General features: G+C 35.4%; 7 protein-coding genes and 2 pseudogenes across 8 annotated transcripts in view; 7 read left to right on the top strand and 2 right to left on the bottom strand.

Annotated features, from left to right (window-relative positions):
• The first annotated feature begins 8670 nt into the window (after nt 1–8670).
• Nucleotides 8671–22536, top strand: LOC130237821 (opioid growth factor receptor-like; annotated as a pseudogene).
• A 469-nt stretch (nt 22537–23005) lies between these two features.
• Nucleotides 23006–28330, top strand: LOC130237238 (opioid growth factor receptor-like protein 1). The gene is given in 10 exon segments (XM_056468115.1): nt 23006–23346; nt 23506–23571; nt 23903–23950; nt 24109–24160; nt 24271–24349; nt 24444–24510; nt 24624–24772; nt 26663–26799; nt 26802–26824; nt 26827–28330. Coding segments are annotated over 10 exon segments (1797 nt in total). The 5' UTR covers nt 23006–23136; the 3' UTR covers nt 27793–28330.
• Nucleotides 28331–34641: 6311 nt separating this feature from the next.
• On the top strand, nt 34642–48411 carry LOC130237819 (opioid growth factor receptor-like; annotated as a pseudogene).
• Nucleotides 48412–48967: 556 nt separating this feature from the next.
• Nucleotides 48968–53801, top strand: LOC130237338 (opioid growth factor receptor-like protein 1). Its single transcript, XM_056468252.1, has 8 exons — nt 48968–49319; nt 49479–49544; nt 49882–49929; nt 50088–50139; nt 50250–50328; nt 50424–50490; nt 50604–50752; nt 52629–53801. Exons 1-8 carry the CDS (start codon nt 49110–49112, stop codon nt 53761–53763), a joined length of 1806 nt encoding a protein of 601 aa, XP_056324227.1. The 5' UTR covers nt 48968–49109; the 3' UTR covers nt 53764–53801.
• Nucleotides 53802–54751: 950 nt separating this feature from the next.
• On the top strand, nt 54752–58074 carry LOC130237457 (opioid growth factor receptor-like protein 1). Its single transcript, XM_056468400.1, has 8 exons — nt 54752–55009; nt 55262–55321; nt 55553–55585; nt 55756–55810; nt 55996–56074; nt 56183–56249; nt 56318–56466; nt 56577–58074. The coding sequence occupies exons 1-8, from the start codon at nt 54848–54850 to the stop codon at nt 57508–57510; spliced, it is 1539 nt and encodes a 512-aa protein (XP_056324375.1). The 5' UTR covers nt 54752–54847; the 3' UTR covers nt 57511–58074.
• A 238-nt stretch (nt 58075–58312) lies between these two features.
• LOC130237458 (opioid growth factor receptor-like) lies at nt 58313–64204 on the top strand. Of its 2 annotated transcripts, none has more exons than XM_056468402.1 (8): nt 58313–58578; nt 59158–59226; nt 59434–59466; nt 59632–59683; nt 59828–59881; nt 62114–62164; nt 63362–63419; nt 63527–64204. In XM_056468402.1, the coding sequence occupies exons 1-8, from the start codon at nt 58507–58509 to the stop codon at nt 64011–64013; spliced, it is 876 nt and encodes a 291-aa protein (XP_056324377.1). In that variant the 5' UTR covers nt 58313–58506; the 3' UTR covers nt 64014–64204. The 2 variants fall into 2 exon arrangements, with proteins under 2 accessions (XP_056324377.1, XP_056324376.1); XM_056468401.1 differs by having other exon boundaries at nt 59803–59881; nt 62098–62164; nt 63271–63419.
• A 3827-nt stretch (nt 64205–68031) lies between these two features.
• cep15 (centrosomal protein 15) lies at nt 68032–72888 on the top strand. Its single transcript, XM_056468411.1, has 4 exons — nt 68032–68282; nt 68543–68666; nt 71368–71436; nt 71697–72888. Exons 1-4 carry the CDS (start codon nt 68230–68232, stop codon nt 71877–71879), a joined length of 429 nt encoding a protein of 142 aa, XP_056324386.1. The 5' UTR covers nt 68032–68229; the 3' UTR covers nt 71880–72888.
• Nucleotides 72889–81778: 8890 nt separating this feature from the next.
• Nucleotides 81779–83726, bottom strand: fezf2 (FEZ family zinc finger 2). The gene is made up of 4 exons (XM_056468664.1): nt 82932–83726; nt 82695–82829; nt 82417–82549; nt 81779–82035 (listed from the first exon to the last, which is right to left on the bottom strand). The coding sequence occupies exons 1-4, from the start codon at nt 83724–83726 to the stop codon at nt 81779–81781; spliced, it is 1320 nt and encodes a 439-aa protein (XP_056324639.1).
• Nucleotides 83727–99627: 15901 nt separating this feature from the next.
• The window catches only part of cadpsa (Ca2+-dependent activator protein for secretion a), a 267285-nt gene continuing 236657 nt past the window's right edge, over nt 99628–130255 (bottom strand). Inside the window, 3 exon segments of the mRNA XM_056467741.1 lie at nt 99628–100571; nt 104630–104734; nt 125191–125298. Coding sequence (XP_056323716.1) covers nt 100404–100571; nt 104630–104734; nt 125191–125298 — 381 coding nt within the window. The 3' untranslated portion in view covers nt 99628–100403.

Below are 130255 nucleotides of genomic sequence, written 5' to 3'. Positions count from 1 at the left end.
ACAGCACCATTTCTCTCCCTTTAAGCCAGACATTTAATAGTTAAAATCCACTTGTACTTGAGGACACATGCTAGAGGACTTTGAATTACAAACTAAGACATGCGATGCTGGATTTGTACAGTAGCAGCAGTGAATGAGTACAGTAGGATTGGATGTGCTTTATCACATGCTGTGTGTTCTATTTTCACATGCTGCCGTGTTCCTGCAGTGAGGCTGGACGTGGGCCGAAAACAGCAGAGAGAGAGAGGGTCACAATGACTGGAGCAGCGGACCCTCTGTCACAAAGTGCTTTTGATGACAAACTCGTGGGCTTCAACTTTTCATTTTACTGTGGGTGTCGCACTGTTATTATGAACTCATAATGCCATTAAGGTAAATGCTGGTTGCAAATAGGGAATAAGGAGAAGTAATGGAATAACAAGAGATTTTCCTATACCAACTGAAATTTTCTTGACTTCTAACGTCAAGATCGAGGCTCTTAATGTCTCTGGAACCTCGAATGGTTACCTACTGTGTGACAAATATGATTCTGAGCAGCCTGCCCTAACCTACCAGTTATACAACCATTTTGAGCAAGGCTGGCATTTACGGTAATTATACATAGCATGCTTATTTCACTCCAGGTTTCTCTTTATGTAACAATACAGCCATGATTAAAAGGACATTGAAAGTTTGTAGCGTACAGTTCAGCTCACAGCCTACTATATTCATGCAGATACTGTACAGCAAACATGGTGTTGAATGAATGTTCATTCAAGCGATGAAAACTTCTGTTGCTTTAGTTAATTGTTTCATTTTGTAATAGCAGATCAATAAAATGAATTAGCACAAGTAAACTCTTTTACAAAGGAACCCAAATTCTTGGGTTATTCTTAAGTCATAGGGATGTTTCTCCTGGAAAAATCAAAAGGATTTTTTTTTCTATGAAACATAAAGTATATACTTGTAATGTTCAGGATGAGGATTAAAAATGAAATGCTGTATATAAGTTTGTAGTATGTATACAATTCATATAATTTTAAATGAAAATATGAAAAATATATTTTCATATATAAAGGTGCAGTAGGTGATTGTCTTCAGAAACATTTTTGTTGTGCTGGTTGAAAGTCTCTTCACATTCCAATAGTAATGATACAATAGTAATAAACTAAATGATCCAAGTATTTATATATATTTTTATATTCTGGGTAAGGCATAAAACAAAAAAAAATTTCATCCAATTAAAAATTGTCAGGCCGACAATTCCCATAATTCTGATAAGTAGCCCAAACTGTCTGTCACCAAATGTAGATCCATACACGCAGATCCGCCGTTTGCGCGTGCGCGAGCGAGAGAGAGCAGTGACAGCAGTAAAAACAAAAATCAATATTGAGTTACTTTTGCACGTTGGAGGAAGGACGACACCATGTCTGAAATATTTCTTTAAGACAGCTAATGTTATGTTTTAAAAGTATTTTAGTCACGCAAAGCTTATGTAGATTAGGTTGTGTTACGAAAGCGTTATATGCACGGAAGTGTCATTCAGCCACTCAAATCTTCCAGTGAAGGATTGATGTGACTATTTCAATTTCATTAGGGACCTTTTACAGCCTCAATTATGAAGATTTTTATATAGTTTAACAACAAAACAAGTAAATAGCGCTATTCTGCCAAGCCTGCTTTACTGAGGTGAAGTTGGTTTTATATTCAAATTGGTTCATTTTTGAACAATGACAACCTGTGATGCGGCCCCTATTGTTTACCATGCTACTTTGAATATTTGGTCTGAAATAGAATGTAAGTATGGCTTAGTAATAAATGTAATTCCTACACCCCGTCAGCCAACCACTAAGTACTCGCAGTAGTCCAGTGATCCTTGCATGCATAAAACATTGCACATCATGACACATTTTCCTTGCTACACAACTGAAAATGTGCTGAATATAATAGTTTTTTATTTGGAACTGTAGTATTTCAAAAGTACTGTAAAGTTTTCTAAGTGGTGAATGACATGATCTAGTGGATGATCAACTGTCATTTTTAAGGTGCGCATTCGTGTTTCAGAAGGTGTGCTTTTAGATGGCAGGGGAGGATTAGTATTTTCAGTTTTTCTAAGATATTAGGCTAACTGGTTAGCATTTTGGTAGATCACCTACTGCAGCTTTAACTCAAATGACAAATTGTTACTTTTAGTCTGAAAAAAAAGTAAATAAAAAAATAAATATATATATATATATATATATATATATATACACATAAACAAATTAAAAACCTGTGCGTGTGTGTGCGCATCCACGCATGTGTGTTGATAGCTGAACAAAAAAACTACCGGCAGCCCATTATCTTTTTTACATGCTGACAATATATTGTTTCAAACTGCTAAAAAATGCTCAACAATAAAAGCTGTCAAAGCAGAAATCAAGGTCCCATAGTGCAATCCAAAAGTGTAAAAATCACAAGCTCTGAAGCAAATACCATGAAACTGTTAATTAACAGATATTTTGCATCCTGATTTTCTAATGCTGTATTTTAGCTAGTTAATAAATTCCACAGGGCAACGCAGTGGGTAGCGCAGTCGCCTCACAGCAAGAAGGTTGCTGGTTCGAGCCTCGGCTGGGTCAAGTGGCATTTCTGTGTGGAGTTTGCATGTTCTCCCTGCAATCGTGTGGGTTTCCTCCGGGTGCTCCATTTCCCCCATAAGTCCAAAGACATGCGGTACAGGTGAATTGGGTAAGCTAAATTGTCCGTAGTGCAAGCGTGTGGATGGGAATGTGTGGGTGTTTTCCAGTAATGGGTTGCACCTGAAAGGGCATCCACTGTGGTGACCCCAGATTAATAAAGGGACTAAGCCAAAAAGAAAATGGATGAATGGATGGATGGATGGATGGATGGATGGATGAATGAATGAATTAATTCCACATGACTCTTACAGTCATTACCTTGTGATATACATATACAGTGTATGTATATACATATATATACAGTGTTGTCTTAATTTTGCTTGTTTGTTTCAAACGTTTCACATATTTTTTTCCCTGTGATTGTAAATCTTAAAAAAGATGTTTGTAGCCAAGTGTTGCTGCCAACATTAATGTAGCCTATGACCCCCTTCATATTAAAGCTGTAAAGGCATTTTGAGTTTGGAATGAAAAATATTCTCAAAAACATGTTTAGAAACAACATTAGTTTTTGCAGTTCCATTTGGTGCTTGCTAATGTATCAGAAATTACACATTTGGTCTGAGAATCTTTCAGATCTCCTCTGCAGTGCCAATATTAAGGTGACATATCCAAATGCATCCCTTTCACATGCAAATCTTCAGAGATAAGAAAATCCACATAAGATTAAAATGAATTGAATTTCAAATTCAAAGGGTGAGAAGGCAAATATCTAAATCGGCACCCAGGCTTACAGCATATGTCTGATACGAGAAGAAAACTGCACATGAGACGTAGCCAACTATTGGCCTCCAACTGAGAGAATCTCTGTTTACTGAGAATGAGTTTCTATTACACCTCATCAAACCACAGCCAGACCAGTCTTGAGAGAAAGCCAAGATACATGGGAAAAAAGCCTTCCGAGTGTGTTTGTGCACAAATATATTCAGCAATAGGAGGATTACATTTTCATCCCTTACCTATCTTTTTTAAATTTATCTTCCCACAGTGAAAGTAAATGTCAGTATTTATATACAAAAATACCACCATTGTCCCATGAAGACATCAATTCACACCTTGCATGCACTTTCGGTATTTTAGGTTACAGTCACTTACAGTAGCTGTCACGAACCCGATAGGATTTTTTTGCGAGTTAGTCTATTCTTTTCACTATTAGCTCCCAATCCTCCCACCCAACTGCCGTACCATCAGATCCGAGAGACTCCCCGGTTCTCTCTTTGAGCAAACGCATTTCCCCTCGACAGACACACAGAGATCTGAGAGAGAAACTTTAATCACATCTCAACCATAAGGGAGGTTTTTCTCTGCTGCAGAGGCTCTTTGTTCAAAGACAGCATTTCCCTGCCATCAGAGCGAGATTACCGTACAGCGCACTTACCCAGGAGAGATCTTCCAACAGCAAAGCAGCCTGCAACCAGCCAAAACCCACCTCTTCTGGGGTGCATTCAAACAAACCATTGAAGCCTGCTAAACAGTTTCAGTGCTCTCAGCGTAAAGCGAGTCTTTTCCTGTTATACTTAAATATTACATCATAAATTACAAAAACATAACATGCCTCATAAGAGTTTACTGAACACAACAGATTTGGCCCACAAAATATAGAGGATCAAAAATGCAACATTTCAAGGCAGACAAGATGATTTGGTGTCTTAATCCAGCAGAATTAGAGTAATAGGTTTGTACTGTAGGTGCAACGGAAGTACAGTATGACTGGAATCAGATTATATCCAAACCAAACAGGCATGTTTATTAAACAGGTCGCATGTGGAAATCAGAACTGGTGAGTAGATATTGCAGATACAGTTTGTAATGTAATGATGAAGGTGCTGATGCTATGTTTACAGGTTTCTAGCTGTTTACATCAACATATTCTATATGCTTATAAAATGCTTAATGAATATGCCAAGATGCCCATAAATTTTGAAAATTTGCATAACAAGCCAATGTGCACAAATGAATAGGATACATTTCTTACCAGACAAGTAAAACAATGTATATGGAAACACATTTACTGAATAAATTCCAGCATGTGCATCAAAAAAGTAATGACATTTAGTTTTAACAGATCGCGTGATAACAAAATTGGTGTTAGGAGATGGCATTAAATAACAAACCAGTGAGCAGACCACATTGCACAACATCTGACATGTTGTTTTGGTCATTCTAAAATCCCTTAGCCAAAGTCTGTAATCAAAGTGGTTCAGTATTATTACCTAATGGCTACACTCTTAAATAACCCATGCCTTCAAAAGCGAACATGCGTTCATTGCGTTTCTTCTTCTGAGGTACAATATTCGTTATTATATAAGAAAAAAAGGCCCATGGTGGTTTCACCTACTGCAGCAAATTCCATTTGTCTTTTTGATAATAGGCACCAATTTATCAGAATCTGACAATTCTGTTGTCTTTGACTAATTGGATAGAAATAGTGCTTTGTTTATTTCCCAGTTCTGCACTTAAGTTACATTTTCATCTTCGGATGAAAACATAACTAATGTCTTTGTTACCAGGATACTTGGAATAGGTCATATGTTTGTATAGGACAAAAAGTAGACTGACACACACAGAGGAGCACACATATATCAGAAAAGTAGAACGTAAAAGCATGAGTCGTTATCTGTAGTAGAGAGCAACCAATGAGATTGTAGGAAATGTGTGCTTATTAAGCTGCGGTCACACTGGGCTTTTTCTCCCATAGACTACCATTCATACGCACGCGAATGCGTCAGACCAGAAACGAAAGGTTATGCGTCAAGTTTCGCATGTTGTTGCGGTGCAAAGTTCACGCTTGGTGAACTCTGACCTGCGAAATCGCATCACTTGACTGCGTGAGACCAATCGAGGACCAAAACAGGACCTCTCTGAACAAAAATTTAAAACATGGAGCAATTGCTGGCTTTTTTAAATGTCTAATCATCTTGTTTAATCCCGCCCCTTTTCGCAGCGCCGTACAACAGAATTTCACTCCTGAGGCTGAAACCTTCCCAGTCCACCTGGTACTCTGATGCTGATGATAACCAAGGCCAACTAATTGGGACAATGGGATACAAATACAATATTGTTGCCCATTCTTAATATAAAAGCAACCAAGCAACATTGTTTAGCAAATCTGCCGGGCAACATTGCTCAAAAAGTTGCTCTGTGTATCATCAGTATAAGTGACCACAATGACGAACCAATGTGTGATGGATGGCACTACTGATGGTTCACCTGACCAACACAATGGGGGGTTTGTGATGGCCAATTACACACTGAAATAGAGTGGGATCCTTAGGCTGGTGAAGGGAATTTTGCGCATAATCGGCCCAGTCAAGGAATCGGTTCCACAAGTTCTGGTCGCGTAGGCAGAAGGTACAGAGGTAATGGCCTATCTCATGCATTTTCATATCCATTTGTCCATTGGTCTGTGGATGATATCCAGATTATAGACTAACAATCACACTCAGGAATGAAAAAAAGATCTTGAGATCATTGCTATCTTCTACCTCCCACTTTGTCCAATAGAATTTCTTGTTGGAGAATAAATTTGCAGAACACATGATTGAAGACTTTCTCAGCAGTTTGCATGGCTATGGGGGGTCCTTTCAGAAGAACAAACTAATGGCTTGGAGAACCTGTCAAAATGTACCCCTAGGTGTGACCATGGAGGCTCAATAAGAAGAGGAATGGGTTTACCCATGGGAAGGTGTTAAGGCCATAGCAGATTTCTTGCATCCTGTCACAGACCTTCTGACATCATTCCAGGCCACCAGAGGTTATTTTTAAGCCGTGAGAGGGAGCGATTGGTCCCAGTATGACAAATGTCTAGGGAAGTATGTGCTGTATGGTTAAGTTGAGTTTTGTTACAGGTTTTTAGCTTTCTTCAAGATATCTTTTTTTGTGTTTAACATAGAAAGAAAATCATAAAAGGTTTGAAAAAAGTAAATGGTGAATAATTTTAAGATGAATAATCACTTTAAGTTCGACACTGGCATACAATGACTTTGTCTATGGGCCATTGAAAGAGATTAGACTGAGAGGTAGGATGGTTTCTGGTTTCTCTGGAAGATCTTTAGGAGTATGCAGCTGATGTGAAAAGCATTTGAAGTTTTTTTGAGTTGTTGCTTGAGGGGTCCCAGACACAAATTTGGGCTTGTTCTTCGGAGCATCTATGTGTGTAGGTAATGAAGCTGTAGTTGTGGGGGAAGTTGTTTCTGTAGAAATTTGAAAACCCTGGAATCGTCTGAATTCCTTTATGGCTGGGACCAAGATTTGAGGGCTTTCACTTTCCCCTTGTCCATCTTCATAGCTTATGTGATGTTTTTATTGCCAATAAACTGAATGGAGAATTGAAGGAACATACTTTTTCCTGCTTTTCAGTAGGAGTGGGGTTGACGTGGTGGCTTAGTGGTAAGCACTGTGGCCTAACAACAAAAAGGTTGCAAGTTCGAATCCCGGCTTGGTCAGTTGGCATTTCTGTGTTCTCCCCGTGTTGGTGTGGGTTTTCTCCGGGTGCTCCTGTTTCCCCAACAGTCCAAAGACATGCGGTATAGGTAAATTGATTAAACTAAATTGTCCGTAGTGTATGTGTAAATGAGTGTGTATGGATGTTTCCCGGTACTGGGTTGCAGCTGGAAGGGCATCCACTGTATAAAACATATGTTGGATAAGTTGGCGGTTCACTCCACTGTGGCGACTCCAGATGAATAAAGGGACTAAGCCGAAGAAAAATTAATGAATGTAGAGGTGGATCAGTTGGAGGACCTCTGAGACATACGAATGATTTTTTAACTTGTTCTGGGAGTATACCAAGATTATATAACCTTGATGGAGAACCTCTTGGATGTACTCCTCCATGGCCTTCTGTTTGGGGATAGACAGAGAGAGAGAGAGAGAGATTTGCCTCTGGGCACTGGTTTATCAGAGAAAAGGTCAATTGCACAGTCCCAATGTCTATGACGTGGTAATCTAGAGGCTTGTTTTGGGTGAAAAAAAAACATTAATGGTGGGGGAATATTCTCTAGTAATGTCAATGTAAAGGTTATTTAGATGACTTTCTATGGAATTCGCATTGACTGGGAGTAACACAGGAGATGAGACAAGTTTGAGGATATCAGGAAAACACACACAAAAAAAAAATCTTACCTCAGGACTTTCCCAGATGACCACAAGAAGGAATGATTATGAGAAATGAGCCAAGGGCGTCTTAAAATTATCCCAGTGGAGGAATCCTCCAGATCCAGTAGATGAATGTTGTGTATGAAGTTGATCTATTTTCAGCTGGATAATACATACACCGTGGCCTAGGGAACTTCCAGTTATTGATTGGATCTTGTAGGGAATGTCATTAAGTCTCATTTGAGTTGTAACTGGTTGCACAACTCAGGGGAGATGAAATTGTTGACTGACCCAGTATAGAGTAGTGAGTTGACTAGCTTAGAGATTAGCAGCTTTATGTTGATAGCAGTTAACCTGGGGAAACAACATTCCCCATGGCTCATGGAGAAAAGATGGGAAATGAACATATGACATGTTGATCAAGACATGTATTATCTCCACTGATTCAGGAACTGGTTCTGGAGACTGGGAATCTCTAACTGGAAGATGAGAACAGCTTCATTTTGGCATCAGCTATCCTCCATGGATCCTTGAATTCTGTTTGTCACACAAATGGATAACTAAATGAAAGCTTCAAGAACAATGGTGCCATCACAGGCAGAGCAACCAGAGTGCTGGTTTGTTTCGTGTGTTGGTGCAGAAGAGAGTGTGGTGTTTGCGTGAATGTATTTGGAGTATAAAAAATTTAGAAGTTAGTTCACCAGCTCCTGAACAGGTTCTTAAACTGTATGATTCTTGTAGGCGAGTTCTGCTCTTCTGTAACAGAAGTATGACTGGAGACAGAGTATATTTAAAACCAAACAGGCATGTTTATTAAACAGGTTTTATATGGAAATCAAAACTGGCGAGTAGATACCGGAGAGAGAGTTGGTTTGAGAGCTGGTTTGTAGAGAAAAATGATAAGTAGAGTGAGCACATGGCAGACAAAGGAGATCCAGAAAAGAAGAGTCAGGTAAGTAGAGAATGAGAGCATGAGTTTTTGGGTGAAGTTTTATCCAATATATATAGAGGACAAAAATCTACAGTTTTGTAGTTAATGCAGATTTCCCACAATTTATCAAAATGGCATTAAAATTATGATGTCACTTTGTAAAATTACAACAAGGGAAAGATGTGTTATATGTGGTTGCTTTAAAAAAAATTGAATTAATGCAAACAGATGGGTTCAACATAAGCATACACAATCAATTAACAGCCTTGGGTTTATAAGTTATTGTTAAAAATCCATTTCTCTACAGAGACTGATAAACAGCAAATGTCAACAATCCAATGATCCAGTGAATTTGCAGCGGATAAAATCAAATCTTGCCCTCTATTATTTCCTTGTTCGACAAACAGTTTCACTCAGATACCGTACTGCATAAGCTATATTCAGAAAAAGAAAGCACTATTGCTACTTCATGTCTCTAATTATAATGTGTTCCATTTTATTGTTCTTTAAAAATAGAGCAAAATAATAAAGTATAAAAAATGGTAAACAATTATGGAAATATTGTGAAAAACACAAAACAACTATGGAGGTCTTCCAGATGTAGAGGTACAGTAGTTCCTTGCGAGCTGCTGATAGATATCACTGTTCACGCTGTTCCCCTGACTCTCTTTGTGAAGTTCGTCTCTAACAGATGAACAATAGTAAGCCATACCCCTTAAACTAGTTCAGCATAGGACTATTTATCATTCGCCCCATTTCAATGGGGTTCCCATGACTCCGGTAGTTTGCTTGCCCACCTGGAAACCTTGACTGTCTCATAAACTATAACTATAATAACTATGTCTGATCATTAATGAAGGCTTAACTGTATCATCCAGCAATGTGGTCTAAGTAAAATGAAAGGTTACAGATATTATGATACTGTGATAATTAGATATACCAAAAATGTATTCCATTGAATTTTCATTACTTTTCCATGACCTTTCTAGTCATAAATAAAGATTTTCATATAAAAATGATTTCACAGAGATTCGTGTACATGAAAGGTGTGATTCCTTGGAAATAAAAGATGCAAACAGTAATACTAATAATATTTGTTCTCTCTGAGTATTTCTCAATAAATAGACACCAGGGAAGCCATGTTATTTCAATATTTAATCATCAAAAAAACAAAAAAACAATGTGTTAAAATGTTTAACACAGTTAACACACTAACCCCCAATGATTTAATGAAGCGGATTGGTTACAAATTTGCATTTTTTTCTTATAAAGAGTTATCACTGAAACAACAAATTTAATATTACAATCATAATCAAGTGCTGTTTTGTCTTAAACACCAGGACTGTGCATGTGATATTGATTCTATACAACTGTTCGGTAAATGAATTATTATTGTGTATTATATGTTGCCAACAAAAATATTAAGCAAGATTAGGACTGCATCCCTGATGAACACACAGTGGTTATTCCTTTCTGAAAGAATATGTGCTTTGAAGAAATAGTAATCAATTGACGGCCGTAATAAATACATAAAATTATATCAATATAACACCAAGAGCATGGGCCTAGCTGCTTGAACTGTGTTAAGACTGTATTGTGCAATCCAGGCTCATTGAATTACATGCCTTAGCCCACATTCACTGTAAAAAAATGCTACTGTAGGTTCCACAAAATTAATTCACAAATCGATTAATTCCACAAATCTATTAAGTAAACTTAACAATTTAAATAGACTGAACATAAAACAATTGAGTTGTGGCAAAAAACATCTCAAGAATTGTGTTGTTTCAGCTTATTTTAAATAAGTGTTTTGAGAGAAAATAATTATTTGAGAGTTTTAGTGATATGTATGTAAAATACATTGTGCAAGGGTTTTGTTGCACATTTCAAATGACACATCCACTAGATGGCACTGTGTACATTTTTGCAAATCTGAAATATGTTACTTTGTAGGGTGCAACGATATTGGAAAAACGACACATTGCAATATTTTTTTTATTCTGCGATATATATTGCGATATGAATACCATTTTATTGCGTTGAATAAATATTTAAAATAATCTATAATTAAAAATTTATTGGAAAGATTCTGTATAATATAATTTGATTCTATATAATAAGATAAATTCCAGCATAGACAAATTCCATAAAGAAAAATATGCTAAATAAATAAAGTGCATTTTATTGTTTTCCGAGTCCAAATGTATTTAGGTATACAGTGATTGAATAATCAAATGTAAAGTAATGCTGCATAATCCTCATTTTATAAACAATTCCATAAAATGAATCGTTATTAATTTTTTTAAAGTTACAAGCGAAACTTTTTCTTATGCCTGAATGTTTTTTTAACCCCCGCACAGTCACAGGCCTCAAAAAATACTTACAAAATGATAAATAATAATCCAGACTCAACATTTCGTAAACTCATGATGTGACTATTGGAATGATCACATTGTGATATCGATACTATATATTGTCCCACTCTATTACTTAGTGTACATTTGCTATATGTTTCGAAAACACATGCTTTTTGTACACGGCCACGAGAAGGTCGTACAGATCACCAAGCGAACCACTGACCTAAACAACACCAATAATGTTTTTTAAAGGAAGAAAAAAAACTGATAACATCGTTTTGCCTTGATTTTAAATAGTTTTTATCTCTCTTGCAGAACCGTGCCTCACCGAACCCGAAACAGAGCACTCTAAATCACAAGTACAACACCGTACAAAGTGAGCTACTTAGTAAACTGGCCATAGCACAAAAGTTGTCCATATGGAGATAGAAATGTGAGGCAAATGCATTCGATTACAAATTATGAACATCATTAAGGTGTTTTGTAGAATTTATTTGATCTTGTGCAAAGTTCTGCATGAAAATAATAATTTATATTTTGATAACATTCCTGTAAATATTATTAGTGTGAAAAGGAACTTGTTGTTTCACAGAGCCCCATATCATTCATTTTAACCAGAAACTGAAGTCAAACATGTTTAAATACATATTTGCAGTTTCCCCAAAAAATGACTGAGGCATTCATTTACAATGAGAGTGTGTTCTAGTCTGACTAGAAAACTAGTCTTGACTAACTAAAGGCGTCAGAAATGTTTATTATTGCTCTTTGTTTAGGGGTAAAACAAAGTTTCATATCTGAGTGAATATCCCAACACTGCTCAGCATCTACAGATAGACAAATATATGAATTTATGCAACCTGGTTTTCTCTCAATAGCAGAACAAGCAAGCAACTGCAAGAATTGTGGCCGATCAGCCACACAATTATTTTGCATTATTCCACAAATGATACACCATAAACCTCTCCTACCCAGGAAAGGAGTAGATGGTCAGTGTGTAATCCAATTCCAAGGTATTTATGACATGAAGGAATGCTCAGAAATGGACACACAGAGACCTGGTCAAACTTCTATGAGCTCTATGCTTAAGACTTGCACATTTAATATAAACCTTTATTCTATCTTTATGTGTCAGATGTGTTTTGCAACAAGTCTCTTGATGATGTATTAATATTGTGGTTTATTTACTTCTGCAATCAATGTTTAACCCTACCTCAGCTAAACAATATCATAGATGGCTCATGTTTGATGTCCCTGCAAAGCTAATTTGGTGTTCTGAACGATTGTTTACATTTTATGTTAATACGTTTGCAACATACTAACATTTTAAGAAACTTTAAACATTTCTGCATCAGCTTATTTATGCCTAAGCCCGCACCCTAGAATCCAGAAGAACCCCAGGAGAACACCCAGAGAACTCAATGGAGCAGGCATGGACCCTAACAAAAATGGGTTAACCTCACAGCTCAGACATTCCTATCTCTGATAACTTTCTTTTATTTTCATCGAGAGTCTGCTCAAGTTTAGTGTGCTATGAAACCAAAAGTCAACACAACTACAGTTTTTGCCTCAACTGAAAATCCAGACTCCACCCCACTCCAAGCCACGCGAGGACAAAGAACTGACCACCAACTAACATCATGCTCAACAAGGGGAGTTCTTCACATCACAAAGGGAACACAAGTAACTCCTCCAGATTACCACTGAACTTGTGTACATTATCACAAAAAAAAACATAGAAGTGTTAAATTGATTACCTTTGGATAGCTTGGTTTGGTCTCTTAAACTCCTATTTTTCTTCCTTTCCTCTTCTCTAACATGTATGAATGTTTGTTTGCGTTAGGTGTTAGTTTCTGTTAGCTAATTTATCTTGTTACCCTGCTCAAACATAAATGGGTTTTTATTTTTGATAGCAACAGCCTAAGTTAAAGTCAACTCTCCGTTCAAACGATCACTGGATGATTCGTTTGTTCGGATTTAAGGAGTCGATTCCTTTGAGCTAATTCGCTACACAACTAAAAAAAAAAAGGAAAAAGAAATAGCAGGTAAGAATGAAGCAAGCAGTTTAATAGTTTTAAATATAAATATATAAATATAAGGTGCTTATGTTTTTGGCAGAACATTTCATTACATTTGCAGATTTATTCACACCCATTTACTATGCCAGTGTTTCCCAACCCTGTTCCTGGAGGCACACCAACAGTACATATTTTGGATGTCTCCCTTTTCTGACCCCTTAACTTCAGGTGTTGGAGTCTCTTCTGATGTTATGATAAGTTGATTCAGGTGTGTTTGATTAGGGAGAGGTTGAAAATGTGGACTGTTAGTGTGCCTTCAGGAACAGGGTTGGGAAACACTGTACTATGCGCTCACCCCAAACCAATAAGAATTTGAAGATGTTTGCCAGCTTAAACAATCATTTCCAGAAGATTCATTTTGGTAAACTGTTTCAAACTCCTGAAACAAACTGAAAAGACTGTTTTGGCCTGATTTTTTGTTTCACATGAGACATAGCAATTCCCAGAGAGGAGATCAGTGTTACTTTTATAGATTCAAATTCAGATTTTTATATACCTTTTATAACTGGCATTAAAAAAGTTATCACCAGTCTTAAAAAAAAAAATAAAACGAACATTTAAGGCTACAGTAGACTATTTATGCAAACAGTCTCGGGCCATACAATGAAGAATTCACTATTAAAAAAAAAGCTTAGAGTTTTCCAGGCCTATAATCACAACTATCGGTTATATGTTTCCATTTATATAATGACTGTGGACACCCTGGATAATGCATATTCAGCATGTATTCCAAATGTGCAACGGGAAAACATTTGGATTAAATGAGAGCACGAAGCAGGTGACACGTAACTCAGTTAGCTTACAGTTTCAGTTTCTATTACATTTCATTCTGCTCAGTGATTTTCCTCTTCATTTGCAAACATTTACTGGTTTCCCTGGCAACTCAGTGCACAATTTTTTACCTCTTTGAGCAGAACCGATGCATTTTATGCTAATTTGAACCACAGCTTTCTTAGACACGAGAGCTTGTAAATGGCATGAAAAATGTATGCTAATTCGCCAACCGTGAAAACGGCAGACCTAAAAAGCACCAAACTTTCTTTCTGTTGAGTTTTAATGAGACAATAGAAAGATGGTAATGTTTTGTCTGATGCTTTGTTTCAGCTTTTACATTACTTTTTATTCGCCATCCCAAATAAAAAGAGGAAAACAGCAACCATTAGAGCTCGCATTTGTGCAGATAAACAAGCTGATGGAAGCCAGGCCTATTTGTATTTGTTGTTCAGTCATTCAGAGGACTTGAATCTCAGCAGGCATAATCAATAGAGCCCTTCAATGCAATGAAACATAAGCGAGTGACAAGTTTGATGGTTGTCAGTCGGGCAGAGATAAATGGCGTGAAGCTTAACCACAGCGTGTTAAATTATTTAGAGATGAGTTGCTGCATAGGATCGGACTCACCCCTCCTCTCTTGAAGATCAAGCGGGCTGACAAATTGTAGCGTCACTCTTTTACAAGTTTCTATGGAGCGAGGTCATGAATAATTCTCTGTTCATATTTCTAGCCACGGACAACTTTTGTAGCAGTTCTCCTCTATTCTGTCCTTTTAGTTTATTTGGCCAAGATAAAAAAATAAATCCGTCAAGATGCGCCTGTTATCTTTTGGACCGAATGCCTAGGGTTTTAACAAATTTTATCTTGGTAGGCTGTCTTTATCTGTTCCCATTCAAATTCTGCCAGATGGGCAAGTTTGGAAATAGACTTTTATAAGAGGAAAATGTGATGTGCAATTACTGTATTAAGTGGTCTATGAAATGATAAAGCCGGAGGGGTCTTCTGAAGGTCATATTGTAACAAATGATGACTGAACTTTTCAATCACCTCTAAATTTCTCATATCAGAAGGAAACGTGCTTGCTGTCTGTGTCAGTGTGTGTAATTAGGTGGAGATAGCACAAAAATTGCGAAGCAGAATCCGCTGGTATTTAAAAAAAAGAGAGATCATAAATGGTTATTTAAAAGCGAAGGAGTAACTTAGCTTTGTGAGGAGATTATTTTACACTTAAATGACACTCGGAAAGGTCATGGTTTGTTAAGTTTTTCCATTTTACTTTGCATTACCATGGGCCATTTTCTACAGACATGGGATGCTGAAATTAACCATTATGACTCCAATAGAGAAGTGGTTCTCAATTTTAACTCCCATATAACAAGTATTAATAAGCATTTTTGATGTAATAGCTAAGTTTAAAAAAATATCTTTCTGGCTATCTGCTGGTATTGAGCTTTCGAAAAGTCAAGCTTTAAAAGATTCAAACATTAGGACGAATCGTAATCATGTAATTTTGCAGACATTATCATTTTTTTGGACACTGGATATTCTGAAACAGGTAGTAACTTCAAAACATCATTTAAATAGCATAATGAATGGTATTCTTTATATATTTGTTCTTCTGCAAAGGTTTGTTAAAGAATATTATTAAAGACACAGAACAAATATATCTTATTATTATTTTGCAAGACAGTTTGTTCATAACTTGACTTGAATAAGTTAGTGACAAAGATGGAATATTATAGAAATCACTGATTTAGAGGATTTCAAACACTTCTTCAAACCATCTTGTAAAGTTAGGCTGTCGGTTTTATAGGGTTTGTCAGATCATTAAGAAAATCCTCACTCAGTGCCAGATTACCACCAACAATTCATTCATTCATTTTCCTTCGGCTTAATCTCTTTATTCATCAGGGGTCGCCACAACTGAATGAACCGCCAACTAATCCAGCATATATTTTACATATGTTTAGCATATGTCCTTCCAGCTGCAACCCAGTACTGGGAAACATACACTAAGGCCAATTCAGTTTATTCAATTCACCTGTACCACATGTCTTTGGACTGTGAGGGAAACCGGAGCACCTAGAGGAATCCTACACTAACACAGGGAGAACATGTAAACTCCACAAAGAAATGCCAACTGATCCAGCCGGGACTTGAACTAAGGGCCTTTTTGCTGTGATGTGACAGTGCTAACCACTGAGCCACTGTGTCACCCCACACCAATAACTGATATCACAAAATACTCTCTAGTTTTGGTCTCTTTTTACTGCCTTTAACAGAGCATGTCATTTCTCTGCTTTAAAAAAAACTGCTTATCTTCTCCTGTTAGAATTACCTCAAATAGGCTAGGCTATTTATTATTTAAGGATCCTATAACTAAATCAAGTGTTTACATTAATGTCACAGAAAAATAAATACTTAAATATAAATTTAGAAATTAAACATTAATGATAGTTGAATATTGTTCACTGTAAGTAAAATGTATATTATATAAAAATAATTACATATACGCCTATAATTATTTATACATAAATTATTATAAATATATATTAAAAATATAGTTATGTAGTTAAAATCTGAATTATTAGCTCTCCTGTTTGAATTTGAATTATTTTATATTTTTCCCCAAGTTCTGATTAACAGAGATAATTTCAACACATTTCTAAACCTAATACTTTTAATAATAACTGATTTATTTTATGTTTGCCGTGATGACAATACATAATATTTCACTAGATATTTTTCAAGATATTAGTATTCAGCTTAAAGTGCAATTTAAATGTTTAACTAAGTTAATTAGGCTGACTAGGCTGGTTAGGGTAATTAGGCAAGTCATTGTATGTTGTAATTGTAATGTTTGTTCTGTACCCAATTGAAAAATGGGGATAAAATATGTACCTGAAAATGTGAAAAAAAAAAAAAAAAAAAACTAAAACTAAAACTGCTTTTATTCCAGGCAAAAAAAAAAAAAGACTTTCTCTGGACGAAAAAATATCATCGAAAATAGTTTGAAAATTGCCTTGCTCCATTAAATACCCATATTTTTAAAAGAATAATTATTTCACAGGAGGGCTAGTAATTTTGCCCTTAACTGTATCCTTTTCACAGACTATGTTTATGCATTTCTGCATGTATTGACTTGGTAAAAAAAAAAAAGAAAGAAAAGAAAAGTGTATTAAAAATGTATATATTTATGCAGAAATGCATAAAAGGTCTTTAAAAAGGGCACATTGCCTGAATAGCTGAACAGGCCTGACTACACATACCTGTCTTGTAACCTTATTACTATTGCTCAGGCTTTGTATGAAATCAAACACATCATAAGATGAGAGATGAAAGCAGCAGAGTACACGGTCAGGTTAGATAAAAGCAGAAGAGGTCTGACAGATGTCCTTTAGCGAACACAGTATCTCTGTTAGAAGGCAGCATCCCAGCATCTTAGAATTTTAAACTGCATCTTACATTGCTGAAAAATGTAGTGCAGTTTAAGTGGTTTTTAACACTAAAGCCTTTGCCCCCAGTAGCTCCATGGTGTTCGGGGCAGCTGTTGATGCGCTCACTTAGCTTTTAAATAACAAACTTGTAAAACAGCACTCCTGCGCTAAATTAATTATTTCCAATTCAGCATGTGTGATTAAACCTGCAACGGCTTTGAAAAGGTTTATAAAAATGTTAATGTTGTTTTGGTGTCTAATTGAATATTTTATTACTTTTTTATTTATTAATGCACTAATATGAAAGGAAAACAGTGTTTACCATCTAGAAACACTGTACGTGATTTATTTTTTTCTTATTTATTTTTGTGCACACGTATTTACTTGTAGTGTTTTAGAATCTCATTGTCCAGCAGGGTAACATATGACCTCATGCAAAATTAAAAAGCTAGAGTTTTTTTTTTTTTTTGCAGCTGAAAACAATAACACTGCACTGTGGTTGAACCTGCATTCACGTTTCTTGGGTCTTACACAGTGAAAAACATTGAAAATGTTCTGCTGTGTGGACGTCTCTGAAGATAGAGCTGTTCAAAAGACCCTGAACAAAGAAAATCAAGCAAATTAATTATTAACACACCCACAAAGGACACGCTGTTACATAAAGCTGTCAGGAATAATCCAGTAGCTTTATAAACGCAAGAAGGAAAATGCTTTTGCAAATGCGGACATGCCTAGAGATGTGAAGAAGCAAGTAGCCTAGTATGCATGCAGAGTATCTTTACATACGCCTTTAAGATGAAGAAAATAACTTGTTATGAAATCCTCCATTTGCAATATGCCTTACTGCCAAATTGGGCACATTTTGATAAAGCACTTTTTGTAGCAATCATAAATGATTCCAAAAACAGCTTTTAAAATATTAACATAACCTCTTTCTTGGTGACAGGCTTGATTAAGTAACTAGCATTCATAAGCTGAGCTAATATTTCATTCAGACTTAATCCCGGTGTGAAATGGTTTTATATAAATGACGTTTTATCTGATTCCAAACGTGACATTTGACAAGTGTATTAGCAGCAGGTATTTGAATAGCACAGAAAATGATGAGCCGTGGTGATATTAGCTTTCATGTAGCTGCTGCTTTGAGAGAAGGTTTATGACACAGAGCCATCTGCTGTTCATAATACGCCATTGCAACAATAATGCAGCCAAATCATGACATCAACCACACACACACATGTTGGCTTTCATGTTTAGGAGGACTTCCCATAGACATTATGATTTTCATATAGTACAGACTGTATTTTCTGTCCTCTTACCCCACAGCTAAACCCAACCATCACAAAAAACATACTCCCGTTTTACATTTTCAAAATGATTGATGATTTATACGCTCTCATAAGGTAAAAATAAACCACACACACTATCATCCTTCACAACACATGGGATATGTTGACAGCAGAAAAATGCTAAAGCTAATTTTTTGGTTAATTTTACAGTCTATTGTATATTTTAATGTTAATCAGTTTGTAACAACAGCACATCCATTGTAGAGCTAGATAGAGAATGTATGGCTATATATAAAGACATGTTTTAAAAACTGCGGGAGACCAAATGGGTTTGGACTCAAGTACTTAAATATAGACCAATCATTCAGTTTACTCAAAGTAGAAACTGAACAAACTGACCAGTAACTGAACAAGAACGCTACAACATCACAGGATTTAACTGGATGTTGTTTAAAATTTCTATCATAACCAGTTGGCAAATATAAAACAGCTGGCAAATATAAAATATGTAATGACCTACATTTTACCTCTCACGCCAATACAACTGAGTCTATGTTTATAAAAACTATAAAAAAAATAAAAACTGACATTAATCTCTAAAAAAGCTGTCCAAACTATTTTTTATTTTATTTATTTATTTATTTTTGGCATGAATGAATGACCATTTTAGGTCAACATTTTGGTTACCCTACCCTCTGTTTACCTTCTAAATACAAATTCACTTTTGGTGAAATTTATCAAAAAGCTTTGTTTTCATTATCAAAATCGGCCTCAGTGTGGACAGAAAGTTGAAGCAGAGAGAACATGTAAATGACATTTGGGTCATGTTTAATTATTTTAGAAATGTCTGATTCATAGGTTCTTTGTCTATAAAGGTTAACTCTGCTAACACTTTTGGATCTTAAATGGTGTAATTCAATCAATTTGGTTCTGTTACACTAAGCTTTACAAGAGAATCGCTGTCAATGGAATGAAAAGGACCAAGATGTTCCTGGATTTCACTGACCTTTAGTTTGATGGCAGTGGGTAATGTTCTGATGTTCTAGGTTGGATGAATGGAGTCGGTCCGTAGTGCATCGCTCTGCCTGAAACATCAATTTAAAATCAATTGTATCACTGCAGGTTTGAACAAAACTTTGGGAGGAAAAAAAACTTGAATTACAAAAAGAGAAATGTAATGAATTTCAAGTGTGTATACATTTTACTGAGCAACAGTTATGTATTACCACTTTAGATTATTATTTTTTTATGTATTTCCTTTCACTCCTTCTGCAGTACCTTCCAGCCATTTGTCTGGCTAACACCGCCCAGTGGGCCACAGAGGTACTGCAATGTCCGCATTTCTCTAAGCATCAGTTATTAGAATATTACTTAAATACGCGTTTAGGTAGTAAACAGGACCGTTTTCCTTCATCTGTTTGATTGGTTATCTTTTTAGCTTCTGTTAACCTTTGTGAAAGTGTAAAACTAAAATGCGTCTGTTAGAAGAATGGAAACCTAAAATTGTTCCTACATTCATCCACTGGGGGCCACTATAAGCACAACATTGACAGCTCATAAAAGTGAGCCCAATACAATACCAAAGGTGTCTTTCATATTATAAATAAAGATAATATATGTTTTAGGTTACAAAATACAACCTTGGTTTGCTACTTTCTATATTGTTCATTGCCAGGGGACAGCAAGAAGGCAGAAAACAATCAGTTTTAAACATTTAATTAGGTGGTATATCTAAGCATAATTCTTCAGTGTTAGGAGGAAACAGTTTAAGTTCAGACATTTAAAATCCCCTGAACCTTTGTTTTCCAGCATTTCCGTGGAGATAAGAAGGCACAACATAAGTTGGAGAAATCATATGAAGTCATGTTAGATTTTTATGGAATATGTTTGGTCAATAAAGATACAGGAGAGGTGGAACGTGCCAAGAACTGGAAGCAATGCTTTAACAACTTGAACAGGTTTATTGTGTCATATTTATCCTATCATTTGTCATATTTAAACATTTTAAGCTTGTTCATTTTCCACCAATTCCAGAGGTAGTTGAAAAGACATAATTAAATTGTTGCTGTAGTGTAGATGCATATGCAGGCAAATGTGTCTGCTAACGACCACCTAAACTATGTTTACTGACCTCATTGTTGAAGCACTGGCCAAACTGATTTAAACTTTTACACTGCTAATCCAATTGGAGGTGAAAAAAAATGTAAATTAGAAAGTTCTTATACCAGTCTCAAATTTAGCACACAGTGTTGCCAACTTAGTGCTTAACAAGTTAGTTGCTAGATTTAGCAACTTTTCATACTACCCTAGCAACTTTTTTTTTTTCAAAACACCTAGCAACAAATTTAGCAATTTTTAACATTCATTTGGCTACTTTTAGCAATTTTTAAAAAGTGACTCAAAAGAGCAGTGGCTGCAGGCTTCACTCAGTAGAGTACATTGCTTGCTTAGATTGTTTTTCATAACTGTTAATTTATTGATAAATTGCTAGTAATTTAGGTAGCAATAAATTCCAATAGTGCTATAATTGTCACTTTCACAAATGTGTTAATTTCACAAGTTAAAAAAAGTACACAAGCTGTGATTGTTTAAAAGAATGTAACTGTTCATTATTAGTGTTATATTTAAAAATAAAAAATTCTTATCAAAAAGTGTCTGTATTACTTTTACAAATAGTTAACTATATTTTACATACAAATCTAAATAAACATTTCAAATAATGTTTTTGCTGAGATGACCAGTCAATTTGAGAAAACAATCATATTGTATACTACATAAAGATGTAGTTTTAAGTTACGCAATGACGTCATCACGCAAAGTAATATATGTTAATAAGAACCTATTTACTGTAATGTTTTAATATAATATAATACAAGGCGTATCAAAGAATAGAGACACAACGGGCTTACGCCTGTCAGATGCTACGTGATGACGTCACTTGTATGCAAATTAGCGTGTGACGCAATCTTGCCACATTTAGCTACTTTTAGGGGCAGGCTTTAGCTTATTTTCATTGGAAATAGTTGGCAACACTGTTAGCACAAGCTCAAAATGTTTAGTGGCTGTTAGAGCAGGTACAACAGTCCATTGTCTCCATTCATGTTCATTCATTTTACAATTATTCAGTATAGAAACTAAATAATAAAATAATAAATGCCTATTTAGTGCTGTTAACTATCTTGTACAGTGATTGTAAACCCACCAGCAGTACATACTTCCTCATCATAAAATTGGTCAAAAGTGATTCATTTTTAATGCCTGCTGTGATACAGCAGAATTTCCAGTAATAAAAGTCCTGTTCTTTGATTTTTGCAGATATACAGACAACAACCTGACCATCACACACATCTTGAAGTGTCTGGGGACTCTAGGATTGGAGCACTATCAGGCCCCGCTGGTCAAGTTCTTCCTCCATTAGACTCTTGTGAACGGAGAACTTAAACATATGAAAGATAGTGTACTAGATTACTTTATGTTTGTGGTGTTGGACAAATCAAAGAGGAAGGAGCTGGTTAGATATGCTTATGAGCATTACATACCACAAAAAGACTTTGTCTGGGGCCCAAAGAAGATTCTGAAAAAGGAAACTTCAAAGGAGGTTGAGCAGGAAAGGGAGAAGATAAATAAGAGCATGCATAAAGTCAACAAAATGGATCTCTGCCCTCCTCCTGAAGGCATAGGTAGTGGAAAATTTCTTAAAAATGGTCAACAAAAAGATGATGAAGCAGTTAGTCAAAACAAACTGATGGGAGAAAATATTCAAAGTGATCAGAGGGGAAATAATAATAACAGTGAAAGTAGCTCAAAAAAGGAAACAATAAAAAAGCTAAATCAGGAGATTAGTGTGGGGGATGGTGATGAGGATGATGATGGAGATGAAATGTCTCATGGTGATGATATTCAAAATTGTTCTCCATGAAGAATGTTTGTCTCTGACTCACAAGTTATGGAACAAGATTTTTCTCCAAAACCAAAACTGTATTACAGAGAATAAATTGGAACAAAAAACTGAACTTAAATGGTCTTTCTGAAAGTTGTTGTTTTTTCTGCATGATAATTGAATGAAGCTACTATTTTTTATGCCAGTGTTGTCCAAATGAAATGTTGTTTTGTTGCTCACTGTGCACTAGGTTTAGGTTCTAAAGGACCCATAATTTATTTTCTGTGAATTGATTATTTTTAATTGTTTGTTTCCAAAAAAGTTTTAAGTTAAAACTTAGCCAGGTACATTGTTTTGCTACTTGCTATTGCTAAAACCAAGAGGACAGGAATGATTTCAATTTAAATGTAGCTGTAAATTATTAACGTCTTTCTGACTTACCTTTTGTCGTGTGGGCTAAAACCTTTGGCAGAACGTTTGAGCAACACCTGGCAACCCTTAAATGAGCCCTGTATTTCCTTGTTGTTAACCTACACCAGAAATGCTGTCGGTTCGCCGTAAGTTTCAACTTTCATTTTCACTTAACAGTAGGAGGGCTGAGCGCGCTTTATTTAACTAGACTTTCGGGATTTTTGCTCTATGTACTTCATGTTGATAACATTTCTGAGGTGTCTGACGTCTTGCTTCTTTGGCCTGTTAAGATTTACACATACTTGGTTAGCTCGGTTTTGTCGCGGTATTAGTAGTAGTTTGCGATCTACCAAACAGATTAGTATGGAGTCAGATGATGACTGCGAGTTCGACTCCACATGGGAGGATGAAGACGAAAATAATACACACAGAAATAAGGTATGTTAGAACTACTACTTTATTTTCCTCCAACAGTGAGAACATTTATTGATTACAGTTTATGAATTGTATTTATGTTGATTTATACTTAAGATCTTCCAACATTTTTAATGAAAACAAAATGGTCCCATTTGGCATTATCGTTTACTTTATATTTAGCCCAAAAGGAGTCGCAGGAGCTGGTATGCAGCCAGGGACATGCAGGAATTCCGACATAGTTGCCAGGTGAGTTTCATTACCTCATATAAGATAAGATATATGTAGTAAGAGGGAGTAGGGTAATGTGTGCTACTTTTAAACGTTCCACTAGGCAAGAAGAATTAGAGTTAAAGGGTACAGCCATAAATATGCCTGTTTAAAAGAAACCTTCTGAACACTGTCATGACAAAAGGAAGTATCTTACTGAGATGTATTTCCCCACTGTCCTTTCTGTCAAATAAACATGCCAGCTCACATTGGTCCACTGACGTGTGTGGGAAAAATGACAGATTTGTATTTGAATACAAAATGAAATGCCTCTTGCCTGCTGTTGTTACATGATTGTGTTTGTCTCTAGAACCTAGATGATGATGGTAAGGATTATTCCATGGACAAAGCAGATGAAGTAAGTAATTCACCATCAGAATTTGCCACTTAACTATGTTAATATACCATATTTTTTGAGTATCATTTACCCACATCTCTGGTGTAATGCTAGATTTGATTGGGAGGAAATTCTTTAGAAATTGGTTTATGTCATTTTTTAATGTTGTTGTCCTCAAGGGCTTCCATAACCTGAAGTTTTACAGAGGTCAAATAAGATCTTCACCTGACAGTATGGCATTGTGTTCTTCATACGCTGTAGTTAAATCACACTTTTATACAATACAAGTGCTATTATAGCAAGCCAAGTTCTCTCTAATGTAATACCCCTTATTTGTGCAGAAATTCACATTGATGATTTTCACAACAACTGGCAAGGTCAATATGAGAAGCTGGAAGATGTTCACTCCTACATTCAATGGTTACTTTCACTTAATCCATTTAAATGTATTTTAATTTAATTGTACTTGTTTTTTATGTGTGCAACCATATAAGTAAATGTATCAACTTTACAGGCTGTTTCCAATACAAGAGCAAGGTATGAATTGGAGAGCACATGTACTCACAAAAAAGGAAATAATGGTCAGTTTCTAACATTTAATGATGTAGTACCTAAGCATATTTTTTCCCAATATTTGGAGGAAACATTAGCCTAAGTTCAGACATTTAAAATCCCCTGAACCCTTGTGTTCCAGCTTTTCCGTAGAGATAAGGAAGTACAACGCAAGTTGATCAAATCATATGAAGTCATGTTGGATTTCTATGGAATGCGTTTGGACCATAAAGATACAATAAAGGTGGAACGTGCCAAGAACTGGAAGCAACGCTCTATCAACTTGAACAGGTTTATTTTGTTATATTTATACCATAAAAATTCATTGATGTTTTTGATCTATTCAACGTCTTGTTTACGCCTGGTATTAACATGCATTTTCAAAGGTGTAGACAGGGACTGAAAAATTTTGAGCTTGTCCACTTTCCACCACTTCTAGAGGTGGTCGAAAAAATGTATGATTATATTGCTGTTGTAGTGTAGATTCAGTCATATGCATCCAATCAGCTTCAAAAACAACCACCTAAACTCTGCCTACTGACCTTGTTCAAGTACTGGCCAGATGGATTTAAACTTTTACAATGGTAATCATAAGTTTTGTATTGAAGGTGAAAAATGTAAACTAGTAGTAATTCTTGAAACAAATAGTGCTTATATCAGCAATTCTAGCACAAGCTCACATTGTTCAGCATGTAGTTTTGTGGCTATTAGAGCAGTAAAAAAGCTACCATTTTCTGTTGTCTCTATTCATGTTCATACATTATAAAATCATTACAGAGTAATAAAATAAATAATAAATGCCTAAATTCAGCAGTTAAAAAATATAACATTCTATTTAGCTGATTCATTCTATTGGAACCGCAGCTCTCATCCACCAGTGTTTCCCATGCATGTTTCTTTTGTGAGATACAGTTTTGTTTTATTTTTAATATAATTTATAATCATATTTATGTTCAGATAATAGTTAAATTCTATTTAAAGCAACCTACAGGGACCGGATTCCAGTCACCACTAACGTCATTTCATGTGATCACAATTCCTGATCCCTTGCGTAAATATTTTATTTATAAAGACACACACTATAATTATTTCAATTATTTCAATATTCGAATTCTGCATTAGGAGCTCAATGAAAATAAAGAAAAAAAAAAAATCATTTCTTTTTTCAATTTGGTGTATTTAACATATTTGTACAATATGAAAATTGTGCAAGCCTATTTTGCAGTATTCGAAAGAACAGGCAGTACTGTATATACACTAGGGGTAAGGGGAAAAAAATAGATGCGTTGTGATTCTTTCTCTGAAATTCTCTTTCTCAAAAGTTAAGAATAGATTCTGTATTCAAATTGGGACGATGACCTGTGCGGTGATGACCTGTGCTACGCTTGGATGATGACAAGCTCTAAACCAGGGGTGTCCAGACTCGGTCCTGGAGGGCCAGTGTCCAGGAGAGTTTAGCTCCAACCCTAATCAAACACGCCTGAACCAGCTAATCAAGCTCTTACTAGATATACTAGAAACTTCCTGGCAGAAGCAAGTGAAGCGAGTTGGAGATAAACTTTCCAGGACACCGGTCCTCCAGAACTGAGTTTGGACACCCCTGCTCTAAACAGAAAAGTAATAGGCATTAGTAATGTAATGTTCATAGTAATCTTCATTTGGACAAATGGATAATTGCAGTGAATGATCCGTTGTGTGGCCTGCATCAAGATGCTGTATAAAGTCCTTCCGAAACCAAAACCTCAGGTCATCATAGAGCTTGTTTTATGCTTTAAACTGAATACTAGTATCTTGTAAAATATTATTTATTGTCATCATGGCAAACACAAAAGATGTTTGTTAATATAAATTAGTTATTAAAACTATTATTATTATTATTATTATTATTATTATTATTATTTTTAATTCTCTGTTAAACAGTACTAGAGAAATAGTTAAAAGTATTATCGTAATAGTAGTGTTGGATTGTGACCCCCAGAATCGAAATCACATTGGATCATGAAGTCCTTAAATATTTCTTCCCCTAACATACACCTGCTCACAGTACATGCATACTCCCTCATCAGAGAATTGGACAAAAGTGATGCATTTAAATGCCTGGTGTGAAAAGCAGTTTGACTCTTAGACTCAATTATGGCCTCAGAATTTCCAGTAATAAGTCTCGTTCTTTGATTTTTGCAGACATACACACAACAATCTGCGCATCACACGCATCCTGAAGTGTTTGGGGACTTTAGGATTGGAGCACTATCAGGCCCCGCTGGTCAAGTTCTTCCTTGATGAGACTCTTGTGAACGGAGAACTTGGACGTGTGAAACAAGTGTACTAGATTACTTTATATTGCCCGGGTGTTGGACAAATCAAAGAGGAAGGAGCTGATTAGATATGCTTATGAGCATTTCAGACCCAGAGAAGACTTTGTCTGGGGCCCAAAGAAGATTCTGCAAAAGGAAACTTCTGAAAAAGGTGAACAGCAAAGGGTGTTAATCCGTGACTGCACTCATGAACTTGAAGAGATTGGAATTGACAAACCTTGTAACAATGATGACCAGAAAGATGATGCAGTTAGTCAAAACAAACTGAAGGGAGAAAATGTTCAAAGTCATCAAGGGGCAAATAATGAGAACAGTCAAGGTAGCTCAAATGACAACATGGCAGAAAATCACTATCAAGGTCCAAGTGTTGACCATGATAAAGATGTGGACATGATACCAGATAACATCCCTCATGGTGATTATTCAGGTTGTGATGAGAGTTATCACGTTGAAAGTGAGGAAACTAATGAAAAGGACAGGCCAGATAGTCCAGAGAAGATGAATGAAGAGAGTGGGCCAAATGATAAGAACAGTCTGTACAGCTTAGACAATGAATTTGTAAAGGAGCAAGATCAAAAGAGTAGTGGTGATGGTAATAATGAAGTCCACATGACACCACAAACAAACCTAATGGTAATTCTGATGAAAGTAATCCAGCTGAAATGGGGGAAAACTAATGAAAATGACCTGCTAGACAACGCTGAAGTTGAAATGAAAGATGATGACATGTCTCATGGTGAAAATGATAACAATGCTGAAAATTATAGGCCAGGGAGTCCAATCAAGTTGACCGAACAAACTAATAATGAAGATAAGAGGTCAAATGTAGAGACAATTGATGAAGATGAAAGTAATCTAAATAATACAGCGTATACTAAAGAAACATTGTCAGCAGAACATGAGCAGGGATCAAATGATGAGAACAGTCAGTGCAACTCAGAAATTGAAATTGTACAAGACCAAAATCAAAAGATGAATGTTGATGGTGATGATTAGTGAAAGTTTGCCCAATAAGGGTGTTCTTGTCTGACATGAAAAAAAAGAAAACGGACAACAGAAAGTATCAAGGCCTTTAATGTTTTCTTGGTTGTTCCCCACATTTAAATTACATGAAATAAATTGAAACGCCTGCATGCCTGGGCTCAAATTCAAATCTTTGAGATGCATGGCTTTGTTTTGTTTATTTAACAGATTGACAATTGGAGATTAAAAATAGCATGCAAAAGCTAAATTTGCACTGTAACAAATGTAATGTTACTTAGATTTTTATTTTATTTTTTTTTTGTGGAGTGTTCTGATAAGTTTGTCTTGAACCTGATTGCTTGATAAGAAATGAATTGATGATTAACCAAGTGATGATTGATGCAAATGAAAGTTGTAATGATAAAGCAAGATCACAATTTGAAAACTGGCTCCAATAATTGTTAGATTTGTATTCTTTCTTTTGTAATGGATGAATCTGTTGAAGTTTGTAAAATAATGCAGTTTTGTTTAGGGTTTTTGCTGGTGACCAATTAAATGTCATATCACTGAATGCTGTGTTTTTCTGATGCAAAACAAATGCAAAAGTGAAGCTTGTAAACATAGAACATATTTCAAAGCAAAATCACTGATATCTACAAATACCAAAGTTATAAAATGAACAACTTTAATTATATGAATGTGTTATCACATCATAGCACACTAAAAACAATGCACACTATGCATATACAACGGTAGGCCTATTTAATAGCAGTTATGGGTCATTTGTTAATTGAGTGAATACTTGGAAGGCACAATTTTTACGCAATATTTCCTGAAATTATAATTTGATGTTTTATGTTATTAGAATCAAGTATAGACCACTCAACTATTTGCTAGTCTGTTTCTTAAAGATAAACCGAATATTCTTTGTAAGATTGTTTTTAAGGTTTTAACAGCAAAATATGAATAATGAAATACCTGGCAACCCTTGACCCAGCTGGTGTTTTTGTTGACTTCTGCATCAGAAATACTTTCGATTCGCCATGGTTTTCAACTTTAATTTTCAGTAGCCAGCGAGAAGGTCGAGAACTTCAACAAGTCTGAGTTCTCATGTCTGCTATATGGCAATTTATTAGACGTTTACTGAGTGACCAAGCTAGTCCTACAAACGATACTACTTTTGAAATGGAGTCAAGTCAAGACTCGGATGGTGAGTGCGAACTGGACTCAACATGGGAGGATGAACACGAAAATAAAATACCCTGCAAGAAGGTAGGTTTGGAATTCACTGCCGCGTTATTTTCATGTCTTCATTATTACTTTTTTTTTTTTTTTTTTTAATATTTTAATTCCTGTAGGCCCAATATATATATATAAGTTATATCACTTCCAAAAAACAGTAGCTCCTGATTATGCTTATCCTTCCTGATTTCTATTTGTGTGAATTATAGTAATATTATTATTATTGTTGTTGTGTGCTCATTTGGGATTTTATTTACACTTCTAAAGAAGAGTCGCAGGAACATGCGTGCTGCCAAGGACATGCAAGACTTTCGGCATAGTTGCCAGGTGAGTTTCATTACCTGTACATTAGGTTTAGGATTGGGTAAAATGTCCCACTTTTTAATTTATGTCTCTTCTGATTAAAAATGAGCATACTTCATTGCATCAAAACTACTAGTAGCCTACTTCATATATTAAATAAGGAATTAAGAAAGTATAAGAAATTAAGAAATATATTCTTTGTCAAGATGTATTGCATAATATCTTTGGCTTTATTTTAACTCTAGAACTTGACATGGGAAAAAAGCCTTCCGAGTGTGTTGTGCACAAATATATTCCAATAGGAGGATTACATTTTCATCCACTACCTATCTTTTTAATTTATCTTCCCACAGTGAAAGTAATGTCAGTATTTATATACAAAAATACCACCATTGTCCCATGAAGACATCAATTCACACCTTGGCATGCACTTTCGGTTATTTTAGGTTACAGTCACTTACATGCTGTCACGAACCCGATAGGATTTTTTGCGATTAGTCTATTCTTTTCACTATTAGCTCCCAATCCTCCCCCCAACTGCCGTACCATCAGATCCAGAGACTCCCCTTCTCTCTTTGAGCAAACGCTTTCCCCTCGACAGCACCAGATCTGAGAGAGAAACTTTAATCACATCTCAACCATAAGGGAGGTTTTTTCTCTGCTGCAGAGGCTCTTTGTTCAAAGACAGCATTTCCCTGCCATCAGAGCGAGATTACCGTACAGCGCACTTACCCAGGAGAGATCTTCCAACAGCAAAGCAGCCTGCAACCAGCCAAAACCACCTCTTCTGGGTGCATTCAAACAAACCATTGAAGCCTGCTAAACAGTTTCAGTGCTCTCAGCGTAAAGCGAGTCTTTTCCTGTTATACTTAAATATACATCATAAATTACAAAACATAACATGCCTCATAAGAGTTTACTGACACAACAGATTTGGCCCACAAAAATAGAGGATCAAAAATGCAACATTTCAAGGCAGACAAGATGATTTGGTGTCTTAATCCAGAAATTAGAGTAATAGGTTGTACTGTAGGTGCAACGGAAGTACAGTATGACTGGAATCAGATTTATCCAAACCAAACAGGCATGTTTATTAAACAGGTCGCATGTGAAATCAGAACTGGTGAGTAGATATTGCAGATATAGTTGTAATGTAATGATGAAGGTGCTGATGCTATGTTTACAGGTTTCTAGCTGTTTACATCAACATATTCTATATGCTTATAAAATGCTTAATGAATATGCCAAGATGCCCATAAATTTTGAAAATTTGCATAACAAGCCAATGTGCACAAATGAATAGGATACATTTCTTACCAGACAAGTAAAACAATGTATATGGAAACACATTTACTGAATAAATTCCAGCATGTGCATCAAAAAAGTAATGACATTTAGTTTTAACAGATCGCGTGATAACAAAATTGGTGTTAGGAGATGGCATTAAATAACAAACCAGTGAGCAGACCACATTGCACAACATCTGACATGTTGTTTTGGTCATTCTAAAATCCCTTAGCCAAAGTCTGTAATCAAAGTGGTTCAGTATTATTACCTAATGGCTACACTCTTAAATAACCCATGCCTTCAAAAGCGAACATGCGTTCATTGCGTTTCTTCTTCTGAGGTACAATATTCGTTATTATATAAGAAAAAAAGGCCCATGGTGGTTTCACCTACTGCAGCAAATTCCATTTGTCTTTTTGATAATAGGCACCAATTTATCAGAATCTGACAATTCTGTTGTCTTTGACTAAGGATAGAAATAGTGCTTTGTTATTTCCCAGTTCTGCACTTAAGTTACATTTTCATCTTCGGATGAAAACATAACTAATGTCTTTGTTACCAGGATACTTGGAATAGGTCTATGTTTGTATAGGACAAAAAGTAGACTGACACACACAGAGGAGCACACATATATCAGAAAAGTAGAACGTAAAAGCATGAGTCGTTATCTGTAGTAGAGAGCAACCAATGAGATTGTAGGAATGTGTGCTTATTAAGCTGCGGTCACACTGGGCTTTTTCTCCCATAGACTACCATTCATACGCACGCGAATGCGTCAGACCAGAAACGAAAGGTTATGCGTCAAGTTTCGCATGTTGTTGCGGTGCAAAGTTCACGCTTGGTGAACTCTGACCTGCGAAATCGCATCACTTGACTGCGTGAGACCAATCGAGGACCAAAACAGGACCTCTCTGAACAAAAATTTAAAACATGGAGCAATTGCTGGCTTTTTTAAATGTCTAATCATCTTGTTTAATCCCGCCCTTTTCGCAGCGCCGTACAACAGAATTTCACTCCTGAGGCTGAAACCTTCCCAGTCCACCTGGTACTCTGATGCTGATGATAACCAAGGCCAACTAATTGGGACAATGGGATACAAATACAATATTGTTGCCCATTCTTAATAAAAGCAACCAAGCAACATTGTTTAGCAAATCTGCCGGGCAACATTGCTCAAAAAGTTGCTCTGTGTATCATCAGTATAAGTGACCACAATGACGAACCAATGTGTGATGGATGGCACTACTGATGGTTCACCTGACCAACACAATGGGGGGTTTGTGATGGCCAATTACACACTGAAATAGAGTGGGATCCTTAGGCTGGTGAAGGGAATTTTGCGCATAATCGGCCCAGTCAAGGAATCGGTTCCACAAGTTCTGGTCGCGTAGGCAGAAGGTACAGAGGTAATGGCCTATCTCATGCATTTTCATATCCATTTGTCCATTGGTCTGTGGATGATATCCAGATTATAGACTAACAATCACACTCAGGAATGAAAAAAAGATCTTGAGATCATTGCTATCTTCTACCTCCCACTTTGTCCAATAGAATTTCTTGTTGGAGAATAAATTTGCAGAACACATGATTGAAGACTTTCTCAGCAGTTTGCATGGCTATGGGGGGTCCTTTCAGAAGAACAAACTAATGGCTTGGAGAACCTGTCAAAATGTACCCCTAGGTGTGACCATGGAGGCTCAATAAGAAGAGGAATGGGTTTACCCATGGGAAGGTGTTAAGGCCATAGCAGATTTCTTGCATCCTGTCACAGACCTTCTGACATCATTCCAGGCCACCAGAGGTTATTTTTAAGCCGTGAGAGGGAGCGATTGGTCCCAGTATGACAAATGTCTAGGGAAGTATGTGCTGTATGGTTAAGTTGAGTTTTGTTACAGGTTTTTAGCTTTCTTCAAGATATCTTTTTTGTGTTTAACATAGAAAGAAAATCATAAAAGGTTTGAAAAAGTAAATGGTGAATAATTTTAAGATGAATAATCACTTTAAGTTCGACACTGGCATACAATGACTTTGTCTATGGGCCATTGAAAGAGATTAGACTGAGAGGTAGGATGGTTTCTGGTTTCTCTGGAAGATCTTTAGGAGTATGCAGCTGATGTGAAAAGCATTTGAAGTTTTTTTGAGTTGTTGCTTGAGGGGTCCCAGACACAAATTTGGGCTTGTTCTTCGGAGCATCTATGTGTGTAGGTAATGAAGCTGTAGTTGTGGGGGAAGTTGTTTCTGTAGAAATTTGAAAACCCTGGAATCGTCTGAATTCCTTTATGGCTGGGACCAAGATTTGAGGGCTTTCACTTTCCCCTTGTCCATCTTCATAGCTTATGTGATGTTTTTATTGCCAATAAACTGAATGGAGAATTGAAGGAACATACTTTTTCCTGCTTTTCAGTAGGAGTGGGGTTGACGTGGTGGCTTAGTGGTAAGCACTGTGGCCTAACAACAAAAAGGTTGCAAGTTCGAATCCCGGCTTGGTCAGTTGGCATTTCTGTGTTCTCCCCGTGTTGGTGTGGGTTTTCTCCGGGTGCTCCTGTTTCCCCAACAGTCCAAAGACATGCGGTATAGGTAAATTGATTAAACTAAATTGTCCGTAGTGTATGTGTAAATGAGTGTGTATGGATGTTTCCCGGTACTGGGTTGCAGCTGGAAGGGCATCCACTGTATAAACATATGTTGGATAAGTTGGGGTTCACTCCACTGTGGCGACTCCAGATGAATAAAGGGACTAAGCCGAAGAAAAATTAATGAATGTAGAGGTGGATCAGTTGGAGGACCTCTGAGACATACGAATGATTTTTTAACTTGTTCTGGGAGTATACCAAGATTATATAACCTTGATGGAGAACCTCTTGGATGTACTCCTCCATGGCCTTCTGTTTGGGGATAGACAGAGAAGGAGAGAGAGAGATTTGCCTCTGGGCACTGGTTTATCAGAGAAAAGGTCAATTGCACAGTCCCAATGTCTATGACGTGGTAATCTAGAGGCTTGTTTTGGGTGAAAAAAAAACATTAATGGTGGGGGAATATTCTCTAGTAATGTCAATGTAAAGGTTATTTAGATGACTTTCTATGGAATTCGCATTGACTGGGAGTAAACAGGAGATGAGACAAGTTTGAGGATATCAGGAAAACACACACAAAAAAAAAATCACCTCAGGACTTTCCCAGATGACCACAAGGAATGATTATGAGAAATGAGCCAAGGGCGTCTTAAAATTATCCCAGTGGAGGAATCCTCCAGATCCAGTAGATGAATGTTGTGTATGAAGTTGATCTATTTTCAGCTGATAATACATACACCGTGGCCTAGGGAACTTCCAGTTATTGATTGGATCTTGTAGGGAATGTCATTAAGTCTCATTTGAGTTGTAACTGGTTGCACAACTCAGGGGAGATGAAATTGTTGACTGACCCAGTATAGAGTAGTGAGTTGACTAGCTTAGAGATTAGCAGCTTTATGTTGATAGCAGTTAACCTGGGGAAACAACATTCCCCATGGCTCATGGAGAAAAGATGGGAAATGAACATATGACATGTTGATCAAGACATGTATTATCTCCACTGATTCAGGAACTGGTTCTGGAGACTGGGAATCTCTAACTGGAAGATGAGAACAGCTTCATTTTGGCATCAGCTATCCTCCATGGATCCTTGAATTCTGTTTGTCACACAAATGGATAACTAAATGAAAGCTTCAAGAACAATGGTGCCATCACAGCAGAGCAACCAGAGTGCTGGTTTGTTTCGTGTGTTGGTGCAGAAGAGAGTGTGGTGTTTGCGTGAATGTATTTTGGAGTATAAAAAATTTAGAAGTTAGTTCACCAGCTCCTGAACAGGTTCTTAAAACTGTATGATTCTTGTAGGCGAGTTCTGCTCTTCTGTAACAGAAGTATGACTGGAGACAGAGTATATTTAAAACCAAACAGGCATGTTTATTAAACAGGTTTTATATGGAAATCAAAACTGGCGAGTAGATACCGGAGAGAGAGTTGGTTTGAGAGCTGGTTTGTAGAGAAAAATGATAAGTAGAGTGAGCACATGGCAGACAAAGGAGATCCAGAAAAGAAGAGTCAGGTAAGTAGAGAATGAGAGCATGAGTTTTTGGGTGAAGTTTTATCCAATATATATAGAGGACAAAAATCTACAGTTTTGTAGTTAATGCAGATTTCCCACAATTTATCAAAATGGCATTAAAATTATGATGTCACTTTGTAAAATTACAACAAGGGAAAGATGTGTTATATGTGGTTGCTTTAAAAAAATTGAATTAATGCAAACAGATGGGTTCAACATAAGCATACACAATCAATTAACAGCCTTGGGTTTATAAGTATTGTTAAAATCCATTTCTCTACAGAGACTGATAAACAGCAAATGTCAACAATCCAATGATCCAGTGAATTTGCAGCGGATAAAATCAAATCTTGCCCTCTATTATTCCTTGTTCGACAAACAGTTTCACTCAGATACCGTACTGCATAAGCTATATTCAGAAAAGAAAGCACTATTGCTACTTCATGTCTCTAATTATAATGTGTTCCATTTATTGTTCTTTAAAAATAGAGCAAATAATAAAGTATAAAAAATGGTAAACAATTATGGAAATATTGTGAAAAACACAAAACAACTATGGAGGTCTTCCAGATGTAGAGGTACAGTAGTTCCTTGCGAGCTGCTGATAGATATCACTGTTCACGCTGTTTCCCCTGACTCTCTTTGTGAAGTTCGTCTCTAACAGATGAACAATAGTAAAGCCATACCCCTTAAACTAGTTCAGCATAGGACTATTTATCATTCGCCCCATTTCAATGGGGTTCCCATGACTCCGGTAGTTTGCTTGCCCACCTGGAAACCTTGACTGTCTCATAAACTATAACTATAATAACTATGTCTGATCATTAATGAAGGCTTAACTGTATCATCCAGCAATGTGTCTAAGTAAAATGAAAGGTTACAGATATTATGATACTGTGATAATTAGATATACCAAAAATGTATTCCATTGAATTTTCATTACTTTTCCATGACCTTTCTAGTCATAAATAAAGATTTTCATATAAAAATGATTTCACAGAGATTCGTGTACATGAAAGGTGTGATTCCTTGGAAATAAAAGATGCAAACAGTAATACTAATAATATTTGTTCTCTCTGAGTATTTCTCAATAAATAGACACCAGGGAAGCCATGTTATTTCAATATTTAATCATCAAAAAACAAAAAAAACAATGTGTTAAAATGTTTAACACAGTTAACACACTAACCCCCAATGATTTAATGAAGCGGATTGGTTACAAAATTTGCATTTTTTTCTATAAAGGAGTATCACTGAAACAACAAATTTAATATTACAATCATAATCAAGTGCTGTTTTGTCTTAAACACCAGGACTGTGCATGTGATATTGATTCTATACAACTGTTCGGTAAATGAATTATTATTGTGTATTATATGTTGCCAACAAAATATTAAGCAAGATTAGGACTGCATCCCTGATGAACACACAGTGGTTATTCCTTTCTGAAAGAATATGTGCTTTGAAGAAATAGTAATCAATTGACGGCCGTAATAAATACATAAAATTATATCAATATAACACCAAGAGCATGGGCCTAGCTGCTTGAACTGTGTTAAGACTGTATTGTGCAATCCAGGCTCATTGAATTACATGCCTTAGCCCACATTCACTGTAAAAAAATGCTACTGTAGGTTCCACAAAATTAATTCACAAATCGATTAATTCCACAAATCTATTAAGTAAACTTAACAATTTAAATAGACTGAACATAAAAACAATTGAGTTGTGGCAAAAAACATCTCAAGAATTGTGTTGTTTCAGCTTATTTTAAATAAGTGTTTTGAGAGAAAATAATTATTTGAGAGTTTTAGTGATATGTATGTAAAATACATTGTGCAAGGGTTTTGTTGCACATTTCAAATGACACATCCACTAGATGGCACTGTGTACATTTTTGCAAATCTGAAATATGTTACTTTGTAGGGTGCAACGATATTGGAAAAACGACACATTGCAATATTTTTTTTATTCTGCGATATATATTGCGATATGAATACCATTTTATTGAGTTGAATAAATATTTAAAAATAATCTATAATTAAAAATTTATTGGAAAGATTCTGTATAATATAATTTGATTCTATATAATAAGATAAATTCCAGCATAGACAAATTCCATAAAGAAAAATATGCTAAATAAATAAAGTGCATTTTATTGTTTTCCGAGTCCAAATGTATTTAGGTATACAGTGATTGAATAATCAAATGTAAAGTAATGCTGCATAATCCTCATTTTATAAACAATTCCATAAAATGAATCGTTATTAATTTTTTTAAAGTTACAAGCGAAACTTTTTCTTATGCCTGAATGTTTTTTTAACCCCCGCACAGTCACAGGCCTCAAAAAATACTTACAAAATGATAAATAATAATCCAGACTCAACATTTCGTAAACTCATGATGTGACTATTGGAATGATCACATTGTGATATCGATACTATATATTGTCCCACTCTATTACTTAGTGTACATTTGCTATATGTTTCGAAAACACATGCTTTTTGTACACGGCCACGAGAAGGTCGTACAGATCACCAAGCGAACCACTGACCTAAACAACACCAATAATGTTTTTTAAAGGAAGAAAAAAAACTGATAACATCGTTTTGCCTTGATTTTAAATAGTTTTTATCTCTCTTGCAGAACCGTGCCTCACCGAACCCGAAACAGAGCACTCTAAATCACAAGTACAACACCGTACAAAGTGAGCTACTTAGTAAACTGGCCATAGCACAAAAGTTGTCCATATGGAGATAGAAATGTGAGGCAATGCATTCGATTACAAATTATGAACATCATTAAGGTGTTTTGTAGAATTATTTGATCTTGTGCAAAGTTCTGCATGAAAATAATAATTTATATTTTGATAACATTCCTGTAAATATTATTAGTGTGAAAAGGAACTTGTTGTTTCACAGAGCCCCATATCATTCATTTTAACCAGAAACTGAAGTCAAACATGTTTAAATACATATTTGCAGTTTCCCCAAAAAATGACTGAGGCATTCATTTACAATGAGAGTGTGTTCTAGTCTGACTAGAAAACTAGTCTTGACTAACTAAAGGCGTCAGAAATGTTTATTATTGCTCTTTGTTTAGGGGTAAAACAAAGTTTCATATCTGAGTGAATATCCCAACACTGCTCAGCATCTACAGATAGACAAATATATGAATTTATGCAACCTGGTTTTCTCTCAATAGCAGAACAAGCAAGCAACTGCAAGAATTGTGGCCGATCAGCCACACAATTATTTTGCATTATTCCACAAATGATACACCATAAACCTCTCCTACCCAGGAAAGGAGTAGATGGTCAGTGTGTAATCCAATTCCAAGGTATTTATGACATGAAGGAATGCTCAGAAATGGACACACAGAGACCTGGTCAAACTTCTATGAGCTCTATGCTTAAGACTTGCACATTTAATATAACCTTTATTCTATCTTTATGTGTCAGATGTGTTTGCAACAAGTCTCTTGATGATGTATTAATATTGTGGTTTATTTACTTCTGCAATCAATGTTTAACCCTACCTCAGCTAAACAATATCATAGATGGCTCATGTTTGATGTCCCTGCAAAGCTAATTTGGTGTTCTGAACGATTGTTTACATTTTATGTTAATACGTTTGCAACATACTAACATTTTAAGAAACTTTAAACATTTCTGCATCAGCTTATTTATGCCTAAGCCCGCACCCTAGAATCCAGAAGAACCCCAGGAGAACACCCAGAGAACTCAATGGAGCAGGCATGGACCCTAACAAAAATGGGTTAACCTCACAGCTCAGACATTCCTATCTCTGATAACTTTCTTTTATTTTCATCGAGAGTCTGCTCAAGTTTAGTGTGCTATGAAACCAAAAGTCAACACAACTACAGTTTTTGCCTCAACTGAAAATCCAGACTCCACCCCACTCCAAGCCACGCGAGGACAAAGAACTGACCACCAACTAACATCATGCTCAACAAGGGGAGTTCTTCACATCACAAAGGGAACACAAGTAACTCCTCCAGATTACCACTGAACTTGTGTACATTATCACAAAAAAAAACATAGAAGTGTTAAATTGATTACCTTTGGATAGCTTGGTTTGGTCTCTTAAACTCCTATTTTTCTTCCTTTCCTCTTCTCTAACATGTATGAATGTTTGTTTGCGTTAGGTGTTAGTTTCTGTTAGCTAATTTATCTTGTTACCCTGCTCAAACATAAATGGGTTTTTATTTTTGATAGCAACAGCCTAAGTTAAAGTCAACTCTCCGTTCAAACGATCACTGGATGATTCGTTTGTTCGGATTTAAGGAGTCGATTCCTTTGAGCTAATTCGCTACACAACTAAAAAAAAAAAAGGAAAAAGAAATAGCAGGTAAGAATGAAGCAAGCAGTTTAATAGTTTTAAATATAAATATATAAATATAAGGTGCTTATGTTTTTGGCAGAACATTTCATTACATTTGCAGATTTATTCACACCCATTTACTATGCCAGTGTTTCCCAACCCTGTTCCTGGAGGCACACCAACAGTACATATTTTGGATGTCTCCCTTTTCTGACCCCTTAACTTCAGGTGTTGGAGTCTCTTCTGATGTTATGATAAGTTGATTCAGGTGTGTTTGATTAGGGAGAGGTTGAAAATGTGGACTGTTAGTGTGCCTTCAGGAACAGGGTTGGGAAACACTGTACTATGCGCTCACCCCAAACCAATAAGAATTTGAAGATGTTTGCCAGCTTAAACAATCATTTCCAGAAGATTCATTTTGGTAAACTGTTTCAAACTCCTGAAACAAACTGAAAAGACTGTTTTGGCCTGATTTTTTGTTTCACATGAGACATAGCAATTCCCAGAGAGGAGATCAGTGTTACTTTTATAGATTCAAATTCAGATTTTTATATACCTTTTATAACTGGCATTAAAAAAGTTATCACCAGTCTTAAAAAAAAAAATAAAACGAACATTTAAGGCTACAGTAGACTATTTATGCAAACAGTCTCGGGCCATACAATGAAGAATTCACTATTAAAAAAAAAGCTTAGAGTTTTCCAGGCCTATAATCACAACTATCGGTTATATGTTTCCATTTATATAATGACTGTGGACACCCTGGATAATGCATATTCAGCATGTATTCCAAATGTGCAACGGGAAAACATTTGGATTAAATGAGAGCACGAAGCAGGTGACACGTAACTCAGTTAGCTTACAGTTTCAGTTTCTATTACATTTCATTCTGCTCAGTGATTTTCCTCTTCATTTGCAAACATTTACTGGTTTCCCTGGCAACTCAGTGCACAATTTTTTACCTCTTTGAGCAGAACCGATGCATTTTATGCTAATTTGAACCACAGCTTTCTTAGACACGAGAGCTTGTAAATGGCATGAAAAATGTATGCTAATTCGCCAACCGTGAAAGCGGCAGACCTAAAAAGCACCAAACTTTCTTTCTGTTGAGTTTTAATGAGACAATAGAAAGATGGTAATGTTTTGTCTGATGCTTTGTTTCAGCTTTTACATTACTTTTTATTCGCCATCCCAAATAAAAGAGGAAAACAGCAACCATTAGAGCTCGCATTTGTGCAGATAAACAAGCTGATGGAAGCCAGGCCTATTTGTATTTGTTGTTCAGTCATTCAGAGGACTTGAATCTCAGCAGGCATAATCAATAGAGCCCTTCAATGCAATGAAACATAAGCGAGTGACAAGTTTGATGGTTGTCAGTCGGGCAGAGATAAATGGCGTGAAGCTTAACCACAGCGTGTTAAATTATTTAGAGATGAGTTGCTGCATAGGATCGGACTCACCCCTCCTCTCTTGAAGATCAAGCGGGCTGACAAATTGTAGCGTCACTCTTTTACAAGTTTCTATGGAGCGAGGTCATGAATAATTCTCTGTTCATATTTCTAGCCACGGACAACTTTTGTAGCAGTTCTCCTCTATTCTGTCCTTTTAGTTTATTTGGCCAAGATAAAAAAAATAAATCCGTCAAGATGCGCCTGTTATCTTTTGGACCGAATGCCTAGGGTTTTAACAAATTTTATCTTGGTAGGCTGTCTTTATCTGTTCCCATTCAAATTCTGCCAGATGGGCAAGTTTGGAAATAGACTTTTATAAGAGGAAAATGTGATGTGCAATTACTGTATTAAGTGGTCTATGAAATGATAAAGCCGGAGGGGTCTTCTGAAGGTCATATTGTAACAAATGATGACTGAACTTTTCAATCACCTCTAAATTTCTCATATCAGAAGGAAACGTGCTTGCTGTCTGTGTCAGTGTGTGTAATTAGGTGGAGATAGCACAAAAATTGCGAAGCAGAATCCGCTGGTATTTAAAAAAAAGAGAGATCATAAATGGTTATTTAAAAGCGAAGGAGTAACTTAGCTTTGTGAGGAGATTATTTTACACTTAAATGACACTCGGAAAGGTCATGGTTTGTTAAGTTTTTTCCATTTTACTTTGCATTACCATGGGCCATTTTCTACAGACATGGGATGCTGAAATTAACCATTATGACTCCAATAGAGAAGTGGTTCTCACATTTTAACTCCCATATAACAAGTATTAATAAGCATTTTTGATGTAATAGCTAAGTTTAAAAAAATATCTTTCTGGCTATCTGCTGGTATTGAGCTTTCGAAAAGTCAAGCTTTAAAAGATTCAAACATTAGGACGAATCGTAATCATGTAATTTTGCAGACATTATCATTTTTTTGGACACTGGATATTCTGAAACAGGTAGTAACTTCAAAACATCATTTAAATAGCATAATGAATGGTATTCTTTATATATTTGTTCTTCTGCAAAGGTTTGTTAAAGAATATTATTAAAGACACAGAACAAATATATCTTATTATTATTTTGCAAGACAGTTTGTTCATAACTTGACTTGAATAAGTTAGTGACAAAGATGGAATATTATAGAAATCACTGATTTAGAGGATTTCAAACACTTCTTCAAACCATCTTGTAAAGTTAGGCTGTCGGTTTTATAGGGTTTGTCAGATCATTAAGAAAATCCTCACTCAGTGCCAGATTACCACCAACAATTCATTCATTCATTTTCCTTCGGCTTAATCTCTTTATTCATCAGGGGTCGCCACAACTGAATGAACCGCCAACTAATCCAGCATATATTTTACATATGTTTAGCATATGTCCTTCCAGCTGCAACCCAGTACTGGGAAACATACACTAAGGCCAATTCAGTTTATTCAATTCACCTGTACCACATGTCTTTGGACTGTGAGGGAAACCGGAGCACCTAGAGGAATCCTACACTAACACAGGGAGAACATGTAAACTCCACAAAGAAATGCCAACTGATCCAGCCGGGACTTGAACTAAGGGCCTTTTTGCTGTGATGTGACAGTGCTAACCACTGAGCCACTGTGTCACCCCACACCAATAACTGATATCACAAAATACTCTCTAGTTTTGGTCTCTTTTTACTGCCTTTAACAGAGCATGTCATTTCTCTGCTTTAAAAAAAACTGCTTATCTTCTCCTGTTAGAATGACCTCAAATAGGCTAGGCTATTTATTATTTAAGGATCCTATAACTAAATCAAGTGTTTACATTAATGTCACAGAAAAATAAATACTTAAATATAAATTTAGAAATTAAACATTAATGATAGTTGAATATTGTTCACTGTAAGTAAAATGTATATTATATAAAAATAATTACATATACGCCTATAATTATTTATATATAAATTATTATAAATATATATTAAAAATATAGTTATGTAGTTAAAATCTGAATTATTAGCTCTCCTGTTTAGATTTGAATTATTTTAGATTTTTCCCCAAGTTCTGTTTAACAGAGATAATTTCAACACATTTCTAAACCTAATACTTTTAATAATAACTGATTTATTTTATGTTTGCCATGATGACAATACATAATATTTCACTAGATATTTTTTAAGATACTAGCATTCAGCTTAAAGTGCAATTTAAATGTTTAACTAAGTTAATTAGGCTAACTAGGCTGGTTAGGGTAATTAGGCAAGTCATTGTATGTTGTAATTGTAATGTTTGTTCTGTACCCAATTGAAAAATGGGGATAAAATATTGACCTGAAAATGTGAAAAAAAAAAAAAAAACTAAAATTAAAACTGCTTTTATTCCAGGCAAAAAAAAAAAGACTTTCTCTGGACGAAAAAATATCATCGAAAATAGTTTAAAAATTGCCTTGCTCCATTAAATACCCATATTTTTAAAAGAATAATTATTTCACAGGAGGGCTAGTAATTTTGCCCTTAACTGTATCCTTTTCACAGACTATGTTTATGCATTTCTGCATGTATTGACTTGGTAAAAAAAATAAAGAAAGAAAAGAAAAGTGTATTAAAAATGTATATATTTATGCAGAAATGCATAAAAGGTCTTTAAAAAGGGCAATTTGCCTGAATAGCTGAACAGGCCTGACTACACATACCTGTCTTGTAACCTTATTACTATTGCTCAGGCTTTGTATGAAATCAAACACATCATAAGATGAGAGATGAAAGCAGCAGAGTACACGGTCAGGTTAGATAAAAGCAGAAGAGGTCTGACAGATGTCCTTTAGCGAACACAGTATCTCTGTTAGAAGGCAGCATCCCAGCATCTTAGAATTTTAAACTGCATCTTACATTGCTGAAAAATGTAGTGCAGTTTAAGTGGTTTTTAACACTAAAGCCTTTGCCCCCAGTAGCTCCATGGTGTTCGGGGCAGCTGTTGATGCGCTCACTTAGCTTTTAAATAACAAACTTGTAAAACAGCACTCCTGCGCTAAATTAATTATTTCCAATTCAGCATGTGTGATTAAACCTGCAACGGCTTTGAAAAGGTTTATAAAAATGTTAATGTTGTTTTGGTGTCTAATTGAATATTTTATTACTTTTTTATTTATTAATGCACTAATACGAAAGGAAAACAGTGTTTACCATCTAGAAACACTGTACGTGATTTATTTATTTATTTATTTTTGTGCACACGTATTTACTTGTAGTGTTTTAGAATCTCATTGTCCAGCAGGGTAACATATGACCTCATGCAAAATTAAAAAGCTAGAGTTTTTTTTGCAGCTGAAAACAATAACACTGCACTGTGGTTGAACCTGCATTCACGTTTCTTGGGTCTTACACAGTGAAAAACATTGAAAATGTTCTGCTGTGTGGACGTCTCTGAAGATAGAGCTGTTCAAAAGACCCTGAACAAAGAAAATCAAGCAAATTAATTATTAACACACCCACAAAGGACACGCTGTTACATAAAGCTGTCAGGAATAATCCAGTAGCTTTATAAACGCAAGAAGGAAAATGCTTTTGCAAATGCGGACATGCCTAGAGATGTGAAGAAGCAAGTAGCCTAGTATGCATGCGGAGTATCTTTACATATGCCTTTAAGATGAAGAAAATAACTTGTTATGAAATCCTCCATTTGCAATATGCCTTACTGCCAAATTGGGCACATTTTAATAAAGCACTTTTTGTAGCAATCATAAATGATTCCAAAAACAGCTTTTAAAATATTAACATAACCTCTTTCTTGGTGACAGGCTTGATTAAGTAACTAGCATTCATAAGCTGAGCTAATATTTCATTCAGACTTAATCCCGGTGTGAAATGGTTTTATATAAATGACGTTTTATCTGATTCCAAACGTGACATTTGACAAGTGTATTAGCAGCAGGTATTTGAATAGCACAGAAAATGATGAGCCGTGGTGATATTAGCTTTCATGTAGCTGCTGCTTTGAGAGAAGGTTTATGACACAGAGCCATCTGCTGTTCATAATACGCCATTGCAACAATAATGCAGCCAAATCATGACATCAACCACCATTTGCACCACACACACGTTGGGTTTCATGTTTAGGAGGACTTCCCATAGACATTATGTTTTTCATATAGTACAGACTGTATTTTCTGTCCTCTTACCCCACAGCTAAACCCAACCATCACAGAAAACATACTCCCGTTTTACATTTTCAAAATGATTGATGATTTATACGCTCTCGTAAGGTAAAAATAAACCACACACACTATCATCCTTCACAACACATGGGATATGTTGACAGCAGAAAAATGCTAAAGCTAATTTTTTGGTTAATTTTACAGTCTATTGTATATTTTAATGTTAATTAGTTTGTAACAACAGCACATCCATTGTAGAGCTAGATAGAGAATGTATGGCTATAAAGACATGTTTTAAAAACTGCGGGAGACCAAATGGGTTTGGACTCAAGTACTTAAATATAGACCAATCATTCAGTTTACTCAAAGTAGAAACTGAACAAACTGACCAGTAACTGAACAAGAACGCTACAACATCACAGGATTTAACTGGATGTTGTTTAAAATTTCTATCATAACCAGTTGGCAAATATAAAACAGCTGGCAAATATAAAATATGTAATGACGTACATTTTACATCTCACGCCAATACAACTGAGTCTATGTTTATAAAAACTATTAAAAAAAAAATAAAAACTGACATTAATCTCTAAAAAAGCTGTCCAAACTATTTTTTATTTTATTTATTTATTTATTTTTGGCATGAATGAATGACCATTTTGGGTCAACATTTTGGTTAGCCTACCCTCTGTTTACCTTCTATAAACAAATTCACTTTTGGTTAAATTTATCAAAAAGCTTTGTTTTCATTATCAAAATCGGCCTCAGTGTGGACAGAAAGTTGAAGCAGAGAGAACATGTAAATGACATTTGGGTCATGTTTAATTATTTTAGAAATGTCTGATTCATAGGTTCTTTGTCTATAAAGGTTAACTCTGCTAACACTTTTGGATCTTAAATGGTGTAATTCAATCAATTTGGTTCTGTTACACTAAGCTTTACAAGAGAATCGCTGTCAATAGAATGACAAGGACCAAGATGTTCCTGGATTTCACTGACCTTTAGTTTGATGGCAGTGGGTAATGTTCTGATGTTCTAGGTTGGATGAATGGAGTCGGTCCGTAGTGCATCGCTCTGCCTGAAACATCAATTTAAAATCAATTGTATCACTGCAGGTTTAAACAAAACTTTGGGAGGAAAAAAACTTGAATTACAAAAAGAGAAATGTAATGAATTTCAAGTGTGTATACATTTTACTGAGCAACAGTTATGTATTACCACTTTAGATTATTATTTTTTTATGTATTTCCTTTCACTCCTTCTGCAGTACCTTCCAGTCATTTGTCTGGCTAACACCGCCCAGTGGGCCACAGAGGTACTGCAATGTCCGCATTTCTCTAAGCATCAGTTATTAGAATATTACTTAAATACGCGTTTAGGTAGTAAACAGGACCGTTTTCCTTCATCTGTTTGATTGGTTATCTTTTTAGCTTCTGTTAACCTTTGTGAAAGTGTAAAACTAAAATGCGTCTGTTAGAAGAATGGAAACCTAAAATTGTTCCTACATTCATCCACTGGGGGCCACTATAAGCACAACATTGACAGCTCATAAAAGTGAGCCCAATACAATACCAAAGGTGTCTTTCATATTATAAATAAAGATAATATATGTTTTAAGTTACAAAATACAACCTTGGTTTGCTACTTTCTATATTGTTCATTGCCAGGGGACAGCAAGAAGGCAGAAAACAACCAGTTTTAAACATTTAATTAGGTGGTAAATCTAAGCATGATTCCTCAGTGTTAGGGGTAAACATTAGTTTAAGTTCAGACATTTAAAATCCCCTGAACCTTTGTTTTCCAGCATTTCCGTGGAGATAAGAAGGCACAACATAAGTTGGAGAAATCATATGAAGTCATGTTAGATTTTTATGGAATATGTTTGGTCAATAAAGATACAGGAGAGGTGGAACGTGCCAAGAACTGGAAGCAATGCTTTAACAACTTGAACAGGTTTATTGTGTCATATTTATCCTATCATTTGTCATATTAAAACATTTTAAGCTTGTTCATTTTCCACCAATTCCAGAAGTAGTTGAAAAGACATAATTAAATTGTTGCTGTAGTGTAGATGCATATGCAGGAAAATGTGTCTGCTAACGACCACCTAAACTATGCCTACTGACCTCATTGTTGAAGCACTGGCCAAACTGATTTAAACTTTTACACTGCTAATCAAATTGGAGGTGAAAAAAATGTAAATTAGAAAGTTCTTATACCAGTCTCAAATTTAGCACACAGTGTTGCCAACTTAGTGCTTAACAATTTTGTTGCTAGATTTAGCAACTTTTCATACTACCCCAGCAACTTTTTTTTTTCAAAAACACCTAGCAACAAATTTAGCAATTTTTAACATTCATTTGGCTACTTTTAGCAATTTTAAAAAAGTGACTCAAAAGAGCAGTGGCTGCAGGCTTCACTCAGTAGAGTACATTGCTTGCTCAGATTGTTTTTCATAACTGTTAATTTATTGATAAATTGTTAGTAATTTAGGTAGCAATAAATTCCAATAGTGCTATAACTGTCACTTTCACAAATGTGTTAATTTCACGAGTTAAAAAAAGTACACAAGCTGTGATTGTTTAAAAGAATGTAACTGTTCATTATCAGTGTTATATTTTTAAAAAATTCTTATCAAAAAGTGTCTGTATTACTTTTACAAATAGTCAACTATATTTTTCATACAAATCTAAATAAACATTTCAAATAATGTTTTTACTGAGATGACCAGTCAATTTGAGAAAACAATCATATTGTATACTACATAAAGATGTAGTTTTAAGTTACGCAATGACGTCATCACGCAAAGTAATATATGTTAATAAGAACCTATTTACTGTGCATCTGGATGTAATGTTTTAATATAATATAATACAAGGCGCCTCAAAGAATAGAGACACAACGGGCTTACGCCTGTCAGATGCTACGTGATGACGTCACTTGTATGCAAATTAGCATGTGACGTCATCTTGCCACATTTTGCTACTTTTAGGGCAGGCTTTAGCTTCTTTTCATTGGAAATAGTTGGTAACACTGTTAGCACAAGCTCAAAATGTTTAGTGGCTGTTAGAGCAGGTACAACAGTCCATTGTCTCCATTCATGTTCATTCATTTTACAATTATTCAGTATAGAAACTAAATAATAAAATAATAAATGCCTATTTAGTGCTGTTAACTATCTTGTACAGTGATTGTAAACCCACCAGCAGTATATACTTCCTCATCATAAAATTGGTCAAAAGTGATTCATTTTTAATGCCTGCTGTGATACAGCAGAATTTCCAGTAATAAAAGTCCTGTTCTTTGATTTTTTGCAGATATACAGACAACAACCTGACCATCACACACATCTTGAAGTGTCTGGGGACTCTAGGATTGGAGCACTATCAGGCCCCGCTGGTCAAGTTCTTCCTCCATTAGACTCTTGTGAACGGAGAACTTAAACATATGAAAGATAGTGTACTAGATTACTTTATGTTTGTGGTGTTGGACAAATCAAAGAGGAAGGAGCTGGTTAGATATGCTTATGAGCATTACATACCACAAAAAGACTTTGTCTGGGGCCCAAAGAAGATTCTGAAAAAGGAAACTTCAAAGGAGGTTGAGCAGGAAAGGGAGAAGATAAATAAGAGCATGCATAAAGTCAACAAAATGGATCTCTGCCCTCCTCCTGAAGGCATAGGTAGTGGAAAATGTCTTAAAAATGGTCAACAAAAAGATGATGAAGCAGTTAGTCAAAACAAACTGATGGGAGAAAATATTCAAAGTGATCAGAGGGGAAATAATAATAACAGTGAAAGTAGCTCAAAAAAGGAAACAATAAAAAGCTAAATCAGGAGATTAGTGTGGGGGATGGTGATGAGGATGATGATGGTAATGAAATTGTCTCATGGTGATGATATTCAAAAATGTTCTCCATGAAGAATGTTTGTGTCTGACTCACAAGTTATGGAACAAGATTTTTCTCCAAAACCAAAACTGTATTACAGAGAATAAATTGGAACAAAAAACTGAACTTAAAGGGTCTTTCTGAAAGTTTTTTTTTTTTTTTTTTTTCTGCATGATAATTGAATGAAGCTACTATTTTTAATGCCAGTGTTGTCCAAATAAAATGTTGTTTTGTTGCTCACTGTGCACTAGGTTTAGGTTCTAAAAGACCCATAATTTATTTTCTGTGAATTGATTATTTTTAATTGTTTGTTTCCAAAAAAGTTTTAAGTTAAAACTTAGCCAGGTACAGTGTTTTGCTACTTGCTATTGCTAAAACCAAGAGGACAGGAATGATTTCAATTTAAATGTAGCTGTAAATTATTAACGTCATTCTGACTTACCTTTTGTCGTGTGGGCTAAAACCTTTGGCAGAACGTTTGAGCAACACCTGGCAACCCTTAAATGAGCCCTGTATTTCCTTGTTGTTAACGTACACCAGAAATGCTGTCGGTTCACCGTAAGTTTCAACTTTCATTTTCACTTAACAGTAGGAGGGCTGAGCGCGCTTTATTTAACTAGACTTTCGGGATTTTTGCTCTATGTACTTCATGTTGATAACATTTCTGAGGTGTCTGACGTCTTGCTTCTTTGGCCTGTTAAGATTTACACATACTTGGTTAGCTCGGTTTTGTCGCGGTATTAGTAGTAGTTTGCGATCTACCAAACAGATTAGTATGGAATCAGATGATGACTGCGAGTTCGACTCCACATGGGAGGATGAAGACGAAAATAATACACACAGAAATAAGGTATGTTAGAACTACTACTTTATTTTCCTCCAACAGTGAGAACATTTATTGATTACAGTTTATGAATTGTATTTATGTTTATTTATACTTAAGATCTTCCAACATTTTTAATGAAAACAAAATGGTCCCATTTGGCATTATCGTTTACTTTATATTTAGACCAAAAGGAGTCGCAGGAGCTGGTATGCAGCCAAGGACATGCAGAAATTCCGACACAGTTGCCAGGTGAGTTTCATTACCTCACCTCATATAAGATAAGATATATGTAGTAAGAGGGAGTAGGGTAATGTGTGCTACTTTTAAACGTTCCACTAGGCAAGAAGAATTAGAGTTAAAGGGTACAGCCATAAATATGCCTGTTTAAAAAGAAACCTTCTGAACACTGTCATGACAAAAGGAAGTATCTTACTGAGATGTCTTTCCCCACTGTCCTTTCTGTCAAATAAACATGCCAGCTCACATTGGTCCACTGACGTGTGTGGGAAAAATTACAGATTTCTATTTGAATACAAAATGAAATGCCTCTTGCCTGCTGTTGTTACATGATTGTGTTTGTCTCTAGGACCTAGATGATGATGGTAAGGATTATTCCATGGACAAAGCAGATGAAGTAAGTAATTCACCATCAGAATTTGCCACTTAACTATGTTAATATACCATATTTTTTGAGTATCATTTACCCGCATCTCTGGTGTAACGCTAGATTTGATTGGGAGGAAATGCTTTAGAAATTGGTTTATGTCATGTTTTAATGTTGTTGTCCTCAAGGGCTTCCATAACCTGAAGTTTTACAGAGGTCAAATAAGATCTTCACCTGACAGTATGGCATTGTGTTCTTCATACGCTGTAGTTAAATCACACTTTTATACAATACAAGTGCTATTATAGCAAGCCAAGTTCTCTCTAATGTAATACCCCTTATTTGTGCAGAAATTCACATTGATGATTTTCACAACAACTGGCAAGGTCAATATGAGAAGCTGGAAGATGTTCACTCCTACATCCAATGGTTACTTTAATTAATCCATTTAAACGTATTTTAATTTAATTGTACTTGTTTTTTTTATGTGTGCAATCATATAAGTAAATGTATCAACTTTACAGGCTGTTTCCAATACAAGAGCAAGGTGTGAATTGGAGAGCACATGTACTCACAAAAAAGGAAATAATGGTCAGTTTCTAACATTTAATGATGTAGTACCTAAGCATATTTTTTCCCAATATTTGGAGGAAACATTAGCCTAAGTTCAGACATTTAAAATCCCCTGAACCCTTGTGTTCCAGCTTTTCCGTAGAGATAAGGAAGTACAACGCAAGTTGATCAAATCATATGAAGTCATGTTGGATTTCTATGGAATGCGCTTGGACCATAAAGATACAATAAAGGTGGAACGTGCCAAGAACTGGAAGCAACGCTCTATCAACTTGAACAGGTTTATTTTGTTACATTTATACCATAAAAATTCATTGATGTTTTTGATCTATTCAATGTCATAATTACGCCTGGTATTAACATGCATTTTCACAGGTGTAGACAGGGACTGAAACATTTTGAGCTTGTGCACTTTCCACCACTTCTAGAGGTGGTCGAAAAAATGTATGATTATATTGCTGTTGTAGTGTAGATTCAGTCATATGCATCCAATCAGCTTCAAAAACAACCACCTAAACTCTGCCTACTGACCTTGTTAAAGTACTGGCCAGATGGATTTAAACTTTTACAATGGTAATCATAAGTTTTGTATTGAAGGTGAAAAATGTAAATTAGTAGTAATTGAAACAAATAGTGCTTATATCAGCAATTCTAGCACAAGCTCACATTGTTCAGCATGTAGTTTTGTGGCTGTTAGAGCAGTAAAAAAGCTACCATTTTCTGTTGTCTCTATTCATGTTCACACATTATAAAATCATTACAGATTAATAAAATAAATAATAAATGCCTAAATTCAGCAGTTAAAAAATATAACATTCTATTTAGCTGATTCATTCTATTGGAACCGCAGCTCTCATCCACCAGTGTTTCCCATGCATGTTTCTTTTGTGAGATACAGTTTTGTTTTATTTTTAATATAATTTATAATCATATTTATGTTCAGATAATAGTTAAATTCTATTCAAAGCAACCTACAGGGACCGGATTCCAGTCACCACTAACGTCATTTCATGTGATCACAATTCCTGATCCCTTGCGTAAATATTTTATTTATAAAGACACACACTATAATTATTTCAATGTTCTAAAACAGAACGAATTCTGCATTAGGAGCTCAATGAAAATAAAGAAAAAAAATTTATTATTTCTTTTTTCAATTTGGTGTATTTAACATATTTGTACAATATGAAAATTGTGCAAGCCTATTTTGCAGTATTCGAAAGAACAGGCAGTACTGTATATACACTAGGGGTAAGGGGAAAAAAATAGATGCGTTGTGATTCTTTCTCTGAAGTTTTCTTTCTCAAAAGTTAAGAATCGATTCTGTATTCAAATTGGGACGATGACCTGTGCGGTGATGACCTGTGCTACGCTTGGATGATGACAAGCTCTAAACCAGGGGTGTCCAGACTCGGTCCTGGAGGGCCAGTGTCCAGGAGAGTTTAGCTCCAACCCTAATCAAACACACCTGAACCAGCTAATCAAGCTCTTACTAGATATACTAGAAACTTCCTGGCAGAAGCAAGTGAAGCGAGTTGGAGATAAACTTTCCAGGACACCGGCCCTCCAGGACTGAGTTTGGACACCCCTGCTCTAAACAGAAAAGTAATAGGCATTGAAAAGGGCACATACTTATGCTTCCGAATTCTGTTCATTTGGACAAATGGATAATTACAGTGAATGATCCGTTGTGTGGCCTGCGTCAAGATGCTGTATAAAGTCCTTCCGAAACCAAAACCTCAGGTCATCATAGAGCTTGTTTTATGCTTTAAACTGAATACTAGTATCTTGTAAAATATTATTTATTGTCATCATGGCAAACACAAAAGATGTTTGTTAATATAAATTAGTTATTAAAACTATTTTTTTTTTTTTTTTAATTCTCTGTTAAACAGTACTAGAGAAATAGTTAAAAGTATTATCGTAATAGTAGTATTGGATTGTGACCCCCAGAATCGAAATCACATTGGATCGTGAAGTCCTTAAATATTTCTTCCCCTAACATACACCTGCCCACAGTACATACATACTCCCTCATCAGAGAACTGGACAAAAGTGATGCATTTAAATGCCTGGTGTGAAAAGCAGTTTGACTCTTAGACTCAATTATGGCCTCAGAATTTCCAGTAATAAGTCTCGTTCTTTGATTTTTGCAGACATACACACAACAATCTGCGCATCACACGCATCCTGAAGTGTTTGGGGACTTTAGGATTGGAGCACTATCAGGCCCCGCTGGTCAAGTTCTTCCTTGATGAGACTCTTGTGAACGGAGAGCTTGGACGTGTGAAACAAAGTGTACTAGATTACTTTATATTTGCGGTGTTGGACAAATCAAAGAGGAAGGAGCTGATTAGATATGCTTATGAGCATTTCAGACCCAGAGAAGACTTTGTCTGGGGCCCAAAGAAGATTCTGCAAAAGGAAACTTCTGAAAAAGGTGAACAGCAAAGGGTGTTGATCCGTGACTGCACTCATGAACTTGAAGAGATTGGAATTGACAAACCTTGTAACAATGATGACCAGAAAGATGATGCAGTTAGTCAAAACAAACTGAAGGGAGAAAATGTTCAAAGTCATCAAGGGGCAAATAATGAGAACAGTCAAGGTAGCTCAAATGACGAAATGGCAGAAAATCACTATCAAGGTCCAAGTGTTGACCATGATAAAGATGTGGACATGATACCAGATAACACCCCTCATGGTGATTATTCAGGTTGTGATGAAAGTTATCACATTGAAAGTGAGGAAACTAATGAAAAGGACAGGCCAGATAGTCCAGAGAAGATGAATGAAGAGAGTGGGCCAAATGATAAGAACAGTCTGTACAGCTTAGACAATGAATTTGTAAAGGAGCAAGATCAAAAGAGTAGTGGTGATGGTAATAATGAAATCCACATGACACCACAAAACAAACCTAATGGTAATTCTGATGAAAGTAATCCAGCTGAAATTGGGAAAACTAATGAAAATGACATGCTAGACAACGCTGAAGTTGAAATGAAAGATGATGACATGTCTCATGGTGAAAATGATAACAATGCTGAAAATTATAGGCCAGGGAGTCCATACAAGTTGACCGAACAAACTAATAATGAAGATAAGAGGTCAAATGTAGAGACAAATGATGAAGATGAAAGTAATCTAAATAATACAGCGTATACTAAAGAAACATTGTCAGCAGAACATGAGCAGGGATCAAATGATGAGAACAGTCAGTGCAACTCAGAAATTGAAATTGTACAAGACCAAAATCAAAAGATGAGTGTTGATGGTGATGGTGATGATTAGTGAAAGTTTGCCCATGAAGGGTGTTCTTGTCTGACATAGAAAAAAAATGGACAACAGAAAGTATCAAGGCCTTTGTTGTTTTCTTGGTTGTTCCCCACATTTAAATTACATGAAATATATTGAAACGCCTGCATGCCTGGGCTCAAATTCAAATCTTTGAGATGCATGGCTTTGTTTTGTTTATTTAACAGATTGACAAATGGAGATTAAAAATAGCATGCAAAAGCTAAATTTGCACTGTAACAAATGTAATGTTACTTAGATTTTTATTTTTATTTTATTTTTTTTTGTGGAGTGTTTTGATAAGTTTGTCTTGAACCTGATTGCTTGATAAGAAATGAATTGATGATTAACCAAGTGATGATTGATGCAAATGAAAGTTGTAATGATAAAGCAAGATCACAATTTGAAAACTGGCTCCAATAATTGTTAGATTTGTATTCTTTCTTTTGTAATGGATTAATCTGTTGAAGTTTGTAAAATAATGCAGTTTTGTTTAGGGTTTTTGCTGGTGACCAATTAAATGTCATATCACTGAATGCTGTGTTTTTCTGATGCAAAACAAATGGAAAAGTGAAGCTTGTAAACATAGAACATATTTCAAAGCAAAATCACTGATATCTACAAAATACCAAAGTTATAAAATGAACAACTTTAAATTATATTGAATGTGTTATCACATCATAGCACACTAAAAACAATGCACATTATGCATATACAACGGTAGGCCTATTTAAATAGCAGTTATGGGTCATTTGTTAAATGAGTGAATACTTGGAAGGCACAATTTTTACGCAATATTTCCTGAAATTATAATTTGATGTTTTATGTTATTAGAATCAAGTATAGACCACTCAACTATTTGCTAGTCTGTTTCTTAAAGATAAATCGAATATTCTTTGTAAGATTGTTTTTAAGGTTTTAACAGCAAAAAATATGAATAATGAAATACCTGGCAACCCTTGACCCAGCTGGTGTTTTTGTTGACTTCTGCATCAGAAATACTTTCGATTCGCCATGGTTTTCAACTTTAATTTTCAGTAGCCAGCGAGAAGGTCGAGAACTTCAACAAGTCTGAGTTCTCATGTCTGCTATATGGCAATTTATTAGACGTTTACTGAGTGACCAAGCTAGTCCTACAAACGATACTACTTTTGAAATGGAGTCAAGTCAAGACTCGGATGGTGAGTGCGAACTGGACTCCACATGGGAGGATGAACACGAAAATAAAATACCCTGCAAGAAGGTAGGTTTGGAATTCAGTGCCGCGTTATTTTAATGTCTTCATTATTACTTTTTTTTTTTTTTTTTTTTTTAACAAATATTTTTATTCCTGTAGGCCCAATATATATAAGCTATATCACTTCCAAAAAGCAGTAGCTCTTGATTATGCTTATCCTTCCTGATTTCTATTTGTATGAATTATAGTAATATTGTTATTGTTGTTGTTGTTATTATTATTGTGTGCTCATTTGGGATTTTATTTACACTTCTAAAGAAGAGTCGCAGGAACATGCGTGCTGCCAAGGACATGCAAGACTTTCGGCATAGTTGCCAGGTGAGTTTCATTACCTGTACATTAGGCTTAGGGATTGGGTAAAATGTCCCACTTTTTAATTTATGTCTCCTCTGATAAAAAAAAAAAAAAAATTGCATACTTCATAGCATCAAAACTACTAGTAGCCTACTTCATATATTAAATAAGGAATTAAGAAAGTATAAGAAATTAAGAAATATATTCTTTGTCAAGATGTATTGCATAATATCTTTGGCTTTATTTTAACTCTAGAACTTGGATCATGGCGATGATGAACCAGCATCAGTAAGCATTTTATGACCTGTCATCTAGAATTTACCACTTCTTGCTAGCTGTCAGAGTATCATGTTCAGTGTATCATTTACAGACAACAGTTTTTCCACCTCACTGACTAGTTTTGATTTGGATGCGATGTGTAGGAATGATGTGGGATGTTTTTTATTCTTGTCCGCAAGGGTCGATTCTATAACCTGGAGTTTTACAGAGGTCAAATTAGATCTTCTCCTGATGGTATGGTACTTTTTATATATAAAAAAATAGTTTATATATATATATATATATATATATATATATATATATATATATATATATATATATATATTCAGTCAAACCGTATAGTTTATTTTTTTATTAATGCAAAGCAAGTTTCAATTAAATTCAATACAGTTATTAATATATAATCCTTGTTTGTGCAGACATTCACATTGATGATTTTCACAAGCAGTGGTTGGGTCAATATAATCAGCTGGAAAATGTTCACACCTACATTCAGTGGTTCGATCCTTACAGTTCATCTTTAAGTTTGATGTTTAACTATTATTTATACTATACACGTTTTAGATCTTGTTAATAGCAATTATTGACAATATTAATACTATACAGGTTATTTCCATTACAAGTGCCAGGGGTGAACAGCAGGGCACATGTGCTCACAAAAAAAGAAATCAAGGTCAGTTTAAAATATGCAGAATATGTCTTATTTCAAAAGTTTCATGTTTAATCTATTTTTTCTTTCAGCATTTCCGTAGAGATAAACAAGCACAGAGTAAGTTGGTTAAATCATATGAAGTTATGTTGGATTTCTATGGTATTCGTTTGGTCAATAAAGATACAGGAGAGGTGGAACGTGCCAGGAACTGGAAGCAACGCTTTGACCACATAAACAGGTTTATATACTGTCATTCACTGTCAGTTTACAGACTGCAATTCAATTTTATATAGTTTTAGTGCTCCTAAGTAATTTCAGTGATAAAAATCACTTTTTGTGATTGTGCAGACATACACTCAATAACCTGCGCATCACACGCATCCTGAAGTGTTTGGGAACTCTAGGATTGGAGCACTTTCAGGCCCCGCTGGTCAAGTTCATCCTTCATGAGACTCTTGTGATGGGAGAACTTCAAAGTGTAAAACGAACTGTACTAGATTACTTTATGTTTGCGGTACTGGACAAGTCAAAGAGGAGAGAGCTGGTTAGATATGCTTATGAGCATTTCAGACCCAGAGAAGACTTTGTCTGGGGCCCAAAGAAGATTCTGCAAAAGGAAACTTCAAAAGAAGGTGAGCAGGAAAGGGTGAGGACCCATAAGACCATGCCTGGAATTAAAAAAATAAACGCCTGTCTTCCTTCTGAAAGTATGAGAAGTGAGAAACCTCATAAAAATGATCATCAGAAAGATGATAAAGCAGTTAGTCTAGACAAATTGATGGCAATAGAGAAAAAATTAGGAGAGACAAAACAAAGAGAAGAAGGTGAGCTGCTGCAAAAGGTGAGGACTCGTGGAATCAACAAAATACATGCCAGTCCTCGACCTGAAGGCATTGAAATTGACAAATCTTGTAAAAATGATCACCAGAAAGGTAATAAAAAAGTTATTCCCAACAATTTGAAGGAAAACAATATTACAAGTGTTCAGAGCGCAAATGAAAAAAGTCAATGCAGCTCAAAAAACAAAAAGGCAGAAAAGCAAAGTCAAGGTACAAGTGTTGAAGTTGAAATTAATTTAGAAACTATCATTCTTGATGATGATCTAAATAAGAAAACTGATACAAGTGATACCTCAATTAGTGCAAATGAGCTGACCAAAGAAAACATTAAAAGTGATCAGGGAGCACAATGCAGCTCAAAAGAGGAGACGAGATGTCAGGAGATGAGTGTTGGGGATGAGGATAATAATGATGATGGTATTGAAATGTCTCATGGGGATTAAATTCAGTGAAATATTCTCCGTAAAAGGTGTTTAGAAATGAAAATTGTTTTTCTTTCATGAAACTCTAATTATTAATTTAAAGGGTTATAAGTTGCTTATTTTATTTTACATACTTTTTCCTGCATTTTGGTGAGGGCAATACACATTTTAAAAAAATAAATATATGTCCATTAAGGATTGTGATAGGTTAATGTACAGTGCGTGGTCTCTTCACTGAGGAAACAGTTTGTACTTATGACTGATTGTTTAAAAAGAAAGTTGGCTTTTGTAAATGTCAGGTTTGTGAAATCTGTGTTTTTATCATTCTAATATTTTTTTCAATACAATGAAAAGCTAGTGTACAAAGGAATGTGTATACTTTGTAAAAATGTCATGCAATAGTTATTCTGTATCTTGAAACTGCTGTTTGGTTTAATACGGTATATACTACTGAACCACATACTGTATGTCTCCACATTATCAGAGTGGAATGCTGCTGTACAACATACTGCACATTTTATTGCTTGTCGCTTTGTAAGATTATTTCAGTTTTGTATGATGAAAATGCAATAAATAAGCAATCTATAAAACACAAACATTGAATTTTGGTAAACTCACTTTTTCTTATATTGATCCCAAACTGTTTGTTTAATCTTGTTTTATTTTATTTATTTGTGATTACTAAAATCAAAAAAGATCAAACATGATTATGCTATTCTGTTTCATACAAATAGGTTTTGTTTTTGCGGTATGCTAAGATTAATCAATTGGATCAGTAGATAGCAGAAATGTGTGCGTTTTTACAAGATCTGGCAACCCTGTAGTTAGCACGATTTGTGTCATTCTTGGAACTGTACTAGAAATACTTTCGGTTCACCTTGACTTTCAGCTTACCCTTCTCTTGACAGTGGGAAGTTTGAGTCCTTTATAGTTTGAGTTCTTATGTCTGTGTTTACTTAGAAAGTTTAGTATTTAGCCTACTTAAATTTGCAACGTAGCTACTACCATATACAGGACATGGAGTCAGACGACTGCGAGTTCGACTCCACATGGGAGGATGAACACCAAAATAAAACACCGAGGAAGAAGGTATGTAGCCTATATGTTTGAACAGCAGTGTCGTTTTATATTTGTTTTTAAATTTCTGAATTTAAATCCTGAAACACATTCATTCTTGTATTTTTATTTTCTTTGAGAAACAATTTCCTGGGTGTGTTACGTTGTGTTGTTTACATTAATCGTGAAATACTGAGTGTTTTATGTACACAGTAGTAACATTCTTCATTTTAGTCATTAGACGTTGTATTATATTTATTTTCTCACTTTCGTTCATATGAAGTTGCTACCTGGTCTGCACTGTAAAAAATACAACTCACCTTACCAAAGCATAACAGATATCACGTGATCTGATTTTTTGTCTTTTTCCTTTTTTATGTACATCTTAAAGTATGTGGTCTGTACTATGGATTACATTTAAACTAGGCCTTTGTGCATTGTTTTACATATTATGTTTATTGTAAATGTCCCACGATCTTGTCAACAACAAATTATTACTATTATTTTAGTAGTATTATTAAACATATAGGCCTATTGTTTTACCATTCTTTATTTCTATTATGATTTTTTTTTTACAGCTGACACATTTGGCATTTCTGTATGTGCTTACAGATGTACAGAAGGAGTCGCAGGAACATGTATGCTGCAAAAGACATGCAAGACTTTCGGCATAGTTGCCAGGTAAATTTGTTTATCATTAAATATTAATTAAGATTGTGGTAAGACATTTATCTTACCCAACTCTCTTCATTCATTAGCAGTGTGTAAAGAAAAAAAAAACATTGGTCAGTATCTAAATTACAGGACAGCAAATGTCAGAATCTGCTGTAGAATAATCTGTCAAAACTTAGTCTTACATGAAAACATTTTGGCTGTTTTTAACTCTAGTTCCTTGATTATGACGATGAAGAGCCTGTTCGTGTAAGTGTTATCATTACCCATTTCTTCACATTGTCTGTTTTCCATTTGTGTATATAAATTAGAGTATCATTTACTCCAAGACTTTTTTTATAACTTACTTGTTTTGATCTTAAGAAAATGTTTGGGAACGGTGTGGTTTAGTGTTTTGATGTTATTTTCTTCAAGGACTTCTATAACCTGGAGTTTTACCAAGGTCGAATAAGATCTTCACCTGACAGTATGGCATTGTGTTCTTCCTAATATTGTTGCATAATCACACAATACATTTTTATAGATTCAATACTTGTTTAACTCAAAGAAAGGATGTTCTTTAAGATATTACATTTGATTCTGCAGATATTCACATTGATGACTTTCACAGGCATTGGTGGGGTCAATATCGTTGGCTGGAAGAAGTTCACTCCTATGTTCAATGGTTAGATCTTGTTACATTTCAGAGCTTATGTTTAAATATTTATTTATATCTACAGTATATAAGTATTTTATACTGTGACTGAGAGAGCTTAAACATGCTGTAAGTTAAGAAAACACATGCAAATAAAAAAATCACTTACAAACTGAGAAAACATTTTCAGCAGTTTGACAAAATATAAATGCATTTTAATTCTCACAATGCATGCAAAATAGAGAAATGTGTTGCAGATAGTGCAAACAAAAACAGAAATGTGTGGGGGAGACCAAGCGGCAACCTCCCGCTCTCCCTCGGGAAGCCAATACGGAAGTAACTGAAACTGCAATTCATCAAAATTCCGCTAGTCCTGGCTCCATAATAGAGCAAAGTGCAATTGAGCACACTGTTAGAATGGGCAACTTTACAGCAGAAAAAAAGGTGTTTACAGCCTGGTACAAAGAACGATTTTGGTTCATATAGTTATTATTACCCTCCATGACAACTGTGAGGGGGGTGAATTTTTTTATAACTCATCCATTTCCTTTATATTAGGTTATTTTAAGTTTGTATAATTAAGGGCGTGGCCACTTGAGTGACAGCTAGGTCTCGCTGGTCACCGTCACTTCACCTCAGCTGAATCCGGCAGATTAGCCACTGATCTCGGCATATTCATCGTATTTTTGTTCTGTTTTATGTGGCTTTACACAGTCAGCTGCCTTTTGGACTTATTTCTTACAATTATCAGATGAAATGGGATGCTGTGTGCACTTAATTGTGCTCACAAACCATTCACGTGGCCTCGTTTCCCATGTGAGTAAAGTTATATACTTGTATACCATCTCTATAAATGTATTTGTTTTATTTAAGATCATTTGTCAGTCATTAATATTTTTCTTTAGACCCGTAAAGCACTCCAGAATGTGACAGATTGATTAGCTGTAGGCTCTAGAACAGTCACCTGAAGCGTTATCATACAGTGTTGTGCTGGATTTTATCAATAGTCTTGCATTTACTAACACACACACACATCTGAAGTGTTTGGATGTAATTCGCGTTTACCTCCTGTAGAAAAACGTCATAAGAGCAATGTTTAGTGGCTCAATGTATTACAGCAGTGTTTTTAAAAGTCTAAACACTTTATTGATATAGTGTACAGTCAAGCACATGTGGTCAGAACACAAACGAGTTGCAGGTAATAAAGTATTAAGTGTTTCTCCCAAAGTAAAGTCTGTCTGCCAGGTCTAAGCAAAGTGCCAGCAGGTGTCTGTAGCTCCGCTCACTCTCCGCCTCTTTGCCCTTGTTTGGTATCCCGCCGTGGGTGCGATGACGCGCGAACAAAATGGCGACGGTTGGCCACGCCTACTTGTAGCTTCTTTTGCAGTGTTCAGAAACCTATGGGTGACGTCACGGATACTCCGTCCATATATTTTACAGTCTATGAGGGAGATCCCAAAAAGTGAAAACATGGCAGCTTTCTGTTTTACAACCAGTGGTGTTGCTGGAGATCTGAGAATCTTATTTCAACATCCTTGTTGTATGTTTCCTCTTTGTTTGTATATTTCATCCTTAATAATCTAATAAAAATTAATTTTAAATTAAACATTATTTACTGCTAAGTTAGAAAGAGTTATTCTCAGAAATAAAAATATACTAACGAGGAACCAAATTACCAGAATGTTAAAGTATACAAAAGCTCAACTCTTAGATCTATGACAACACCACCAGCTCTAAACAGGAAACAGGTGAAAGTCTGGTTCATCACTTTTGCGGGTTCCCCAGTCTGTGCCAACTGCAGCACATTTCTGTATTTTCATGTTTTGTGAGAATTTGCATTTGTTGTTGGATTTTAAGAGATGTTTTCTCAATTTGTTAGTGTTTCTCTATTTGCATGTGTTTTTGCTTAAATCCTCTCGGCTACCATAGTTTTATGGTGCGTTCAAGTCATGTTGCATAAATTTTGTTTACAAGTTAAACATAACAATAGGTGCGTCATTGAGAAACATGATGGAATCACATATATATAATAGAGAGTTATATACCATTATATATTTTATTACACGTAGGTCAGTGGATTCATTTTGTAATTTATCAAAAGGTACAAAGCCGTCTTTTGCAAACGAAAGGGACTTAACTGCACATGATGTCATTACTAAAACTTGTCAACTCATAAGTAGAAGGACTTGAATGTAGCATTAGAACATATGAATGAACATTAATGGCCATATATCGAAACTTTATAGGTTGTTTCCTATACAGGAGCAAGGGTTGAACAGGTTGTCACATGTGCTCACAAAAAAGGAAATAAAGGTCAGTTTAAAACATCATTTACAGGGTATAAATGGTAATAGATGGTATTTATACTTCTGTGTTTATATATATATATATATATATATATATATATATATATATATATATATATATATATATATATATATACATATATATATATATACATATTAGTTGAAGTCAGAATTATTAGCCCCTCTTTAAATTTTTTTTTTCCTTTTTTTTAATATTTTCCAAATTATGTTTAACAGAGGAAGGACATTTTCACAGTATGTCTGATAATAATTTTTCTCCTGGAGAAAGTCTTATTTTTTGTTTATTTTTTGGCTAGAATAAAAGCAGTTTTTAATTTAAGATCAAAATTATCAACCTCTTTAAGCTACATTTTATTTTTAATAGTCTACTGAACAAACCATCGTTACAATATAATATAATATAATATAATATAATAACTTGCCTAATTACCTTAACCTGGCCAGTTAGCCAAATTAACCTAGTTAAGCCTTTAAATGTCACTTTAAGCTGTATAGAAGTGAAAAATATATAGTAAAATATTATTTACTGTCATCAAGGCAAAGATAAAATAAATGTGGGGGGGGGGTCTGTATTGGTCCTAATGCCCCAGTATAGTGACGGGAAATCCATACTGCTCTGTGAGCGCTGTCTTACGTATGAGACGTTAAACAAAGGTCCTGACTCTCTGTTGCCGTTAAAAATCCCATGATGTCATTCGAAAAACCCTGGCATCCTGGCAAAATCTGCCCACTGGCCTCTGTTTATCATGGCCTCCTAACAATCGCCATACCATAATTGGCTTCATCACTCTGTCTCCTCTCCACCAATCAGCTGGTGTGTGGTGTGCGATCTGCCGCAATATGGCTGCCGTCACGACGTCCAGGTGGATGCTGCACACTGGTGGTGGATGAGGAGATGCCCCCCAATGTGTAAAGCGCTTTGAGTGCCCAGAAAAGCGCTATCTAAATGTAAGGAATTATTATTATAATTCAGGAGGGCTAATAATTCTGACTTCAACTGTATATATTATTTTATTTATTATAATTTTTTCTGATATGTATTTTGGAGGAAGCATTCAGAAGTTTATATTTTTCCCATCTGTTAATTTACAGCATTTCCGTAGAAATAGACAAGCACTGCGTAACTTGGTGAAATCATATGAAGTCATGTTGGATTTCTATGGTATACGTTTGATCAATATAGACACAGGCGAGGTGAGACGTGCTTCAAACTGGAGGCAACGTTTTAAAAACTTGAACAGGTATATACTATCATGCTTATGTTGTCTCTTAAATTTCATAGAATTTTTAAAATGCCTGCAAACATTTCCAGTGGTCAAAGTACAGTATCTTTCTTTGATAATTGCAGGTATACACACAATAACCTGCGCATTACACGGATCCTGAAGTGTTTGGGAACTCTAGGATTGGAGCACTATCAGGCCCCGCTGGTCAAGTTCTTCCTCCATGAGACTCTTGTGAACGGAAATCTTCCAAGTGTGAGACAAAGTGTACTAGATTACTTTATATTTGCGGTGTTGGACAAAGCAAAGAGGAGGGAGCTGGTTAGATATGCTTATGAGCATTTCAGACCCAGAGAAGACTTTGTCTGGGGCCCAAAGAAGATTCTGCAAAAGGAAACTTCAAAAGAAGGTGAGCAGGAAAGGGTGATGACCCATAAGACCATGCCTGGAATGAACAAAACACATGCTCGTCCTTATCCTCTTGAAAGGATGGGAAGTGAGAAACTTCATAAAAATTATCACCAGAAAGATGGTAAAGCAGTTAGTCGAAACACATTTACGGTAACAGAGAAAAGACGAATTGGTGGAAACGCACGCTGTTTATGTTTTTAATGTTGACATGTCAGAAAAGTGCCTGGTGGTGAAGATGAAATTCATCTAGATGAAAGTTTACAAAAACTTCTGTAAATGTGCCAGTTCAAACAAGCTGACTGAACTAAGTATCAAAAGTGTTCAGGATGCTGATGCTAATGAAGAGTCATATGGTTATGATACCCTTAAGGGGAACCAAAGCACAAGTGTTTTTTTTTGCAAAAATTATTGATCAGCTTTGACACAACAGATCTAGTTTCTACTTTTACACTACGGAATATAATTGTACAAAACTGAACCATATTTCTGGTCTGAATGTGAATGCCTGGTCAGAAAAGCACAGTATTATCTGTACTGTATATCTTACCAAATAACTGCTATCTTCATTTGTAAAAATAATTTGGTTTCCTGTGAATTTTCTTTATATATATTTCCCAAGTGCTGACTTTATACATAAAATCATTTTAAACAATAGTTTTAATAAATAATTTATTTTGTTTTTGCCAGTAATATTTTACTAGCTATTTTACACACTACTAGGATAATTGTATTCAGTTTAAATTGCAAATAATACAAAACATTTCTTAAGGAGAATAATAATAACCTAATTTCTAAAAGAATTAAGACTTTCTCCAGAAGAAAAATTTTATATGAAATACTGGGGAAATTCTCTTGCTCTGTTAAACATAACTTGGGAAATATTTGAAAATAATTAATTTCACGGGAGGGCTAAAAATGTCTTAATTGTATTGGAGGGTGTAGTGAACACATTGAAAAGTTTATGTCTGATAAAAGCCTATTAACTCTAATCATTGTTGCTAAACTGACTAAGTGTTTGCCCTAAAATAACAGGTTGTAAAAAGTTGTATGCAGATGAGAAGTCCGCAAACAGAAGCCCAACCAAAGCCCCACCACAAAGAGAATTTAACAGCAAAGATTCAAACAGCAACAGATCTAGGACCAGTCCAGCAACTATCATTGTATACATTGTGATAATTCCCCCTATTTTACTTTCTTTATTGTTCTCTTTAATTGTTATATTTATGGGTAATGCTGTGGTTTAATTAAATAATGTCTTTCACTGACAAAACAACTTTGATTAAAGATGAATTCATCTGCTGAGAAAACTGGATATACTGGACAATTTATACCATGTAGAAACACTACTTAATGAAATATGTGTATAACACAGTACTGTAATATGATGTTAATAAAAATATGCTTTGATTTGCTGAAATAAATGTCTTCATATAATCAGAATGGAATATGCACTTACTGTAAAACATATACTGAAAAAAGAAATCAATGGTTGCATTAGAATTGTAGATTTTAAGTCTGTTTTGCATAAAGATGAACATAAAGAGTTAATAGTGGACTCATGAAAGCAAAAACAAAGTGTTGTCTATTACTTTTTTATGTTTGCTGTATTTGACAAATCAAAGAAGAGGGAGGTGGTTAGATTTGCTTTAAACTAAAAGAACAATTTGTTTTGGGGCCCTAGGAGGATTCTTGAATTCTTCCTTGAATGTAATTTCAGTTGCTTTGGATTAAAGCGTTCACTTGCATACTTTTAAAAGCAACACAAGTGTGACAGCAAAATGAAAATATAAGTATTGATAAAGCATATTGTGGTTCTGTTGATGACAACAGCATATCTCATAGTGATTATAAAATATATTTTATTTCTCATAAAAGTAATGTGACTGTTTATATTATTATTATACTATATTATTAGCATATATTAAATGCACTAGATGCTGATATTGTGTTTTTTATTAGGAAGTTAATATACATTTCTTTACTGAGACAACAACTCTGTAAAGTCTGAAAGCTGATATTTTATATATAAAAAAGAAACTTGCAATGATGATGCATGGAATGATGATGGAATTAAAATGTAGTTCTAGCTGTACACATCACACAAATGTTGCCTTTTTAAAACACTATACTTTGATGTGTGTAGTGTCACCATTTCAAAACATTTTGTGTCATATTATTTAGCTTTTTCTGTAAAAGGATTGCCAAGAAAAGGAGAATGTGCCAATTCAATCTTGAACTTATGCTTTGATTTTGTGCCCAATCAAAGGCCATTCTTAACACATAAATGTAATTCTTAGTGTTGGATGTCACTAAAAGATATGGTGTGAGAAATTACTCAAGGTCTTGAGTTCTTACAGTTCTTTAGAATTTCAGTTTTGATTTCAAAAAAGGAAATTAAGCAATTCAATGTTGTACGTCTTGTATTTTTAGATGATTTTTGATGATCTTTGGCTTCAATTTATCTGTGCTCAAGTATCTGTAAGGTTGTTATCTATGATTTGTTAAGAATAACATTATTATCATTATCATTAGTAGTATTATTATATTGTGTTTTCTTAAATTTTTCAAGTCAGAATTCAAGTGAGCTATTAGTATGCCTCTGTTAGACTAAAAATTAATTATAGTTTCAGTCTGCTTATTTCTCACAAAAATACTTACAACTGCACATAATTACAGTTGGCTTTACTAAGATATACATATTTGGCCTATACTCATTGTTTTGATTGAGTTTGATTTGTTTGGATTGAATATTTACAAGTATTGCATTGTATTTATAACTGACTTCCATCTTTGGTAATCCAAAAATAATTCAAAAGTTAGGTCTATATTTTACTCAACTTTTGGTTGAAACAACTGAGCATTGTCTCGAGTATTTGTTAACTTTGATCGAAAGTGCAAATTTTTTTTCACATAGTTTTACATATATTGTATTGTCTTATAATCAACTTAAATAGGATTACAGTAGTTTAAAAAGGTCAAAAAATAATAAATACAAATATTTATATAAAGTCCACTTAAGAGATAGTTTTATCTGTTGCAGTACAAATGATGTACAAGTTCACCTGTAGCTTCAGTATACAAAATAAAAAAGTTTGTAGTTATACAAATGTTAAAGTACTATTTATGTTACAAGTAATGAAAATTAACGTTTTTGTTACTGAATAAAGTAAAATATACCTGAACTTCACAAAACTGAAATTGAAAAAGTATTGTGACTTTGATGTGTTTTAAGTAATATGAAGACAAAAGTGTACAGTGCAGGATTGTACAAGCAGGAGTTACCTGGCATTTCTATTTGACTGTAATGGAGCTAAAATGAACTTTTAACTTTTTTCCTTTAGACAATAAAGTAATTGCCTTTCAGGACAATAATGTTTATGACATTACCTGTAATGGTACTTGCTTCTGGGAAATCTACTGTCGACATTTACGTGTATGCATACATACATACATACATACAAACATACATAGGCTACATTCAAACTAACATATATATATATATATATATATATATATATATATATATATATATATATATATATATATATATATATATATATATATATATATATTCATGTAATTTATCAAAGTGTGAATTTGTCTTTCATGTTTGGTTTCCTCTTCAGATTCAAATTTGTTCTGGATGTACATAATTGCTAGACATGGCAACCCATGAGTTTACGTGAGGTTATTTCTTTACAATTTCATTTTCGTTTCAAATGAAAGAACTATTATTTGAGTATTTGCGTAACACAGACAGACATAATTAACTTATAGCTGAACCTGTGGATAGTTTTTTAGCCTTTCCGTAGCCATTATGAACACCACAGTATTATTACAAATGTCACAGTGTAGCCTACAAAATTCATATGGAAATTTGAGTTTAGCGTGGTTTAACTAGCAATAAAAATAACAATATTAAAAGTCGCAAATTTAGCTTGGAGTAAAACCCTTGTTTGTTTTCTTAAGGCGCATTTTGCGGCCTATTACTTGACGTTTAACGTTTGCATTCAAGGCAAAACAACTAAAGAACTAAAACGATCAATTAAGCTAACCTAGATTTTTACTTAATAACTTACTTTTAAAAGAACGCAGACCTCTGTAAGTAATATTTATAAATAAATCTCAACTTACTCTTCCCAACTCTAGATGGAGCGCTTGTCCTAATGTTGTCCTCTCGAGCACTCACTTCCGCACACTAGTTGGTAGTCATGGTAACGCTAGGCTTCGCCATGGGCTGTACACATCGGACAGCTTTGCTTTCGGAGAGTGTGATCGCAGGAAAATACTAGCGGTTATTATAATGACAAAGTTAGGGTTTCTGTTGTATGTAGTGGCGATATTTTCTTTCATAAAGCTACAATCACATGACAGAGTTTGATTTTTATTTATTTTCGTCTCTCTGAAACGACAATAAATGGCTTCTTATACAGTCGAAGAGTTTGAGCTCAGCCGGAAACATGAGGATATGTGAGTCGGTTTGTTTCTTTGACAATAGAGCTGTAAGTTAATTGTTGGTTTGTCGGTTCTAATTGTCATAATTCACTCCTGGTTATAAAACTTCACAGATTAACGTAATTATTTCCTAGTGCTGTGTTGTGGCTGGAAGGGTATCCACTCCGTAAAGCAAATGCTGGAAGTTGGTGGTTCATTTCGCTGTGGCGACCTCTGAAATAGACACTAAGCTGAAGGAAAATTATTGAATTAATGTTTTTTTTTTTCTGGTGTAGACTGGGGAAAAGAGCATTACTGCTGCAGCAGATGGAGGCGCACTATGAACAGCAGAAGGCTAAGAGAAAACAGCAGTTTCTGATGTCTCAAGCAGCGAAGCAGAGGAATGCTCAGATTCTTAAGGTTGCCGCAGCTGTAATTCTGAATTACAGTCTACATACATTGTAACTGTCTGTATATGATTATACTGTGTTGAATTCCAAGCAAGATGCATCACAGCTTTAAAATTGTATAATAAATAATCAGACTTCGTATTTTCATTTAAGGTAAGAAAATGTACAGTAGTTATGACAGCAACTCATTTTCATACTCCATCATGTGTGATTAATAGCATAAAATTCCACTTAAACCTACGGCAGCCCGGTGGCGCAGTCGCCTCACAGCAACAAGGTCGCTGGTTCGAGCCCCGGCTGGGCCAGTTGGCATTTCTGTGTGGAGTTTGCATGTTCTCCCTGTGTTGTGTGTGTGCTCCGGTTTGCCCCACAGTCCAAACACATGCCGTACAGGTAAATTGAATAAGCTAAATTGGCTGTAGTGCATGTGAGTGTGTGCAAAGAGTGTGTGGGTGTTTCTCAGTGTTGGGTTGCAGCTGGAAGGGCATCCGCTGTGTAAAACATGTGCTTGATAAGTTGGCGGTTCATTCCGCTGTGGCGAACCCTGGTTAATAAAGGGACTAAGCCGAAAAGAAAATGAATGAATGACTGAACAATTAAGTGAGCATATGACAGGCAGTTTGAGAAATATTATACAATATCTTTGTGTGTGCGTGTGTTACAATGTGCATATGTTCACTTAATTGGGATAAAAAATAATGATATACTTCTCTTAAAATATACTTTAAATTCCCTTATACATGTAATAATTTCATATAAAATCAACAAAACTAGTAGTTTACTGTGTGTTGTAATTTGATTCAAGTGTGGAGTACCTACATCAGTACCTACGTATATTTAGTGTGTTTTTTACTGTACTATATGTCTTACTTTGTCCACATGTTCAGATTCCATCTCAACTTTTGTCTAAGACAGAAAATAAGTATAATATTAATTTTCAGAGGTTTTGTTGTTTTTTCTTGCTCTATATGAGCAATATCTCGTTCATTTTTATCTATATTTAGAGTATATGGCCACTTCACACAAAAGCAAGTTTGTTATTGGGCTTATACCAGGGGTGCCCAAACTTTTTCTTATGAAGGGCCAAAAACAAAACTGGATTAAGGCTAGTGGACTGAAGGCAAATATTGGTGGGGTAATTTACCATGGCTAATTTATTTATTTATTTATTTAATAATGTTTTAAAATTACTTAAAACATTACTTTATATTAACTAATACAGTATTTTGTTGACATTTTATAATGAACTTATTACAGTAAAAACAAAACATCTCATTTATAACGAAATTATAGTTTTTGCCTTGATTTTCTTGCCGATGTCTTCTGCTAGTCCTCTATCAGTCGAGTGACAGTATTTAGATTTTTAAAAATCTGATTCATTTAGAACTTTTAATTGAAACATTTAATTTCTATTTGCTTTTTTTGTAGCTCAGCAATAAAACAAACAAAAAAGGTTACCCCAACCCTCTCCATTATACTTACTCTCCTCTCAGATGGGATGGTGGGCCAAATCAAAGGTTACAACGAGCCAACTTTGACCTGCGGGCCCTACTTTGGGCATGTCTGGTTTATACAAACAATTTATTCACACAAAATTGTAAACGAGTAAGATACCGCTGCTGAGTGTGTTAAAATCTTTTTTTGTCTGGAACTAATTTCATCCACAACAGATTGAAACATTATGTACTCACAGAATTTTATGAGACAGGTGGACTGAGAGAGTGTGGTTACCTTGATCAGACTTCATTCTTCAGGTCTTCACCATCTTTAAAATATAGTGTTACTTTAGATGTCCGCTGAAGAAAGTGAGGTCTTAGTATCCTTTTAATGTTATGATGATTACCCATGATAACGCTAGTCAAAGTGTTTGTTACATCATAATAAAAATAACCTCCATATTTGCAACCTCGATTCTTTCTTTGCTGCTGATTTAAGGCAGTTTCTTGTCGCCATCTAATAGCATTGTAGTGAAACCCACACTGAAGTCTAAAATCACCATTACCAATCACCAAATAGGCATGGGCCAGTATAAGATTCTGACGGTATGATAACCTTGGTTAAAAATATCCTGGTTTCATGGTGTTGTGGTTACTGCTGTAAAATATATTCTTTTTAAATGTCTGGGTTAAAAACTAAAACTTTTCCCCCTTTGAACTCAATTTATTTTATTTTGAAAAACATTTTCAATATTTTGGAACAGGTCAGGTTAAATAAATACTGTAAACTTAATCACTGACTTTTTCATTAGTTTCAAAAACACAAATTCAATTTAAAAGAAAACAAATAGATCTTTTCTGCTAGAGATGTTGTCCTAAAAACTAACAAACAAACCAAAAAAAATCATACATATACTGTAAGAACGGTATAGCAGAAAATTTTGGCAGTTTTAAAACCTTGACTTTTGCAAACCGTGGTATACCTTGAAAACAGCTATCGTCTCATCACCAAAGAGGCAATGTTGATTTGTTGTTGTTGTTTTTTTTTTTTTACAATTAACTGTATTTGTAGAATAAAAAATGTCATTTTCACATTTGTTATTTTTCAGTTTGATAAACTTATTTTAGAAACACTTTCTTAAATTGCAGGGCATTTGTTATATAACTGAATTATCCTTCATGCTTCTGAGCCAAACTCAAAAATGATTTCTGTATGTTTAAAAAGCATTTTGTGTTTATTTCTTACATGTGTGTTTATGTATATTTCATTTGCAGGATTTAGAAAATGCTGAAAAAAATCTTCAAACCAGACAGCTCCTTCATCCAAATATTATTAGCCTTGAGGTAAAGTATTGGGCTAGCTTACCTCCTTTATTTAAAAATAATATAAAATAAAATAGTATAAAGTCTTGTAAAATAAAACTGTTGTAGAGATGCGGCTGTTATGGTGAACTAAAATGCATTTTAATATTTTGATGTGATATGATTTTTTTATGCAACAGATGACAGAATGAAATGTTACTCTTACTAAAGATGTAAGAATTTAATACAAAAGTGGAAATTGACAAATGAACTGCTCTTAATTTTTTGTTGTCTTGTCATAGACTCGGTATTGGGCCTCAGTTGAAAGAAATCTGCCAGAATGGGAGCAGTATTTGCTTGGGAAAGGACAACCACCTTTAAGCGAATCTGAGAGAAAGTTAAAGCAACAGAGACAGAAAACGACACCACAAGATCTCGCACCTACGCAGTGCAGGGGTAAACCCCCTCGACCCAAACCTCGATGACATAACTCTATGAGGTGTGTAGCCGATTTGTGTGTGTTATGATGATATGTTAAGATCATCACTGTAGCACCTTACAATGGTTACAATGAGGTAATATTAATGCATTATGATTAAAGTAGGAGTAAAATGAGCAATACATTTGATTAAATCTCAAGTTTTTTGTGTATTTTAGCTGAGGGACATCAAATCAGGTTTTTATACTAGTGGGAAAGTGCTAGGGTGTCTGGAATTGTTTGAAAACAAATTCTGTAATTATTAATATAAACAATATCATTTTCCAATTATTTAAAATAAGTTAAACACATTAATATAAAATAGAAATTGGATTCAAATAGCTTGCTGTAATATAAAATTAATAGCACATAAATGTGATTAAACATTATTCAAATAAATTATACAAACTTTAATTGAAAAAAAGGCGAACACTTATTAGTCAGATTAGCAACAATAGTTAAAATACTAATTATATTAAAACAAATAATAAAAAATAAGTTAAAATATTTGTATAGAAAAATATAAATATTAATATTATGTATAAAAATGATAATGAGCAGAAAAATTTGTAGTTAAATGCAGTAACTTAATAGTAAATAATTATTTTCCAGATTATAATTGATAATATATTGTATAATATATAAAATTAAATAATTCATAATAAATTGTGATAATATATATATATATATTATATTAGGCATGGTTGATCTCATTTAAGGGTCCACAGCATGTAAAAAGTTGAAACCACCACCATTAACTGAAGCAGCATTTACAAATGATTCAGTGTTTCATTTCAATTGTTGAAATTTAAAGGAACTTATTACTTTCGTTATTGTTGGGTCTTATTAACTGTGCAATGTGTATGCAATGTAATGCATATGGCAAAGTGTTACCATCATAATGTGTATGTGTGTGTCTTGCGGGGTATTGGGGGGGTATGAGGGGGCATTTTTTAATCCACATGGGGGCGATACTGACTACAATTTCTGGGCCAAACACACAACATCCTTTCTTCTGTATAATGGAAAATAATAAATAAATTATTAAAACGATGCATCTTTTACTTAAACATTTAATTTTTTATACTTTTTATGGATTTTGTGCCACATAGTTTGCTATTACTATTTAAAAAATACCTTTAGGTAGTAAATTACACAATATCGTTGGTGTTTGTTTACAGAAGAGAATTTAAACAGTAAAGTTATTGTAAACAAATTGTCAAACAATTAAGTTAGGCTCTTTTTTATTCAGCTTAAGTCACTAGTCTCTAGATACACATCTGCAAGTTCATCTTGGGCGTTTTTGTATGTTGCTCTAAACCCCACAACCTCTTACCTGAACCCTCAACAACGGTGAGGTCATGGCTGCCATTACACAAAGCCTCTCTGAGCACTTCAGCTGCCCACATCATAATTGCTATTGTATTATCCGCCTGTTGAAAGGTCAGCCACTTAAAGTTGAGTGTTAAGTTGACTAAAACTTAAAAAAGGGCACAATTGGTCATTTGAAAACCACTGGGGTTTTGTGAATCCAGACTTAAAACCAGATTCAACTTTATATAAATGTTGTTTAGTTTCTTTTCCAAATTTGAGGAATTTTCATACAACCCTTGATGTTTTGCATGAATCCTGGGATTAATATCTGTTCAATTATAAACACTCAGTGAAGTTTTCTAAAACTGGATACAATGATGTGTCATTATCTCCTCACAGTTCATCTAGCGAATATTAAAAAACAGCTTATTAAAATAATCTAAAGATTCTCATTAGACCATAATTAACCACAAAATCTTGATAATAAATCTTTCCATAGCAATATTATGAACATACAGTATTAAATAAGAAAATTAAAGTGATGGTTCACCTAAAATTGAAATCTCTGTAATTGTTTGCTCATTCTTTCTTTTTTGACACAAAAGAAGATATTTTGAGGAGTTGAAAAGTTCGTCCATTGAATAATAAAAGGCAACTTATTAGAATAAACGAAAGACTCTCATTAGACCACAAATAACAGCAAAGACTTGAAGATAAACTCCCTGCACAGCAATATTATAAACATACAGTATTAAATAAAATATTAAAGGGAAAGTTCACCCAAAGATGAAATCTCTGAAAACATTTGCCCATTCTCCATTAGTTCTAAATCTGTTTTGAATTTCTTTCTTTTGTTGACACTAAAGAAGATATTTTGAAGAATGTTGGAAAGCAGCGGCCATTGACTTCCATAGTATTTTTTCGCTTCTACTATGGATTTGAATGGCTGTTGGTTTCCAACATTCTTTACAATATCTTGTTTTGTGATGAACAGAAGAAACAAATTCATAAACATTTACAACCACATGAATGTAAGTTAATGGTTATCAAATTTTTAACTATTATATAATGTACTGTAGAGAATAAAAATAGAAAAAAATTTTGAGGAATAAAACCGTGAACAGATATGCTTCCAAATATCTAATATCTAAATACTGTTAGAATACAACGCTTAACATGATATTAGTGGCAAATGAAAACAAAGAATGAATTCAAAATTACCTCTTACTCAATTTTCTCGAAGAATATGGATTATTTGTAGTACAACCTTATTCAAATGAATTTGTTTCAGTTCTTTTCAATGGAATTTCCCCAAACTTCCAATATATAAACAAATGTATATATTGTACACTGACATATACTTTCAGCCTCTTGTTCTTTACCTCATAATCTTTTAACGTTTTGTGTACCGGGAGAGACTACAGCCCGTGACCTAGCCTAATTGGATGATCAAACTGGTTGTGGGTGACACGGAGTGGCGGCTTGACAAACGCGATCATCTGGATGGTCAATGTTGAAGTGGTGCTGGTTGGCAGCTGCCCTTCCTCCTCAGCTGGGACTCTTGCCCCTGAGGTCAGGGCACCAGTCGAGGCCACCAGATTGGCGGGGTCCGTTGGTGGGGGTCAGTTGGCCGTGGAGGGGTGGAGAATTGTGGGTGTGGGTGAACGGCAAGACGGCAAATTATCTAAAAGGGTTTTGAAGAGCACGATCTGGAGCCCTTCCAAATGACTAGTTCTGCATTATATATTCTAATGGGGAAAGGCCTGAGGTGATTTGGCTACAGATACCACTGCCAACTGAGGCTGTCAGAGCCCAGGCACAGGCCAAGACCAAATGTTGGAGATCAGATCCGGGTCTCAGACACCTGGATGTCTGCCAGAGCTTGAGGAGTGTTATAGAGAGATGATAGAGCAAAGCTGGTTCTTATTAAACATTGTGTGTCTGTAGAAATGTTAATTGTGGAGTTGTGATCATGCCGTTTGAAATAAGAAATTTTGATTATGTTGGCCAGTATGACATATTGTGTACATTTTTCTGTTAAAAAAATGTTGGAGTATTTCTATTAATCTTTTGTAATTCTTTTTTTTTTTGAAAAGATAAATCTATAGACTGCATGTATTTTTCTATTGGAATCAATTAAAAAAATCAATGAATAATACAATCGTTTTACCATTTATAATATGTTAACAATAATTAATTATATACAGTTAAAATCAGAATTATTAAACCTCCTTTGAATTTTTTTTAAATATATTTCCCAAATTATGTTATAACAGAGCAAGGAAATTTTCACAGTATATCTAATATTTTTTCTTCTGGAAAAGTCTTTTTTCTATTTGTTTTATTTTGGCTAGAATAAAAGCCGTTTTTGTTTTTTTTAAAAACCATTTAAGGTCAATATTATAATATTTACAATAACTTTACAATAACTTGCCTAATACCCTAACCTGCCTAGTTAACCTAATTAACCTAGTTAAGTCTCTAAATTTCACTTTAAGCTGTATAGAAGTGTCTTAAAAAATATCTAGTCAAATATTTACTGTCATCATGGCAAAGATAAAATAAATAAGTTATTAGAAATGAGTTAAAACTAGAATTGCGTTGAAAAAATCTCTCCGTTAAACAGAAATTGGGGAAGAAAATAAACATGAGGCTAATAATTCGGGGGGGGGGGGGGGGGGGGGGGGGGGGGGGGGGGGGGGGGGGGGGGATAATAATTCTGACTTCAACTGTATTAGATGTCTCAAATAAAAAATGTCATAATTGCAGATTGCGTGCATTGTTATTATTTGAATTGCTGATACAATTATGTGATAATATTTTTAAAGATCTCTAAAGATATTTTAGGATCAATTAATATTCAATAATTACATCTCTGAAACAAATATGTTACAATTCTAGATTTAGCACATTTTAAAAATAGGTGACAAAAAATATATAATTACATTTTAGGGTATGTGTATTAGTTGTTGCTAATGAAACACCTAAAAAAATGTTACACTTGCAGTTTTTTTGTATTCTCATTCATCTAGTTAAGAAAAATTCATTGAATTAAGCAAAAAAAAAAAGCATAATTAATACTAGTGATTATGCCACATTGTTCTGTTTAAATAACTTGAAAATAACCAACAAAAAGGAATATAATGAAACATCCAAGCATTTCTTTTCAGCATCAATCATCAGAACTCAAAAGCAGTATAAATATTATAATGTCTCCTTAGCTAAACACATTCGTCTTCCATCAGAAACATACCACCCATTGCTCCCAAAGGAGCTTTTCACTGCTAAAGATCTTTGTCAATGTAGTGCACTTAAACACGAATAGCTTTTGCTCAGGAGCCTGTTGGGGAATTCTCTCCATTCTTGAAACTATTATTCCACCACTAGTGCTGGTCATAAGGGGACTCCTGTTGGGTTTTTGTTCTGGCTAACTTATACGTCATTCTGTTTTGTATTGATTTGGGGTTTGGATGTTGTTATTTTCCCTCTTACCTCACTGGAACCCTTTACCCAAAATAATCAAAGCATCCACTCAGTCTCAGTATTTCATGCCAAATATATTCAGTAGACTGTATTTTGATCAGAATTCCACCACGGGCCGGGCATAAAATCACAGCCTAAGGGATCAGCCGGTGACACATCGCCTTATATCAAATCCCCTGCTTTCTAACTTGGTGTATTGAAGAGAGTACCAGCTTAACAGCGGGGTTTTTGGTCTGAGTTAATTAAGACCCATCCATTGGGAAACAGGCAGTGGAGATTGTCCTGAAAGGGCATCCTGGGTCAAAAGATTAGCACCGGACATCCCAGATTTACTGATCCTGCCAAACAATGAGACTGGTTTCAGGTCACTTGTCTATGTAAAACAGCAATCTAAACTATCTACTAATCATCAGCACCTTAGTTCCTAACACTGTGCGTTTATATTTCTATGAAAAGCGGGGGGGATGAGATTGGTAAATGTGGAACGGTATGTTTCGAGGTCAGACCTTCGTCTCTTTTAAGACACTGTGGGTAAAGAGTTGGACGAAGGGACAGAAGGTCCCCTTCAGCTGCGTGGCCTGAAGCTCTCAAGACTGCTTGTGAATGGAGGTCATACCCGAGACTGACATTGATGTGAGTCCCGGCACTGCCTCGACACCTTAAAGCAATAAAGCTCCTTCTGTGAGCATGCCCTTGACGTACAGGCCCGACGTACCGCTGCCTGCCACTCAGTGCCCTGCATGATGGGGAATGCTTTATTCTGCTCGTTTAGGAATGCCAGTGTAAACACAGAAAGCATTTTTTGCATGATAATATTTTGTACTTTGTAAACAAGGGTGTCTAAAATTATTAATTCATATAAGTTTGATTGTCTTTATATTCATATTATTGAAAAGTGCAGTCGCATGAGTTAAAAAGTAACTTTAAAGTTTTTTAACCATAAAAAAAGGTTATGAATAATGTGATGTCATATTACATTTGATCTGAAAGATCCGTGTGTGGTCATATGAAGGTCAAGATTTGTGAGGATTTTTCTAAAACCTTTGTGTCTACTCGTTATATTTTATTTATTTTATTTTTATTTATAGTTTCTTTTAACATCACAAAAAAAGTCTTTAAGTTGATTACACCTATTTGATGGATTAAATCCAAATTTTAGAACAAAACTGAAACATTTTGTGGTAAAAATGATGTTATCGTATTTTTGTTTTGTTTTGTTTCGTTTTTTGGAACATTTAAAAAGACTTAAATTGTATAATTTAAGTCTAACTTAACTAAAATAAAAGTTAAATTGTATAATTTCTTTCACTTTCTTTGGCAGAAATAAATAACAATTTTCAAGAAAATTTTAGAACAAAACAGGTTTATGCTGTTTATGTTTTATATACTGCTGATATTATATTTTTAGCTTTTCATGCACACTTTAAAACATTAAATGTCTTTTTTATTTAACAAATTTGCACCATGACATTTCTTTTTACTTTAAGACACTCTAAATTATAGGTGTTTTTTTTTCCGAAACAACAAAAATTGAATTTTTTAAAAATATTCTGCACAACTGTGAAGCAAACACTTTTATAAATATCTTTTTATTGATGAACCCTATGTTTTGGCGGATAAGATATGTTCAGATAAACTATATTTTAGAAAAAAAAACTGCTTATACGTTTTACAAAAGGAAGTAATTTTGTTAAAAAGCATTTTTTTTTTTTTTTTGCATAATGGAGGTGGCAGGCACATTTTCTTCGATTTTTTTACATGAAGTCTCAGTTATTCGTTCGCAGCCCGTGAAACTGGATTAAACAACATATTGTCAGGTTGACCTCCTTTATCATCATCGTCTTGGACATAAATACGTGTACAGAACACCATGCGGTCGCTTGGCTGAGTCCGTCTTTTCAACACCGTCCTGCGGGAACGGATCCAAAGAGCGCGCGCCTGACGCTCATTAACTTTCCCCTTGGCGCGCCTCAATGCGCCTCGCGAGCGCTTTGTGCCAAGAAGCAATGCTCCTCTTAACAACAACTACAACTAGCCCGCTCTTCTCCAACTGGGAGAGAAATTGCTTTCCAAAACGATGGAAGGAGGAAGGTTTAATTAGAATTTCATTTGGGCTAAACTGAGAGAAACGATGTAGTTAACATTTGGTGGACTTAATTGGGGCCTTTTCTTCCTCGCCCCCTTAAAAATGCTGACGCTACCCCCGTTAATCTTCCATTTACAATCAATTGAGTTGACCAAACAAAAGTCTAGCTCTTTTTTTCTTCCTGTCTCAGCCGGGGCTTTTGTCGCTTGTAAATGCCTCAATTTCGGCTGATCTCTGTCGTGTACATGCTCTCCGCTGTTGACAGTTCATTAATGCGCTCTTGTCCCTATAATCCCTCTCGCCGCGTTACATGTGCATGCAATAATGAGCTCCGTTGTCAATTAACATGTTTCTAGAAGCAAAACCGGTTGCTCAGATGTTTGAAAGGTAAGTGCAGAAAAAGGCCAACTAGACTGCCTTTAGGTTGTTTTCTTCACCGCAATCTTTTTTAGGCGCTAGGCAAGATAGGCAGCTTCCTACAAAAGGGATTTTTTTATACACACACAAACATGTCTTTTGGTGAGACCCGCCTCCACTGCTATTTTCCCAGACCCCTTCGCCACCAGAAATGCTCTGTTTTCGGTTCATCATTTTACGGATGGCGTTTTGTAGTTTAATAACCCATCGTCAGCACAAAAACAAAACCAAAAGCACTTTTAATTGCTGCTTTGAAGTTTTTTGTTAGTTTTTTTAAATATAATATTAGAGTTACAACCAAGTTTATTTCACTTTTAGACCACTTTAATTAAAATTGGAAACACGTGTTACTTTTTTAACATTTTTTTATGTTTTTTCCTTTGTCGGATAAAATATTTGAAAGAAATCGATAATATTTAAGAACAGTAGAAATTCGCTATGGCTCATTTTTTAATGCTTTGACAATGCCTTTTTCGTTTATTAAATTACGAGACTCCAGTTCCTTGCATTTATGCAAAATACATTAAAATAAATATAGAATTTTATAAAGACGATTTAAAGTAATAGTTCAATCAAAAATAAAAATAAAAACATTCTGTCATTGTTTACTCATCCACCACTTGTTTCAAACCTGTTTCAGTTTCTTTCTTCTGTTGAATACAAAGACATACAGAAGAATGTCGGGGGGAACACAAAAACTTTTTGTGACTACTATGGATGCCAATTTTTCCCCCAACATTCTTCAGAATATTTTGTTTTGTGTTCAGCCGAAGATGGAAATTCATAAAAGTTTAGAACCACTTGAGATCAAATAAATGTGCAGGGAATTTCCTTTTTTTGGGTGAACTATACCTTTAACACCTTTCAAACGTTTTAATTGGCACATGTTGTTCTTAAAAATATTGTTTTAATATATTATTTTAAAACGCACCCATGTAAAAAAGCTCTTTAGGGAATTGTTCACTTACTGGTTCTGTATATATCAAAAGTGGATCTTCTATTATTTTAATATAATGCATTTTAATATTGTAGAACATTGGATATTAAAATGTGTTTAGAAATGATATATGTATATTATTTTACTAGTCGTTTTTATATGTAGGTTTTAATTTCTTTATAGTTTTATAACCTTAAACTGAAAACATCCAAAACAACAAAACTATTATAATACATCAACCAGCAATCTATATCAACCAAATCAGTTTGTATCAGCTTTTATTTCAGGTTATAATTTTTGTTTTGGACAGTACAGGTTGAACATCTCGAATCCCGCTTATCCCTCTTGAAGCGTCCTGATTTATGATTTAAAAAAATTCACACCCTATATTCCACACGGGATGACATTCGAACGCTGCAGAATGAAATAAAGACACTTCTGTTCAAACACGTTTTAGAACCGTGCCTCAGAGGAGGTGAATAGGCCATTCAACTTGTAATATTAGTCTTCCTCGTGGTCCCAAGACGTGGGCATAATTGCTAATTGGGCTGTAATTGGGAGAGCGAGATTTAGGATCACGCGCTCGTCTCTCATCAGAATTTCTGTTAGCGTGTAAGGATAATATTGTTCCAGGATCCGTGCGCGGAATACATTATTGTTTATTAATGCTGCGGTGATGAGAAGAAGTGGGAGAAGTGTAGTCCATTTTCCACCTTCTGATGAACACGACTTGATGCGCTGGAGCTTCCCCTGAGGCTCTTTAGTTGATTAACGTAATAGGTTTTCAAGAGTCCATGTTTTATCTGATAATTTGAGCCATTAAACCGAAGTCAAGTGTACGGTCACAGAGGCAGAGTCGTGTATCAAATGTCTGAGTGAAAGCACAGGCTTGAACTCCACCAGACATGTCATTATGAGTTTTAAATTAAACTGGCTACTCACTGAATGGCTGCAGGCAATAGATCGGTAGATATTTATTATATTTGATAGATGAGCGAGTCATCGTGCTTTGATTTTATTAAACCATAAAATTGGTACAGCGTGAAGTTTATGCATCCAATTTACTGTAAATTGGCCAATTACAGCCTGTTTCTAAAAAAAAGGCGCAGGTATTTTTCCTCAAACATTTTCTTCACTTTAAAAATTGTTTTTCCGATTGAATGTTTTTAGTCACCATTTTCGTATTTTAATATTTAAAATGACAAATTTCGCAAATTTACAAATCGTTAAAATCTGCAGTTTCACAAATATGAAAAATCCTTCTAAAATAAAAACCTGAATTAAATTAATAAGGTGAGACAAACAAATGTGAATTGTCAATTCTACCAGTAGAAAACAACATCAATCCGACATTATTGTGTTTCTGATTTTATTTTAGCATATTTGCTTTACTGCGTCAACAAATTTACAAATTTATCAAACATTTCTTTTTTACACATAGGTTGCATTTATTTATAAAACGCTTTTCCCTCTAGTCTACAAATAATTGCTTCATAGCCCCGTATGGCAGTGGTTTCATTAAATAATATTTTATTCTATTTTATGTACAATTCCTTGATGATGTTATGATTCCCCAGTCCAGTTCATCTTCGTTCGTGTCGGTGGAAGATGTCAAAGCACCACAAAAAAATTGTACGGTTCATCAGTTTCAGTCAAAACTGGTCGCGTCTCAGTTTTGGTGTCCTCTGGAAGAATCGTTTCCGCCGGATAAACAATTAGCGTTATCGTGCAATTTCCGTATGTGCTTTTTCAAGTCAAAGTTCCTGCAGAAGCCTTTCCCGCAGGTCCCACAGGTAAAGGGCTTCTTGTCGTTGTGCGTATGCATGTGAAACGTGAGGTTATAGATCTGATGGAAGGCTTTGCTACAGATTGAACACTTGTACTGTTTCTCGCCGCTGTGGGTTAGTTTGTGGTTCTTGTAATTCCCTGAAAAAAGAACAAAACAACCATGTAAGTGTTTCCCTAAACAGGTCAACAGTTCACAATTAACTTATATTTAACAGAAGAGTTTCACTTCCAAGCCTTCCCTAATCAGCACTTTTCACGTTGAAGTCAAGAAGTTGTCAAACTTAGTTAATATCACGCCGAGAACTGTCGACGTACAAAGGAGTTAAAGGTCTGTGTTTTGACCCGTATAAAATGTAAAATATAATGGTAAGTAGTCAGTAGAGAAACAAATTTATTGTTTAAAATTGGTTACCTTGCTTCAGCAACTAACAATGATGCAAATTTAACATTTTATTTTATCTACAGGCCTATACACAACAAATATTTTACATATTTAAAAATTTATTTAAAAACTTGTACCTTTTTGATGAAAACCCTTTCCACAAAATTCGCAGACGAATGGTTTGTATCCCGCATGAATTCGAATGTGTGTGTTCAACGTAGAGCTTCTGTTGAAAGCTTTTCCACACTGGTTACACTTGTGAGGTTTCTCCTGTAAATAAAACCAGAGTTAATCACTTGAGTGCATTTTATTAAAATTATATATATATATATATATATATATATATATATATATATATATATATATATATATATATATATATATATATATATGTTTTTTTTTTTTTTTTACTTACCTGTGTGTGAATAATTTTATGTCTACACAACGTGCTGGCTTGTCGGAAACCTTTCCCGCATACTTTACACACGAACGGCCGCGCGCCTGTGTGTACCGGCATGTGGCGAGTGAGGTTATAGTGCGCGTTGAAGACCTTTAATAGAGAATAAAAACTACTCAATAAACCATCAGCAATTCATGTACTATTTTACTTTACCTCATCCCGTCAAAACAATTTAAAATATTCACAATTTACCTTTCCACAAACTTCACACGTAAAGTTCTTGGGTTTCCCGTCAGCAGAGCAGTTATTCGATTTGCTGTGCGCTTTCACTCCATTCTTCTCCGTCAGATTGTGGTTTTCCCGCACGATTTGGTCCAGTTGCCCGGGCAGATGCTCTTTATGTGGGTACTGAGGTGTGGGGAATTTCTCGGGAGAAACGCAAGCAAGTTTGGCGTTCTCCAACAAGAGGAGCTTCTGATGCGCGCTTATGGCTTGTGCTTGAGAGTTCGCGATTGCCGAAGAAAATAAATGTCCACTCAGCAGCTCGGACTGATGATAAGCAGAGTCCAGGTAATTGAAATAACACAAGGATCCGTTGGCGGGCATAGCCAGCGCCTGGTGTATCACCTGCGGTTTTATGACCCTGCTCCCCGGCAGCACCGAGTGCTTGATCCCCGCGTCCGCTTTGCTGCAAACGCCGCAGTTGGCTTTACACATGGCCGCTGAAGTGCATAGTGCTCCCCTGAAATTAACTTTCCAGAACTCTGAATAGTTCATTAAAGCCTTGGCCTGCAAGTCGTAGCTGAACGGTTGGATCGGGATCATGCAGGGAATTGGTGTACACAAGCCGACCGTCTTCTTCCCTTCGGATCGCTCCTCCGCAGCTGCGGCTTTCGGTTCCGACGTCTTGGACATGATTCTGTCGATAGAAAAGGCCAGGGACTTGGGTGCAGCCGTGGCCCCGCTCCTGTCGTCTAGTCTCGGGCAGGACATCGCTGTTTCCAGAGGAAGAGAGCTCGCCATTTCTACCCAACTTGGTGTGAGCATCGACCAGCCGCCCCGTCCTCTCCTGCTGAATTCCAGAGAAGCCAGGACACGCACCAGTTTAATAAGCACCTTGCTTTTACAATGTCACCCATTTGCATTCAAATGGCCATCCCCAGAACAATAGCATCCAGGGGTACCCGATTAATGCTCATTAACTAGTACACACAAAATTAACAGGACATTACAGAGCTCGTTAAGCAGAGAATAAGACAAAACCCCTCCCAGAGTCGATTCCTATTCAGCAATCTTACAGCAAACTTACGCCAGAGAGTCGATGTTGTAGTTTACCTTTTTCCTTCAAAGCGCACAGCAGATGTATTCAACGATAGCGGCGTGACTGCACTGTCACATTTTACTCGCAGACGTCCTCATCAGCGCGAGATCACTGTCTGGAGCACTTAGCTGACATCACTTGCTCTTGCTCTTATCAGGGTGACAAGTAAACGCCATCACCAGAACTGTCCCCTCTCTTACCGCTCATTTATACACGGCCACGGGGGTGGTATGCATGACAGATACTACAGATTATTATTTAAGTTTCTTGCCCCAAATCGTCACGTCGCGCATCCGCAGCACAGTTCACATTTATGAACTGCGAGGTGCAGGTGGGGGGCAGTCAAATAAATGAAACATCAGTAATACATAGTATTCTAGTGACTTTTTAAAGTTTATTTTATTAATAAAAAGAATGTTTTTTAACTGAGTAGTTTGACAAACAGTTTATATTTTATGGTGACATTTTATACGTCACTTATTTATTAATTGATTTTATTTTATTTTTTTATTTTTTTGTTGTTTTTTATTTTGTTTTGTTTTTTTACAGTGATCATTTCACAGGAAATGTTCGGTTTTATAAGAAGGACTCTCTGACCAGTTTCAATTTTCATTGCAAGTTGCTAATCCTTGTCACTGAAAATTGCTTTTCCATGCTGGTTTATACTTACTATTTGTTCAATGGAGAAGGTCCCATTTCCACCTGTTTAGAGAGCAGATTGCGAGAGCAGAACCTCCCTCGGATCCTATTAAACGTTTTTCCTCCTTCACCTATTCAGAGGAACCAATTTTCCAGCGCGATTCAGAGTTCAGCCCCGAAAGAAGCAGCTCTTTCACTTTTAGCCACTAAAGCACTGCGTGGAACCTGGTTTTGTGTTTTTCTGAAATAAAGGAAAGGATTAAAGCGGGGAAGAAAAGACTTAGCCTGGCCAGAGGTATAGCACGAAATGAAAAAAAGAGAGACCCTTTTAAAGCTGTATAAAAAGTTTGCTGGAATCCAGAGTTTTGTGTGCTTGCTACAATGACCAGTCGCCCTCTCGTCTTTTTAAGAGGGCCAGCTTGAATTCACTTGTTTGCAGACGATTTCACCTGAGACTCACAACAAATTATTACAAAAAGGCCGCAACGGCGCTTTTTCAAGTTCAGACGCGGTGATTATCTTTACTGAGAGGAGAATATGGTTAAAGCTGCTCACACAGCGTCGCCCGGAGATGTTGACTTACATTCTACTGATTGAAGCGTGATGACGTCTTCAAGCACGACCGCCTATGACAGTAATTAGTTTGTTAGTGTTTTGCACTCAGTGAACAGCACATTGCGTATTGGCATTGGCATTTGTTCGTCAATTGTAATAGTTTTAATACAGTGTAAAACAGATTAAAACTTATCAGGAAACCTGATTTATTTATTTTTTTTAACAAATCTGTTCACCAAGGCTGTGTTTACTTATTAAAATAGGCCTAATACAGAGTATTACAATTTCCATTAAAATAAACGTTTCTGTTTTAATAAATGTTAAAATGTAATTTATCTTTATGCTTTAAAGCTGAATTTTCAGCATCATTCTAATATTTAAAGTCACGTGATCCTTTATATTATTGGTGCGCAATCATCAATAAAGGTTTTTATTTACCCAATATTGAAGACCATTTTTAGTGGAAACCGTTTTTTTTTACTCTTCAGCATTCCTAAGTGAACAGAAAGTTCAAAATAACTATTAATTTGAAATAAAATAATTTGTAAATTTATTCTATAAAAAATGTACTGTATTCTTAAATGGTTTAAGAAGCCACAACACACTAATAACAATCAGAAATGTTTCAATACTATATTATATTGCACAAAGGCTAGAAACAGTTATTTTAAATTCAAATATTATTTCACAATTTTTGTCGTATTTTGATAAAATAAATGCAGCCTATTAAGCAGAAGACACTCCTCTAAAATATAATAATTCAATAAAAAAACTTTTATTTCTATTTACTTATTTATTGTTTGCACACACTTTTGACTAGTGGTGCTTTGTCTTACTGACCTGGTATTTGTTCTAGACCAGTGGTTATTTTAGTGTCTATGAGTTTCAACTAAATCGAGCAAAATGTTTTGAAAATCCCTTTCCCCACACCTGCAACCGCAGCAGAGAGGGCTTTAAACAGGTTCCACTAATTCTACTCATATGCAAATGATCGAACTCTAATTTGAGTTTATTCAGGCACAATTAGCGGCTTGTCTACACAATAAACATTGATCCTATTGCAGTAACTTCTCCATCAGTCCGCGAACACGTTGTGAAATTAGCTCGAAATCCCATTCAACGGACGCGCTGCTCTTCAGAAAGCAAGAGGCAAAAGACGGAGCACGATTTACATGACAAATTGCTTGTGTATTAAGGCGCGTTTTATTGTCGTGTAGGAAATACATAACTTTACATAACGTTTGAGAATATATCGCCGCCGTTATAAGAAACTGGCTTTTTGCACTGAACGAAAGTACATAAACTGCTTGGCTATTAGTCAGAAGCTACCAAAACTTTTGAAACTTAAATGAAACAAAATAATATTCTAATATTCTATATTATCCATATTCTAAGTGATTTCTTTATCATACATCTTCCATTTGTTACCATCAGGTCATCGATATTGTGTTCCTAGATGTGTAAGAAATAGGACAAAATTACCATTTATACCTCTAGCAATTAAGTTTTTTAATTCCTCCTCTCTCAGTATCAGTTGATGGCCAGTAGACTGGATATTTAATTGGAGTAGGGGTACCATGTTTTTATGTGATTTATATATATTAATGCCAAATGTGGAATGTCAGATGTGTGCGTGTGTGCTGCAAATGAAATTTCCATACGGGGACAAATAAAGTTAACTAACTAACTAATTAACTAAATAACAAACAAACTAACTAACTAACTAACTAACTAACTAACTAACTAACTAACTAACTAACTAACATAATCAGACTTTTTGGATTCCAAGAAAACAAGCATAAATGTACAAATACATAAATAGTCATCTGTTTTCATAAGTTGTCAGTTTCGACAAGTTCACTTTCCTGAATGCCAATTTTCAGCAGGATTGTGTCTATGATCTCTGTCCACTTTGTCTGATTATAACATGGTTGAGTGTTTTATAAATGACTCCATCTTTTACAACAGCAATGACAGCTTGTGAATCACATTAACAGTTTACATTAGGAGAAGAACTGAAAAGTGTGTGTCCAACAGCAGTGTGTACTTCCAGATAGTGAAGACACCTGCGAACTCAGCAGCTTTATATTCCAGGTGCACTGAGATGCAGCACATTAATTGTGAGAATTACAAGACAACAGAGACAAACAGAAATATGGCGCGACACAAACACACCTCCAGAGACACATTGTGTCACACGTTGTGGCAGGAATCCCACCCTTGGGTGCATTTAGAGACTGATTCAATACAACGCTTGCAATCCATCTGTTCTCAGATCAGTCAAAGAGTCTTGATGAAAATTTAAATTTAGCTTTGATCTGTGATTCTCCAATGATACAGAGAAGAGATCTGTTGATTAGTTCACTTTTCCTCAGTGTTGGTTTGAGTGAATCTTTACAGATTACTTGTTTAGAATGTTTTCTAAACGATAGCTTCATTTTGTCATTTAAGTGTTTGGGCTTTAAACGTGTATGTTAGATTACAAACTGCACAGATATCTGTATGTAAAGTGATTTGGAAGTCTGAATTAGCATCCTTGTCTGCATTTTCTTAGTGGTTATTTGTTGTTGTTGGAGTAAGAAATCCATAGTGTTGACTGATGTTCAACATAAACAGATCAAATGGCAGGGATGGAACATATCGACATTACCATTCTGAAGGCTGTGCCTGCATGATCAGGTGTGCATGTTTGTGATCATATTGGAATTATATAACTTTTTTGATTATGTATGGAAAAAGCAAGGTCCTAGACGTGTTAGGTTTTTGTGTTCATTTATGAATTCTTTCAGTAAATGTTGTTTTCAGTGCAGCTGACATTTATTTAAAAAAAGTCTGTATTTTCCATACAATAATAGTCAATGTAGTTAAGTGTTAAGACTGTTCTTTAATATTCTTAAAAGTCTTATTTTAAGTATCACATCAGAAGTAAGTTAGTTTTGCAGGTTTAAAAAAATAGTTTTTATATTTTCTGAGATAACACTATTTTAGATTAACATTTTGAAGTTTTTTTTAAGTTTGCCCATTTTTGCCAACTTATTTAATTATTTGTTTGTTTGTTTTAAATGAGAAACATTTCATTGTTATCCAGCTTTATAAACATAATAGATTTATTGAACTATAATAACTATGTAACAACTATTTAAGGGTCAGTAAATGATGATGTATTCCTTAAAAAATCACTTAATATGTTTTTAAAGTATTTGAAACTTTCAACCATGACTATATTCAGTATAAACACACACACGCACACACACACCCACACACACACGCGCACACACACACACACACATATATATATATATATATATATATATAAATATATATATATAGTATAGTAGTATAGCACAGCCTTAATTGTGAACTTCAGGCTTATTGTGTGTGTGTGTGTGTGTATATATATATATATATATATATATATATATATATATATATATATATATATATATATATATATATATATATATTAGGAATGCTCTGATCAGGATTTTTGCAGCCGATATCTTCTGATGCTTCAAGCCTTATAATGCATTAACTACATTTCCCTCTAAGTTAACTTGTGGGGTTTTCTGCTTACCTAAGAGAATAAATTGTGGTGCCATAAAGGATGCTGCATTTTTTTGGTTAGAGTAAAAGCAGTTTTTATATTTTTAAAAACCATTTTAAGGTCAAAATTATTAGCCCCTTTATGATATATATTTTTTTCTACAGAACAAATCATCCTCATACAATAACTTGCCTAATTACCCTATGCTCCCTACCAAATTAACCTAGTTAAGCCTTTAAATGTCACTTTAAGCTGTATAGAAGTGTCTTGAAAAATATCTAGTCAAATATTATTTACTGTCAACATGACACAGATGAAAGAAATCAGTTACTAGAGATGAGTTACTAAAACAATTTTGTTTAGAAATGTGTTAAGAAAATCTCTCCGTTAAACAGAAATTATGGAAAAAATAAACAGGGGGGCTAATAATTCTGACTTCAACTGTATGTATGTATGTCATCAAATATCATCATGATATAAATGAATGCTGTTATGTACGTATTAGATTTATCATGCAGTTTTCTTGGTGGACTGTCACATACATCTTTTTTTCAGATTTCAACAGAAATGCTTACTTTTAGCAAACTTAAAGCCCAAACCTCACTCATGTAGCAACAGCAAAACAAAAAGTATAGCAGCTGTCAAAGTTGCAAAGAAGTCGGTGAGCAAGCAGAAGAGCTGTGTTGTCAGACAGTTGCTGTGGACTGCAAAAAAAACCGTCTGTTGTTAATGCCAAGTCCTTTTGTCAGCCAGGACATTCCAGTAGTTTCTCACCTGTGTCTTGCTGCCTGTCCGTTCAGCTCTCTTCAGCTCCACACAAACTAGCTTTTTTACAATTGTGTGGTCTTGTCATAGCCTATCTAGTGCATGCTCTCTTAGCCAGCTCTTTTCTGTTCAGATTGTCTTTCAGCGCACCTTTCTTCTCTATTTTCCTTTTCAACGTTCTTTCAAGTGCTGAGCGAACCACTTTTGCTCCTGCTTCTATTTTTCTGACCCTTGTCCGTGTGCAGCAGGTTCCCCATAATGTGAGCTCTGAATGGCGCAGTGGTTTTTTCCAAAGCGCCGGGGACTCAACCGCACCTTTGATGCTTGGAGCGCAAGGTTTGAATGCTTTTTCCAGAACAATGGCCGAGGAAAGCCCGACAAAGCCGCGGGTGCAGGGCAACCTGAGTAACCCTACTTCACCTTCCTATTCAGCATGCACGTCCCTCATCTGTCCACCAAATTAAATATGCTCCGCAAAATGCACAAGGGAATGTCCCCTCGGGTGTTGTGGGAGACGGAGGAGGCCGCGGGACGCAGACGATGTGTCTTGTGAGTAAGGTTGAACATTAACATATTTACTTGAGGCTGCTGAACAGGTGGATGCAGGAAGAATGGGAATGAGCGAGGGATGTGATTGCTGCCGTTTGATTGGCTGTGGAGAATGTGAGCTCATTGCTCTCAAGGGCCTGATTATCCACTTTAAACTTATTTCCAGCATATTTGTGTTTCTTTGGGGATGTTTGGAGTTGTTAGACTTGCACATGACATCATCGGGTCATTCAGAATGACTCTAATACATGTGGATTGATTGATTGCAGATGCTTCATACAAACATATGAAGATGATTTCAAAGATGATCAAGTTATTGAATTATATGTAGTTGATTGAAAGGTTTTTTGTGCTTCAATGTTGCATGATATTGATGTCAAATGGCAAAAAAAATGGATCAGACTTGTTACTCATATAAATATTCATTTTCATTTAAAAATTCGTTTTGCATATTCAGTTAGTCAGAATTATTAGCCCCCCTGAATTATTAGTCCCCCGTTTATATTTTCCCCGATTTCTTTTTTAACGTAGAGAAGATTTTTTCAACACATTTCTAAACATAATAGTTTTAATAACTCATTTCTAATAACTGATTTATTTTATTTTTGCCATGATGACAGTAAATAATATTTGACTAGATAGTTTTCAAGACTCTTCTATACAGCTTAAAGTGCCATTTAAAGGCTTAACTAGGTTAATTAGGTTAACTAGGCAGGTTAGGGTAATTAGGCAAGTTATTAAATAACGATGGTTTGTTCTGTAGACTATCGAAAAAAATATATAGCATAAAGGGGCTAATAATTGTGACCTTAAAATGTTTTAAAAAAAAATTAAAAACTGTTTTTACTCTAGCCAAAATAAAACAAATAAAACTTTCTCCAGAAGAAAAAAATATTATCAGACATACTGTGAAAATTTCCTTGCTCTGTTAAACATCATTTGGGAAATATTTGAAAAAGAAAAAAAAAATCAAAAGGGGGGCTAATAATTCTGACTTCAACTACTACCACTGATTCATGTGGTTTATATGATTTTATCTGAGGAGAACAGTTAAAGCCAACTGAGGCCTAAACTATTGCAAAAACAATATTTACTTATTTAAGTATAGCAAACTTTGTGTTTGTCATAAAAATATCTTATCGTTATTAAATATTGCTTAGGCCCTTTCAAATAGCCGATAGTGGGACTGATAATTCCCTTCTGTAATTTATTTAAATTTTCAGTATATTTATTTACAGTTTTTCTGCTGACATATATTTTCATAACAGAGTCACTTTTTTTTTTCAAAACTCACAATTCAAAACTGCATACATAATTTGCAAAATGCCTCAAATTTCCTTTAAAATGTAACACTGCATTCAAAATGCCATAAACACACATCAGAATCAGATGGCAAACACGTCATTCATAACAGTAAATGTTTGGATATAGCATGTAAACACGGTTGTTCTAAATCTAAAGCTTTTTGCTCTTATATCTACATTTCAATACAATGTTCTACAGTGAAAGTAATCTGATGAGAGGAGTAACACAAACACTGTAAACATCAGTTTTCACCAAAACATGAAGAAACAAAAAATATTTGTTAGGCCAAACATTATTGGTGTATAGAGAACCATAAACATACTGCATGTAAAAAAAAAGAATGTAAAGCAAAAAAATGTTCTTTGGAATACAGTAAAGAACACAATTGTGTGTGAGGGGTCTCGGTGTGAAAAGCGATTATACACTTTCCAGCACCAGGCTGAGAAGAATTTTGAAAAGTTGAATATAGGGTAGATACAAAATTGGTCCTGTCACCTTTGACCTATGCCCATACCACAGTGATTGGTTAGTGATCAGTTAAGAAATTAGTGTTTCCACATTTGAAGAGAGAGAGAGAGAGAGTGTGTGTGTGTGAATAAGTGTTGCATTTTTATTGGTTGTCTTTGGAAAAGGAAAGCGCCTTCCTGTTAGCTTGTTGTGTTTTAGGTAGAGAGTTATGTGTAGTGTTTTGAAAAAAGTGTTTTATGTAATTGAAAATGGAGTTCAAGGCTTAGAAATAGCTTATGGTTTTGGAGATTTGCTGTGTTTGCCTTTTGAGTGAGATGTTTCAGAAATATTGATCAAATAATGATATTATTTTTTTATATCATTTGAACTTTCTAATCATGACAGGCTCCTAAATAACTCATACAAGTATTTTAGTGTAGGGATGGGACACTTCAGATTCTACAGAGGAATTGATTGGTCAGTAGATTTGACGAGACTTTTGAAAGCATACATCTTTCATTAACATTTTATTCTAAAACATGCTGAGTTATTTTAACTCAAATTTGTGTAAATTATGGACTAACCCAACTACTGAGTTTGGACTATACATTTAATTCAGCAAATTAACCCAGAGTTTGGTTTTGTCCATATTTTACCCAAATTGATGAGTGAAGTGTGGACAAACTTATCTGTTTAAATGTAAAATTACACATGGGTTGAAACAAATGGGTAAATCAGTTATATTATGGTAACAGTTTTAAGCAAGGCACAGGTGCAAAATTGTCAACTGACCCAGCCGAGACTCGAACCAGCGACCTTCTTACCTTGAGGCGACAGCACTACCTACTGCACCACTGCGTTTCCCTACTAGTTGTAATGCAGATGATAATTCAGAAGCTTTTCAGAATCTTCCCATTTAAACCTGTACACACAGGTTCCAAACTTCAGTTTTTTACATTGATGATGCCATGATTCCAAAAAACCTTTAGGTGGAGAATTCATGAACTCTTTTTAGTCTGAAGAAACATTTTCTAATGCAAAATTTTGTTATGTAAAACTTCTATGCATGTTTGTCTTGGGCCATCCTTGCCAATTTAACGTGCTAATCACAAAACAAGTAAATCAGGCTTTCTTTTTTATAGATTGCTTGAATTGCATCAAGCCAAAGGGCAGGCGTAAGAGGGAAAGGCACAGTGAGATCCCAGCATAAGCCCATTCACAAGGCCAGATATGACACACTTTATCCTCCTCTGAGCCATTTCTGATTAAAGCAGGATGATGATGATCATGATCATCTTCATCTCTCTTTGTTTCTCCCTTACACACTCACTCCTATCCCCACGGCTCTCCCATGAGCCGAACATAATGTGAGATTACTCTAAACATTAAGCTATTCATTTCATGGAAAAGATCAAAAAATAATAATCAGGCGCGTTGTTCCCCGCTCCTAATGCGGAGATAAGAAACATAAGAGGCTTTGAATTGTCCTTGGTGCAGGGATCTGACATCTACCTGTTTACTTAGACACTGCCATTCATCCAATCCCTCCTCCAGCAGCACACGCGTCTAGGTGAGAGTCGTGCTCGGTCGCGTCACCGCGCAATGACATCTGCTCGTGAAAGTACGCACGCTGCGGGCCTCGAATTGAAACATTTAAGCCTAAACCGATGTTGGCACACAAATGTAATCTCGAGCCCTGCGTTTGTGTCTGCGGTTTCTGTTTTTCATTCGTTCTCGAGGTCACACGCTGCGCTTGAAGCTTCTCCCGCGCAGACGCAAGTGCGAACCTGGGGCCAGTTCTTGTTGCGCCGGTCAATTGGAGAATCTTTTATTTGGATACACTTATCGTTCCTATTTCCTAACCTGATTGAGGCTTAAAAGCCAAAGCAGCTCAGATCGTGCCAGAATAAATCTCCTTGCCTATTAATCTGTCGCCGGGTCCTCTCCCTCTCAAAATTGTTGCATTGCGGCGGGATTTATGAGGAAATTAAATGTATGATATCCGAGCCTCCTCTTACGGCGCTCCGCGAGCATTTCTGTCCTCCACTGTTGATTACGGTGAAATCAGCGGCTCGGAGGAAACGTACATTCCGACAATTAGGTCACAGCGGCGGCCGCGGGAACACATTCTGGCGGCGGGCCTCACTCATTTGTCTTTCCCTGCCCTGTGCCCCCGCGCCGAGACACACACCAAATTGTATCCGTGGCTTCGGATCGGAAAGAGTAAGGAGATGAAAAGGCAATTTCCATCTGCTAGTTAAAGCTCCTCCATTCTTTTCTCTGGCTCTGAACGCGGCGTTATTGCTCGTACTATATTGCTCCAGGGGGTTAAACGAAACACTTCACCTCCGTTATGCTTAACAATCTGCCGGTGGACACAGTGAAGTCTGTGCTATTCAGACAGAGCGCATGTAAATAATGAATGGTACATTAGACAGTCCTCATGATCAACTGTGTCCTTACAGGTCATAAAGAGGAGTATAATGTGTTTGTAAAACAAAATGTCCCTGTTCTTAAACTCAGATCTTTGATATGATATATAATATTGGCTATTCAATAATTAAAATAATGAAATAAAACCATCTCAAGGTTAAAGTAATGCGAGATTAAATTTATAATGAATTAAAATTTAAGAATAAACTCATTCAATTTCGAGAATCAGTTAACAACATTTTAACATTGAAAATAAACTAAATATATTTAATTTTGTTATGAAATACCCATATGAATAATTAGAATGTCCGATCACAAAGGTGATTTCTTGATTGTTGGATATGTTGCAGTTTTCACTTGTAATTCATATCTGGCATCAGGGTGCATTTTTTCCTCAAATCCTGTCTTGGATGTTTTTCTCATCCTTGGAGACTTGTTTTCCAAGAATTCACACTATAATGAAGATATTCCATCTTCACTTAATATGCCGCAGTATTAATATCTAATCCCTCGCATTCATACTTATTGTCTTGAAGGTCAGACTGATTTGTTTTGGAAATCTTCTATGAAAAATGTTAATCTGGTTGAGAAGATCTGCTCTGCGTCATCTTTGGTCGGTCAATCTCCTTCTGTCCTGCAGCACACAGGCACTGAAGATGAGCTATGTCTTAATCCCAAAATGTTAATCTCAGACTTTTTCCTTCTTGTTTTCTCGAATGGGTGAGGGGAGAGGTTAAGTCAAGGCTGAAGTATTGTAAGATTCACTTATACTGTAAATACTGAATGAAGCCGGTATGGTAAGAGTTTCAAGCTTTTAGGCAAAACACTGTAATATGTATGTCAGGTCAGTGTTGGTGCCAATTTGTAACACTTTTATTGATGCTCATTTAAAAACCTTGCATTTCAAAGTATTTGTTCAATCCAAATTTGATTTCTGTTACTAACTCACCCTCATGTCATTCCAATCCCCTTATATATATAAACTATTGTCAACACATTCCATATGACTTAAGCATTTTAACTAGTCATACAAAGCTCCAAGAACACTTTTGTATGGCAAAAAAACAGTAAAAATTACTGTGTTCACCAGAATGTTCTCTTCCTCATCAGGTCATCAGAGTGCATGTTTACTATGGGCAGAACAATGTGCTACCAATTGAGTGAGCAGAACAACACACAAGCAGCGTATTGCCCATCATAAACATGCACCCTAATATGACGAGGGAGGTAAACAAAGTCCTATTTTGCCACACAAACTTGTTCATTGAGCTTCGTATGATTACAGTTGAACCACTCAAATCTTTTTTGGACTGAATGTTTACAGATTGTTGTTGTTGTCTATGGAAATGGCTCAGATTTCATCTACAATATCTTAATTTCTGTGTTCTGATGATAAATGAATATCTCAGGTGATTGAAAAGACACGGAGGTGAAAAGTTAATAACAGTATTTTCATTTTTGTGTTAAGTAGACTCTTTTAAAGCCCATTTTCATGCCTCCAAAAATTGTGGTTATCATGCAAATGAACAACCAAAATGCATGAAAAGTGCATGGCCAATAGATATTATTACATTTAAAATATGAAAAGTCCTTTCAGAAATCAATTGATAATTTGGGGTCACCAATATTATTATAGCACCAATATACTGGCTATTGATCATTTTTAAATTGAAATGATAAAGGTTTTTCTATTAAATATTGCATTTTTTGTGAAAACTTGTGAATTTAAACTAGTCAGAAATATATCCTTGGTATCAACAACCTGTGGTAACATTGAACTAGGGAAAATACAATGGACTAGTTGAAACTTAATTCATGATGCAAGGGCGTATAGGTTTGCACTTGACATTGGTGGGGATGGCTGTATACAATATATGTTGCTATTAATTATATAAATGCTATTAAAATATATTATTAATTAATCCTCTCTTCATACAATTTACTACTGTAAATTAAATAGTCAGGCCCATAGCCCAGGGGGGTTTTGGGATTCCCTGCGCAGTTTTGGCACACGCTGCTTGTATCTGAAAGCAGCTACAGCCTCTCACATGACAGCAGGGAAAGGTACAGCCAATCACAATGTTCATATGTGTTTGGGAGGCGGTGCGACTTGAGGAGAGAATGTGATTTAACCCGTTCTGCGGTTAATATTGACAGTACAGTTTTTTAAGTGAATCAAATTATTAGTGGGGACATTCCAGTAGTTGATGTTGGTGGGGACGCGTCTCCTCTGTCCATTCTAAATCTACGCCCGTCATGATGTCATGAATTACATTTCTGGGAGTGATGGCGTCATTGTTCAAAAATGAATGTTTTTACTAGTGTAAATGTAAATGCTAATACCAAAACTGTAAAATGTAGATGAAATAAATTTTTGATAGTAAAAATTTACTTTTGAGCTATTGAAAATCTAATAAATCAATAACCTTCCGTGAATTAATAAAATTCAAAATGGCATGTCATATAAAGCCCAGTTAATCTAAAACGACTTGGAAAAATTGACAGAATGAGAATGAGTTTAAATGAATCATCAAAGAAGGTATAAAATGCAGAACCACCAACATATTAGTATAACAAATAACACTCTGAATAATTAGCTATCTGTTTCTTATTAATAGATCTCAGATTATGAGCAATATAAGCCTGAATGTAGGATTCAGTGAGCTTTACGTGAGATTTTCCACAACCAACAGCTAGTTTGAGTGTGAATAGCCTTGGTTTGACCTTTATGTACAAGCAAAAAAACAAAGTAATGGTTTGATTTCTTTTTTTATTTTGTAAGCCCAGATTTCTGCATTCCAGCTGTGGGTGTACATAAGGCCGAAGCGAGATGAATCCACCAGTTACTTTCCACAAAATCAAAAGCTTTCGGATAAGATTTCTGACAATTGGGACATGCAGCTACTGCACAGAGGGGGATATAAAGCGCTATATACACAAAAACAACAGTGGCAATGATGAAAACCTGTAAGCGTTGAGTCAATACAGACAGAAGGTTCGTAAATGCTTTGTTGCAAAGAAACAAAACGAATACAAAAAAAGCTTCATTGTCACCCCCCCTCCCCCAAATACAGAATAAATATATTTTTTGATATTTTAAAATAACGCATGGTTTAAAAACATAAAAAAAATTATTGACGTCAGTTTAAGTATATCACAAATAAGCTATATTGCATCTCTAAAAAACAGCTACGAACAGATCACCTCACCTAACTTAAAAAAAAAAAAAGGTGTAACACATTGTGGATTTTAGACGTATCGTCGAGCTGAATATATAAACATCTGAACAAGTTAATACAATCATGTCAGTTGGCCTACACTCCAAATAAGAAACAAGTCTATGCACAGTTATGTACCATTACTGTATTTACAATACGTTGAAGAAGCGGCAAACGGATTTGCATTGAACGGGAACACAACGAGCATTTTTCCTTATCCATCTCACAAAACATTGTTTACGAATGATACTCCATATTGCTTAGAAACACTTAGGAATGAATTTCAGACAATTTGCTTTCTTATATTTATTTATTTTTTTATCTCAAAAAAACTGCAACGGGTTGTTTTAATTCAACTGAGGATCAAATATAGACATTTTTTTTTGTAGTTGGGTCAATATCAGTATTTGGCATTTGTGACCATGGATCACAAAACCAGTCATAAGTGTCAATTTTTAGAAATTGAGATGTAATCATTGTCCAAAAGCTGTTTGGTTTGTTAGAATTGGACAATGTTTCCATGATTGGACTACAATATATTTCTAACGCAACTATTAGAAAATCTGGAATCTAAAAATGGTGAAAACTGCATTTAAAGTGGTCCAAATTTAGTAATGCATACACTCAAAAAAAACTTTTTTTTTTTTTTTGCTCGTTCAAACTACTTATTTAAAATGAGCTGAAACAACACAATTCTTGAGATTTCATTTGGGACAACTTAGTTTTTTATGTTCAATCCACATAAACTTGTTAAAAGTGTTAAATTAACCGATTTAATCGAATTAATCGATTTGTGTTGGGTCAACATAAATGAATTGTGTGAAACCCTGTATTTTTTACATTGTATTACTAACCAAAAGTTATGTTTTAATAGATTTATGGTAGAAAATTTCTTCAACTTGATCCTTAATATTCAAATGACTTTTGTCATGAAATAAAAAAAAATTCTGACTCAATGTATTTTTGGCTATTCCCACCAATATACACTCAAAAAAAAAAAAAAAAAAGATTACTGCTGCTTGTTTAAACTACCTGTTTAAAATGAGCTGAAACAACACAATTCTTGGAATGTCTTTATCAATTTTTTTTGTGTGTTCAGTCCACTTAAATTTGTAAACCATTAGATTAACTTAAGTGTTTTGTGTTAGGACAACATGAAGGAATTGTGTTGGTCTAACTACACTGTAAAAATGATTACTTAAAAAAGTGAGTAAACCAATTGCCTTAAAATGACAAGTTGATTTTACTTAGAAATGTTAAGTCAAATCAATGGGTTAACTCACTTTTTTTTAAGTAAAATCAACTTGTCATTTTAAGGCAATTACTCACTTTTTTAAGTAATCGTCTTTACAGTGTATGTGCATAATTAGAAAAGTTAAGTCAAGTCAATGGGTTTACTCACTTTTTTTAATTATGCACATACACTGTAAAATGATTACTTAAAAAGTGAGTAAAACCTTTGCCTTAAAAATTACTTAACTTTACTTAAACGATGTAAGTATTTCTGTTAATTCTGTTAAGTTGACTTAACTTGATTTGTTTTAAATTATGCACATAGTTCATTTACTTAATAACTTGAAGGCAATCAGTTTACTCACTTTTTTCAAGGAATCGCTTTTTACTTTGTACCTTGTTAGGGGAGTTGTAGTTTCCAGCATGCTCTCCGTGGGATTGAATTAAAAGGGGGAATGATTGACAATAAAAGTAATCTGAGGTGTTTTAGAAAGACAGCTTAGCTTAATTAGCTAAAATGCAGTTTGTTGCTTTGCTCATTGATCAAAACCTGTCCTAAAATTAGTTTTTAGATCAGTCTGTATATGTAACTCATGAAATATGCTTAAAATGGCTCTTTTAGTTCATTTAATGTCAATAAAATTAGGAGACTTTAAAATTACATCACATAATAGACAGACATGATATTATCAGACCTTTGAGTTTAAGTCAAATAAAAATGCAAATGTATTTCAACTTTTATTAGATAAAATCATGTTGGATCAACTCAATTGCATTTAATTGTGTAAATAGTTTTTTTAGTTGGTGCTAAACAAATGTATTGGATGGAAATTCTGCCCTCAATTAAATTGAGTTAATCCAAAGAGTTATTTTTTTTGAGTGTACCTATGCAACATACACTCAAAAAATTAATAATTAACAATTAATAATTGCTGCTTGTTCAAACTATTTATTTAAAATGTGTTGAAATAACACAATTATTAAGTATTTTTTGGGACAACTTAATTGTTTTATGTTCAATCCATTTAAAACGATTAAGTTAACTTAATCGATTTGTGTTGGGAGAACAAGAAGAAATTGTGTGGAACACAGCAGTTTTTACAGTGTGATGCTAGTCACACCAGAGTTTGAGCTAGCAAAATTCTGTCGTATGGCACTGTAAAAAGGGGTGGGATTAAAAAAGACAATGAGACAAAATACAAGCGATTGGTTTAAAATTTCTGTACAGAGAGGTCATGTTTTGATCTTCGATTGGGCTTCGATTGGGCTATTTCAAAGTTCACCAAGCTTGAACTTTGCAACACTTGTGAACTGTCAAACTTGTCGCATGAGCTTGCGTTTCTGTTCTGCCGCATTCGAATGCGTATGAATGGAAGTCTATGGGGAGAAAAGTGCCAAAAGTGTGACCACAGCTTAAGACTGGTTTTGAGGTCTAGGGTCACATTTATTAATATCAATATGTCAAAAATTGACCCAAATATGGATACTCAGAATATTTTTTAAAAAGTAATTTAAATTTAGAATAATATATTGTTTTCATCATCTAAATGGAGATTTGTAAATTGTCTAGTCACTTTATTTGAAATTGGTCTCTTGTCTGTCATCGAACATGACTTTAACAACATCCAGACCTGTACGAGTGATGGACAGTGGTGTACATGCATTATTTTAGGCCAGGATAACCGTGGCTGTGACTGAAGTGTCTCCAGCAGGATCTAGTCGTCTTCCTCATCGCTGTCTTTCATTGATATCCCCTGCATCCCTCCTTCTCTCACAGACGCTGTGGCCTCTTCTAGAATCAGCCTGTTTCTCACCGTCTCGTACATCTTGCTGTTCAGAGTTGAGTCTAATACGCCTTGGAGTCGAAAATCGCGATACTTTTTCTGTGGAAACAAAGAGGATTTAGGGACATCTAGCTCGATTTTCCTTTCATTATTTATAACAGTAAAAATATAGCCATGACACTTATTCTTATACAACACCATTGCAATGTTTTAACTTCAGAGGAGTTAAGAAAGCAATATTTGGTGGAAAATGTTCAATCACAACAAAAAACACTGACCAATTGTCATTTTCTAAAAAAGATTAAAAAAAAAATCACCCTAAAAATGACAATATGTTTTAATTAGGATAAATTAAATCCAATTATCAGTAGAGATAAACCGATGCATTGGCCAATAATTTATATTAATTATTTTTGTGAAACTGGAATTTAAAACAAAAAAATGTTGCAAAATTTATGTAAACAATTTATATGGGCTAAATTTAAACAAACAAATTCAATTTAGTAATGTTCAACTTGATTTCATTCATTCATTCATTCATTTTCTTGTCGGCTTAGTCCCTTTATTAATCCGGGGTCGCCACAGCGGAATGAACCGCCAACTTATCCAGCACGTTTTTACGCAGCGAACGCCCTTCCAGCCACAACCCATCTCTGGTAATCAACTTGATTTGTTTGTTTAAATTAAGCCCAAATAAATTGTTTAAAACCACTTACCTAAAAAAAAAAAGTAAATCAAATGAATCTTTTCTCAGTGTGATAAGAAATGTATTCTTGATATCAACAACTGAATTTTAACAGCCTTTAGAATTAAACTAGGGAAACACAACAAACTATAGTTTTAAAGGTGCAGTAGGTGATTGTCTTCAGAAAAATCTGTGCTGGTTGAAAGTCTCTTCACATTCCAATAGTAATGATTAAAGTAAATAAAAGCAGTCTTTTTTTGTAGTGTTTATATGTATTCTTATATTCTGGGTGAGGCATAAGACTAAAAATGTCCATCCAATTAAAATTTGTCGGGCCGACAATTCCCATAATTCTGATAAGTAGCCCAAACTGCTTGTCAACAAATGTAAATTTTTACATCTGTGCACCTGTTCACGCAGATACGCCCTTGCATGTTCACACGCGTCACGTTCACGTGTACACGAGTGAGAGTGGTAAAAACAAATGCTGAATCAAAACTTTTTAAAATCCTGAATCAATATTGGAGTTACTTTTGCATGCTGGACGAAGGATGACACCATGGCTGAAGTATTTTTTTTAGGTAATGATAAGATTCAAAACTATTTTAGTCACGCAAAGCTTATGTAGATTTAGTTGTTTTTGTTGTTTTACGAATGGGTTATATGCACTGAAGTGTTATTCAGCCACTGAAATCTTCTGGCGAAAGAATAATGTGACTATTTTCAATGTCATAAGAGACTTTTTACAGCATCAATAATGTAGATTTTTATTTAGTTTAACAACAAAACAGAAGTAAATAGCGCTATTCTACCTAGCCTGCTTTACTGAGGTGAAATTGGTTTTATATTCACATTGGTTCATTTTTGAACAATGACAACTTGTGATGTCAGTATGGCTTAGCAATAAGTGTAATTCCTGCATGCTGCCATCCGCATCCTAAGCATACAGTAGTCGCTTTAGGACAAAGCGCATGAGAGAGTGAGACCAGCGATCCTTGCATGCATGAATTATTGCACATTATGACAAGTTTTGCTTGCTACACAGCTGAAAATGTGCTAGATATAATACAGTTTTTCAATGGGAATTGTAGTATTATAAAGTACGGTAAAGTTTTGTAACTGGCGAATGACATGATCTAGTGGGTCTCTGTTATCTTTAATGTGCACGTTCGGTATTTCAGGAGGCATGGTTTTGAACGGCAAGGGAAGGAGATATGTTTCAAAGATATTATGCTAACGCATAGCATTTAGGCAGATCACCTACTGCACCTTTAATTGATATCAACAATCTTATTTCTTCTTATATTGATGTTGACATTGTTCAAGAATGTTGAAACATTTTAACTAGGGGAAATGTAAACGCTGATATCAAAAATACCATTATATGAAATCCAATTTCTGATATCAAGAGTCAAAATTTAAAATAATGAAAATGTAATGAGTGAATAAAAATCTGTCAATGAATGAAATTTAAAATGGTGTGTCATATAGAGAGCAGTTATTCTGAAACAACTTGAAGAGAATACATTTTTCTGCTTGCATTTCTTTCAAAACATTGTAATTAATTATCATTGTTTTAAAGGAAAGTATAGGTATCGGTATCTGTTTCATATTGTTGGATCTCTAATTATGAGCAATATCAGCCTGAAAGTGAGATTTCATGTATGTGAGATTCACAACCAATAGCTAGTTTAAGTGTGAAAAACTAGGTTTATGTACAAGCGAAAAAAACAAAATTATGAGATTTGTTCTTGGTAAGCTCAGATTTCTGCATTCTAGCTGTGGGTGTACATAAGGCCAAAACAAGGTAAATCCACCAATTACCTTTTACAAAATAAAAAGCTTTCGTATAAGGCTGTCTCAAGCCACCTACTCGTGAAATATAGACAATTTTTTGCAATTTTAACCCAACATTTGGGTCAATATTTGACATTTATTAATATCAACGTGTCACTATCTGACCAAAAGGTGGCTTGAAACAACCCAGCATCTGATAACAGTATTTTGTTATACAGTGGAATAAAACTAATTTTACTCAAACACACATAATAAATCCAGAAAATTTGCGATTACAAATGATTCATACAATTTCAGTGAATCTTTCAAAATTGTTCTTGATTCTTTTTTTCATCTTTCTTATTCTACTTAAAAAAAATTCTTCTTAAAATGTTTATTGTTTGTCACATTGCATAGCTTAATTACAGTATAGAATGTGCATGTAAATATCATGCAAACTCATTTGTGAACAATGGAATTTGGGAACAAATTATTCTTACACTATTAAACCCAAAAAGTTTAGACAACTTAAACCGTTTGAGGAAACCGATTGCAACAAACCATTTAAGTTCACTAAAAAAACTAATCCTAATGAGTACTGTGAACTTACTCCATTTGAGTAAATGAATCAATTTGAGCACAGTAAAACCCAATCAATGAAGAGAACTCAAACCAACTGAGTAGTGTAAAACCCAATAAGTTAAGGCAACTTAAACCGGAAATCGACAGCAATAAACCATTTGAGTTAAAAAAAACTAATCTATATGAGTACTGTGAACTTACTCCATTCAAGTTGAAGTAATGAGGTGTTTAATTAACTCATTACCTTCAACATTGAGTAAATGAGTAGAATTAACTTTCAGTAAATTTTGAGTGAACTACACTAATTTCATTTGATAAAGTTGACTGTTGGGTTTACATTGTAAGATCATCAAAATAACAAGCAGGGTAGATAAAAGTAATCTAAAAGTAGTTCAAATGTAGTCATGGTACAGTAACTAAAATAGGTCATCTTGTGTTACTGGTTACAATGATTTCATCACGTTATTTGCAATCAGTAATAGATTATTTTTTACCCATAAGTTATTGTATTTATCCATAACTTTATCAATATAAAAAAGCAAAATTCAGACCAGTACTGAGTTAATTAATTGAGGAATAGCTTCATTTAGGATTAATCTCTAACCATGCTAACCTAGTTTATTAATTGTATTAAAATGTTAGTTCCTAAAAATAATAATCACACACATGCAGGTTTTAATAGCATTTTAGAACATATATGATTTTTGGTAATGGGATTTCCTTACTTATGTAAAATGCAATTTTTTAATCACAGTTGCTATTCTGGTGTTATGCTATAGTAAATCTGAAAAACAGTACTCAGTAAACCTAATCTGTTACACCCGATCTAGTTTCACCCTTCCATTTGTCCATCAAGAAAATCATGACATACATCCACACACACCATACGAATGCACAGAAATAAACGTGTAAAGTCATACTAGGAAATCCTGCTGATCTCGGTGAATGAACAAAAAAAAAAAAACTAAGCACAAGCAGAGACTGGAGAAATAAGAAAAACTGATCCAGCTCTACTTTTGGTGCAATTACTTCCCGCAGACATATTTGAATCTATATCAGATCTGAAGTTATTTCACATCCTCATTTTAGTGGTCAGTGAAGGTGTAGTTTTTACCTTTACAACTCTGATGAGGATTTTCAGCTGATAGACGTGAAGCTGCAGGTCCATGCGGTCTGTCAACCACGTGCCCAGGAGGTTCATTGTGCTGGTGTACCATTGCTGAAACACAAATACATGGTTCTCCAGCAAACACAGACACACAGAGAAATGCTGCCGCACACAAACACGCATCTAGAGAAACATACAGGCACTGTATGCAGTAGATTTATATCACAATGATTACGCGAATGAGCATTGTTTTAATACAAGATCTGAAAATAATCCCCAACCTTATCTACTACAACTTTGGATTGACTATTTTCACCCTTTTTGACTGTTTTTGTACATACAGTATAGTATGGCTCAAAGACAAAAAGCCATCTACAGTAAGAGGAAAATCTTTCTTTTTAATAATAATAGTAATAATAATAATAATAATAATAATAATAATAATAATAATAATAATAATTCCTTACATTAATATAGCGCTTTTTTGGACACTCAAAGTGCTTTACACATTTTTGGGGGGAGGGTGATCACTTCATTCACCACCAGTGTGCAGCATCCAGTGTGCAGATGACATGATGGCAGTCATATTGTACCAGACTGCATGCCATACACCAGCTGATTGGTGGAGAGGAGACAGAGTGATGAAGCCAATTATGATATGCGGATGGTTAGGAGGCCATGATGGACAGAGGCCAGTGGGCAAATATGGCCAGGATTTCAGGTTTAAACCCTTACTCTTTTTTTTTTTTCTGAAGGACTTCCTCAGATTTTTTAACAACCAGAGAGTCAGGACCTTGGTTTAATGTCTTATCCAAAAGACAGCACTCATTAAGGAGTATAGAGTTCCCTTCACTATACTGGGGCATCAGGACCCACACACGCTCACGAAGCAGTATAGAATCCCTTTCACTATACTGGGGCATAAAGACCCAGACAGACTGCAGATTGAGTGCCCCCTGCTTGTCTCTCAAACACCACTTATGGCAGCAACCTAGCTTTCCTATGTGGTCTCCTATCCAGGTACTGACCAGGTGCAGCCCTGCTTAGCTTCAGTGAGCAACCATGTGAGAGTTGCAGAGAGCTAGTTGCTGGTATATGGTTGCCAGTTAACTCTATTATTATGTTCCAGGCTAGTCTAAAAAGCTTAGATTTTTTTGGGGGCTGTTTTAAATATTAGTCAACCTTTTTTGTATTTGCACACACACATATAGCTAGCCGTATGGGGACTTTCCATAGACGTAATTATTTTTATATTGTACAAACTGTAAATTATATACCCCTACCCCAACCCTAAAGACAACTCTCACAGTAAGCAATCTGCATTTTCATTCATTAATTTATTTTATTTTTGGCTTAGTCCCTTTATCAGGGGGTCGCCACAGCGGAATGAAGCGCCAACATATCCAGCGCATGTTATTACACAGCGGATGCCCTTCCAGCTGCAACCCATCACTGGGAAACACACATACACTACGGCAAATTTAGTTTATTAAATTCAACTATAGCACATTTCTTTAGACTGTGGGGGAAACCGTAGCACCCAGAAGAAACCCGCGCCAACACAGGGAGAACATGCAAACTCCACACAGATTTGCCAGCTGACCCAGCCAGGGCTCAAATCAGTGACCTTCTTGTTGTGAAGCAACAGTGCTACCCACTGCACCACCATGTCACCCAATCTGCATTTTTACATTTTCAAAATACTTATTCTGTGTAAATTATGAGCTGTTTTTCTTATGGGGACCAAAAAAGTCCCCACAAGGTCACAGTTTACTAGTATCGCTATACTTGTATGGCACATTGTGTCCTCACAATGTAAGGAATACAAGGCACAATCTCCATAGGCATAATGCATTTTATAAAGCCCACCCCTACAACTAAAACCAACCTTTAATGGAAACCTGGAGCAAAATTTGAATGTTAAAAGACCACATCAACTATGATTTTTAGACATTTTTAATTACAAAGACACAATGCATGTCTTCGTAAACCACCTCCAATCCCATATCATTATATACTTGATCCTCGTAAACCACATAAACAAGTACACACTCACACACACAACTACAAACTTGCATTTAATATGCTTTTTGTGTATGAAATCACTTTTAGACATTATTTAATGCATTCACCAAAATGGGACATCTTGCCTATGACCCATAGTGTGTTTCCTCTTTTTTTTAATTTAACATCAAGTACACTCCTTTCACTCATCAATGGCTAAAAATGCACAATAGGTAGAAGTGCGCTTTAAGAGCCACTGATGACATTACAGGGAAGGCTGTTGATAAAACAGGTCCCTTAAAGGAAGTCCTTCTGTCACAGTCATGATCCTCTCTGTCTCCACCCAGAAACTGCTAATTGTCAGTTCGGGATCTTCAGCTGTCTCCTGCACTGCTTTTGGACACTGATCACGAGAGAAGTTGCCCATGTTAAACCAGCCACAATCCTGCCCTCAGCCTGCGCTTCAAACCCTGGTGCTTTCTGTCACATTGAGGGAGAAACATCCATCATTCCCAGCGGACATGTTGTCTTTACCACAGTCACAATCAGCTCGCTGGTGTAACTGTGGCTCAGGGTCTTTTTTTTAACAAGGCTTTCTCTTCATTTCGCTCTCTGTTTCTACTCGGTGAAACTCACTGAACTCAAAGCACCTCCTGAATAGCCAGTGCACTTGGCTTTTGGGCTGCAGATGTTGGACCGCGGGGAGGATCTCGTTTGAGGTCTAATTGATTAGTTATGATCGAGCTGGTGTGATGGTAATGTGAGCTGACTGAGTCTCAACGGTTTAGGAGCTGAGCAAATCGAGCCGGAGACGTGAGCAGGAGTTGTGGCTTGGGTAACTGCAGCACACTTGACAGTACAGAGTTGAGGACTATCAGTGAAACAAACAAACAAACAAACAAGTCTATGGGAAAGACCAAATTTGGACATAATTCTATTACAATTTTTTGTTTAACCATAGCATCCCAAGGCTTTGTGCTTCTGCTGCACCCTAAAAAGTATCATTCAAACCATTAAATCAGGCATGTCCAAGCTCGGTCCTGGAGGGCCGGTGTCCTGCAAAGTTTAGTTCCAACCCCAATCAGACACACCTGGGCTAGCTAATCAAGCACTTACTAGGCTTTCTAGAAACATTCGTGCAGGTGTGTTGAGGCAAGTTGGAGCTAAAATCTGCAGGACACCGGCCCTCCAGGACCGAGTTTGGACACCTCTGCATTAAATCATTGGTTCCACCAGTTTAACATTCTGAAGGTTTACAACAGGTTTAACAACTATCAACAATATGTTAACATTTCAACCTAACACTCAGGCTGTCTATAAAAAAGTCCAACAAAGATAGTTTTTTTTTCTGAGGAAACTGAGATCATTTCAGGTTTGTACCTCTATGATGACATTGTTTTATAAACAATTTGTTGAATCTGTTTTATCTTTCTGCATTGTAGCTTGGTACGGTAATCTGAGTGTGTCAAACAAGAACAGGTTGAGTAGTCTGGTGAAGATGGCAGGCAAGATCATTGGTTTTAACCAAACTGGTCCAACAGTAATTTACCATACTAGTGTTTTAAAGAGAGCTCAGGGTATCCTATGCACCCCGGATCATCCGTTGTACTCTGTGTTTCAGCTGTTGCCATCAGGACGTTGTTTTAGAGTTCCTATTTGCAGGACAAATAGAGTCAGAAATTCTGAGTCCAGGTGGGAGGGAGATGCACCTTCAATATGATGTATTGGATGGTGAGGGGTAATATTTTATCAATGTGTACATGGAACTTCGCCCGTGTTACGGCACCTTGCTGCAATTTTAGTTTCCCTAAATGAGATTATAAAGTTGAGTCTGAGTCTGAGTCTGAAAGGGACTTGAGCTCAGTCTACTGGTGTTTAAATTACACCATTAAGGAGGGCTTTTTTCAATAAATGAATGGTCGTTTAATATTCAAACTAAGCGGCTGAGGTTAGTGCAGTGAATCAGAGCTTGGTGTTGCTCTGTGAGGGCTGGTTCTCTGTGCCTGTGAAAGATCGGGCAGCCGGGCCGCGATGGACCCCCACAGGGAGGCCAGACCTGGAGCAACTGCTCTATCTCACACTCAGGCTTTCTCTCATGCTCGCTCTCCATCTCCTACATTTGCTCCTATAATAGTGTGACCTCTTCGTCCTTTAGAATTTTAAGCAAATGGTTAACCCACAAATCAAAATTCTAACATCATTTTCTCAACTTCAAGACTTTCTAAACAAGTATTTAATTATTCTGTTGCGCATATGAGAAGTATGTTTTCAAATATGTTGAAGAATGAAAACAGTTTTTTTAATAATAATAATTCTTTACATTTATATAGCGCTTTTCTAGACAGTCAAATCGCTTTACACATCAGGGGGATCTCCTCATGCACCACCAGTGTGCAGCATCCACCTGGATGACACGACAGCAGCCATATTGCACCAGACCACACACCTCTGATTGGTGGAGAGGAAAAAAAGTGATGAAGCCAATATGATATGGGGATGGTTAGGAAGGTATGATGGACAGAGGCCAGTGGGCAAATTTGGCCAGGATGCTAAACTGAAGGACATCCTCGGATTTTTAACAACCAGAGTCAGGACCTCGGTTTAACGTCTCATTGGAAAAATGGCACTCACTGAGTAGTATAGAGTCCTCATCAATATACTGGGACTTTAGGGCCCAAACAGACCACAGGTTGAGCACCCCTTGCTGGTCTCGGTAACACCACTTCCAGCAGCAACCTAGCTTTCCCATGTGGTCTCCCATCCAGGTACTGACCGGGCGCAGCCCTGCTTACCTGCAGTGGGTGAACATGTGAGAGTTGCAGAAAGCTAGCTGTATACAATTGAAGTACATAACATTGTATATGTAACCGAGACCAGCTGAAAGGTAGCTGTGTGGGTAAACCTTCGGCACAGCAGTTTTTAGTGTCCAAAAATTTACGTTAGTGAGGTGTATGGGGGTCAGTGTAACGGAAACATGCTAGTAGAGGCTGTGCAGGTAAACTTCACTGTCCTGATCTTAAGAGATGCACTAGCAGTGCTAACAAGGTGGACTTCCATCTATGTCAGGAATGGGAGATCAAATCCCACTCAGAGCAATGTAGAACCAGGGGTTTACATTTGTGCCATAAACCAGATATGACTGAGGTTTAGATCTGTGTAGGAGTTATAGACAAACTATTTTCCAAATATCTTCTTTGTTCCACAGTTGACATGCACTGATTGAAGAATTTACAATTTTCAATCCCTTTAAACAATCCCTTTAAACGCATTACCAATTCACTTAATGTCAACATCAACATAAAAAAAACAACACTGTTTAATATGTATTCTACCTCAGTCTTCATTGTGAGAACCAAATCAGATGGAAAATGAAACGACACATTAGTCCAACACAGAAGTGCTTTCCAATACATTGATATTTCGAAACTCATGAGGGACTCGTCCAATAGGACCGTGTCCTCTGTGGTCTTGGTTGTGAAATGAACAGTGCTGGCAGTGGGACATTGTTCTGCTGTCAGCAGAGAAACAGAAGACTCTCCGAGAGCGTATTATGTACTGTGGCACTTTTTGGATATTGAGCAGCGGGAAGCTGGCAATAGCTGCTAGCCAAAACAGGAGTATCATAACTCTGCATGCATAATGAAAGAAGCGGATATGGGAGAGAGAAAAAAATCTGTGATCATCTAACGAGTTCCATCTGATATTGGAAAGCGTGAGGACTGCGTGTATCCGTGTGTGTGTGTTGGACGTGTACGTTATGGTTACCGATACACCACACATGAACATCTGCAGGGCCCCCACACCTCTAGTGGGGAGTGCTGAAAGGCTGAGCGACCTCCTGCCCCCTGCCACACCATGCACATGCACAAGCCGCGCTCCTAAGCTTGCGTTCACACTCTAGTCTTTGACATGTTACAGGAAGCCATAGCGCCTAGCAGGGGGGCAACAAACAGAATTCAGTGTAAGGTTGCACATCCATCCACCCCCGTCGCAGACACACACGCACACACACACTCACGACTCGCTTTTATCGAATCCTGAAGCACCTGAAGGCTAGGGGCTCCTACGTAAGGAAAGAGCTGGTAAGGGCCGAGCTCGGATTAGAAAAAAACACACTCTTACAAAAGCAGGAATGCAGAGGAGGGGCCGGGAGCTCGGTGGGGGGTAATGGGGGGATTACAAGCAACCTGTGACTCTGCCTCTTTCTGCCCTTGCTGGTGGTAGTGGCTCTGTAAATGTGTGTGTGCGCGCCGCTCGGCCTGCTCTCGGAGGCCTAGGCTGTTTGAGAAGCGCTCCTGCTGGGACCCAGCTGTGTCTGCAATTAGCAGTAGGGATGGAATGATGATGGTTGCTAGCGCTGATGTTAATGCAAAGAGACAGGCTGGTGGAGATGAAAACAGAACGAAAGCGACTCTGAGAGGTGCCTCCCCCTTGCTGCCTTGTCCTCTCCGCACTCCTTGGGAATCAAAAAGCGAGAAAATACCTCAAACAAAAAACACGAAAATCGAACATTCAACCTTTCTCCTGGTACTCTTTGCGTCTTTGTTTGTGCTTAATAGAGCCATCTCTCTCAGGCCAGCGGGTCGTAGGGCACTCGTCCATCTCACCGGCCAGGCGACTGAATTGGGCACCTCGCCGGGACAGAGAGGGAGGCCCCAGGGGCTGAGGAGTCTTTAAATCTGACTACAAGACATTATGCACTTAGGACAAAAGCGTAGGGTAATCCTACCTGCTTGCTGTTCACGGCCGCCACCGGCCCGTTATTGTTCGCATCATCCCTCCTGAGAGGAGGTCCATTGATGACTGAACTCAATTACCATGGTAACTCACACCGGTGACCCCACGCCTCCCGGCGCTCACTATCTCTCCGCTGCGGGACCCCACGGCCTTGTGGAAAAAACGTTGTGTAGGAAATACACGACCCTAAACGTAGTCTTCCGACGCACTGCTGCGTTAGCGCTCTTTCTCTCTAGAAATAGGTGCTTGTGAATGGCAGGATTGAAAATAAAGTTTCAGGCTCAGCAAGCAAAAGGGCTTCAAACTGCTCACGATTGTGCTGCGGATACAAAGAGAACCCTGCTCGGGATTTGCACGCCTCAACGGATCCTTAAGTGGAACAAGCCCTTACTGTTTCAGTGCAAGCTCTGCTACACTTAAGTGCTTATAACGTTGTTGTTGTTTTTATGTGTGTGTGCGCAAATGAAGCAATTCCCCACTCAATGGTGTGTGCTGTAATTTTTGCGCAAATCTCTCAATCAAAACGTATAATTGCGAAAAGAGACCGCATTTCTGTTTGAAACCACGTCCAGTGTCCAAACAGGGCCCTTCTTTAGAAAAACAAGCTCCAAAAGAAGGGGCTCGTCGAAATGAACTAAACGGCGGGAATTACAGCCTGTGATCGTGTCATTGAGTAAACACACAATGAAGAAAAAGGGATAAGGGATAAAAAAGGAACGGGAGAGAGAGAGTTTGGTCCCAGGGCAAAGTGAGCCATTCTGCTCACAAAGGAACGCTTAGGGGAGGATTGAGCCGAGCAGGAATGAGGAGCATAACACTTGTGGGGTTCGGCTTCAATGGGGGGAACGAAATGGAATAAACCAGCGAGCACTTGAGAGCCCCGCAGTGCACCTGAATGGCTAAGGGGTGGGAGGGGGGCGGAGGGGGGAGCACAGAAGGTGAATGGGCTGCTTTTTGGGACCAATTTGTTTCTTTTCACCCTTTTCCCCTTCCTCTGTGCTGACAGATGTACAAAGGCGGACCCGCGCTGAGCCTCTCGTATACATGAACCCACTAGCAGATGTCACTTTTGTCAGACAAGTTAATCAAACAAATGCCACCATACCTCACTTATATGTCACAGGGAGAGCGAGAGACGGAGAGAGAGCCAATAGGCGGCTAATAGATCCAGGCGCTCGAATACACTTCTGCTGCTGTACGTTTACTTTGCTCAAATCTCTAGTCGTTAGTGTTGTTCCTACGGGTTTATTTAAATTAGCCTCGGTTCACAGTAAGCGACAAAGAAAGCACCTCGTCCTCCATAATTATCAGAAACCTGAACCGCTCACATCTGCCCAGCATTCTGTAAGAGCCAAACCCCTTTTCCATGTTTTGAACAGTATCTGTGAAAGGACCTGTTGGGTTCCTTTTAGTCTTTTTTTATATACTGACCTACTAGCATTCAGATTATTCATCTAAAGCTCCTTTTCCAATTGGTTTACCTCTAAAATAAAAAGATTAACTGAGGAGAAAAACAATAAGGGTTCATCCGCCTCCCATATCGCAAGATTATCAAAATGCAATCAGTGGCTTGAATTAAATATACATAAATAAAATTAAAAAAACACTTATTTGGGTGTTGTTGTTCTGGATATCATAATTAAAATATTTTCAAAGCATGCATTGTGTTAAATGTTATGCTTAATATAAGAAAATGTCTCTTCCTTTTTTTAAGATACGTTTTCTTGATACAAAAAACTATGCAAAACAAAAAACAACAAATCCAAAAATTTAATAAAATAAATGTTTTGTTATTATTAAAACGGTTTCTTATAGGCCACAGAATGCACTGTATTTCATTATATGCACTAAAGTTGATTAAACTGTTCACTTGAGTCAAATTGACCTGCAAAGTGGTTAAGTGTCCACAGACAGTGAAGTGGTATTGCTGGTCTGTGAAATGCAGCGGCAGCTCAGTCTAAACCCACCTCATCTCCAACCCTACTTGTTCCTCACAGTATCCAGCAGTTGGACGATTAAACCGTATTATTGTTCACCATAAAGTGCAATCTCGACGATCTGATAACTGCCAAGGTCAACGGGAATACTTCAAATCAATCAATGAGGGAAGGCTGCAATCTCCTCCAGAAGCAGATTAAGTGTATAATTGACGTCTGTAATCTGCCGTGTAGCTAAAACGCTCTGCCGGCACTCAGACACGCATACATACGCTGGAGAGCCGGGGCAGGACTGTGGTATCAGTGGAGCGCTGGATTTGGAGATGGCTTTTTTAATCAATGATCTCTGCGCTCCGCCCCAATCTAACAGATGAGCCCTCACGTTAAGCACAGCTGCCTTAATCCTGCTCTACTCAGCTGTTCTTTCAAGAACTGGCAGCCTGGCGGAGTGAAATAAATTAATTTTCTCCCCCCTCCCTTTCTAACCCTTTTTCTGTTGCTCTGTACTCAACTTAACAAACTTTATCCCTCCACTAGGCCAATGATTTGGCTTTTAGGCAGCTTGTATTTGGAATCTGAAGCTTTTAAATTCTTAATAATCTTGTTAAATGTGGTAATATTGGTATGCTGGTTTGTATTAATCATATTTTTTCTTCTAGGATAATTTTCAAATTGAGACAATGGATTATAAAAAAGCTCATATATCTTACAAATTACAAAATTTGATATTTTAATTATATAATTGATATTTTTTTCTTCCTGGTTAAAAATATGTAAATAAATTAAATTAGTGCTAAATAATCCTACACAAGACAAACTTTCAAACAGAAAAAAAAAATTATAATAAAATCCTATTGTTTATATATCATATAAACAACAACTCAAGCAATAATTAATCAATTAATTGTTTCTCCCAAAACAGGATCATATTTCTAAATATATTTAATTAGTAATCATTATATTAATTGAACAATCAAAATGAGAAACTGAAACTTTTACATTTTATACATTCATATCTTATAAATCATTAATAAAGAATTAATAAAATCATCATCAATAAGCCTCTTCACAATTCGTACTAATTACTAGTATAATTTTATCCTCCATCTTTTATTATTCACATCACTAAATTGAAGTTTCCTCCATTTGTCTTTGTTTTCATTTTTAATACTTGCACCCATATGCTGGCATTATGAAATGGCGTTATGAAAACAGCCATATTTGGAATACGTCAAACAGCAGGCATAATCTTCTTATTCTGGCCAGTGTGCCATCTCTGTCTGTGAGAAATCAGCATCCTTGACCCCAATTAACCCAAGCTTAGCGTGGGCCACATATACTTCAATATGACAAGCAGCCAAGATCCACCAAGCAATTATACAACACCCACCTAACAGATCATTTCAAAGCGGATTACTTAAAACAATCGAAAAATGAAAAAGCGTAAAAGGGGAGGAGGCCGTCAACAATATTCTGACGACCAGAGCCAAAATAACAAGTGAAAGCATTTCTGACCCATTCAAGCACAATCCAATACTAAAGACAACAAAACATAATGGATGATGACGAAAACATCCTTCTAGTGTCTAGTGCTCCATATAAAACACTGCATTTTTCTCAGGTAGTAACTCATTTCAGAACTAATTAAAGCTTACATAACTCTCAATGAACTCTCAACCACCAAATATCAACCAGTTTCACACCCTAACTAACTATAATGTGGCCAGATCACTTTTAAAGTTGGCGCCAATAGCCTAGTGGATAACACGTAGCACCAAGCTAGTATACGTATATGTGGATAACACATATACATAACCCAGGCTTATTCTGAAAACGTAACCCTATATACATTTCTGGAGTGCGCCAAATACGTCCCAGGAGCTGTTTTATTTTTTGCAGTTTTTGTTTTCGCGAATCCACCAGAGGTCACTGTGTACGCTTTTTGAGGACTCAAATTTCTTTTGTGAGTGTCATTCGCGCCTGCTGTTCTCACATAACTCCACCAGAGGGCGCTGTCGAATGACTGTTTGACAATGAATGAATGACTGACCCTCCTTCCCTAAACCCAACCAATAGTATTTTTAAAAGCACATATTGACCCACACACTTTCCTAAACCCAACCCACAGTTTTAAAAAGCAATCAAGAAAAAGAAAAGCTCTCATCAGATTTTTACCACATTTTCGCATTTTACCACATTCTCACCGTTATTTACTTGTTTATTTTATTTTTTGGATTCTGTTTTTGTCTTACCCGCTTTCTGGAACCGTTCTTCCCCAGACTCGAACCCCGTCGTCATGGTCAACTCTTCTCTGTGCCTCAAGTCAGTCGCCGTACATGACGAGATAACTAAACAAACAAGTAATAGCGGGAAAGCCGTCTATACAGAGATAAGCGGTCAGCTGGTAAGCGCAAAAAGGAACTGCATCATACCGCCCCGTAGCATTCGTTTTAAAGACGACATACAGCCATGCATACTTCTGGCTACATAATTTGCAATCTCCAGAAACGTATATAGGGCTACGTTTTCAGAATGAGCCGGTGTTGCATATACACATAATTTATACACAGCATTGAGGTGCTCATGATGACCCGAGTCCAATTCCCAACTTGAGGTCCTTTTCCAATCCTTCCCCTTTCTCTGCTTCTGACACGTTTCTATCTTAACTTTCCTATTCTATTCAATAAAAAAGTTAAACACCCCTAAAAAAATAATTAGATGAAAAAAATAACACTTTTAAAACAAAGGTTCCAATTGTTTTTTTTTTTTTTTTTTTTCAAAATGAGGCCATGAAATAGCATTTTGGGCTCCTCGAATCTTTCCGTGATGACGTCTTAAAAGAACCTTTTCTTTTTAAGTCTTACGTTCTTTCTTAACAAAATACAACAAGATTTCAGCAACAAGCAGTTTCGCTATCTGCACCAGATGTGACAGGACATTTAAAATCCATGTCAAATGAAAATTTGCAATGTTTATTTTGCTAACACATATTGTTATTCTTCAGGTAAACAATTAATCTGTGCAAGTTAATCCACTGAAGAAAAAAATCAAAGTCTGACCATTTGATTCTGCGATTGGAGTGCCGATTCCTTCTTTGTTGATGTCAGTTTAACGGCTTCAGCCACAATATTCTTAACCAGCCCCACTCCCTACTCAATATTCCTTTGCAGTTGGAAGTATATCGGCATGCTGACATTAAAGTCTCAGCAACTTTTGTTTCATCCAGACTTTAAAGTCGGCATGAAACGGGTTATATGCACAGCTAGTGTTTTTTTAACCAATGATAAACTTCCAGTGAAAGCTTTATGTGACTATTTTCAATTTCATAAGGTTCCTTTCACAGCATCGATGTTGTAATGTAGTTCAAATATTATTAGTTAAGTAGACTTAAGCATCCATTTGGTTGTTAAAGCGTAAAAAGAAACGAAAGAACTTTTAAACTCAGGCGCCGTCATTAGCAACAGGCTAGCGCAGAAATTCTATTGAAAATACTGGAGTAAAATTAAGACACGGCACAGAAAAATATACATTAATGCAGTGCTTCTTGCTTGGTCTGATACCCACTTTATATCATATCTCAGCCAGGCAGTGAAGATCGCTGTTGTTTTTTAAAGAAATCAGATCTTAAACGTGGCGATTTTGTGTGGGATGACAATTAACCGGAAGCCCTAGAGCTGGCTGACTAAAATTAAAAGTCTGTGTGCATATATCTCATTGAGGTTCAGATAATCCTTTTCTCCTTATTGTGATGAATTTTCAAGTGATATGACTTCTGAAATTAGGATAAAATGTAAGGCGGAGCGTGATTTCTTCCTTCGAGAATTGACCGGATCGTTGGATGTTGGGCATTGCTAACAAAACGCAGTTAGATTTAAATGGTGCTTTTGCTTTTTTTTTTTTTTTGTTAAATAATGAAGTGCATAGATTAATAATTGATAAAAAGAAATACTACAATAATTCATATAAAAATAAGAATTGTAATTTCACGCCGACTTTAAATACCAGACATTCAAAAGCGCACAATAAAGCACTGCACTTCCAATGAAATGGACAGGTATATAACCTAATTAATAAATAATAAACCGTATAAGCATTGTTTAAAGTACATGCTGAGAAACTGATGTTGTTGGCTAGAAGTGTCACAGTTCTAACGTCTATGTTTATACTATGTATATGTTTGCTAGTTATTTTGTGTTCAAGATCTGAGGTAAACCATCTGCTGCAGCTTTCAGTATGGAAATAAACGTCACGTAAAATGGCATTCAAACTCATATTGGTAACTTTTAACACAGAATAAAGCCCATCATGCGCATCTGAGGTTATCATTTATCATAGTAGATTATACTGTTGTTCTGGCCGCGAAACTTTTATGTTACCATCTCGGTGCTGCATCACGTGTAGTTAAGAGTGTATTTACTGAAAAGATCATTTTAATCATTTAAAGCTCCTTTCGTAGAATGAAAAGGTTCCACAGAAGTTTCTTCATAAAACCATCAATGCCAAAAAAGGCACCTATATTTTTAAAGGTGATGGATCAGTTGTTTTATACTATTGTATAATATTCATAATACCATAGTAAATCATTTTTTATATTTTTGCAAAATTCCTCAAATCAAATGTTCTTTTTAAAATCAGCAAATGTGGATCGAGTATAAATAAAAGTGAAAAAAGGGGGAGCTGCTGTTCTTTTAAACCCATTTAATTAGTTCCGTCGAAACTATAATCTGTTCTATGTCGTTTTATTCATAACGAAGTGCAGTTTTTTCTTTTAATAGGGCGCACGTAGCGGGTTTAAAACAACAGCACGTGGTGTTATGACTCATTGTGGAGGATGTTATGACATCTTTAACAAGTGAAATGACAAAGTAACAAGAAAACATTTGAGCAGGTTGCCTGGAGCCTGTGATAAAGAGCGCTGCTATTTCAATGGCTGTTTAGCATAACAGTGAGGACCAGTGTGTGCGAGACGGAGCGAGCGTGGATGTGTGTATGCATGCACACATGTTGTCTTTTTCAACTGCCTACGGAGGCCCGAGCACTTCAGCGGGTGGAGAGGGGAGATGTGTGCCATGCCTGCCCATCTGGGGTTGACGGAGGGCTGGTTGGCTGCTTGTGTGCATGGATGGATGCGTGTAAGTGCATGTAGGAGCTGAGTCTCTGAGGACACGGGCCATGCTAGTAGATGTACAAAGGAAGATTATTTGACTCTGAATAACGCCACTTGGCATAATGTGACAAAAACAACTTGACAGGAAGGATAAGTTTCATTTCGGATCAGGCAGAGAGAGAGAGAGAGAGCGAGGGAGAGAGAGAGAGAGCAGGAAAGGAGGTGGAAAAACCAGAAAGGAAAATGGAGAAATGGAATGAGAGGGTAGGAAAGACAAGGCAGATGGGATTTTTATCATCTTGTTTGCATTTGAGTAAATGAAAGCAAATGCGCAATGCAGTTGGAAAAATAAGCAACAATTTCATTCCAAGCGAACACAGATTATTTTCATTCACCAAGAGGCATCGCAGAATTCAAGTAAAACCAGTGGTGGACGAGATACACAAATCAACAACTTGAGTAGAACTACAGATAGCTCAATAAAATATTACTCTAGTAAAAGTATCAAATCAAAGTACAATAGTATCAGATGTTTTATTGTTCTTCAGTATTAAAGGTAAAATGTTCTTAATTATGGATGTAATAATGAAAAAAACTAGTGCCAAAAATGGCAAATAAATGAAAACAACAAAATATGCCTTATAGTTTAGTATATTTCAAAACTGAATAAACACAACATGTGTGTAAATATGTGCTGACAATTATGGCCTGTTTCCACTGAGTGGTATGGTATGGGTCGGTACGGGTCATCTTTATCAGGCTCGCATTTCCACTGCCAAAAGGGTAGCAACAGTTTGTTTATGTTTTAAGTTGCTGAAATAATCATTTGCTCCTTTGTTTTTCCGGCTTCTCCTTTTTTTTTTCATGCTTCACTCTCGTGTTTGTCCGAGAGTGTTTGGACCATATGTCAGAAGCACTTCAATAATCATGAGCACGTTATTTTCATCAACTCAAAAAGTTTATTATTTCAAATATAGACGTGCAACGAGTGATCACGAGCTCTCTAGAGAAAGTGAAACCGCTCATGCTTTTAAACAGCCTCGTAAACGACAACAGGAGTTGACAGATTTTGTTTTTCTTGGCTTTGTGGCTGTTCATCAAGACAACGACAAGGTTTGTTTGAGCTCAGCTCGACCATGGGTCATTGTTATATGCAAATAGTATTACGGTGTAATGCCTCGACTGTGCATTTCAAAAATGGCGCTTCCTATGTTTTCATTCTCCTGGCTTGTGTACGTTTGTGATTCTTCTCTCTAAGCCAATAGCGTTCAGCTGCACGTCTAGCTCGGCCTTTTGGTACCATTTTGTCTGTTAGGTACCCTTTAGAAAGGGTACCCAAAAAGTGATACGGTACGGTTTGCTTTTTGGTACCTTTTGACAGTGGAAACGGCCATAAAGCGTACTGAACCGTACTGTACCACTCAGTGGAACTGACCATTATAATCATACAATATAAAAATAAGTCATAGTGGCATAATATAAAATGTATATTTATTACATGCCAACAGTGGCCTTGATTTGTGTAATTATAACATTATGTTTAGATTTTATATAAAACCTACGTTTCATAAACAAATTTCATAAAATGGACGTAACCATCTCATCCTTTTACATCAGATTTAAATCTGACTGTCATTAGTTTAGTTTTTAGATTATTTTAGATTTTAGATGAGTTTTTTTGTTTATAATAAAGAGTTCTAAAATTCTGCATTAAAACTTATAATAAGCACTTTTACTATCAACAGAAATCGCCAACCTGATTTCACCCAGTAGTACATGTTCCTGGATTAACATCTATGTTGATCCTGGAACAACATTCCAATCAGCCAATCAGAATTAAAGGATACACTGTAAAATGTTTCACATTGGTTAAATTTACAACTCAAGTTCATCAGTACCTTGAAAATGTGAGTCAACTCAACTTAGAGAGATTCTTTGTTTCAATGTAAGATGTTGGGTTTTAGGTAAATATATTGTGAAACTCAACATCTTAAGTTAAAACAAAAAATCTCTCTAAGTTATTTTGACTCACATTTTGAAGGTAGCTGGTAAACTTGAGTTTGTAAGTTTAACCAAGTGAAACGTTTTACAGTGTACTTTTACTGTTGATGTTAAGTTTAGTCTTACGGTTAGGTTTATGCACTTCTACATGATTGTTATCCAACTATTATTCTCTGCTGATTTTTAGAATAACATACAGTTATGGTTGGGTGTAGGGGTAAGGAATAGATATGGATTACATTTTCGAACTAAGATGATATTCCAGGATCAACATACTGTAGATGTCAATTCAGGATTGCATAGTACTTCATGACGTGAAAAATCATGACGTGCTAAAAGAAATGGTCTCCTATTTTGGACAGTTTGATTCAGTTTCTAAATTTAGTGAATCGTTAACTGCAGACTCTATTTGAGTGGATCATTCGAGTCACTAACTGCAGACTTGTTCGAAATGGATTCTTTGAATCAGTGAACTGTTAACTTAAAATCACTTTGAATGTATTGTTTGAATCAGTTGTTTATTTAAGAACAGAAGCGACTGGATCAGTCAAATAAAAAAAAAACTGTTCAGTGCAATTTGTGAGATTAATAACAGGTTAACTGACAAGTTTCTACCAGTTCACCAATAAAATGTGGCTAAACTACTGTCTTTTAGAATTAAAATACTCAAGTAATTAGTAAATGCTAGACACAGCAGTGAAGTAAAAATATCATGTTACTGTCCACCACTGAATAAAACAGTACAAAAGAGCATAGAGCAACAGATTCAAGCAGCCATTTGATTGGACAATCTCTAAAAAATATATATTTATTTGTAAGACTACTGATCATTGGTGAAATGAATGTAAACAATAAACCATGATCAGGATTCTTACTTAAATCATTCACATAAGACACAAGGAGCCATATTCACAAAGCATTTCAGAACTGGAGCGTGATTTCCAGTTCATCTTGTCCTGAGTTCGCAATGTTGAGCGAACAGAACAGGAAAGCTGATCCCAGATCGACACTCCTGTTCTGGCTTTCTTTCTGAATATAAACACAAGTCTTTAGCCACACAATGCAAACACACCTCTCCAACAACACACACTTAACAAACTGGTCTACAGACACGACAAAAGGATTATAACCAACATGATGGTCGTGGCCATCCCTTAAGACGGTGTTCTCTATTGTGTGCCCTTCCCCTTCAGTGTTTTTCATTCAACTGCCTAGTGTTTTCCCTCATTCTTCCCTTTTCTTTAAGCCTCTATCACAATAAGCCTGAGGTTTGGAGGGTTCTCTCTGTTTGGATCTCCTTAACGGGAGATTTACTCCGGAAATAGGGCAGTTGTCTTTGTAACACCCCTCATTCCCGGACAGCTAAAATGAACAAAATAATATCCTTCACACTTGGATTGTTTGATTTTTGGTTGTTATCCAATTTGTTTGTTCATTTATTTATTTATTTATGTATTTTTATGGACGCCCTAAGAGGAAATGTGCTATTATTTACTTATTTTTCTTCAAGACTGATGAACAAAAAAAGAAAAGAAATGTCTGCCTAAGTATTTCTCATGTAGTGTTACATATGTATAAGACAATTATAAAATAATAATAATGTTTATTTCAAAATTAAAAAGTAGAAGAAAAAAGATCTCTCATGCTTAAAATGCCAGTAAGACAAATTAAATCTTATATACTCATAAATGGGGCGGAAATCAGTGTATTATGCTTATAAATGGAGACGGTACTTCCAGAAAATTTGAAAATGAAGAAATCTATAATTAATAGTAGTTGTAACATATTAAGACAATAAATTAAATTAAATTAAATTAAATTAAATTAAATTAAATTAAATTAAATTAAATTAAATTAAATTAAATTAAAAAAATATTTTTTTAAATGGGTATTTTTTATTACATGTATAAATGCTTTTAATTTAATTTTCAATCAGTCTGATGCATTCTTGCTGAATAAAAGTGTTTTTGTTACATTAAACATATTAAACAAAGCAAAACAGTGATTAAATAATTCATGAAAACAAAATAAAAGAAAACAAAATAGTGATTAAATATTTCATAAAAATATTGATGTGCAATATAATTCAAAAATTGTTTACATGACATGTAGAACCAAATAACATAGAGATTTTCCAGAGTTTTATTGGTCAGGGCAAGTTTTAGACGTTAGTAAAACTGTTAAATATTTAGGGCAAGTCATTATTGAAAATATGAGTGATGATAATGATATGTACAAGGAACGTCGAAAGTTATATGCTTAAGCAAATATGCTGGTGAGAAAGTTTTATTTACAGTGCTCAGCATATACAAGTACAGCCCTCACAAATATATATTTTACATTCATATTTTATATAGAAAGCTTTACAATACTATATTTTTGCATATACATTTGATTAGTCGGTACTGAAGCCAAACCTGAAGCTAATCTAACAAAATAACTTATTATAACAATCAAAAAATCGGTACACCCAAATGTATGTCTAAAAAAATTGAAGCAAAACAAAAACATTATACAATTTTGTTGAAATTTTGTAGGTTGTAATTTGTTTTGCAATATTTAGCTTGAATTTAATTGTATATTCTTTCTATTTCTAAAGATGTTCGTGACTAAATTATTATTTTAATAAATATATCAGTTTATTAAATCGTTTCGTTCAAATGCACCAAAATATATTTCCTATATTCACTGAGAAATGGATACAAATATTTATTTTTAAAATGGGATGTACTCAATTATGCTGAGCACTGTATGTTTGGAGCAGCTTAAAGTAAACCTCTTTAGAACATTTTGCAGTTCTTTATACACAGCTCCTCTCTGGTATAGTTTTAAAAACGAGAGTCTCAATAAGCTGCAGGTTGCATACAATGATTGTATGAGGATTCTTCTTAAAAAACTTAGACGGTGTAGTGCAAGTGAATTATTCTGTAAGGTCAGAGTTTGATCATTTTTTACTTTAATGAGAAATTTGAAGTTCATTTGTCGATTGGAGAATTTTCAGAATAGCATTTTAATGTTGTTATAAAATGTGAGGCTAACTGAGGTGCATTACCAGTCACCTTTGATGAAATATTGTCATAACTGTCTTTTTTTATGTATATTGTGTGTTTTTATTGTTCTGTCTGTTTTTGTACACTCTCAGAAATAAAGGTACAAGAGCTGTCACTGGGGTGGTACCTTTTCCAAAGGTACACTTTTGTACATAAAAGGTCCATATTAATACCTCAGGGATACATATTAGTACCTAAAATGTTTTAGGTACGAATATATACTTCTGAGGTACCAATATAGACTTTAGATACAAACGTGTACCTTTTGAAAAGGTACCACCCTAGTGACAGCTCTCAGACCTTTATTTCTGAGAGTGTACTAATGGACCTAGTGTCTGGAATAAAGAGAATAAAAACAAAACAAAGCAAAATGATGATTAAATATTTCATAAAAACAAAACAAAATTGTGATTAAATATTTCATAAAAACAAATCAAAACAAAATAGTGATTAAATATTTTATAGAAACAAAACAAAACAAAATGGTGATTAAATATTTCATAAAAACAAATCAAAACAAAATAGTGATTAAATATTTTATAGAAACAAAACAAAACAAAATGGTGATTAAATATTTCATAAAAACAAATCAAAACAAAATAGTGATTAAATATTTCATAAAAACAAATCAAAACAAAATAGAGATTAAATATTTTATAGAAACAAATAAAAAAAATAGAGATTAAATATTTCATAAAAACAAATCAAAACAAAATAGTGATTAAATATTTTATAGAAACAAAACAAAACGGTGATTAAATATTTCATAAAAACAAATCAAAACAAAATAGTGATGAAATATTTCATGAAAACAAATTAAAACAAAATAGTGATGAAAAATTTCATAAAAACAAAACAAAATAGTGATTAAATATTTCATGAAAACAAATCAAAATGGTGATTAAATATTTCATGAAAACAAATCAAAATGGTGATTAAATATTTTATAGAAACAAAACAAAACTATCATTAAATATATCATAAAAACAAAACAAAATGGTGATTAAATATGTTATAGAAACAAAACAAAATAAAACAAAATGGTGATTAAATATTTCATACAAACCAAACCAAAAAATGTAATTAAATATTTTATAAAAACAAAACAAAACAAAACAAAACAAAACAAAACAAAACAAAACAAAACAAAACAAAACAAAACAAAACAAAACAAAACAAAACAAAACAAAACAAAACAAAACAAAACAAAACAAAACAGTGACCATTATAAAACAAAAAATAAAAGCATGACCTCTTGGACCTTCTGTCTCCTTCTTTTTCTACTGTTTTCTTAATTAAACTGCTAGCTATGATGAGAAACCTTAATCAAAGAACATATTTACCCCAATATATATATTTATAATTTTTTTTCTTTATTTTTTTTTATTCTGTCTTTGATTAGGTTTGTAGGTAGCTCGAACTGCTTAATCTCACATCTGCATGTCCCTTTGTGTGAGAACACATCTTAAGATAATCCTCCTGAGTTTTGCACTAGAAATAACGAGCAGAGCAAAGAGAATATTTCAGCCAGAACAAACACAGCACCGCAAACCAGAGAGGAAAGGTTAAGAAAAGCAGAGAAGCAGTGCACGACAGAAAGAGTAAGAGATCAATAGAGAAAAAGACAGAGAAGAGGGTCTCAAAATGTGACTTATCCCTCCTAACTAGCTTTTATGTCACCTTTTGGAGGGCCTCCCCCCTTCAGAGAGGGAGAAGACAGCCAGTACTTACATCAAATAACCTTTCTATATACATCTCCTCATTGACCTTATCCCGCAAGACATCCTGAGAGTGGCGAACGAACGTCACATAGCTGTCGGCCACATCCATCCCAGGCTTCTGCAGATGATGACAAGAGAGAGAGAGAGAGAGAGAGAGAGAGAGAGAGAGAGAGAGAGAGAGAGAGAGAGAGAGAGAGAGAGAGAGAGAGAGAGAGAGAGAGAGAGAGAGAGAGAGAGAGAGAGAGAGAGAGAGAGAGAGAGAGAGAGAGAGAGAGAGAGAGAGAGAGAGAGAGAGAGAGAGAGAGAGAGAGAGAGAGAGATGTGTTAGCATTTAACGGTATTTAAATATTACAACATCTAATGCCTTAAACATAAAAGGCTTTTTAGTGTTGTCAATGTTTCTAATGTGAAACCCTGAATTCTAAACAATTCACACAACAATGGTTAAGTTTTTTGTCCCAAATTTGGATGAGATATTCATATTCTATCGTTCTCAAAGTTTTGAGAGAATTCAATGCAGATCCACCTCTATTATCCAACTCTATTGTGCACTAATTGTAAGGGATTACAATTGTGGATTTACTGCTTTGATAAATGCATGTTAAACTTAACTCTAGTAAATCTTGTTACTTGTTTAATGTCTCTTTGGTCTGAAATGAAACAGTAGGTGGTGTTTAAAGTTTTCCCATGTGACGCGGTTGTCGTGACAACCAGTTAGTGTTTGGCATTTGTCGTAATCAGGTGTCATTCTTCCCCACAGTGAACATTTGAGGGGTGAGGATGTCAATTTCCAGATTAAAAAAAGTTGATGATGAGAATATAGTTTCAAAGATTATCTTATAGAGAGGTATGTGTTTATTTTGCTCCAATTCAGCACAAAACTCTTGTTTGATTTGTAATGAGACGTTAACAATTTAGCTTAGGTCATAATTCATGATATCACCTACTGGCTTATTACTAGGGATGTCCAGGTCTGATCATGTGATCTAAAATTGGGCCTGATCACATGGTTTCAGACTCGATCGGAATTGGACGTTACCTCCCGATCAGGACTTGAATATATTTATAGTTAAACGCCAGCAAAGTAGAACACGGAAGCAGCTTGAAGTGGAAACCGCGAGTGACAACAACATTGCTATAGCAAACTGTGAGATATGTAAACTTGGGATTGCCTGCTGGATATTTAACAGAAGTGCTCTGTTTGTGAACAGAGTTGTTGAATGTTAAAATAAGGTGAATTAAATAAAAAAGGAACATCCTAGATATGTTTCTTCGCTCTTCTTTATTTTTTTTTTATGTATTATAAAAGTATCGTATCGGGTTTCGCTATCGGTGAATACTCAAAATCAAATTACTCTGACTCAAGGGCAAAACCTGATCAGGACATCCTTACTTATTCCATGCATATTATTAAGATATGAACTGCTCATTAGTAGTTATAAAGTATAATCTTATTTTACATCCCTAATCGTAACCAAAATCTAAACCCAACTTCTACCTTCCTAACTATTAAAAAACAGCTAATTAATGATTTATTAAGCTAGTAGTGCAAGTTAATGGTTTGTTAATAACATGATTTGTGACCTACAGTAAAGTATTGCCAGATAGTTGGAGTTGTGAAGAGTGGAAATGTCAAATGCTACTATGAACTAAATGTTTAGTAAGCTGATGGAACATAAACAGTGGCATTTCTCACATTAGACTGCTCTGAATTTTGCTTTTGGCCTACCTCTCGTTGTGTTTAGTTTATAAAATGGCTCATAATTAAGTGTCACTTGTAGTTTTGCCACTTTAGCTCTTGTTATTAAATGTACTTATTTTAATGCAAAAGGCATTATGTATGATTTATGTATGTCTATGTTCATTAAAACAAGGTTTGTTATAACCACTTTGACATTTATGATTATTTTAAATTTAGATTTGGATCTTTGAATTGAGACTTGGTCAACCTCTGTTTTAGAGCGTAAAACTCTTCATATTCTACTAAAATCCTATACAGTGAATAACGGTTCTTTAGAATATTAAATTGAAAAGGGTCATAAAAAAAAAACTAAAAAAATTCTACAAAATTTCTACAAAAACTCTATGGCATCAGTGTGAAAACTGTAATGATTGGTAACATAAGTAAATAGACCCAATTTACTAAAACAATAACTTTTTCAGCAACCTTTAAAAACAGAATTTACCATATGATATGTTAGAAGTGTAAAATAATAATAATAAATACTTTAATTAATTTCAACACTACAATTCTGCAAATGTAAGGTTTGCAGTCTTTTAACTCGAATGACCATGTAATGATCTGTTTTGACTAATGATCATGTATTGACATGTAAATCTACTTTCCAGTGACAACATTTTAAAGTTCAGAGTTCACCAAATTTTAACTCTGGAATGTGTCGAAATACAAAATGATTTCCCACAAACTTGTGTTTCTGATCCGCTGCATTTGTATGAAAGTCAAAGCAACTATTTTTTTTATAGCTGTGAAGGCTAAGATGAAGATTCATGACAATTTAATTTAAATGACCTCATCTGTTGACAAGATGCCGGTGAATTGCAGATGACCAAAGGCTTTCTTAACTGCTGTTACTTTCCACTGTCATGTTTTGTTGTGTTTAATTTACTGCATAATTTATTGAAATATTTATCTAAATGTTGCTCTTAGCAGTGTGGACAGTATCTAAATATTTGACATTGCTATTTCTTTGTACTTATGATCAAATAATTAAAAAGATTAAAAAAACAACAACAAAAGGTTGCGGTTAGCATATCAGTAAATGTTCATTTAAACAAAGTGGGGGGGAAAAATATGTCAGCGTCTTATTAACAAATACTTATTGAATAAATCAGCATTTTTATTGAATCTTTTCAATTGTTCTGGCATAAGTAGGACACATGATACATTCTAATACTTATTTTTATGTTCATTGCTACCAGACAAAAGTGTTTATATTCACACTACAATCTTTATTGCAGTATGTCTGTTATTTAAATGTTTAAAAAACAGAAGTTATATTAATGTGTGGTAGATTCCTAATATTTTTTGAATCAATATTTTATTTAATCATTGATGAATCCCAATCTCCATTTTATAATGGAGTCAAATTTGCCAAAAGTTTAGATGTTTGACTTGTTTGTCTGTATCTGTTACTCATTCTGACTCATTTTGCTAGCAGGGGTCACATTTTGTATTATAATTAAACACATTTGACCAGAAAGAATTTGTCATTTGTAAGTTGCTTTAGATAAGAGTGTCTGCTAAATGGCTAAATGTAATTTGTATGTTTTAATATATTTGTGTCTAAACTAATCTTAAAGTAATCATAAAGTACCATCCAGCCAACTACAGTCATATTATCAAACCACGTTTACCTGACAAGCAGATGAAAAGTGTTTTCATTCTTATTTTCTTGTCCCAGACTCAAACCCTGAGGTGTGCAAAATGAGCTGTCATTGAGTTTGAACCGAGCGTCAGCAGAACAATGCTATTTCATTAGTACGATTTAACTCAACAAACTATAGCAAGCGAAAAAACCCATCCCGAGTAAATCATCTGGGGTGTTTTGCCCCCCTGCTCGGCCTCAGTGGAGAATTAAACACTTCCTTTGCCAGCGGGCAGACAAAGGTCATCAGAATTGGTAATTGTCAGACGCTGCAAATTGAACTTACTTCACACATCCATGAGTCCTTTCAGAGGGTGCAAATGAGCGAGTTTGTCAAACATAATTTTATTGTGTGTATTAAGCAAACAATTACCATGGAAATATAAGATTCTCTGACCCTCAGGAGAGAGAGAGCGGGCTCGCTTTCGGCATTCATTGACAGGGTTTTAATTTAAAAAGTCTCGCGTCAAGACCAAATGTGTTGGCAGTAAAGGAAAATCAGTGATGTGATGCTGAATGCAATGATTTGGACCCAGCGGCATCCTCGCGACGTGCTTTTGTTGCACAACACACACATCACACTGTCTGCTGCAGAGGAGAGAGCAGCACAGAGAGCACGCTCTAACACATGCATATGAATGGCCATTTGTGGCTCAGAGATGGCCATCTGCACTGCACCAATTACCAGCTCTAGCTTAACACCAGAACCACCACCACCACTGGGTTCAATTTACCCATAGCTGTTTTATTTTTCAAATATTCAAGTCATTCACTTTTACTAAAATTGTATGTATTTTTTTTTTTTTTGCAATCTGTTCTTAAAGGATTAATTGAGTTCCAGAATGAAAATAAATGTCCTGATAATTTACACACTCCACTTATTCAAAGGTGTTAGTTAGTTTTTTTTCTTTAGCCATAAAGGTTTTTGATGAAAATATTACAGCATTATTCTCCATGTAGTGGACTTACTTTTGTACATGTGATTTTTTTCACATTGTCATTATGGGGTATTGTGTGTAGAATGTTGAGGAAATAAATGAATTTAATCCATTTTGAAGGCTGTAACATAAAAAAAGTGGAAAAAGCGGAGCGCTATGAATATTTTCCAGATGCACTGTATATATATATAAATTATGTAAAAGAGAAAAAGTCTTGATCATTTTAAAATAACTCAACATTTCGTTAGGTACACTGTAAAAAACATCCATGATTTCAACACAAAACTGTAAAAATGCTACGGTAAAAATCAGTAACCTGGTTAACAGTATGTTTCCTTAATATGTACGGTGAATAACTGTAAATTGACTTTCCCAGAATTCCCTGCATGGCACATCACTTTTTATGCTTTTGTTGAGGCTATTATGGATCTTTTTAGTTGTTTCCCCATCAGTTATGTACATTAGAGATTTATATTACATCTAATGTTGATAAACAATGTTTATTTCATGACTTATTTTATGCGTGTTATCATTCTGGTGCTTAGTAGCTGTGTGAATGACACTGAGCACCTTCTATACCAGCCTGATCTCACGAGAAAATGTAAGTATTTTACGTTTTGTCATCGCACGTTTTGTTCATCGCACGAGTTCAGTCGTACGAATTTGTATGATTTTAAAAAGGAGGCGTGGCACCTAACCCCGCCCCTAAACCCAACCGCCATTGGGGGATGAGCAAATCGTTCTAAATTGT

The sequence above is a fragment of the Danio aesculapii genome, chromosome 11 (genome assembly GCF_903798145.1).
Source record: "Danio aesculapii chromosome 11, fDanAes4.1, whole genome shotgun sequence".
NCBI lineage: Eukaryota > Metazoa > Chordata > Actinopteri > Cypriniformes > Danionidae > Danio > Danio aesculapii.
Note: the sequence above shows the minus strand (reverse complement) of the source record. Positions and strands in the feature narration are given on the sequence as shown.

Coding starts and splice junctions, on each gene's coding strand:
- cep15 (XM_056468411.1), top strand. CDS start 68,230: ATGGCTTCTTATACAGTCGAAGAGTTTGAGCTCAGCCGGAAACATGAG. Junction 68,667..71,367: donor GGAATGCTCAGATTCTTAAG/GTTGCCGCAGCT, acceptor TTTCATTTGCAG/GATTTAGAAAATGCTGAAAA. Junction 71,437..71,696: donor CAAATATTATTAGCCTTGAG/GTAAAGTATTGG, acceptor GTCTTGTCATAG/ACTCGGTATTGGGCCTCAGT.
- LOC130237457 (XM_056468400.1), top strand. CDS start 54,848: ATGTCTGCTATATGGCAATTTATTAGACGTTTACTGAGTGACCAAGCT. Junction 55,010..55,261: donor ATAAAATACCCTGCAAGAAG/GTAGGTTTGGAA, acceptor ACACTTCTAAAG/AAGAGTCGCAGGAACATGCG. Junction 56,075..56,182: donor GTTCACACCTACATTCAGTG/GTTCGATCCTTA, acceptor AATACTATACAG/GTTATTTCCATTACAAGTGC.
- fezf2 (XM_056468664.1), bottom strand. CDS start 83,726: ATGCTCACACCAAGTTGGGTAGAAATGGCGAGCTCTCTTCCTCTGGAA. Junction 82,830..82,931: donor CGTGTGAAGTTTGTGGAAAG/GTAAATTGTGAA, acceptor TCTCTATTAAAG/GTCTTCAACGCGCACTATAA. Junction 82,550..82,694: donor ATAAAATTATTCACACACAG/GTAAGTAAAAAA, acceptor TTTTATTTACAG/GAGAAACCTCACAAGTGTAA.
- LOC130237458 (XM_056468401.1), top strand. CDS start 58,507: ATGGAGTCAGACGACTGCGAGTTCGACTCCACATGGGAGGATGAACAC. Junction 59,227..59,433: donor ACTTTCGGCATAGTTGCCAG/GTAAATTTGTTT, acceptor TTTTAACTCTAG/TTCCTTGATTATGACGATGA. Junction 59,467..59,631: donor ACGATGAAGAGCCTGTTCGT/GTAAGTGTTATC, acceptor ATTTTCTTCAAG/GACTTCTATAACCTGGAGTT.
- LOC130237338 (XM_056468252.1), top strand. CDS start 49,110: ATGTACTTCATGTTGATAACATTTCTGAGGTGTCTGACGTCTTGCTTC. Junction 49,320..49,478: donor ATAATACACACAGAAATAAG/GTATGTTAGAAC, acceptor CTTTATATTTAG/ACCAAAAGGAGTCGCAGGAG. Junction 50,491..50,603: donor TCACAAAAAAGGAAATAATG/GTCAGTTTCTAA, acceptor CTTGTGTTCCAG/CTTTTCCGTAGAGATAAGGA.